Genomic DNA, 144,179 nt, shown 5'->3' with positions numbered 1-144,179 from the left:
GGAATTCGATTCTGGGCATACGCCCAAGTCTCATATTTTCCTATGGACCCTCCGGGACCGTCGAATCACGGATATGGGTCCGTTTACCCAAAAGGTTGACCGAAGTCAAATTAACTCATTTTAAAGTCATGACTTAACATTTTTCACAGAATTTCATATTTAAGCTTTTTGGCTACGCGCTCGGACTACGCACACAAATCGAGGCTACTCTAAATAAGGTTTCCAGGGCCTCGGAGGCACAGAATTCAATTGAAAACAGGTGATGGCCCTTTGGGTCATCACATTCTCCACCTCTAAAATAACCGTTCATCCTCAAACGGACAGAAAAAGGAAGTACCTGAGTTGGGAAAAAGATGAGGATAACGGCTACGCATGTCGAACTCGGACTCCCAAGTCGACGCCTCAGGAGGCTGACCTCTCCACTGAACACGAGCCGAAGGAAAACTCTTCGATCTCAATTGACGAACCTGCCGGTCTAGAATAGCCACCGGCTCCTCCTCATAAGACAAGTCCTTGTCCAACTGGACAGTACTGAAATCTAACACGTGGGATGGATCGCCGTGATACTTCCGAAGCATGGACACATGAAATACTGGATGCACGGATGATAAGCTAGGCGGTAATGCAAGTCTATAAACCACCTCTCCCACTCGATCAAGAATCTCAAATGGACCAATGAACCTAGGGCTAAGCTTTCCCTTCTTCCTGAATCTCATCACGCCCTTCATAGGCGACACTCAGAGCAATACCCGCTCACCAACCATAAAAACCACATCTCGAACTTTGCGGTCTTCATAACTCTTTTGCCTGGACTGAGCCGTACGAAGACTCTCCTAAATGATCCTGACCTTGTCCAAGGCCTCTTGAACTAGATACGTACCCAACAACCGAGCCTCCCCTAGCTCAAACCATCCAACCGGAGATCGACATCGCCTACCATACAAAGCCTCATAAGGAGACATTTGGATACTCGACTGGTAGCTGTAGTTGTAGGCAAACTCTGCTAAAGGCAAAAACTGATTCCACGAGCCTCCAAAGTCAATGACGCAGGCTCGAAGCAAATCTTCCAAAATCTGAATAGTTCGCTCGGACTGCCCGTTCGTCTGAGAATGAAATGTTGTACTCAACTTAATCTGAGTGCCCAACTCTTGCTGAACTGCTCTCCAGAAATGCGAGATAAACTGCGTACCTCAGTCTGAAATGATAGTTACAGGCACGCCATGAAGACGAACAATCTCTCGGATATAGATCTCAGTAACCTCTCGAATGAATAGGAGACTGCCACAGGAATGAAATGTGCTGACTTGGTCAGCCTATCAACAATGACCCAAACCGCGTTAAACTTCTTCCGAGTCAGCGGAAGTCCAGTAACGAAGTCCATAGTGATTCGCTCTCACTTCCACTCGGGAAGCTCAATCCTCTGAAACAATCCACCAGGCCTCTGATGCTCATACTTAACTTGCTGACAATTCAAACATCGAGCCACATATGCAACAATATCCTTCTTCATTCTATGCCACCAATAATGTTGTCGTAGATCTGATACATCTTCGCGGCGCTGGATGAATAGAGTACCAGGAACTATGGGCCTCCTCTAAAATTAACTCTCTAAGCCCATCCACATTAAGCACACAAACTCGCCCCTGCAATCTCAAAACTCCATCATCACCTAAGGTAACCTGCTTGGCACCTCCACGCTGCACCGTGTCTCTAAGAACACACAAATGGGGATCATCAAACTGTTGATCACGGATACGCTCCAATAATGAAGATCGAGCGACCGTGCAAGCTAATGCTCGGCTAGGCTCAGAGATATCCAGTCTCACAAATCGATTGGCCAAAGCCTGAACATCCAACGCAAGCGGCCTCTCACTGACCGGAATATAAGCAAGACTGCCCATGCTGGCTGACTTTCTACTCAGAGCATCGGCCACCACGTTGGCCTTTCCCGGGTGGTATAAGATAGTGATATCATAATCCTTCAACAACTCCAACCATCTCCTCTGCCTCAAATTCAACTCCTTTTGCTTGAACAAATACTGAAGACTCTTGTGATCAGTAAACACCTCATATGCCACGCCATACAGATAATGCCTCCAAATCTTCAATGCGTGAACAATGGTTGCCAACTCTAAATCATGGACCGGATAGTTCTTCTCATGAATATTCAACTGCCTTGAAGCATAGGCAATGACCTTGCCATCCTGCATCAACACTACACCAAGCCCAATACGGGAAGCATCGCAATAAACTGTGTAAGGCCCTGAACCTATGGGCAAAACCAACACTGGTGCGGTAGTCAGAGTTGTCTTGAGCTTCTGAAAGCTCACCTCACACTCGTCCGACCATCTAAACTAGACACCCTTCTGGATCAACCTGGTCATCGGAGCTACAATAGATGAGAACCCATCCACAAACCAACGATAATAGCCTGTCAATCCCAAGAAACTCCGAATCTCTGTAGCTGATGCTGGTTTAGGCCAATTCTTGATTGCCTCAATCTTCTTCAGATCAACCTAAATACCCTCTGCTGATACAACATGACCTAGAAATGCAACTGAACTCAACCAGAACTCACACTTCGAGAACTTAGCATATAACTGACTATCCTTTAGAGTCAGAAGAACCACTCTGAGATATTGCTCGTGCTCCTCCTGGCTGCGGGAATATATCAAAATATCATCAATGAAAACTATCACGAACGAGTCCAAATAAGGCCTAAACACTCGGTTCATCAAACCCATAAGAGCTACTGGGGCATTTGTCAACCCCAATGACTTGACCAAGAACTCATAATGCCCGTACCGAGTGCGGAAAGCTGTCTTAGGGACATCGGATGCCCTAATCCTCAACTAATGGTAGCCAGATCTCAAGTCGATCTTTGAAAATACCTTGGCACCCTGAAGCTGATCGAACAAATTGTCAATCCTTGGCAGTGGATACTTATTCTTGATGGTGACATTGTTCAACTGCCGGTAATCAATGCACATTCTCATCGAACCATCTTTTTTCTTAACAAACAAAACCGGTGCACCCCAAGGTGAAACACTGGGTCTAATGAAACCCTTCTCAAGCAAGTCCTGCAACTGCTCCTTCAACTCTTTCAACTCTGGTGGGGCCATGCGATATGGAGGAATAGAAATAGGTTGAGTGCCCGGAGCCAAATCAATGCAAAAGTCAATATCCCTATCGGGCGGCATACCCGGCAGGTCTGAAGGGAATAACTCAGGAAACTCACGAACCATGGGCACAGAATCAATAGAAGGAACCTCAGCACTGGAATCACGAACGTAAGCCAAATAGGATAAACACCCCTTCTCGACCATACGTCGAGCCTTCACATAAGAGATAATGCTATAGGTAGAATGACCAGGAGTTTCTCTCCACTCTAAACGAGGCATACCCGGCAAAGCTAAGGTCGCAGTCTTGGCATGACAGTCCAAGATAGCATGGTAAGGTGATAACCAGTCCATCCCCAATATAACATCGAAGTCGACCATGTCTAGAAGCAACAAATCTACACGAGTCTCAAGACCCCCAATCACAACTACACAAGAGCGATGGACTCGATCTACCACAATAGAATCACCCACTGGTGTAGACACATAAACAGGAATACTCAATGAATCATTAGGCATGACCAGATACGGTGCAAAATAAGATGAAACATACGAGTATGTAGACCCTGGATCAAATAATACTGAAGCATCTCTATCACAAAACAGAACCGTACTTGTGATCACTGATCTAAAGACTCAGCCTCGGGCCTGGCTGGAAGGGCATAACATCAGGGCTAGGACCTACCACCCTGAACTACCTCTCTAGGATAGCCTGCTGCTGGCTGGCCTCCACCTCTGGCAGCCTGAGCTACACCTCTAGGACCTCTACCTCTACCTCTAGCACCTATACCCCCACCTCTAGCTGGCTGGGCGGCCTGTGGAACATCTGGTGCCTGAACCATAGCACGAGAACCCTGATGCGGAGAATTGCTCAAAGCTCGAGGGCAATATCTAGCAATGTGCCTCAGGTCGCCACAAGTAAAACAAGCTCTCGACTGCTGGGGCTGACGACCCTGAAAACTCTGAAGCGGTGGTGCACTGATAGGTGTTGGTGGTGCACTGAAGGACAGCTGGTCATAATACTGCATCGGAGGACCACGGCTACTGGAAGCACTGTGAGAAACCTGAAGAGCTGACTGAAAGGGCCTAGGAGGATGGCCTCTACCATATGAATCTCTACCTCCAGATGAGGTACCATTGAATTTGCCTGAATGACGGGGCCTCTTATCCGACCCATGACCACCTCCATGTGACAAAACCATCTCAACTCTGCGGGCCATATTAGCCGCCTCCTGAAAAGTGATCTTACTCCCGGCCTCCTTGGCCATCTGAAGATGAATCGACTGAATAAGACCGTCTATAAACCTCCTCACCCTTTCTTTCTCGGTAGGAAGTATGACAAGAGCATGGCGAGCTAAGTCGATGAACCTGGTCTCATACTGGGTGACCGTCATGGAACCCTATTGGAGGCGCTCAAACTGCCTCTGATAGGCCTCTCTCTGAGTAACGGGGAGAAACTTCTCCAGAAACAATACTGCAAATTGCTCCCAAGTCAAAGATGGCGACCTGACTGGTCTAGCTAAGCAATAATCCCTCTACCAAGTCTTGGCGGATCCAGACAAGCGGAATGTAGCAAAATTGACCTCATTGGTCTCAACAATGCCCATGTTCCTAAGAACCTCGTGACAGCTATATAGGAAATCCTGGGGATCCTCAGAAGAAGCACCGCTGAAAGTAGTAGTGAAGAGCTTGGTGAACCTATCCAGCCTCCACAAAGCATCGGCGGACATAGCCGCTCCATCGCCAGTCTGAGCTATGGCACCCGGCTGAACTGCTCCAACTGGCTAAACCGCTGGAGTTTGAATCTGGAGAGCTATCTGCTCCGGAGTGCGTGTAGTAGGAGTCTGAGCCCCTCCTCCAGCCTGAGAAGTGGCTAGTGCTATAAGAAGCAAACCTACTCGGGTGACACTCTCCATGAGGCCCACCAATCGGACTAGAGCGTCCTGAAGAACTAGGGTAGCAATAAACCCCTCTGGGACCTGAGCTGGGCCCACTGGAACTGCTGGGGCCGGAACCTCCTCCTCAAAATCAACTTGAGGCTCCGCCACTGGTGCTGCTGCTCGGGGCTGAACTCTGCCTCTACCTCGGCCTCTAGCATGGCCACGACCTCGCCCTCTGCCCCTAGTGGAAGCTGCTGCTGGGGGCTCGGGCTGCTGAGCGACAGATGAGGAAGAACGTGTTCTTGCCATCTGCGAAGGAACGGAGTAGAAATTCAATCAGTATTGGGAAACAGAACTGCACGACAAGAAAGAACAAATGTGAAGTTTTCCTAATTATGTAGCCTCTGGGGATAAATACAGACATCTTCGTACTGATCCCTCAGACTCTACTAAGTTTGTCTATGAACTGTGTGTCACGACCCAATTCCCGAACCCGGTCGTGATGGCGCCTCTCGTGAAGACAAGGCCAGCCAGACCAAACAGAACACCTCTTTTAAACAGTTAAATATCATAAATAGTTCTAAAGCATGATATAATATCCGTAATTTGCGGAATTGACGATAACCTCAGTAAGAACCATTCTGACACAGCCCAAACTGGGGTGTCACAAGTCATGAGCAACTAAGAAATCTGGATACAAGTCTACTGAACACTAAATCCGATACAATAGTTCTAACAAACATAAAAATGATAAGATAAGGGAGGCACGGGGCTGCGAACACCAACAGCTACCTCGTAGTCTCCGAATCACTACCTGAACTGGGAGAATCAGCACTCAAGAGCGGACTCTGCGATATCTGAATCTGCACATATTGTGCAGGGAGTAATGTGAGTACTCCAACTCAGTGAGTAACAATTATAAATAATGGCTGAAAGTATGAAAACACGTAAAGACACAAAGCAATTCCATATTAAGCAGTAAAATCACTTAAAGCAGTAAATCAGTGAAGAAATCAAATGATATCCCTTTTTTTAAACAAGTAAAATAGGTAATTTAACAGGTAAATAACAAGTAGAAATCCGCCCCTCGGGCACAGTATCAATCGCTCAGAACAGTATCAGCCCCTCGGGCTCACTCTCGGTACAGTATCAGCCCCTCGGGCCCAGTATCAATCACTCAGAACAATATCAGCCCCTCGGGCTCACTCTTAGATCATAATGGGTACTCGCGCTCACTGTGGGTGTGTAGACTCCGGAGGGGCCCCTTACAGCCCAAGCGATATATCAAGCCACCTCGTGGCATCATCACTCGGCCTCACATCACTCGGCACTCGGCCTCACATCACTCAAGCCACCTCGTGGCATATAAAGCATCTCAGGCCCTCAGCCTCATATCACTCAACATATCCTCACATATGGCCCTCGACTCAGTCCGAAAATTATCACAAGCCCCTTGGGCATTAGTAAAACAGCAGTTCTGAACCCCAAGCATCATTTAGAAATATCATATAAGTTTTCAAATCTGAGTAAAAGTGACTTAGTTTGTAAAACAGTAAACATCAACATGATTGAGTTCAAATAATAGGTCAAAGTAGTGAGGAATTAGTGATAAAAATCCCCTAAGGGTTCAAATAGTTGGCACGAAGCCCAAATATGGCAATCAGCTCAAATCGTGATGATAACAAATAAATTTCAGTCATATACGCGGTAAAATCATCAATCGGGACAGACCAAGTCACAATCCCCAGTAGTAAAAGACCCCACGCTCATCACCCAGCGCGTGTCTCACCTTAATATAGCACTACGATTTGCAATCCGGGGTTGCAAACCCTCAGGACATCATTTACAATCATTACTCACCTCGAACCGGCTAATTCTCTAGCTCGCGACGCCTTTGCCCCTCGAATTGGCCTCCACGCGCGTCGAATCTATCCAAAATCAGAACGAATACGTCATAATATGCTAAGGGAACAAAGCCCAAGCGAAAACATTCGAAAAATATCAAAAATCCTGAAATTAGCAAAACCCGAGCCCCGGGCCCACGTCTCGAAATCGGGTAAAATTTACATTTTCAGAATCCTCATACCCTCACGAGTCTAACCATACCAAAATTATCTAATTCCGATACAATTTGGTCCTTCAAATCATCATTTATATTTTTGAAAGGTTTCACAATTTTCTTCTCAAATTCCATCCCAAATCATGAATTAAATGATGAATTCAATGATAGATTCATGTACTCTAGCCAAATCTAAGTTAGAATCACTTACCCCGATGAATTTCTTGAAAAACATTCGAAAAATCGCCAAAATCCGAGCTCTCTAGGTCAAAATATTAAATAAAATCCAAAACCTCGTATTTATAGAGTACCCCTCAGATCTCAGCCTCCGCGGTCCGCACCGAACCACCGCGGTCCGCGCAAAAGCACCGCGGTCCGCACAAAACCACCGCGGCCGCACTTCATTTTGTGCGGTCCGCGCCACACATACCGTGGCCGCACTCCTTTTTGTGCGGTCCGCGCGGGTGAGTTCTGAGGCCTGCAACCCTTCTGGACCTGCTACAGCTATGATTTTCAACCTAAAACATCTCAAAACCTACCCGGAACCTCAAACCAATTGTACCAATACATCCCATGACATCGTTCAAACTTGTTCAAAACCTCGGGACGCTCACAACAACATCAAAACACTAATTTAACAGGGGATTCAATCCTAAGAACTCCAAGAACTCTTAAATTATGCTTTCGATCGAAAAGTCTATCAAATCTCGTCTGAATGACCTAAACTTTTGCACACACATCCCAAATGACACAATGAAGCTACTACCACTCTCAGAATTCTATTCCGACCCCTATATCAAAATCTCGCCTATCAACCGGGACCGCCAAAATATCAACTTCACCAATTTAAGCCTAAATCTTCTCTACAACTCCAAAGCCCATTCCGATCGCGCTCCTAAGTCACAAATCACCACCCGAAGCTAACTGAAGCATCAGAACTCACTTCCGAGCCTTCTAACACATAAGTCAACATCCGGTTGATTTTTTCCAACTTAAGCCTTCTTAAAAGAGACTAAGTGTCTCATTTCTTACCAAATCCTCTCCGAACTCAAACTAATCCACCCGATCACATAAAACACGGATAACGAAGCGTAAAGAAGCTAAAATAGGGGAAAACGGAGCGGTAACTCATGAGACGATTGGCCATGTCGCCACACTGTGAGACCCATGTAACCTAGTGCTCTGATACCAACTTGTCACGATCCGGATTTCCCACCCTCGGGAGTCATGATAGCTCCTACTAATGAGAGCTAGGCAAGACAACCCTTAACTATCTAATTCCTTACCAAATTACTTCCTTTTAACAATTACGTGCAATAACACAAAAACAGCAGAACTTTAAATAATTAAGCGGAAGATAACCACGAAATGTCTGAAGGTTACGTCTATTACAACTTTTAAAACCTCAAATACCCCAAAACCTGGTGTCACGGTATCATAGACTGTCTAAGAGTTTCTACATCCAAGGTCTAAAGAAATGCAATACACTATTTCTGAACAAAGGAAATGAAAATAATTGTAGACAATAAATTGCGTCAAGAAAATAAAATCAAAACCGAAAAATATTGTAACAATCGTAATATTTTATTTCAAATATTTGAGTGTTACAATCTCTATGAATCCTCTGATTCTTCTTTCCAATTGTAATTAAATTCAAAGGCCTTTGAGCTTGATCTTGAATCTATATTTGTTTCCATGAACGATGATCTTGTTCTTGAGCTTGAGCTTGAGTTTGATTGCTTGAACTTGATCTTGATTCGTTTTTCGTTCTTGAGCTTGAACTTGATTTCTTGAACTTGAACTTGATTGCTTGAAGCTTGAAACTTGTAAAGAAATTTGCGGCGTTTGATCCACGAGCTCTCTCTTGTTTCTTGTTATAACTTCTTGTATCTTTTCTGGGTTATGAAGGCCCCCATTTATAGTTGTGGAAGAGAGGAGTTGTGATAAGAACAAACTCTTTCCGACCAATCAAATTAAAGTGTGATATGACCGCATTTGATTGACCAGAACATGTCACTTGCACACGTGGCGCGATTTCATTGGCCTTTTAGTGTGACTTGGCATGCCCTGTCATTTTGACACGTGGCATGGCCCTATTGACTCTTCCATTTGACTTGGCGTGCCACGTCATTTGACACGTGGTACCAAACTGGGCCTCTAGGAAGATGACATCTTGGGCTTAATGAAGTGGGCTCATCACTTTAGCCCAATTAAATCGGCTGCCCCAATGGATTAAGACTTATTTATTTAATATATATATTGAACTTATATAATTAATTCAATTATATAGCCCATAATATTTATTTGGATTAAATATATTTATTTTGATATTAAATCCAAATTTGTTATGGGTTTTCATTCTAATTTCATCGTCTAAAAATCCCCTTGCTTCAAGACTTGTCCAGTGTCTTAATTATTTGAAGATTGGGCTTGAAGTATTTATACTCGAGCACGTGAGCCAATAGCAATCAGTTTGCCAATTTCATGAAAGTCGTCAAACTTTATACTTTCTAAGACTTCATTTTTGTTCAGAGCTTGAACATTTGAGAAGTAAGAGACAAGACTATTTATTTAATGTATAGTCATTGCCAAAACTTCAATTTATGATTAATGATTCCCTATTGAAATGGCTTTCTGCTATTTGACTCCAATTGTAATACGGTTGCCGCTGATGAGTCATTTCCTCGAAGTGACGATCCGCTTATTTGATTTCTGCTTGAAGTCTACTACCAGTCAACAGATCCCCGTTGGACACAAATTCTTCTGTCGTCTTAGCACTGCTCCCACATCGAAGAAAGAGCTTTCAACGCTACATTTCAAAATCTATATAAAACTCATGCGCTCATCTTTGTTCAATATCAATTTGCATATTTGCAATCTATCCGAGTCTAGTTTTGTGGACTCGGAAGTATTAACGTAAAAGTAATTTTTTTTTTCTTGTGCTTTTCTTCTTTTGTTGTCTTTTTTTTTTTCTTTTTGTAGGCCCAAGATAAGAAGTCGTCGAGTGCTAAGTTGACGAGCAACTGCATGATGTTCCATTGAAGGATAAATTCGCAACAACTGATAGACGGTTAAATCCACAACAATTTATAGATGGTCGGATCTTACAACAATTTATAGACAGATCAATTTGCAACAATTTATAGACGGACAAATCAACATCAACATATAGACGGACACATCCACATCAACATATAGAAGGACAAATCTGCATCAACATATAGATGGACACATCCACATGAGTATATAGACGGACAAATCCACATCATCATATAGACAGACAAATCCCCCTCAATATATAGATGGACAAATCCACATCAACATATAAACGAACAAATCCGCATCAATATATTGATGGACACATCCACATCACCATATAGACGGACAAATCCGCATCAACATATAGATGAACACATCCACATCACCATATAGATGGACAAATTCACATCACCATAAGGGGACCAACTTAAGGTACAAATGGACTTAAATGTCCACCTTAAGATTGGAGAGTTATAGTTCCTTTTAAGGACAAACCCCACGGAGAGTCCAACTTAAGGTGCAAAGGGACTCATATGTCCACCTTAAGATTGAAAAGTTATAGTTCCTTTTAAGGACAAACCCACGATGAGGCCAACTTAAGGTGCAAAGGGACTCATATGTCCACCTTAAGATTGGAAAATTATAGTTCCTTTTAAGGACAAACTCACGAAGAGTCCAACTTAAGGTGCAAAGGGACTCATGTCCACCTTAAGATTAGAAAGTTACAAAGCTTTAACTCGAAGACTTCATGGACTTGATGACGTCGACTTGAACTTGGAAAACTTTGAAAATTTGACAGACTTAAACTTGAAGACCGACAAATTTGAAGATTCGACGGACTTTGATATTTTAATCTGAAAAATTTGAGGGCTCAAATACTTCCACTTGAAGACCGACGAGTTTGAGGACCTCAACTTGAAGAATTCAACTTGGAGACCTGGAGGGCTTAGATATCTCAACTTGAAGGGTGGCGAACATGAATACTTTAACTTGAAGACCAATGGACTTGAAGATTTCAACTTGGAGACTTCGAGGGCTTAAACAACTCAACTTGAATTCTGGCAAACTTAAGGACTTCAACTTGAAGGCTGATGGACTTGGAGGGCTTGAATACTTCAACTTAAAAACTAGCGGATTTGCAGACTTCAAATTGAAGACCAAAAATTTGAAGGTTTGGAGAACTTGAAGGCATAACGAATCACCAGGCTTCATTGCAAATACTTGGTAGTCTCCTAAAAGACTATAATCATTCCATTGAAGACACCAATTTACCATGGAAGCTTGCCCCCTTTATATCAAATGAGATCAAAGTTCAATAGGAGGATGGCGCTTTAACTTGAGTTTACATTCATTCATACTTCATTCGGACAACAATCGGGGAAATATGTATCTTTTGAACTTATGCGACTAAACTTAGAATGAAACTCTAAGCTACCTACATACCTCGGTGAAGAGGATCAAGTCATACCGTAGTTCAGACTGGGTGATTTTTTTTATGTCCTAACTTTTGCTTAGGCCGCCTCTTTCGAAGTTTTCAACCTAGCAGACTCCTTTTTTTTGTAGGGGTCGTACACAGTTTAGACTCATACGGGTCAGGAGTGCAGCAACATGCAGCTTAGGCTCGTGCATCAAGGAGCGTTGCATCTTCAAGGATAATACTTCTTTAAAAACTTGCCATTGATAGGGCCGATTCTCATGCCATTTGCATCGACCAACTTGTAAGCCCTACTTGAGTAAGCTTCTTGTACGACATATCGCCCATCCCATTTTGAAGTGAACTTCCATATAGGTTTATGGGAAGTAATTATGGGTCTTCGTACGGCAAGGACTTGATCTCCTATTTGAAAAAATCTTGGGAGAACTCTTTTATTGAAGGCGCGAGATAATCGAGCTTGATAACATTCAAGACTCTGTTGAGCTTCCAACCTCTTCTCATCAAGAGCCTCAAACTCTGGTAATCAAAGTCGAGCATTTTCTTCATCGGTGATCCCTTCTTGAATAGCAGTCATAACGAAGGTATTTGACGCTCAAGTGGCAAGACAACTTCAACTCCATAAATGAGTGAATAAGGAGTCGCCTGTGTTGGCGTGCAGTGAGTTGTCCTATATGCCCATAGAGCTTCTTCCATATGGTTACTCCAATCTTGTTTGGATTTGGATACGACTTTCTTTAACAAGTTGCATAGAGTCTTGTTGAATGCCTCAGCTAGACCATTGGCTACAGCATTGTTCATCGAAGAGTTAAGTTGCTTGAAGCCAAAGAGATCACAAATCTTGTTCATCAGCCTATTATTGAATGGCTTTCCATTATCCATTATTATGTAATGAGGAATGCCAAAGTGATAAATAATGTTTACTCGGATGAAACTTGCAACATTTTCCTTCTTTACTTCCTTAAGAGCAACAACTTTAGCACATTTGAGAAGTAGTCAGTTGCAGCCAAGATGTATAGGTGCCCACCAGAGGACTTTGGCAGTGGTCCAACAACATCCAATCCCAAGCGTCAAACGGCCAGGATGCAACAGTCGGGTGCAACACTTCAGGAGGTTGATGAATAAAATTCGCATGGAATTGACAAGCCTTGCATCTTTCGAGCATAGTCCAAGCAATCTTTTACCATCGTTGGCCAATAGTATCCCATCCTTTTTTATATGGAAGTGAAGCTTTGGTCCAGACTGGTGTGACCCACATACCCCAGAATGCGCTTCTTGCAAAGCTTGGAGTGCTTCATCTTCCCCTAAATATCGCAAGAGTACTCCCTCAAATGATCTTCTGTATAGGGTATCTTTGTAGTAAAGGAAGCGAGGTGCACGACGATGGATTTCAGTTCTTCTCCACGAATTTTCTGGAAGTATCCCATAGCACAAGTAGTCGAGAATGGGTTGTCTCCATTCTTCTTTCTCTACTTCAGAAACAGCGACAAGATGCTTGAGTTAATTTTCTTCACCTTCAGCCTCATTTGGCAGCGGTACTACCCATTTTTAGTGGACAGTAACTTGCGCTTGATCAGGCAAGGTTAAAGATGAAACTAGGGCAGCTAAAGCATCCGCCTTCTTATTTTCTTTCCTTGGCACATGCTAAATAGTCACATCACAGAGCCACCCCATTAACTTTTTAGCGTAATCATGATATGGGCATAGTTCAAGCTTCTTGACCTCGTAACTACCTAAAAGCTGATTGACCACTAATTAAGAGTCACCAAAGACTTGCAATTGCAACCGCTTCATTTCGACAGCCATTTCGAGCCCAAGTATTAGTGTTTGATACCCAGCAACGTTGTTAGAGCAAATTTGCATCAACGTAAAAGAGTAGGGCAGAACTTCACCTTGAGAAGTGACAAATACTACACCAGCACCAGCTCTTCCGCGATGTGCAGCACCATCAAAGTACATCTTCTATGGAGGTTGAACTTTGATGACCATGGCGTCCTCATCAGGTAGTTCGTCAGTTAGCTCCCAATCATCAGGTATAAGGTGATCTGCCAAGAAGTCCGCTAACGTTTGTTCTTTTATAGCCTTTTGAAGGATGTACACAATTTTGAATTGTTGAAACTAGAGGTACCACCTTGCTAGTCAATCTCTAAGGAAAAGTTTTGACATCACGAACTTGATGGGATTTGCTCTAAAAACCAAATGAACGACATGAGCTTGAAAGTTGTGCTTTAACTTTTGGATTGAGAAGACTAGTGCCAAACATAACTTTTTAATTGGCGAATAATTCAGCTCATTTAGTGCCATCATCCTGCTCAAGTAGTGAAAGGAGTTTTCTTTCCCTTCACTATTTTCTTGGGTCAATAGTACTCCAAAAGACCTTTCTTGTACTGAAATGTATAGTATCAGCGGCTTTCCAAGTATAGGGGCTGCCAGAACAAGAGGCTTCATCAAGTAGGATTTAATGCTTTCAAAGGCATTGCTACACACTTGGTCCCATTTGAAAGGGACACCTGTTTTCATAAAGCGACTGAATGGTTGGCACCTCCTAGCTAAGTTTGAGATGAATCTCCTAAGGTACGCTAACTTTCCCTGCAGACTTTTTAATTCATGAATGTCCCGAGGCTCAGGCATTTTCAAGATTGCATCTACTTTAGCTTGATCAATTTCAATCCCTCGATGTCGAACAATGAAACCAAGGAACTTTTCGGAAGTAACTGCAAAGGCACATTTCAATGGGTTCATCCTAAGTTGGTACCTCCAAAGAAACTCAAACACCATTCTCAAGTCTTTCAAGTGGTCGCCCTTCTCTCTTGATTTTACCACCAAGTCGTCAACATAGCATTCAACATTCTTCTGGAGAAGATCGTCAAAAATATTCTGCATAGCCCTTTGGTAAGTAGCACCAGCATTTTTCAAGCCAAAAGGCATTACCTTGTAGCAATAAATACCCTTGGGGGTACAGAATGCAGTAAGCTCTTCATCTTTTGGCAACATGCGAATTTTGTTATAGCCTGATGAACCGTCCATAAATGACATTGCCTCGTACCCAGTAGTAGCATCGATCATCACTTCTGGAATGGGAAGCGGGAACTCATCTTTCGGACATGCATTATTAAGATCCCTAAAGTCAATGCACACTCGAATCTGGCCATTTTTCTTCCATACAGGGACAATACTTGAAACCCATGTTGGGTATTTAACTTCACGAATAAAACCAAATTTGATGACTTTGTTAACTTTGGTTTCAATCAAGGGAACCAATTCCGACCTAAAACGCCTTTGAGCTTGTTTAACAGGGCGAGCACCATTTTTGACTCCAAGGTGATGGACTGCTACTTTCGGGTCCAAGCCAAGCATCTCTTTGTAACTCCAAGCGAAGACATCCCTGAACTCCTTGAGTAACTCAATATAAGTGCTCTCTTCATCAACTTCTAGTAAAACACTTAGGTAAGTGGGTCTTGGTTCTTCATCGGTCCCAAGGTTAACTTCTTTTAAGGCATCAATTGCCGTCTTCACTCCTTCTTCAAGTTTAGGTGGAGCATCTTTCGCATCTTCATCTTCTTGAGGGTCCCCATTGTTGAAGGATATGTAATAACATGGTGAAACATCCTTCAATTCTGCATTATCCTCCATTGAAGATGGAACACCATTCTCGCCTTGTACAGTAACATGATACGAAGAACCCACACTTTCTTCATCTTTGTCACCCTCCTTAGTGTAGACCACAGTATATGGCTTTACCTTCAGTACTTCTTTACATGAAACCACAAGTTTTGTTTGTCGCCTCATTTTAGAAGGAACCAAACTTTGGAAATCCTTAGAGATCTCCTGGATTTTGGGTGAAACGGGTGTTTTTATGCTTTGAAAATTTCTCCGGAACTTGTTCCCCTTCTTTAATGAACCCAATCTTTCAAACACGGAGGTCCTCACAGGTGATTTTCCAAGTCGATCAAAGACAAAAGGCTTGTTAGAAGCAGCTGAAACATCTTCTATGGTGATATAATTGTTGCTCGCCCTTCTTATGGAGATGCGCACTGGTGACGGCTTGTATCCCAAACCTTCACGTGGTTGTCTCGTTGCAACTTATGATGGGAGATTCCCTAACTTTGATGACTCATTGGGATTGTATCCAGATTTTGCAAATAGCTTGTAAGCGTTAGGATCAAAACCTTCATCTGTTCGCTTTGTAGGGAGTGCCACATTCTGCCAATGATTTTGGGCTACAAACCCTACAAGTGGCTTTGAGGACAACTTTACTCCCTCAATTCGTTTTATCGAAAGAGTTAAGTCTTTTAGCATCTTGGTTTGGAGATTAGATGATTCGCCCTCGTCTTTCTTCCTTTTAGGGACATATTGGAGCACATGACTTACTTTCTAGCCATAAGACGCAATACCCCCTTTATGAGATTTATTCACGTTGGCGTGTACCTCCTCAGTAACAGCTTTGGCTTTACCAATAGTCACCTCAGCTCTTTTAATTATGGGCTCGTCATTATTGCTTTTCATGCCATCATCAACTTTTATCTCCTTCACAATGCGGTTTTTGAAGTAGAACTTTGCATTGGCGAAGTGTGATGCCTCGGTGAATGGCTCATCATCAACAACTATCTTTTTCTCGACTTCACCCTCGTAGTATTTTAAACATTGATGGTAGGTAAATGGAACTACTTTATTCTCATGTATCCAAGGCCTTCCAAGCAAGACATTGTATGAAGTATTTGCATCGATCACATGTAGCCATGCACTTGATTGCATATCTTCAATGGTGATTTCCAGCCTGATCGTGCCTATGGCTCTTTACCCCTCTTGGTTGAATCCTTGGATCATCACACGACTTTCTGAGAGTTCGCTCATGGGAATACCAAGTTCTTTCACAGTGTGAATTGGCAAAATGTTCACTGAGGATCCTCCATCAACCAAAATTCGATTTACCCTTTCACCACGCATATAGCCAACTAGGTACAATGGGCGGTTATGAAGAGTGTCACCTAGCAGAAGATCATCATTTGTGAACGTGACTTTTTCCTTGCAAGCATTAACTTCTTGAGGAGTGGACTCGATGAGCTTTTCCGGAGATGGTGCCAACTGTAGGTCATCACTCTTTTCTTCCCCTTTATCAGCATTGCAACACGAGGCCTCAATACCATCACAGGAAATCTTCGTGCGGAACCAAGATGGAAAGAAATCCTCCAAGGTTATTGTATGTCATGGCTTTTGAGGGTGGTGCATCTCCACTTTTGCTTTCTTCAAATGCCTAACTGGATTCTTTTTCGTTGGTTTTTTTACCATCATCTTCCTTGTTGGTTGTTCTATTGATTCTTTTTGTGGGCTCCTTTTGTGGCGCCTAAGACGAGTCACCAACGTCCAACCTTCATCATTATCCGTTTGATCATCTCCAACTTTGTTGTTCACCAATAATTCTTCATTTTTGATTCTTTTTAAACTGCATAACTCATCTAGACTGAACGAGCCAAAGGTGATAGAGACTTGTTTCGCGCTTGTTTTCTCATCTTCAAGGACAATCTTCTTTTCACGGGCCAAGTCCATAACTTTATCCTTGAAGACAAAGCACATATCCAGAGGGTGGCTTACAAATCGGTGATATTTGCAGTAATTTGGGTCATTCGTTTTCCTAGCTTCATTTGGTCACTTCATCTCTAGAAACTCAATGAGATTTAACTCGAGAAGTTCTTCGAAAATGGTTGGCACATCAAAATTTCTAGGAATGGGTACTCTTTCTCCTACATTTCTTTTAGAGTCAACTTTCCACTTGGCTTATCTTGAAAAGAAGTGGATTTCATACTCTGCTTCTTGCTCACCTTCGTCGTGAACTTCATAGGTGACGTGTTGACATTCATAGCTTCTTTGCTTTCAGACTTGGGTACGAACTTGCCCCACTTCCTGACTTCTTGATTGTCATTCCCTTTGCGAGGTTCATAGATAGGCAGCCTTCCATTTCTAGCGAAGGCCATGCTCAATTCTATGTCGTGGGTACGAGTTGCAAGTTCTTCAAATGTGCCAGGCTTGATACCTTGCAAGATGTAGCGCAATCCCCAATGCATTCCTTGGATATACATCTCTATGCCTGAAGTTTCACTAAGCCTGTCTTTGTAGTTGAGGCTTGCATTCCTCCAACGATTGATAAAGTCGATAACTGGTTCATCCTTTCGTTGACAGGTATTTGTAAGTTTTATCATACTCACAGTGCGTCTCGTGCTATAAAAGCGATTGAGGAATTCTTGCTATAGTTGATCTCAACTATCAACAGATCCAGCCTCGAGGTTTGTGTACCAATCAAAAGCATTTCCTTTTAATGAGCGGACAAACTACTTGACGAGATAATCTCTATAAGTCCCTGCATTGTTGCATGTCTCAACGAAGTGCGCCATATGTTTCTTTGGATTGCCTTTGCCATCAAACTATTGAAATTTTGGAGGTTGATAGCCAGCAAGCATCTTCAACATATCGATCCTTGAAGTGTATGGCTTTGTGTAGGTAAAGGAGGACTTGGAAGCAACTTCATATTTTTTTTCTATAGTGGCCTTCAATGAACTCCTTTAGTTGATTGATTGGAATCATCCCTTCCGAAGAGACTGGAATTTCCTTAGTGGATACAACTTGTTGTGGGGGAGAATCAATCTCTTGGACTTCTGGTAGTTTGCCGGGTGCATGAGTGGATTCTTCTTCCATCAAGATTCTCACCCTATCTGTTAACTTGTCAATTCTTGCCTCTTGATTTTGCATGCATTTGGTCAAGCCAGCGATTGCTTCCGTCAAGTGTTGCTCCTCCATAGATGAAGTGCTTGTCACCATGGCTTGCATGATAGTCGTGGACGATGGAGAGTATCATGGATTTTCACACAGATTGATCCTTGATTGGTTCGAACTATGTGGTGTAAGTGGGAATGATCCATCACTTGAAGTATCATCATCTTCATTCACAGCAGAGTGCTTGGATCCGGAGAAGTCAAGGAGAGCAAGAGTTTTCTTGATCTTTTCAGCAACGTCGCTTCCTCCTTCAGATGCGTTTGTGGAAGATCTTGCTCCTTTTGAGGATGAAGTTCCGAAAATAGGGGTTGATGCGGACGGCACTTGGGGTGCTTGTTGTCCTAAAGAGCTTGCTTTGCTCCTCGTAACTGGTCCAAAGATTCCAAAGGTGATATCGAGGATACTTTCCACATCAACATAGAACCTGGAGTTAGCAGCCTTGGTGGATGTTGATCTGGAGTTGATTTTCTTCGAAGCCATTTCAATGTTCTCGGACTTTGGTGATTGAAAAGTTGAGATGAGAGCTAGAGATTGTCCCACTGGGCGTGCCAGAATTTGTAGACAATAAATTGCGTCAAAAAAATAAAATTAAGATAGAAAAATATTGCAACAATGGTAGTATTTTATTTCAAATATTTGAGTGTTACAATCTCTATGAATCCTCTGATTCTTCTTTCCAATTAGAATTAAATTCAAGGGCCTTTGAGCTTGATCTTGAATCTATATTTGTTTCCACGAACGATGATCTTGTTCTTGAGTTTGAGCTTGATCTTGATTCGTTCTTCGTTCTTGAGCTTGAACTTGATTTCTTGAACTTGAACTTGATTGCTTGAAGCTTGAAACTAGTAAAAAATTTGCGGCGTTTGACCCACAAGCTCTCTCTTGCGTCTTGTTATAACTTTTGGTGTCTTTTCTGGGTTATGAAGACTCCTATTTATAGTTGTGGAAGGGAGGAGTTGTGATAAGAACAAAATCTTTCCGACCAATCAAATTGAAGTGTGACATGACCGCATTTGATTGGCCAAAACATGTCACTTGCACACGTGGCACGATTTCATTAGCCTTTTAGTGTGATTTGGCATGCCCTGTCATTTTGACACATGGCATGGTCCTATTGGCTCTTCCGCTTGACTTGGCGCACCACATCATTTGACACATGACACCAAACTAGGTCTCTAGGAAGATGACATTTTGGGCTTAATAAAGTGGGTTCATCACTTTAGCACAATTAAATGGGCTAGCCCAATGGATTAAAACTTATTTATTTAATCCATATATATTGGACTTATATAATTAATTCAATTATATAGCCCATAATATTTATTTGGATTAAATATATTTAATTTTATATTAAATCCAAATTTGTTATGGATTTTCATTCTAAATCGGTAGGTGGGCCTGTGGGGGTGGGTTGGTGGGGTTAGTAGGGTGGAGAAGGTTGAAAAAGAGTTTTGGAAAATATTTTTCCTTCTCTTGATAGAGAAAATATTTTCCTCCAATTGGAGGAAAATGAGTTCCTCACAAGGTAGGGGTAATTTCTGCGTACACACTACCCTCCCCAAACCCCACAGTGTGGCATAATACTGGATATGTTATTGTTGTTGGAGGAAAATGAGTTCATGAGAAAAATATTTTCCAAAACATTTAAGCCAACCAAATATGAGAAAATTGAAAAATATTTTCCGAAAAATATTTTCGTTCGTACCAAAAACTCCCTAAAAGTTAAATATATAGCAATTGTAATTATAATATAATGGTTGCAACTTCGTATTTGTATCAAATTAGATACAGAATTTCAATCCAATCAAAGACCTTTCTCTCATGGCCTCTACTCATTGCACCACCCTACGCCCAAATTAGAAAGAAATAAAAATAATGGATAAGAACAAGATTAATAATTATATTATGATTTTGGAGAGAATATGGTGATGCTCAAAGATAAATAACAATCTGCAAGAAATTGGCTGGTTAGTGGAGATTTTAATAATGTGTTGTCTGTTAATGATAGGCTCAATGGGCAACCAGTACATTAGGGAGAAATAATAGATTTTCAGGAATGTATAAAAGATATTGGGCTGGTGCAATTGAACATGAAAGGGTGTGAATGGTCATGGTGCAATAAAAGAGATGTTGAGGATAGAATTTACAGTAACATAGACTGAGCATTTGGAAATGCTTCTTGGCTAACTCATTATAGTAGTCTAGAAGCAATTTTGGAATTGCCATGTGTCTCAGATCACTCCCCCATCATTGTATATACTGAGGTAATAAGAAATTATTTATCTAAACCATTCAGATTATATATTGTGCTTCTAAAGTAGAAGAAGTTTGAGGAAGTTGTTCAAGAGATATGGAGGCAAAAAGTTGAAGGGTGTACTATGTTCTCAGTATGGAAGAAGTTACACAAGATAAAGAAGAGAACAAAGACAATGAATAAATAATTGAACTCACTGGAGAAGACAATAGGAAAGGCTACAGACCAATTGAAAAGAGTTCAAAGAGAAATGAATGAAGATCCATTCAATAGTTCGTTAATAGACACAGAAACAAGTTGCTGATACAAATTGAAAAGTGGAAAGGTATAAATGAACAAGTACTAAGGCAAAGATCTAGAGCAATGTGGATTCAGGCAGGAGATCAAAATTCAAAGTTCTTTCATGCTCACTTGAAGGCCAGGCAATCAAGAAACAGAATATCAGTAATATATGATGAGCAGAGGAATAAGCTGACAGATACCATTAAAATAGAACATGAATTTGGTGGATTTTTTCAATCTCTATTGGGTACATCAGCTAGAGAACTACCTTGTATTGATATAGAAATTGCAAGGGATGGGCCATGTCTAAGCAAAGAGCAACAACAAATGCTTAGTGCCAGAGTAACAAAGGAGGAAATTGATGAAGCAGTAAGAGAATTACCAGATGAGAAGGCACCAGGAATTGATGGATTCCCTGCTGAATTTTTCAAAACCTATTGGAGTGTAATTGGAGATGAAACCAGGAAGACAATTACAGAATTCTTCATGAGAGGTAAAATGTTGAAGAGTATAAATTGTATTACTGTGACCTTAGTGCCAAATGTTACAAGACCAAAATTTGTCAAAGAATTTAGACCAATAGCATGATCTATGACCCTCTACAAGATAATAGCAAAGATCATTACAACTAGATTGAAGCTGGTAGTAGATTTTATTATGGGGCCTGCTTAGTCTGCATTCATAGAGGGAAGGAACATTTTGGATAATGTAATTATAGCACATGAATAGGTGAAATGTTACAATCAAAAAGAGGTGTCTCCTAGGTGTTGTATTAAAGTTGATATAAGGAAAGCATATGACTTAGTGGAATGGTTTTTTTTGAAAATGATTCTGATGGAATTTGGACTGCCTGTGGGATTTGTAAATCTGATAATGGAGTGTGTGACGACAATCAACTACTCTTTGATGTTAAATGAGGGTTTAACAGAAAAGTTCCAAGCCAAAAAGGGACTAAGACAAGGAGACCCTATGTCTCCTTACTTGTTTGTGCTGGTGATAGAATACCTAAACAGATCCTTGAAGAAGCTGAATCAAAATTCAGATTTCAACCATCACCCAAAATGTTCTAAAAATAATATAACACATATTTGTTTTGTAGATGATTTGATCCTTTGTAGTAGAGCAGACAGGATTTCAATTCAGCTAATGCTACGAAGGTTCAATCATTTCTCTGAGGTGTCAGGATTGAAGGCAAACATGGATAAAAGTGTTCTATATATAGCTGGAGTCTCAAAAGAGTTTACAAACCAGATACTAGAGGAGATGCAGTTCACATTAGGAGAGCTTCCATTCACGTATCTAGGTATTCCACTATCTTCAAGAAAACTGTCTACACATCAATGGATGCCTCTGGTTGAGAAGATAACAACAAGAATAAAATGCTAGACAACTAAGTTTTTGTCATATAGTGGAAGGCTGCAGCTGCTAAAAAGTGTGGTTTTTGAGATGCAAACATATTAGGCACCGGTGTTTCTACTTCCTAAGAAGATCATCAAGATGATAGTTGCAGTCTGTAGAACTTTCTTGTGGACTGGAAGTACTGAGCATTCTAAGAGATCATTGGTTGCCTAGGACACTATATGCAGACCAAGATCAGCAGGAGGATTAAATATATTAGATCTCTATTACTGGAATAAGGCTGCCCTATACAAGTTATCATGGGCCATAACTGAGAGGAAGGAGACCTTGTGGATTCAATAAGTTCACAGTTTCTACATTAAAGACATGAATATTGGAAATATGGGTACTCCAAAGCAAGCAAGCTGGATAATCAAGAAGATTTTTGATGCAAGAGAGTGGTTCATGCAGAATTGTCCAAATGACACACTGAATTCTTATTGTAAAGGAGGTAAGTTCTGCATCAAAAAATCGTACAAGGCTTCAAGACCTCAGTACCAGAAGTGTAACTGGAAGAGATTAGTGACCACCTCAAAAGCAATTTCAAGACATCAATTCATTCTTTGGTTGGCACTACACAGAAGATTGGCTACTGTTGAAAGACTACAAAAATGGAGTATAGCAGTTAACAAAGATTGTGTACTATGCAGTAGGAGCACTGGAGGAAACACTTGAACATTTACTATTCGAGTGTACATACTCCAGAAATATGTGGAATGCAATGTTGAACTGGATAGAAACACAACATCAGATAGGAAGTTGGGATGAGAAAATAGAATGGATAACAAAGGTGGTGGTGAATAGAACAAAGGGTGAAATACTAGTATTTCTATTTACAGCAGTGGTATATCAGATATGGAAGGAAGGGAATAATATAAGATTTCAAGGAATTGAGATAACATATAACAAAAGGATAAAAGAGATTGTCCTAATGCTGCATATCCGAGGACAACAAGTAGATAAATGGAGAAAAGAGTTAGAAAAACTGAATAGTTATCCTAGCTAGATAGAAATAGTAGATAGGTATTGATAACGGAATGTTAGTTTGATGTTTTTTTTTCCAATAGATTACAAAAGGATGTATAGGAACTAGCTCAAGAGTCCAAAAGAGCTAGGGGGTTGTAAATATTCTACTTGGTTAAATAAAGTTTTTTATTTTAACCAAAAAAAACAATCTGCAAGAAATAACTTGATTTACAATTAAATCAAAGGAGGAGTATGTTCTGGTGTAGTATTATATTAGGGACTTTTTCGTATATATAGAAGATTTTAAATTTATTTACCCGGTTTTATCTAAGTTTTCATATTTACAAGAAATAACAAAGGTTTCTTATAAAATATATACAAATTCGGTCAAAACCTACAATTATCTATAACTTAAACATACATTTTTTGTACAGAATCCGGTCAAAAATTATAATTAATATACAACTTATATACAATTCAAGCTTCCAAGCTTTGATATGAAACAACCTTCGTCCATGTTTCAAACAAAGAAAACTTTTGAGTTTAAAAATATGGTAGTTAGTTTGTGGCCTTGACTTTGAGGGAGATTGCTCCTGCATTTGCCATGATTAACCTTGGTTTCGTCTTGGAAGTCCTTGCTTGTTATATTTTGTATACCATTTCTATAATCGACATACAAAATATATACAATTTATTTATGTCTTTTTTTTCGAGTTTCAATATGAAATTTCAATCGAAACCACCTCGAATCTTCACCAAATTATCTCAAATCGAGATATAACTCCAACGGATATTCTCAATCATTTGCAACAATACCCAATCCAAACAAAAAGCAATTTCGTAAAATTCGATTCTCGAATTCAAAGCTTCGAAACTTTTTAATGGCTGTCAATGGAGTTTTAATGGATTAACATAGTTTTCAATACAATATGCTCGCTTCTAATTAATACTATTTTGTTTATTGATTCCAAAGCTAAAAGAACGATAACTAAAATGATTCTCTTCATCAGAAATAGTTTCTTTCTTATTTACTTAATCGTTTTCATAGGATCTGAAGCAAGAACTTTGCTAGGTACTAATCTTCTCTATTTTTTTCACTGTACATTAGTATCATTTCTTCAGTTTATCCACATGAAGATATTAATATAAGAATACTGATAGAGAATGAGAGAGAGATCGAAGAGTGAGATCGAATAGGGATTCCCTATTCAATTACTAATATAAAGGGATACTCATTAATACTAATTTGTTTATAATTGGTAAATTATATATCAACTTGTAATTAAGTTAAAACCTAAACAATGAGAGTAAATAAGTTTCTAATGTAGTACATATAGGTAAAATCCCTATTATTAATATATTTTACAGAATTTTAGTGTGAATATCTTCGCAGAATTAAAAAGAAAAAGGAAACTGCACTCTATTTCTATTTCTTCTACACTTCTCTGCAGGCCAACTCTTACGAGCTCTATACTGATGATGAGATCCAAACAAACCTATTGGGCTACCCTGAAAACAACAAACCAAATTGTGGGCCTGGAACACGAGGGTTATCATTGGGCCCAAATTGAATCATTTGAAGCTCGGGCAAATGTTACTTTTAGCTCGCGGCCGAAGTTATTTACATCCAACAACCGTAAAAGTATAAAATATTTGCATATTTTTGCATATAACATATACAAATGTATGTGTATATATATAAATATATATTTTTGGCTATTATTCTGAGAACGGCTATAAAATATTATTTTCCCTTGAGCCGCTCCAAAAAATAATAGTCGATAAATGCATACATTGTGTGTACAATTAATGCATAATATATATTTATTGACTATAGAATATAATTTTTTTTTAATCGGCCAGCCAAATGTGTGTAACTTCCCATTTTATTAGTCCTCCGTTTGGCAGAGGCCAGAGTGTGGATATCCACAACTTTAGCTTTCTATTTCTGCTTTATTTATTTGTATACTCAATAGGACTGCCTTGGCCTAATACGAAAGAGGTAAATCCATCATATATATAATAACAGAAATGAAAAATCTAGAATTCTTTTCTTAGAGTGAACACAACTTGAAGTTTTTCTTTTCTTTGTTTGCCTTTAAAAATATATGGCGCAAAAAAAAAAAAAAAAAAAAAAAAAAAAAAATATATAAAGGCTCACCTTTCTTTTTTATTTTCTCTTTAAATATAATTTCCAGTGACGATCGGATCAGTTCACCAACTTCCATGCACCTTGAGATGATTAACTATTGACGTTTTCCGCAGAACAACTCTGTTCCATCTCTCAGTTTTTATTTTATTTAATAGAAAAGATTCCTAAATATAGAAAAAATAATGTTTTAAACTTTAGTGTTATTATTAGGCAGAATAGTTTAAACGGCAAAGGACTAAATATACCCCTTTACTTTCAAATATTATTTACTTGTAACTTTTGTTATACTATTGGGTTATCCATACCCCTACCGTCATACTTTGGAACAAAAATACTCCTATTTTGGATGGAGTGCTACGTGGTAGCACCAGATTAAAATGACCCATTTCTTTTTTTTACCCAACCCATTTTACAAAAAACCCACAACCCGAACCATATTTTCAGTTTTCAGTTTTTTAAAGAATTTTTTTTGTAAAACTTAAAAAAAAATGCAAAATATTTTTGTTTTTTTAAACTGAGTAGATACTGAAAAGATTTTGCAAAACAAATTGTAAAAACTGAAAAAAAATTGTTTTATAACAAAATATTTTTTTGGTAAAAACTGTAAAAACATATTTGTAAAAACTGAAAAAAATTGTAAAAAAATGAAATTTTTTCCAGTTTTTAACAAAATATTTTAGTTTTTTAAAAAATGAAAAAAATATTTCCAACAAAATATTTTCGTTTTTGAAAAATGTTTTTTTTTCATTTTTTAAAAAGATTTTCTTTTTGTAAAAACTGAAAAAATAAATTTGTATAAACTGAATTTTTTGTGCAAAAATAGAAAAAAAAATATTTTCGTTTTTTAACAAAATTTTTTGTTTTTTAAAAACTGAAAAAATTATTTTCAACAAAATATTTTCGTTTTTGATTTTTTTTTTCATTTTTTCAGTTTTTTAAAAGAATTTTGTTTTTTAAAAACTGGAAAAACAGATTTGTAAAAACAGATGTTTTTTTTGTTTTTAACAAAATATTTTCGTTTTTTAAAAATTGAAATTTTTAAAAAAACTGGAAAAAAATGAAAATGGGGGCGGGTTGTGGGTTTTTTTAAAAACGGATCTGGTAAAAAAAAAGAAATGAATCGTTTTAATCTGGTGTTGCCACGTGTCACTCCATCCAAAATAGGGGTATTTTTGTTTCAAAATATGACAGTAGGGGTATAGATAACCCGATAGTATGACGGTAGGGGGTATGGATAGCCCAATAGTATAACGAGGGGTACAGGTGTCACACCTCCTTTTTCCGCCCTCGCGGGGGTACAGGAGTTTTTTCCAATTAAAGGACAGTCGAAACGGGATTTATTTCTTTATTTCAGAGTCGCCACTTGGGAGATTTAGGGTGTCCCAAGTCACTTATTTTAATCCCGAATCGAGGAAAAGAATGACTCTGTATTACAGTCTGCGCACCAGAAATCCGGATAAGGAATTCTGTTAACCCGGGAGAAGGTGTTAGGCATTCCCGAGTTCCGTGGTTCTAGCACGGTCGCTTAACTGTTATATTCGGCTTGATTATCTAATATAATACGTATTATAAACTTATGTGCAAATTTTATTCCTTAGCCGCTTTTATTATTCTTTTTATTTATTGTTATTATTTTACGAAAAATTGCAACATTGTGAAAACGTATTTCAAATCACGTCGCAATCAATTGCACCCGTGGTTATCGACACATTTCGACTCCGTTGAGATTTAGATTTGGGTTACATAAATGCACACCCGTATTTAAGGAAATAACATTATTAAATACGCGCCTAGAGCGACTAGCGTGTCATTATTTTGGGTAGGGCCGTGAAATTTGCTAAAACGGCTCCTCCCTAATTCTAAGCAATTAACTGTACATTTATTGAGGGCCCCGAAATCTATACATTTCATTAAGCGAGGCTCATCTCATTTATTTTAAATGGACAAATTTTAAAGCGACTACATTTTTTCTATAAAAATTAGTCTCTAAAATAAAGAAAGAAAAATCCTAATTAATTAATAGCTTTTATTATTTTAAGAAAACATGACATGCTAATTGCTTGGTTAATACAAATATTGATAAAAAAAAGAATTTTACTCTTAATTTCGAAATTATAAAAAATAAAAATTCAACAACTAATATTCAAAATAAACAAATATAGCTAGATTAAAACTCAGCATTGTTATTTTTTTAAAAAAAAAAATTATTGAGATTAATTATTCACAATCATTTGAAACTAGATTTAACCATAATTACTAAAGATTATTAGAAAGTTTATTAGACTTAAACGTTCTTCTAATCTTGCTTAAGCTCAAGTCATGTCTTAATGCCTAATTTACGATGTTTAATTTAAATTCATGTTTTAACTAAATTTAGCTACTTGTTCATGATCAACCTACAATCTTGAAGTCTTCATAGCTAGTGAATTAACCTGTTTTGCCGAACTGATTTATTACAGACTAACTTATGATATTATTTTCTTATTCCAGCTATTATTTAGTAATTCATGAAATAGCTTAAATACAATCACCAAAAGAAACAATGAAAAAAAACGAAATTAAAACTTCAAATTTTCATTCTTCATATGTATTCATGCTTCATATTTCGGATTACAATAACCAGCTTTTCAGTTGTGTACCTGATATTGGAAGCAAAAGAAAATGAATATGAGAATCAGCAGCAGCAGTAAAATCAGTACAACACAGCAACAATAGCCCAGCAACAGTAACAACCCAGTAACGGACCGGTGGAGTAGTAATCCCAAAAAAACAAAAAAAAAAAACTTCCAGCTTTGATGAAACAACAATTAATTCTGATTTCAAACAACAAAAGAAAGCAGAATATTTTTTTTAGTTTTTTTTTATTTGAAAGCTTAAATATTTTTCGGAATTTTCTATCTCTTAAATGTTCAGCCCTTTTCTCTCTCTTATTTTCAGATTTTTTTCTCTCTCTCGTATCTGTGTATTTTTCTCTTTCTCTCTGTCTATGATTTCAAGACTTCACATATATAACACATCCCATAAACCTTTCAATTAATTAAAATCAATACTTTTTCTCTACCCAACCCATTATCTTCCCACTCATCCCCATTACATTAAATAAACATATCACACCACCCCATTTCATTTTGTCCCCCATGCTTCATTTAAAATAATGCAAGATTCCCTTTTAAATTAAATCTTGTCCCCCTTTATATTAAATAATCATATCACAACCCACCCCATTTCATTTTGTCCCCCATGCTTCAAATAAACAATTACAAAATGTACAATTCCTAAACTACCCCTTCCGACCTTACTGAAATTACCAAACTACCCCTGAACGTATTACAAATTTACCAAACTACCCATCAGCTATAACACATCAATTAATCAAACTTAACCAAAATATAGACAATATGATCAATTTCTAACAATGTTCAAACAACAATATGAACACGGATGAACATCATATATGAACATGATTTTAACAACATTTCAACAACAAATCACATGAACACAAATTGAACAACCAAGAACAACTAAAATTTGATTGAATAATATTTTTAGCAACAACAAACCTATTTTTCGGATTTAAACAACAACAACAATCAAACAAGTATATTTAGATTCCTAAATTCAATAATATTGAACTTAAAATCAACTCTAACAACATTACAACAAACAATTCTTATATTAAACTTTAAACAAGATTATGAGAACAATTCAAGAAATAATCATAAATGGTAAACAAGAAATCAAACTATACAAAATTCGGATTCAAGATCATCCAAACATGAACATGAATGAATCTATTTTAACACAACAAACATGACGGATTAAACGATTAAATCAATATATTCCTTTAACACAACTAAATTCTTTAAACAAATAACAAGATCGACGAAGAAACAATTATGAACTTAAACTTGAACTTAACAATACTAACAATTTCTAACAATACATAAACACATGAAACAAATTGAAGAAATAGTTAATTAAATTTCAATTTGAATCTAACAAACAACAAACTAACAAATATTCACTTAAACAATAATACAAACATGAAATGAATATGAAAACAACTAATTAAACTTCTATTTTGCAATCTGAAAATTAATTTTAACAAAGCACATGAACATGAACAAACTAGAAAAATAATTTCAACGATGAACAACGAACAAAACAAGAATTGAATTCTTTAACGATTTTGGATCCGGAAAATATCAAACAAAAATATGGACAAAAATAAAACTCAAAAACAACTAACCGGAGATGAATCAATGACGAACTTTGATTGTAAACAAATCTGTCCGAGCCTCGACCAAAGCTCGAACGAAGGACGACGAAGACGAAGAAGAAGTAGAAGCAGCGGCGGAGGAAGGAGGAGCAGCGGCAACATCCGTTCGGAGCAGCCATGGCTGCTCGTCGCAGTTGGACACGGGCAGCACAGGAGCAGCTGGTCGACCATGGCAGCAACTCGACGTGCTCTGAAGGAGGAAGAATCAGCGTCGCGGCAGCTGGGAGGAGGAAGGGAAGCCGCAACGATGGGGTTCCTCCTTCGTTGGTCGAGGGTTTTTCCGGCGTGACTGGGGTTGTCGACGGACAGTAGCAGCTGGAGCGAGGTGGAGGAGTCGATGGATGTTGGACGAAGAAGAAGAAATAAAGAAGGTGTTCGGCGAAGGGGTCATCGCTTGGTTTGAAGGAGACGGAGGCAACGGGGTCGTAGCAGCCATGAATGGCTGCTGCGTGCACTGTGTGTGTGCAGTGAGGGTGAGGAGGATGGAGGGGCAGCCATTGATGTGTGCTTGAGGAGGCTTGAGGAAGAAGAAGAAGAAGATAGGAGGGGGCGGATGGTTTAGGTCTTTTAGGGATTTTGTCTTCTTTTTGTTTTGTTTTTTGTTTTGTAAAATGTAAGACAAAGGGGTTTGGGTCTTTTGGGTTATGGACTGGGTCGACCCAGTTCGAAATGGAAGGGAAGATTGGACCATTTTTTGGGCCTGTGGCTTGAAATCGAAGAAGAGGCCTAATTCCGACTTTCTTTATATTTTTGTTTTCTTTTTTCTTCTTTTATTTTTCTAAAACTAAATTATAAAAATACTTAAACTATTATTAAGAACTAAATTAAGTTATAAAAGCGCAAATTAACTCCCAATAACAATTAACGCACAATTAAGTAATAATTAAGCATAAAATTGTATATTTGGACATTAAATGCTAAAAATGCAAACGATGCCTATTTTTGTAATTTTTATTTTTTTGTAAAACAAATTTAATTACTAACAATTGTAGAATTAAATCCTACATGTGAAAGGCGATATATTTTTGTATTTTTTATTAATTTAGCAAATAAACATGCACAAACAAATACAAATAATTATTCAAAATATCACAAAAATGGCACACCAAGAAAAAATTATTTTATTTTTGAATTTTTTGGGAGTAATTCTCATATAGGGCAAAAATCACGTACTTACAGCTGCCCCTCTTTGCCCGAAGACACGAAGGGTTTTCGTGCAAAGATAAAGCGAGCGATTTTTGCCCATCCGAGTACTCCGTTGAAGCATTTTTTTGAAAAAGATTTGACCGAACCTTTTCTTCAAAGGTTTCCTACATATCCTGGGCTAAACAGGAATCAGGTCAATGTAGTTCGGGAAATTTTGGTAGCTGGGACTACCGTGGGACTGCATTGTTACTGTTGTTGCATGCTATTACCACTGCTTACCGATCTCCTTGTTACACCATGCTTAAAAGAAAACAAGAAGCTAGGCTAGAGTACAATTTGTTTTTGTTGCCTTGCTTCCTTGTCTGCTTGCATTTCTTCCGGTGTTTTTCTTCTTTTGACACATGTACTTGAGTTTGTACTGTGACCTCTTGTTGCAACCTTCTGTTTCCCGGTGCCGGGGAATTTTGTTGTTTCCTGCTGGGGATTCCTATTGTAACCTTCTATTTTATTGTCCTCTGATTTGATCTTGAAATGTGTGCCTCTGTTCTATGGGCGGGCTCCCAACTTCAATACTTGAAATTAAAGACTGAATGTATTCCTCTGTTATATGGGCGGGCTCCCAACTTCAACACTTGAAAATTAAAGACTGAAATGTATGCCTCTGTTCTATGGGCGGGCTCCCAACTTCAACACTGAAATGAAAAGACTGAAATGTATGCCTCTGTTCTATGGGCGGGCTCCCAACTTCAACACTTGAAATGAATTACTGAAATGTATGCCTCTGTTATATGGGCGGGCTCCCAACTTCAACAACTGAAATGTAACGACTGAAATGTATGCCTCTGTTATATGGGCGGGCTCCCAACTTCAATGATTGAAATGTAACGACTGAAATGTATGCCTCTGTTATCTGGGCGGGCTCCCAACTTCAATACTTGAAATTAAAGACTGAATGTATGCCTCTGTTCTATGGGCGGGCTCCCAACTTCAACAACTGAAATGTAAAGACTGAAATGTATGCCTCTGTTATCTGGGCGGGCTCCCCACATCAACAACAACTTTTAAAAATAAGCGTCATTCCTCTCTTCAGGCGGGCTCCTGACTTCAACAACACAACTTTTAAAATAAACGCCTTTCCTCTCTTCAGGCGGGCTCCTGACTTCAACAACAACTTTGAGAATAAATCGTCATTCCTCTCTTCAGGCGGGCTCCTGACTTCAACCAATACATCGCCATTCCTTTCTTTAGGTTGGCAAGATTTCAACAACTTTTAAAAACGTCTTTCCTCTCTTCAGGCGGGCTCCTGACTTCAACAACAACTTTGGAAATAATCGCCATTCCTCTCTTCAGGCGGGCTTCTGACTTCAACCAATACATCGACATTCCTTTTTTTAGGTTGGAAAGATTTCAACAACTTTTTAAAATGTCTTTCCTCTCTTCAAGCGGGCTCCTGACTTCAACAACAACTTTGAAAATAATCGCCATTCCTTTCTTCAGGCGGGCTCCTGACTTCAACCAATACATCGCCATTCCTTTCTTTAGGTTGGCAAGATTTCAACAACTTTTAAAAACGCCTTTCCTCTCTTCAGGCGTCAAAGTAAACTTAAGAGGAAATGCGTCTCCTATGGGTAAAACTAAACTTAGGAGGAAATGCCTCTCCTATGAGTCAAAGTAAACTTAGGAGGAAATGTGTCTCCTATAGGTAAAACTAAACTTAGGAGGAAATGCCTCTCCTATGGATGAAACTAAACTTAGGAGGAAATGCCTCTCCTATGGGTAAAACTAAACTAAGGAGGAAATGCGTCTCCTATGGGTAAAACTAAACTTAGGAGGAAATGCCTCTCCTATGAGTCAAAGTAAACTTAGGAGGAAATGTGTCTCTTATAGGTAAAACTAAACTTAGGAGGAAATGCCTCTCCTATGGGTAAAAGTAAACGTAGGAGGAAATGCATCTCCTATGGGTGAAACTAATCTTAGGAGGAAATGCCTCTCCTATGGGTAAAACTAAACTTAGGAGGAAATGCGTCTCCTATTAATGAAATCTTCACTTAGGAAGTGCGTCTCCTATGCGTGAACCATTTCCTTCTTCCTGAATTATTTACTTACCTGTGTTGTCTTCCCTCGAAACTGCTGGGGATTATTTTGCTGGGGATGACTTTTCCTTTTCTTCCTTACCCACTCTGGGTTGTCCGACCCTCTTGAAACTTGGTCGAGGATGCTTCTACATCTCGATGATCCACTAGGGATAACACTGCTGTGGATAACTCTGCTGAGTAAATATGTTATCTTACTCCTTCCAAAATTACTTCCTTTTGAGTATGATGTTTCATTCCTCTGCAAACTACTTCCCCCTTTTTCTTTTTTTCGTTTTTTTTAAAAAATAAAATAAAAATGACAAGACTGAATGTATTCCTCTGTTATATGGGCGGGCTCCCAACTTCAACCAACAAATCACCATTCTGTTCTTCAGGGGGCTCCTGATTACTTAAAATTTGAATTGTATTCCCTTATTCTCCAGGTGGGCTCCTGACTGTTGATACTTCCATTGTATTCCCTTATTCTCCAGGTGGGCTCCTGATTGCTGATACTTCAACTGCTCTTCCTTGTTCTCCAGGTGGACGCCTGATTGCTAATACTCCAACTGCTCTTCCTTGTTTTCCAGGTGGATGCCTGATTGCTGGGGATAATACTACTGGGGAAGTCTCCTTTCTTCCCCTCCTTCAAATTCAATTTTTTTTCAACACTGCTGGGGATAAAAGTGTTATCTTCTCGGGATAACGTTGTTGAGGATAACGCTGCTGGGGAATTTTATCCCTTCAAGTCGATGATTCATTCTTCTGGAAGCTGCTCGGGATGATAATGGCTTTTTGCTTTTCTGAGCACAAGTGTCATCCTTTTATTCTGTCTGTTGGGGAATACTTCCTCCATTTAAACTTATTATGTTGGGGCAACACTGGTTCAAACACCACTTCCCTTGAGACTGGTGCTATCTTTATTCTTCCTCGAATGGGTACCTGACTTCCAGAAAATTTTCCAAATGAAAGGAAAATTTTCTGCCCCAGTTTGACAGTCTCCCTTATGGCATGCATTTCTGTTATCAATGCCATTTCCTTTACCTGTTTCAAATCAAACAAAATTTGTTAGTTTAAAACATGGTGGTTGGTTGTGATACTCCTACTGGGATGGCTTTTCCTTTTCTCCTTCCTTGCTCTGCGCTTCACAACTTGTTGGGGATGATATTATTTGCTGGGGATAATCCCTTTCTGCTGGGGATATCCCTCTTCTTTTGTGGCATAGCTCGGAAACTGGCATTTCCCCGACCTTTTAGTCTAGTATGAATTTCCCCAAATCATACTCACTGCTCTCCTTGCTTTGTTCAACGGGCCTTGGCCTTGAGGTTTATAACCTTTGATTTCGGCAAGGGTATCCTTCTTGACACTTGTCAATCCTTTTCTCAATTCCCTTTTGCTGGGGATATCTTTTTTGACACTGGCCTCGCGTTTGTTCCTCGCTGACTATACCACTTGGATGTACTAGTCAGATCTTATCTTGCATAATTGGAAAGCTGATGGCATATTTTGAAGTCAATTCACACTTGTTTTGACCAGACAGACTCTATTGGGGAGTTTTTCTATGAAAGGAAAAGATGAAAAGGAACAGAATAAAGACAAAGGAAAAGGATGACTCTTTAACAAAAGAAACTATAAATAAAAACCTATCAAACGCAGACACCGACTCTAATGGTCATGACATGCACATGTGGCCTATCCTCTGCCATCAATCATCTTTCAAGACCTTCAATTGGCAATTCCCCATCTGATTCTTAATCTTATTCGACTTGTAGTGCCCGAAGGGTTTTCACTATCAAGTCTCTCTCATTTTGGTTTTTCTCTCAGCTTTCATCGCCTTATGGTGTCCGTGAAAATTTTCACCGATAAGACTCTCTCATTTGTATCACTTTCCAGTTGGGGATTTGGAGTGTTGCCAGTATGACTCCCTCTGTTGGAGATTAGAGTCCTTTCTGCTGTGGAACAGAATGTTATGTTCACCGGTAAGACTCTCATTTGTCTGACTTGACATCTTTTGCAGACTGGTCAGAAGGTCTTTCTTTGGACCGTAATGTGGGTTTTTGGACAGGCTAGAAAGAAAGGGTATTAAAGGCTAAAAAACAAATCAAATTTGGGGTTCAAAATTACAACCTTCGAAATCATATTTGTTTACAACAAACGCAACCCTTGACCCAGTTTCTTGCTTGGGGATTATTTACTTATTTTTTATTATTTTTATTACACCATGTACACTATGACCATTGTGGCCATTAAGCACCCTATGACCGAGCCGTGAAGCGCCTACGTATCCTCTTTGAGGAATCAGGTCAAACGTAGTTCCCAATTCCTCTTTTTTCATTTGACTTTCTTTTTTTTTTGTTATCATTTTTCTTTTCTTTTCTTTTTCGTTTTGTTGTTTTCTTTTCTTCTTTTTTTTTTCTTTCTTTTTTTTTCTTCATGTTTTCATGCCATGCTCGCGTTTTCTAGTCGTTTTTTTTACTGATTCCGAACGAGGGGTATGAAAGAAAAATAAGTAAGGCTCAAAAGGGGTAACGAAGGATAAAGTGTTTAGGTAGCAGAACAAAATGCCTTCGTCATTCCAGTCTTCAAAACATGCCAAATGCAAACAACACAACAAACAATAGATTTATAGTCTCTTCCGACGGTGCTGGGCTTGACAATTATGTTAAACATTTGCTTTTCCCTTTGTTATTTCTAAAACATCGTTGGGTGACACTCTCATTATCATGAATGACCCTCACGCCAATTTGGAGAATCTTGATTTTAACGGTTTTCTTTGTGTTTAAGTTGCCCCAATTCCACATGACTCGGGCTTCAAATAATCCCAAACCGTTCTTATTTCCTTTAAATGGTCTGATCGTCTTTCCAGGGTTTTACGATTAACTTTTAAGGTTGGGCCCAAACTGTGTGCGCATGTCATGTCACTAGAATCGGTACTGAACAAAAATGATAAAAGGACCAAACAAAGAGATGACTGGAAATAAAGAAAGACCGGATTTTGTATTAGACTATCGGTGAAATGGTTTAAATAACAAAACAAACAAAACAATCCAGAACAAAATCCTAAAACAAACTGGACAAGACAATATCAGACTTATAACCCTAATAATCCGAACAACATAAATGTCAACAAAATAAGCCATCACAAGCTTCTCTCTTGTTAACCAAGGAACAGAGCGTCCTTCCACTTTATCAAGACTGGCATCTTAGCCACTGAGCTTTGCATCGATACTGCCAAGACCATTACCAGCTTCAATATCATCAACATCCATTGGCAAGTTCTCGAGGGGGCTCGAGTGCACCATGTCACTGTTATTAATCACAACCCGCCCTTCTTGGATCATTTTCTCTACTTCCCTTCTCCAACTATGACAGCTCTCAATGTTGTGCCCTATGACATTGGAGTGGTAGGCGCATCGCGCTGCCGGATCAAAGCTCCTTGCAAGTGGATTTGGAGTACATGCGGGGAGTGGCTCAATAGAGCCAGCATGCTTTAGCCTTTCAAACAGACTTGCATAAGATACTCCGATAGGGGTGAGAGACTTTCCTCGTTTCAGCAACCTTTCGTTCCTAAATGCTTGATTGGGCCGGAAACCTGATCTAGGGGGCTTCTGGTAGGCTTGTGAGGGTGGATAGGCCTTCTGTGGAGCTGGGTATTTGGAAAGTGAAGCCCGTCTTTGGGAATCTCGTGGAGAGAAGTAGCATTGGGGAAGGGAGTAGCGTGGACGAGTGATGGAGCTACTCGGGTAGCTAGGAAAACTGTCATAAGTGGGCTGGGATGGAGAGTATGGGGGATGGGTAATGCCAGAGTTTGAAAAGCTTGGCGGTGGTGGGGGTGGTGCTTTCCCAGTTATCCATGCCTGATACATGTCTGCCACATGTTGTCTCAGCATTTTCACTTCTTCTACCAACCCGTTGTTCTGTTCGACCAATTGTTGTCGGTCATCAGTACCGACCCACCCTGTTCTGAGGTTCTGTGTCATTTGCTTTGCAGGGAGGAGTTACCACAACCAACGACTTTTCTATATATGAACACAGCAAAGGGAAGTAATCACGTTAGTGTTAGGGTATTTGACAGATAATCATATATTAGAGATGCATTGCACCTAAGCAGTTAAACCATTCTATCAGAGATGCGATGCACTTGCACTTTCCTTTATTTTTCTTTCTTCCCTTTTTTTTCTTTTTCAGTGGTGGTCGAATCTTATGGAGATTGCCTACGTATCATGACCCCGCATGAATCAGACCTTGCGTAGTTTGGACCAAATGAAAGGTAACAACAATGCGACACATTTTTTTTATCAATTTTCATAATAAAATAAACTGGGTTTCAAAGGTTGAAAGATGACCAACAAACTCAAAAATCAAACAACCCATATATTCTAGCCAAAAGATTTATAACCTCAAAACAAAAAGGCCAGCTTCCTTTTCCCGTTTGACAAATGCAACCAAACGGCTATTTTTGCAAATGTGCCCCCTTCCAAATCTCACATGAATTTTGAGGCCGGGGAGGATTATTTTGACATTTTACAAACTTGTCTGTTCTTTTACGAAAATAACCTTTTGACGATTGAAAGATACTCTAAGGCTATTTCGGCAAGAACGGTTTTAAGACGCGGCCGAAGCTGGCTCGACTTTATTTTGACCAAAAATTCAAATGGTATTCACCTAACCGCTGACTCTTTGTTGTTTTTTTTTCAAATTACAATAAAAACCGGGTGTTGTAAACACGACCCTTCAGCACCTCGGGGACGAAGATTTTTAAGGCTGTGTGGGTCAACTAGACCAAAAATCCTAAACATGACCCAAAAGGTGGCTGTTTATGCAAAGTCAGCCTTCCGGCGTCCCTTTCGGGAACATTCGGCTGTGTCTTGATAAAACAGCGTCACCCGACTTCTTTATGACAAAATTAAAATTTGACATGTTTTTTATTGGCTATTTTTAGCAAAAGGGGAGGTTGGACACCACTAGACTTATTTATGACAAAATAAAAAAATATTTGACACGTTTTTTATTTATTTTTTGGTTTTTGACTATTTTAGCAAAAAAGGGGGGTTGGACCCGATGAGGGTTGCCTACGTATCTCACATCCGGTGAGAATCAAACCCGCGTAGTTCGGGTAAATTAACCGAACTATTTTAAAACATGACTCTTTTCCATTTTTATTTTTGGCATTTCATAAGCGAATAAAACTATTTTTAGAAACAAGACTCTTTTTTTTTCTTTTCAACAAATAGAATAGCCTATTTTTCCAAGCTAAAAATAATAGACTCCCTTTTTTTTTCCTTTCCTTTTTCAACAAATAATGAAACAACTTATGTTTTTCAAACTAGAACAAAAACTTTTCTTATCCTTTTCTTTATCAACAACCAACTTTCCAAAAATAAAAGGCTCTTTTTCTATTTTCTTTGATTTTTTTTTTAGTAAAACAAAATAAAACATTTTCCTTTTTTTTCAAAATTCCGGCAGAGTTTCGCCAGTAATTGGTCATTGATTTTTTTTTATTTCTAAGATAATCAATTAACTCCCTAACTGATATTTCTCTTCTTTTTTTTTTCAATTTTCTAACACTCCCGAGATTCAAAAACCGGTCAACATGCAAGTTCGAAACAAATATATGTACAGAGCAAGTAGGATGCATCAGAATGGTCTTTTCATTTCAGGTTGCTAGTCCTAGACGGACCCAACCCCTATGTTGAGTCCCCTAAGTCAAATGCAACGTGATGCAAATAAGCGTTCCTACTAGGGATCCGGCATGAAGTCACGTTATTCTATATTCAAAACCTGGGTCAGTGTACTAGACTATGTACCCGAGCGGACAACTCGAGTCGAGGAGGGGGCAACTTACCGGGAACCAAAAGGTCATCCGGCTTCGTAACTTGTCCGACCTCTTTCTTATTTCAGGGTATGACACTAACAGAATAGGGAGTCTCAACCAGTAAGCACATCCCTGGAGGTGAAGAGAGAAGGGTGTCGGCACAGTTTATATATACAGTCAAATAATATCAAAGCGGTAAAAGCAGCATTTAGCACATTAGGCTCAAACATGTAAAAATCAGATAAAGCCAAATATAACAATTTATCTAAGCTCGAATTTCTAACCCTGAACCAGTGGCTCTGGGTTTAAGTTGTTCCCCAGCAGAGTCGCCAGAGCTGTCACACCTCCTTTTTCCGCCCTCGCGGGGGTACAGGAGTTTTTTCCAATTAAAGGACAGTCGAAACGGGATTTATTTCTTTATTTCAGAGTCGCCACTTGGGAGATTTAGGGTGTCCCAAGTCACTTATTTTAATCCCGAATCGAGGAAAAGAATGACTCTGTATTACAGTCTGCGCACCAGAAATCCGGATAAGGAATTCTGTTAACCCGGGAGAAGGTGTTAGGCATTCCCGAGTTCCGTGGTTCTAGCACGGTCGCTTAACTGTTATATTCGGCTTGATTATCTAATATAATACGTATTATAAACTTATGTGCAAATTTTATTCCTTAGCCGCTTTTATTATTCTTTTTATTTATTGTTATTATTTTACGAAAAATTGCAACATTGTGAAAACGTATTTCAAATCACGTCGCAATCAATTGCACCCGTGGTTATCGACACATTTCGACTCCGTTGAGATTTAGATTTGGGTTACATAAATGCACACCCGTATTTAAGGAAATAACATTATTAAATACGCGCCTAGAGCGACTAGCGTGTCATTATTTTGGGTAGGGCCGTGAAATTTGCTAAAACGGCTCCTCCCTAATTCTAAGCAATTAACTGTACATTTATTGAGGGCCCCGAAATCTATACATTTCATTAAGCGAGGCTCATCTCATTTATTTTAAATGGACAAATTTTAAAGCGACTACATTTTTTCTATAAAAATTAGTCTCTAAAATAAAGAAAGAAAAATCCTAATTAATTAATAGCTTTTATTATTTTAAGAAAACATGACATGCTAATTGCTTGGTTAATACAAATATTGATAAAAAAAAGAATTTTACTCTTAATTTCGAAATTATAAAAAATAAAAATTCAACAACTAATATTCAAAATAAACAAATATAGCTAGATTAAAACTCAGCATTGTTATTTTTTTAAAAAAAAATTATTGAGATTAATTATTCACAATCATTTGAAACTAGATTTAACCATAATTACTAAAGATTATTAGAAAGTTTATTAGACTTAAACGTTCTTCTAATCTTGCTTAAGCTCAAGTCATGTCTTAATGCCTAATTTACGATGTTTAATTTAAATTCATGTTTTAACTAAATTTAGCTACTTGTTCATGATCAACCTACAATCTTGAAGTCTTCATAGCTAGTGAATTAACCTGTTTTGCCGAACTGATTTATTACAGACTAACTTATGATATTATTTTCTTATTCCAGCTATTATTTAGTAATTCATGAAATAGCTTAAATACAATCACCAAAAGAAACAATGAAAAAAAAACGAAATTAAAACTTCAAATTTTCATTCTTCATATGTATTCATGCTTCATATTTCGGATTACAATAACCAGCTTTTCAGTTGTGTACCTGATATTGGAAGCAAAAGAAAATGAATATGAGAATCAGCAGCAGCAGTAAAATCAGTACAACACAGCAACAATAGCCCAGCAACAGTAACAACCCAGTAACGGACCGGTGGAGTAGTAATCCCAAAAAAAACAAAAAAAACAAAAGCTTCCAGCTTTGATGAAACAACAATTAATTCTGATTTCAAACAACAAAAGAAAGCAGAATATTTTTTTTAGTTTTTTTTATTTGAAAGCTTAAATATTTTTCGGAATTTTCTATCTCTTAAATGTTCAGCCCTTTTCTCTCTCTTATTTTCAGATTTTTTTCTCTCTCTCGTATCTGTGTATTTTTCTCTTTCTCTCTGTCTATGATTTCAAGACTTCACATATATAACACATCCCATAAACCTTTCAATTAATTAAAATCAATACTTTTTCTCTACCCAACCCATTATCTTCCCACTCATCCCCATTACATTAAATAAACATATCACACCACCCCATTTCATTTTGTCCCCCATGCTTCATTTAAAATAATGCAAGATTCCCTTTTAAATTAAATCTTGTCCCCCCTTTATATTAAATAATCATATCACAACCCACCCCATTTCATTTTGTCCCCCATGCTTCAAATAAACAATTACAAAATGTACAATTCCTAAACTACCCCTTCCGACCTTACTGAAATTACCAAACTACCCCTGAACGTATTACAAATTTACCAAACTACCCATCAGCTATAACACATCAATTAATCAAACTTAACCAAAATATAGACAATATGATCAATTTCTAACAATGTTCAAACAACAATATGAACACGGATGAACATCATAACAACAATATCACATGAACATGATTTTAACAACATTTCAACAACAAATCACATGAACACAAATTGAACAACCAAGAACAACTAAAATTTGATTGAATAATATTTTTAGCAACAACAAACCTATTTTTCGGATTTAAACAACAACAACAATCAAACAAGTATATTTAGATTCCTAAATTCAATAATATTGAACTTAAAATCAACTCTAACAACATTACAACAAACAATTCTTATATTAAACTTTAAACAAGATTATGAGAACAATTCAAGAAATAATCATAAATGGTAAACAAGAAATCAAACTATACAAAATTCGGATTCAAGATCATCCAAACATGAACATGAATGAATCTATTTTAACACAACAAACATGACGGATTAAACGATTAAATCAATATATTCCTTTAACACAACTAAATTCTTTAAACAAATAACAAGATCGACGAAGAAACAATTATGAACTTAAACTTGAACTTAACAATACTAACAATTTCTAACAATACATAAACACATGAAACAAATTGAAGAAATAGTTAATTAAATTTCAATTTGAATCTAACAAACAACAAACTAACAAATATTCACTTAAACAATAATACAAACATGAAATGAATATGAAAACAACTAATTAAACTTCTATTTTGCAATTTGAAAATTAATTTTAACAAAGCACATGAACATGAACAAACTAGAAAAATAATTTCAACGATGAACAACGAACAAAACAAGAATTGAATTCTTTAACGATTTTGGATCCGGAAAATATCAAACAAAAATATGGACAAAATAAAACTCAAAAACAACTAACCGGAGATGAATCAATGACGAACTTTGATTGTAAACAAATCTGTCCGAGCCTCGACCAAAGCTCGAACGAAGGACGACGAAGACAAAGAAGAAGTAGAAGCAGCGGCGGAGGAAGGAGGAGCAGCGGCAACATCCGTTCGGAGCAGCCATGGCTGCTCGTCGCAGTTGGACACGGGCAACACAGGAGCAGCTGGTCGACCATGGCAGCAGCTCGACGTGCTCTGAAGGAGGAAGAAGCAGCGTCGCGGCAGCTGGGAGGAGGAAGGGAAGCCGCAACGATGGGGTTCCTCCTTCGTTGGTCGAGGGTTTTTCCGGCGTGACTGGGGTTGTCGACGGACAGTAGCAGCTGGAGCGAGGTGGAGGAGTCGATGGATGTTGGACGAAGAAGAAGAAATAAAGAAGGTGTTCGGCGAAGGGGTCATCGCTTGGTTTGAAGGAGACGGAGGCAACGGGGTCGTAGCAGCCATGAATGGCTGCTGCGTGCACTGTGTGTGTGCAGTGAGGGTGAGGAGGATGGAGGGGCAGCCATTGATGTGTGCTTGAGGAGGCTTGAGGAAGAAGAAGAAGAAGATAGGAGGGGGCGGATGGTTTAGGTCTTTTAGGGATTTTGTCTTCTTTTTGTTTTGTTTTTTGTTTTGTAAAATGTAAGACAAAGGGGTTTGGGTCTTTTGGGTTATGGACTGGGTCGACCCAGTTCGAAATGGAAGGGAAGATTGGACCATTTTTCGGGCCTGTGGCTTGAAATCGAAGAAGAGGCCCAATTCCGACTTTCTTTATATTTTTGTTTTCTTTTTTCTTCTTTTATTTTTCTAAAACTAAATTATAAAAATACTTAAACTATTATTAAGAACTAAATTAAGTTATAAAAGCGCAAATTAACTCCCAATAACAATTAACGCACAATTAAGTAATAATTAAGCATAAAATTGTATATTTGGACATTAAATGCTAAAAATGCAAACGATGCCTATTTTTGTAATTTTTATTTTTTTGTAAAACAAATTTAATTACTAACAATTGTAGAATTAAATCCTACATGTGAAAGGCGATATATTTTTGTATTTTTTATTAATTTAGCAAATAAACATGCACAAACAAATACAAATAATTATTCAAAATATCACAAAAATGGCACACCAAGAAAAAATTATTTTATTTTTGAATTTTTTGGGAGTAATTCTCATATAGGGCAAAAATCACGTGCTTACAACAGGTAAACAATATTTGAAAGTAAAGGGGTATATTTAGCCCTTTGCCGTAGTCTAAATGACACCTATGCTTGTGTCACTTTGTCATCCCGGTCCTTGTATTTAATGAAGTTTCATCCAGACACCTGAACTCAGTCAAAATATGTATTTAAACCCCTTCGGCATTATGTGTTGGTCACTCGCCTGACATGGAGGACATATCATGTCCACATCAGATAAATTAATGCCACATCTTTATTTATTTAAAAATTAATTTTTAATAATATTTCAAATCCATCACCATCTTCCTATGCTGCCGGCGACCCTTATCACCGGAAAACAACTGGAAAATTGAAGTTGCCTCCACCGTTTTGCTCTCTTTCCTCCTTTCTGAGCACAATCTTAAACCCCAATTCATATACATAAAATTCTTCAATTTTGAAAAAAAAAATTATCTTGCAACAACGAGCAGCGTACCATCCACAAAAACAAAGGACTTAGAATTTACAGAGACGCAAGTGTAATCTTGATTTACAGAGACACAAAAAGGGAAAACAACTAACAAGCAGTGTACCATCACTGAAAGATAAAGGACTACATCGTTGGAAGTATTACACTGCCGACCACCAAAAAGCAAAACCAGATTGTTGGAAATTAATCATTAGCAGACTCCACCACATATTTCTTCACTCACCAGACTCCTTCGGAAAACCTATGATCACAATGGACTGCTGAACACGAAAATTACTTGGCCATAACTTCTTGATATCTTTAAAAACTTTAACCCGATTAACAGATCTGTTTATTTAGATTCCCTAAAAGAAAATTCTTCTCTTTTTTATACTATTAATTTTGTTGCTATATTACTTGGCTACCACCTGTTTACTTTGTTGTAAACAAGAGAGAGGGGGAGAAGAAGAGGGGGGGGGGGGGAGGGAATAAGGACGAAGGGTTGGGAAATGGGTAGAGTACTTGGTTGAGAAATTAATTTATTCCTTTTCTTTTTTTATGGTTATTCTTTATTATTTTTAATATTTTTAAATCAAAATAAATATATTCATTTTCATTTTTAGAGCGTGTAATCACTCGTTTTTCTGACTCAGCAAAATGAATAACACGTAAGTTCAGTCAACGGTTAGAGAGATTTAATATATTTTAACTGAGTTTAAGTATCTGGATGAAACTTCATTGAATACAGGGACCGAAATAATAAAAGTATGCCATTTAGACTATTCTGCCTTATTATTACAACCACCAAATATTGAAGTGCCACCTTGTTTAAAAATGCAAAGCAAACTCACCAAATCACTAAGCAGTGTCACGATCTTCAACCACCCAAATACCCCCCCCCCCCCCCCAAAATCCCCCAGGCACGGCCCTAACACACCAACCCAAAAATCAAAACGAAAAAGCTCGCATCTCTCGTAGAGCGGAAAGGGCCAAATTACAGAGTTAAAAAAAAATGGCAATGGCTATGGCTCTTCGTAAACTCTCTTGTGCTTCCTCCATTAAGCTTCTTCGTCCTCTTTCCAATGGCTCTTCCCTCTATTACATGGTGGAGTGTATACGTCCATTAATATTTTGTTATTGATTTCCAAAGCTGGTGATATTCATTTTGCTTTTTTTTTTTTTAATTTTTTTCTACAACAGTCATCTTTCCCTAATCAAGCAATTCGTGAAAGGGAGGATCCGCGTGTTACGGTTAGTAAATCGAATCATAATACATATCCGCCTTTTCATTTTCAAATGCGTTGTCTTTTTTTCTTTTGTTATGGATCTTTGATTTTTGTAAGTTTCGAATGTTAGTAACAATCTGTCTCTTCAATAAATATGTTGTGCTTTTGATGTTTGCTAATGGTTATTTGGTTAAGCAGTGGATAAAGCAGCTGAATGCGCCACTTGAGGATATCGATCCAGAGATCGCCGACATCATTGAGCATGAGAAAGCTAGACAATGGAAGGTTCGTAATCGTATTTGTGTATATGTTATCACTAATTGTTTCCTCCTATAATGGAAGAAAATCTTAAACTAGTACTTAAAAATTAGTTTAGTAGAGAAAACGTGAAAATAAATTTGTTTAAAAGTTGATTAGCTTAACGAATTTGAATTTTGAAAGTTATATAGAAATAGAATTGTGTGTAAGATTTTGTTAAGTCTCAAAAGGGGAAATATGTCATATAAATTGGAATGAAAAGAGTACTTTTTACAAGTACCTGTTTATGTTAAAAGCTTGTTTTCTTATATGTATGAACAATGAATTTGTAGGGTCTTGAGCTTATCCCTTCAGAGAATTTTACATCATTGTCTGTGATGCAAGCAGTTGGATCAGTAATGACCAACAAATACAGTGAAGGGTATCCTGGTGCTAGATACTATGGAGGAAATGAGTACGTTCAAATTGCTTTCATTCTCTGATTGAGTTGAAGTAATCTAAGTTGTTGTGACATTGATAAAATTGTTTCTGGCTGACCAACAAGTTCTGCTCATTCTGGCTATCATTTGTTGCTAACCGAATATCATTGGGAAGAGTTACCAAGTATCCTTATTGTCCTACACAGGTACATTGACATGGCAGAGAGATTGTGTCAAAAACGTGCATTAGAAGTTTTTAACTTGGATCCCACCAGATGGGGAGGTAACTACACCGTGCAGAATACTTCATTCTGAGTGGATCATTAGATGTGAACAGAACCTATTATGGTTCTATTCTTGATCTATAAGTTTTTGATAATAGTTTTTATGCTAAATATTTGATGAATTTTGCTGCAGTCAACGTTCAGTCGTTGTCTGGATCCCCTTCAAACTTTCAAGTGTACACTGCTTTATTAAAGCCTCATGAGAGAATTATGGCACTCGATCTTCCTCATGGGGGACATCTGTCACATGGTTATCAGGTTCTGTTCTCTTGAATTAGTATCTCTGAGTATTTCGCTGTCATCTTTATTTCCCTGCAATGTCCTTATTTCTGCTTATGCTATGCAGACTGACACAAAGAAAATTTCTGCTGTGTCTATCTTTTTCGAGACCATGCCATACAGATTGGATGAGAGCACAGGTTATATTGATTATGATCAGGTAACCTGCTACTTGTCTGCTTAATTGGGAATGATTTAGGTTACAAGCAATTCTTTTTCTTGTGTCTCGCTGCACCTTTTTGGTGACTTATGAATTACTAGTTTCAGTAGTCATCGACTCAAAAAATATATAAAAGTCAAAAGTATCTTTTGTCATTCCTGTGTAATTGGCTACATGCACTGATTTCTTGGTTGCAACATCATAGAATTTGCAAACAATAGAATATCACTTTCGGGTTAAATTGTTCCTACTTCATATGCTTTGGCATTTTTTGCAATATCAGTGTCCACATGGCGCAGACTCTATTATAGCTTCTAAGCATATTCAAAAAACAATATTGGGGAAATGAGATAGGTAAGTTCTTGCTGTTTTGGCTCGAAAGTGTAGGCTGTTGAGCTAGGAATACTGTAGGAACAGGTGCCTTCATACTACAGATGTTTATGCTAGTCTTGTCTGGGGAAAAAGAACATGTGTTAGTGTTTACAAATCTAAGCTGCTACCTTGATTCCTTTCCCTCTTTTTGTCTTCCCCGGGGCTTTTAGTCTCGTTATTTTCTTCAACTTACTGTTGTTTAATTTCCATTTCCCTAGCTGGAGAAAAGTGCAGTGCTCTTTCGACCAAAGTTAATTGTTGCTGGTGCAAGTGCTTATGCTCGCTTATATGATTATGCACGTATCCGCAAGGTAAGCTAATAAACCTTTTGGTGCCTTTTCCCACTACTATATTTTCCAACTTTTTTAAGATAGCTCTATTTTGAGTGATTGACAGGTATGTGACAAGCAAAAAGCTGTTCTCTTGGCGGACATGGCACATATTAGTGGCTTGGTTGCTGCTGGAGTCATTCCTTCTCCTTTTGAGTATGCAGATGTTGTTACTACCACAACTCACAAGTCACTTCGTGGTCCACGTGGGGCAATGATCTTTTTCAGAAAAGGGCTGAAGGAGATAAACAAACAAGGAAAAGAAGTGAGTTTGACCTGAAGTTAAATAGCATGCCGAACTTAGTAACGATACTCTTTGGAACTGAAATCTAGGAAGTGACAATTTGTAGTTGGTCCGTTCTTGTAACTTGTTTGTTTACTTCTCCTGTTACCATGTCCAGCACACTAACCTTTAGCTTATGTAATGAGTTCCACCAACCTCCTTTTTTTTTTTTTTTTTTTTGATAAGGTAAGATTTTATTAATACGCAACAACAACAAAAAACCCAGTGCAATCCTACACAGTGGGGTCTGGGGAGGGTAATGTGTACGGAGACCTTACCCCTACCTTATGAAGGAAGAGAGGCATTTTATTAATATGCAGTATCAAGAAAATACAATGGGCTCCACCAATCTCGGTTGGCCTCAATCCACAGATTCTTGACCTCGTAAATCTACCCCCTTTGACACACCATAAACTCATGTACCTCCATTAACCCGCTACTACCTTGTTCCCTATACTGTCAAAAGACCATCTGCAACTGCTACATCATAATGGGCTATAGTGCAAGGTGGTTTTGAGTGTTTGTGGAGGGTATAAACAGTTTTCAAGGTTTAAGTGTTTTAAGGAGCTAAGCTGGGGATAGCCAATGGGTCAAAGGGCATAAGACACTTGTTGGGGTCTCAAAGATTGGTTTAATTTTTCTGTGCTTGCTTAAATTGGCTTTTTTCAAATGAATCAAAGGTCAAACCCTTAATCTCTATCCTTTAAGAATATAAAATCGGAGCTAACACAAAAGATTGGACGATTGAAATATGATAGCGATTTATATCTCATTTTCTTTGAATGAATAAGAGATAAACTGTAATGAGATAGTAATAGTCCGAGCGTCATTCTGCAGGTGATGTATGACTATGAAGATAAAATCAACCAAGCCGTTTTTCCCGGACTTCAAGGAGGTCCCCACAATCACACAATTTCTGGCTTAGCCGTTGCTCTGAAACAAGTAAGTAATTCGTCTTCTGTGTTTGTTTCCTATGTTCACATGTTTTCCTTACTAGGCGTAATTGTATATAACATCTCTTTGTATGTTATCTAGGTCATGACACCGGAATACAAGGCATACCAAGAGCAAGTTCTTAGCAATTGCTCCAAGTTTGCTGAGGTACTGCGTCCTTACTCATATAGCTTAGTGTATGATCGTTTCTTCTGGAGAGGGAGGTTATTTGATGCTTTTGTTGCATGTCTTATTTCTCATTATAATATTTTGCAGAGTTTGCTGGCGAACGGATATGATCTTGTGTCTGGTGGAACTGAGAATCATCTGGTTTTAGTAAACTTAAGAAATAAGGTACATGAATAATCTATTTACCTTTGATCATTTTGAACTGATTTTGAGAGCTTACTGTCCTGTAATTTAAATTGTGGATATTTTTGCCGACAGAGACCTCAAAGAATGTAGGTACTTTTTTTTGAGAGCTGTGTATATTTGCAAAATCTTCACTAAAGAAACTGGTCACAGATAGATAAATTTGTGCATTTCAATTTGGAAGTCCAACCCTGATATCTAACATGGGAGCCACCTCTAGTACAATTGACCAGCCTCGAATACGCCAATGGAGAACTTCTCCTGATATGTGCCTGTCATTACATTATTTATGATTTGTCACCGGCTGACATGGTCCATTCGGTAAATATCTTCTTCAGGGTATTGATGGCTCTAGGGTTGAGAAGGTTTTAGAGTCTGTGCATATTGCAGCCAATAAAAACACTGTGCCCGGTGATGTATCCGCCATGGTGCCTGGTGGCATTCGCATGGGTAAAGAACTTATTTTTCCCTATTTATGATTGCTTACATAACTGGAAAATTTTGTTTTCGGCATCTCATGAATTAACGGAAAACCTTTTAATATTCTTTTGGCTATATCTTTGTATTAACTAATTATTCTTGTAATGTGAAATTAAAAGCACTAATTAAAATGAGTAAATAGAACAGAAAATTATCCCCATTATAGGGTGACATACATGTAGCAGCAATTATGTCAAGTCAATTTACCCCTTGTCATGCTGCGATCCAGGAACCCCAGCTCTGACTTCTAGAGGATTTATTGAGGAGGATTTTGTGAAAGTGGCTGAATTTTTTGATGCTGCTGTGAAGTTGGCCCTTAAGGTCAAGGCTGAGACCCAAGGTTTGGTGATTTTCATCTTGTGAATTTCGGAATACATCAGTTCCCCTTATCATACAATAAATTTTAAAATTTTCACAATGTGATTTACGAACATTGGTTCCTGATAAGCGTAGGAACAAAGTTGAAGGACTTTGTGGCGACTTTGAGTTCAGACTCCAAAATTCAATCTGAGATTGCCAGGCTAAGGCAGGACGTTGAGGACTATGCAAAACAATTTCCTACTATTGGTTTCGAGAAAGAAACAATGAAATACAAGGATGGAGCTGGGATCTAGTATTGAGGTACTTCTGTTGTCCTACTTTACTCCCCAAAACAGGAGTTTCTGTTGTCTATTTCTGTTTATACCACAATGTAAAATCACGTATTCAAAACATTGGGTCGATTTACTTATCCAAAAGAATGTGAGGGTTCCTTTTTCTCACATTCTGGAATTTTGCTTTCACTGGCTCCTTTCTAACTGTTTATATGCCGCATGATTTTCTCGAAGAATATATCATGTGCTAGATGATTGCCTTTTTAGTTCAAATTTCTTGCTTTTCCTTGGCCCCTTATTAGTCTTATTCTGCTATCAGATTGAGTCGGAAGGCATTTTTCTCCAATGAAGTTAGAACTTTGTCTTTAGAAGTCTTCTGGAAGTCAACTGCAGACGAGGAAAAGAGTTACACGGATCACATTTGTATAATTTTCTAAATCAAAGTCATGATCAGATGTAATTTTCAAGCTGTAAAACAACTGTTCCAAAATTCAATTTGTCTCATTCTTGGTTTAGTGAAGGACGAGAAAGCTAAGATGGTTTAGAGAAAGCCCTTTTTGGAACACTCGCAAATGCATCGAGGAATAAGATGGTGAAATGTTGTAAAAATAGCACGGTATAGCCAGTTTTCGGACTGGTAATTCAAAAATAGCCAGCGTTTACGAAGTCAATGAAAAATAGCCACTATTTTGCTGCAACAAAGACCGGTCCAACATAATATACTGGAATTCGGTGCACCTGTGTATGAACTCCAGCATATTATGCTGGACCGGTATACTTTGCTGACTCCAGTATAATATACTGGAGACTGGAGCACCGGTGCTCCAAACTCCAGTATATTATACTGGACAATTATACTTGCTGGAACTCCAGTATATTATGCTGGAGTTCTAGTGTACTTATGCTGGAACTCCATCATATTATGCTGGAGTTCCAGCATACTTATCCTGGAACTCCAGTATAATATGCTGGTGTTCAAGCATACTTATGCTGGAACTCCAGTATAATATACTGGCGTATTTTCCGGGTTTTGAACAGTATTTTCGCTCAGATTTATCTTTACATGAAAAGTGGCTAAATTTTGATTATTTTTGAAACTGAGCTATTTTTGAACGACCAGTTGTAAATCTAGATATTTTTGAATTTCTCCCTGAAATGTTTGTTATAGCTTTTATGCATGTGAAGTGAACACAACTTAACAAAAGAAAACCCCAATGGTTTTGGGTTAAGAGTTGAAACGGATGTCCCCGCCAAAGATAAGTTCTAGCTGGAATTCAATCAATGCCGCCTGCAACAACAACAAAAAACCCAGTGTATCTCACAAATAGGGAGTTTGGAGAGGGTATTATGTTCGCAACCTTATCCCTACCGTATGTAGGTAGAGAGGCTGTTTCCGATCGACCCTCGGTTCCAAGCAAACATTCAAAAATATTTTTATCGGTCAATATCATTTTAAATTTCTTTATAATAATATGTCCATAGCTCAGGTGGAGATTGCCTTGTTATTGAAAATCCTACTCATTGGGATCAAAGCAGAAACAAATAAAGTAACCTTGAACGACCAAAAAATGAGATAACAAAATACAGAAATATACCAAAAGAGAATATTGTAATATGATTTAGTCAATTAACCTCTATTCATATGGGAGGAAGGAGATGGACATCTACGACATGAAAGACTACAAAAATAAATATCAAAAGAATAAATTCTTACCTAAATATGACTCTTCAATCCTAAAAGGACTACATTATGGAAAAATTATCAACTTATATTGTAGAAGTACAAAACTTTTTCCTCCGTGAAAAATAATTAGTCAAATAGAAAAGAGATATATATTTTATTTTCAAAAAAGTAAATAATATTATGGTAAATATTTTGTCCTTTCTTTAAAAAATAAAATAAAACTCAAATATGATAGAAAAATCAGACCAAACACTAACACGATCATGGTGATTGACTGATTGGTGGGTATTTTGTGTTTACACATTTAGTAAGGACTTAATAAAAAAGTTAGTCTATATATATATATAACATTTCTTTCACATTAGTTTTGGACCCTTAGTTGCTCGTTGTTGCCTGTCCTAATACAATACTACTATAATTATTCCATGTGAAGAAAGAAAATCAGCCGTCTTAGACAACTCTATAAATAGATAGAATAACTCATGGAGTATTCTAATTGGCCTGATGATTTGATAACAGAGATATTTGCGAGGCTGCCCGTGAAATCTCTTTTACGATTCAAATGTGTGTGCAGGAACTGGTACTCTCTTATTACAAGCTCTTTTTTTGTTAGAAAACACCTTCAGGAAAACCCTACCTGTCTCTTAATAGCTATTTATGGCGATGATCTCTCACAATCCGGCACCACTATTCATGTGTTGCCCGATAAAATATTACCCGGTTTGATTCCTGAAAAGCCTAATAATTTACAGATTCGTGTAGAGCTAGATGAGATTATTGGTCCTGTTGATGGCTTATTTTTGTTGCTCAAAGATTCACATATGGCTCTGTGGAACCCAGCTAAAAGAGAGTTCAGACCTCTTCCACCAGATCTTCTCAAGTTCACCCATTCTTGTCCAGCTGGTTGTTTTGAAAATATATTTGGCTTTGGCAATTTGATCCAATAAGTCGCGATTACACTACTAGAAATCCGGTAAAAAGCGACCAAAGTTGATCGCTTATAGGCCTAAAAGCGACCAAACATGCCTGGTCGCAATATTGCCGGTCCCTTTATTTTAGGGACCAAAGTTGGTCGCTAAAGGACCAAATATTCCGGGTAAAGACTATAGCGACCAAAGTTGGTCGCTTTATTATTTTAATAATATAATTTTTGCGACCAAAGTTAGTCTCTAAAGGTAAAATACGTTTTTATTTATTTATTATTAATCATAAAAAAGCGACCAACTTTGGTCTCTAATCCAAATATTATATTTTAAAATCTGAAAATAGAGACCAAGGTTGGTCGCTCTTTTATTAATTTTTTTTAAAAATAAGCGACCAACTTTGGTCGCTAATTTCAGGAATTTAATTTTTTTTAAATATAAGCGACCAAAGTTGGTCGCTATATTTCCAGATTTTTTTTAATGGAATAGCGACCAAGGTTAGTCGCTTTTTGAGAAATCTGGGTTAATTAGCGACCAACTTTGGTCGCTATTGCCCAGAAAATTATTTTTTTTAATAGAAAAGCGACTAAAAAGTGACCAACTTTGGTCGCTTTTCTGGGTATTATTTAGGTAGAAACTGTCTGTTTTGGCAGCTACACCACCTGCCAGTCATACCAAATCTCTATTACAAGCAACAACAACAACAATACCAACAACAATACAACAACAACAACAACACAAAACCAACATTAAAACCAACAAAGTATAAAGTTCAATAGAACTACCACATTAAGCTAACCAAACTAAGTTAACTCTTATTAAAAGCCCATTCGAAAATCGATTCTATTTGTCTAGTTCAAAGTGTATAAAAGTCAATGAGTGTTTTGTACATCATTATCATCACCGTCTGATGAACTTTCATCAGGAAGACGGTATCCAAAAGAGTCTACTTGTCTAGGACGGGAAGAACGATCACGGGGAGGACGGGAGGAACGAGCACGGGGAAGGCGAGCCTCTGGCGATGATTCACGAGACCGGGGAATCAGCAAACCTCTAGAAGCTAGGAGAGATTTGAGCTGCTCTAGCATGCCCTGACACTGAGCGATCACGCCAATGTACTGAGCATCTCTAAGCTTTTCTCTTTCCTTGGCCGCTTCTAGCTCGGATGTGAGCTTTGTCACAGTCTCCCGCATAGCGGAGAGGCTCTCCCCATTAAGTTGCTCGGCTTGCGAGGAAGTCCCTATTCCTTGCATTCCACACTTATAACGATGGAATTTCTTAGTAGGAAGCCCGTATACCTTCCCCCATTTTGGACTGCCTACAGCCTCCGCCCACATTCTTTCAGCATCCTCTTCCGAAGGTTGGATTGGCCCGCCCGACTCATTAGGTGGTTGACTGCGTATGAATTCCTCCACTTCAGTTGTGAAGCGACCCTATAAGAAAAATTATATTGAATTAGTATTTCAAAATTTATATAAAAGTAAATCAAAATACTTAATGAAAAGTGAAAACTTACATGTACAGTCGAGGCTCGTCCCTCGATCTACCTTTCTTGATCCGTCTCTTTCTTCTTCTTCACAATATGAGTCTTCTTGAATAGCTCATCTTGGTTCATCGGACGCCCCAACTTCTTTTCCTGAAAACTCATAAATTTTAATTAATAAATAGAATAGATATACTTTGAAAATTAAAATAAATGAAGCAATTACGTACCATTCTTCTTTTTATTATCCCTAGGCTGATCGCACCTCCAGTGTGTAAGGATCCTCCCTTCTCAGATGCGCGAGCTTTCTTTCCTTTTTCGCTCTTCTCTAAGAACTTTGCAGTAAGCCATTGCCTTTGCAAATCATCCCATAAATTCTGAAGCAACCAGTCAGGCTTCTGGTTCAACTTTCTAGCTTTGGAGAAAGTATGTGACAACCGCTTGCGAGCTTTGAGATGAAAATTTGCAGCCACGTCCGCTCTATAGCGGTGTTCCCATACACACTTACTTTGTATTTCAAAAGTTAAATATTAGATGAAAATATCATAAATATAAATAATTATACTGCTTAAAAGAACATTTATACCTTAAATTCATTGAAAATTTGCTCCTTCAATTTATAAACTAAAAGTCCAATTCATAAATTAAAAGTTCTAATCATATCCTAAAATTACAATTTATAAACTACAAGTCCAATTCATAAACTAAAAGTCCAATTCATATCCTAAAATACTCAATTTATAAATTAAAAGTTCAATTCATAAACTAAAAGTCCAATTCATATCCTAAAGGTTCAATTCATATCCTAAACCCTAGATTCTAACTAAACTATCAAGACAATACAAAATATAATTGAAATAAAAACTAGAAATAACAAATATTCAAGGTTATAATTCAAACCTAAAAGTTAGGATTATATCCGAAAATGTCACGACCCAAATTTTCCACCCTCGGGAGTCGTGATGGCGCCTACTAATGTGAGCTAGGAAAGCCAATCCTTAACAGCTTACTTCATTAACACATCCTTAACGAATTTAATAAATGTACGGAAGACTTAAATTAAAGAAAATGAACAATAATACGAAAATCATCATATGCCTCTACCCAAGAACTGGTGTCACATTACTCACGAACTTCTAAGAGTACTAAATACAACCGTTTAAAAGAAAAATATAAACTGTTTGTCTCGAATACATGAGATAACAGACTAAAATAAAGATAGAGGAGACGCCGAGCTTGCGGATGCTTTCAAGGCTACCTCGGTGTCACACTGCACTGAAAGCTGGCTCCCGCGCTACTGCTGCTGTCCAAGACCTGGATCTGTGCAAAAGAACACAGAGTGTAGTATCAGCACAACCGACCCCATGTGCTGGTAAGTGTCTGGCCTAACCCCGGTGAGGTAGTGACGAGGCTAGGACCAGACTCCAGATAAACTTGTGCAGTTATATACTATATGGCGGAAAAGTAAACAGGTAATAAGCAATCAAAGCTGGGAAAGGGGAACCATGCTCCGGGGCTAGCAGATAAAATAGAATATCAAAGAATAGTTAGGAAACTACAATTTAACTTCTAACATGGATAAAGAGAAATAAGGCAACTTTCACTTTTAGTTTCATTTTGCTGCAGGCGTGCAACCCGATCCCATTTCTCATATCTTGTGGTAGGCGTACCACTCGTTCCCATTTCAGTATATCTTGTGGTAGGCGTACCACCCTCTCCCATTTCATTATATCTCGTAGTAGGCGTACCATCCGCTCCCATTTAATTATATCTTGTGGTAGGCGTACCACCCGCTCCCATTTCATTATATCTCGTGGTAGGCGTACCACCCGCTCCCATTCATTATATCTTGTGGTAGGCGTACCACCCGCTCCCATTTCATTATATCTCGTGGTAGGCGTACCACCCGCTCCCATTTCATTATATCTCGTGGTAGGCGTACCACCCGCTCCCATTTCATTATATCTCGTGGTAGGCATACCACCCGCTCCCATTTCATTATATCTTGTGGTAGGCGTACCACCCGCTCCCATTTTATTATATCTTGTGGTAGGCATACCACCCGCTCCCATTTCATTATATCTTGTGGTAGGCGTACCACCCGCTCCTTTTTACATTTCGTCACACAATAACAAGAAATACCGACAAGAGAACATAAATAATATAATAACTTCCCGATAAGGGAACACAACAATGTTATAATTTTCTCGGCAAGGAAACAACAATATTGAATTAGTCATCCCGGCAAGGGAGAATCAGCTATAACCAACCTCAACTCAACTTGTACTCAGTTCAATTATTGAAAATGCTCAATCATAGAAAATCATTAAGTAAAGCACCCAAGTGTCATTTAAGAACATAACAACTTTCAATTTAAGACTCACGGTCATGCTTGACACCAACGTATAGATACTCATCACCATGCCTATACGTCGTACTCAACAAGAAGCAAGTAGCAAGTATGACTCAACTCCTAATCCCTCAAGCTAGGGTTAGACCAAACACTTACCTCGATGCCTTGATCACTACTCAAGTCTCAACTATAGCTTTACCCCTTGATTCCACCACCAATCCGCTCGAATCTAGTCACAAGTTACTTAACTGCATCAATAAGTGCTAAATGAATCAACCCCAATGCATGAAAATGAGCTTTCTAAAGTTTTACCCAAAAGTTAGAAATCACCTCCCGGGCCCACATGGTCGAAACCCGAGGTTCGGACCAAAACCCGATTACCCATTCCCCCACGAATCCAAATGTATAATTTATTTTGAAATCGGACCTCAAATTGAGGTCCAAATTCCCAATTTTAGAAAACCTAGGTTCTACCCAAAACACCCAATTTCCCCCATGAAAATCTTTGATTTGAAGTTGAAATCATGTTAAAAAATGTTAAGGAGTGAAGAAAATGAGTTAGAAATCACTTACCAACGTTTTGGAGAGGAAATGTTGTTTGAAAAATCACCTGTTATGTTTTGGGGTTTTGAAAAAGTGAAAAATAATTGAAATTCCCATTTATTTATACCCCTCTCAGACCCCTTGTGCGGACCACATCAAATGGACCGCTGCCGCACAGGCCTCCCTGAAGACCTGCAGTTCAGCACCCTGTGCGGACCGCACAAAGGCGACTGTGGCCGCACAGCCTCCACCGCGGACCGCACAATGGCGACCGCGGTCGCGCTGGCCCCTCCGCGGTCGCACGCAATTTCTCGCAGACCGCACTAGAGGGTTTGGAGACTACAACTTCCTGAACCTGCAACATCTGACTTTCTAAGCCTAAGGCATCTCGGAACCCACTCGAAACTTACCCGAGCTCTCGAAACTCCAACCCAAGTATACACACAACCTCAAAAACATTCTATGAACATATCCGTGTAATCAAATTACCAAAATAACATCACGAGCATCGAATTAAACCTGGAGATTAATAAAATTTCTCAAAACTCTTTTAAACATCAAATTTCTCAATTAAGGTCCGAATCACATCAAACGATGTCCGTTTTTAACGAAATTTCACAGGAATGTCTCAGGTCATATATAAGACCTATACCGGGCGTCGATACAAAAATACGGGCCCGATACCATTGCTTTCTAATCAGTTTTCACTTCAAATTTTTTTAAACAATTTCTGAAAACAATTTCACTTAAAAATTCATTTCTCGGGTTAGGGAGCTCGGATTTCGATTCCGGGAATACGCCCAAGTCCCATATTTTCCAACGGACCCTGCGGGACCGTCAAATCACGGGTGCGGGTCCGTTTACCCAAAATGTTGACCGAAGTCAAATTTATTCATTTTAAAGTCAAGACTTAACATTTTAACAGAATTTCATATTTAAGCTTTCCGGCTACGTGCCCTGACTACGCGCGCAAATAGAAGCGACTCTAAATGAGGTTTTCAAGGCATCGGAAGCATATAATGGGTAAGAAAAATAGGTGATGACCCTTTGGGTCATCACATTCTCCACCTCTAAAACAACCGTTCGTCCTCGAACGGACAGAAGAAGGAAGTACTTGAGTTGGGGAATAAATGAGGATAACGGCTCCGCATATCGAACACTCCCAGGTCGATGCCTCAGGAGACTGACCTTTCCATTGAACACGAACCGAAGGAAAGCTCTTCGATCTCAACTGACGGACCTGCAGGTCTAGAATAGCCACCGACTCCTCCTCATAAGATAAGTCCTTGTCCAACTGGATAGTACTGAAATCTAACGCGTGGGATGGATCGCCGTGATACTTTCGAAGCATGGACACATGAAATACTGGATGCACGACTGATAAGCTAGGCAGTAATGCAAGTCTATAAGCCACCTCTTCTACTCAATCAAGAATCTCAAATGGACCAATGAACCTAGGGCTAAGCTTGCCCTTCTTCCCGAATCTCATCACGCCCTTCATAGGCGACACTCGGAGCAATACCCGCTTACCAACCATAAAAGCCACATCTCGAACTTTGCGGTCTGCATAAGTTTTTGCCTAGACTGAGCCGTACGAAGCCTCTCCTGAGTGATCCTGACCTTGTCCAAGGGCTCCTGTACCAGATTCGTACCCAACAACCGATCCTCCACCGGCTCAAACCACCCAACCGGAGATCGACATCGCCTACCATACAAAGCCTCATAAAGAGCCATTTGGATACTCGACTAGTAGCTGTTGTTGTAAGCAAACTCTGCTAAAGGCAAAAACTGATCCCACGAACCTCTAAAATCAATGACACAAGCTCGGAGCATATCCTCCGGAATCTGAATAGTCCGCTCGGACTGACCGTCCGTTTGGGTATGAAAGGTTGTACTCAACTCCACCTGAGTGCCCAACTCTCGCTGAACTACTCTCCAGAAACGCGAGGTAAACTGCGTACCTCGGTCCGAAATGATAGACACAAGCACACCATGAAGGCGAACATTCTCCCGGATATAGATCTCAACTAACCTCTCGGATGAATAGGAGACTGCCATAGGAATGAAATGCGCTGACTTGGTCAGCCTGTAAACAATGACCCAAACTACATCAAACTTCTTCTGAGTCAGCAGAAGTCCAGTAACAAAGTCCATAGTGCTCTGCTCCCACTTCCACTCGGGAAGCTCAATCCTCTGAAACAATCCACCAGGCCTCTGAAGCTCATACTTAACCTGCTGGCAATTCAAACATCGAGCCACATATGCAACAATATCCTTCTTCATTCTACGCCACCAATAATGCTGCCGCAAATCCTGATACATCTTCGCGGCACCTGGATAAATAGAGTACCGGGAACTATGGGCCTCCTCTAAAATCAACTATCGAAGCCCATCCACATTAGGCACACAAACTCGCCCCTGCAATCTCAAAACTCCATCATCACCTAAGGTAACTTGCTTGGCACCTCCACGCTGCACCGTGTTTCTAAGGACACACAAATGGGGATCATCAAACTGTTGATCACGGATACGCTCCAATAATGAAGATCGAGTGACCGTGCAAGCAAATACTCAGCTAGGCTCAGAGATATCCAATCTCACAAATCGATTGGCCAAAGCCTGAACATCCAACGCAAGCGGCCTCTCACCGACCAGAATATAAGCAAGACTGCCCATGCTGGCTGACTTTCTACTCAGAGCATCGGCCACCACGTTGGCCTTTCCCGGGTGATACAAGATAGTGATATCATAATCCTTCAACAACTCCAACCATCTCCTCTGCCTTAAATTCAACTCCTTTTGCTTGAACAAATACTGAAGACTCTTGTGATCAGTGAACACCTCACATGCCACGCCATACAGATAATGCCTCCAAATCTTCAATGCGTGAACAATGGCTGCCAACTCTAAATCATGGACCGGATAGTTCTTCTCATGAATCTTCAACTGCCTCGAAGCATAGGCAATGACCTTGCCATCTTGCATTAGCACTGCACCAAGCCCAATACGGGAAGCATCGCAATAAACTGTGTAAGGCCCTGAACCTATGGGCAAAACCAACACCGGTACGGTAGTCAGAGTTGTCTTGAGCTTCTGAAAGCTCGCCTAACACTCGTCCGACCATCTAAACTGGGCACCCTTCTGGGTCAACCTGGTCATCGGGGTTGCAATAGATGAGAACCCCTCCATAAACCGACAATAGTAGCCTGCCAATCCCAAGAAACTCCGAATCTTTGTAGCTTATATTGGTCTAGGCCAGTTCTTGACTGCCTCAATCTTCTTCGGATCAACCTGAATACCCTCTGCTGATACAACATGACCCAGAAATGCAACTAAACTCAGCCAGAACTCACACTTCGAGAACTTAGCATATAACTGACTATGCTTCAGAGTTTGAAGAACCACTCTGAGATGCTGCTCGTGCTCCTCCTGGCTGCGGGAATATATCAAAATATCATCAATGAAGACTATCACGAACGAGTCCAAATAAGGCCTGAACACTCGGTTCATCAAATCCATAAAAGCCGCTGGGGCATTTGTCAACCCAAATGACATGACTAAGAACTCATAATGCCCGTATCGAGTGCAGAAAGCTGTCTTAGGGACATCAGATGCCATAATCCTCAATTGATGGTAGCCAGATCTCAAGTCGATCTTTGAAAATACCTTGGCACGTTGAAGCTGATCGAACAAATCATCGATCCTCGGCTTTGGATACTTATTCTTGATGGTAACCTTGTTCAACTGCCGGTAATCAATGCATATTCTCATCGAACCATCCTTTTTCTTAACAAACAACACTGGTGCACCCCAAGGCGAAACATTGGGTCTAATGAAACCCTTCTCAAGCAAGTCCTGCAACTGCTCATTCAACTCTTTCAACTTAGGCGGGGCCATACGATATGGCGGAATAGAAATGGGCTGAGTGCCCGGAGCCAAATCAATGCAAAAGTCAATATCCTTGTCGGGCGGTATACCTGGCAGGTCTGAAGGGAATACCTCAGGAAACTCACGAACCACGGGCACAGAATCAATAGAGGAAACCTCCGCACTAGAATCACGAACATAAGCTAAATAGGCCAAGCACCCCTTTTTGACCATATGCCGAGCCTTCACATAAGAAATGACGCTACGGGTAGAATGACCAAGAGTCCCTCTCCACTCTAAACGAGGCATACCCAGTAAAGCTAAGGTCGCAGTCTTGGCGTGACAGTGCAAGATAGCATGGTAAGGTGATAGCCAGTCCATCCTCAATATGACATCGAATTTGACCATGTCTAGAAACAACAAATCCACACGAGTCTCAAGACCCCCAATCACAACTACAAAAGAGCGATAGACTCGATTACCACAATAGAATCACCCACCGGCGTAGACACATAAACAGGAATACTCAATGAATCACTAGGTATGACCAGATACGGTGCAAAATAAGATGACACATACAAGTATGTAGACCCTGGATCACATAACACAGAAGCATCTCTATCAAAAACTAGAACCGTACATGTAATAACTGCATCTAAAGCCTCAGCCTCGGGCCTGGCTGGGAGAGCATAACATCGGGGCTAGGCCCCACCACCCTAAACTATCTCTCTGGGACGGACTGCTGCTGGATGGCCTCCACCTCTAGAACCTCTACCTTCACCTCTAGCATCTCTACCCCCCCCTTTAGTTGGCTGGACGGGCTGTGGAACATCTGGTGCCTGAACCATAGCACGGGAAGCCTGATGCGGAGAACTGCTCGAAGCCCGAGGGCAATACCTAGCAATGTGCCTCGTGTCGCCACAAGTAAAACAAGCCCTCGGCTGCTGGGGCTGACGACCCTGAAAACTCTGAAGTGGTGGTGCAATGATAGGTGCTGGTAGTGCACTAAAGGACTGCTGATCAGAATACTGAATCGGAGGACCACGGCCACCTGAAGCACCGTGAAAAGCCTGAAGAGCTGACTGAAAGGGCCTAGGAGGATGGCCTCTACCATATGAATATCTACCTCCAAACGAGGTACCATTGAATCTACCTGAATGGCGGGGTCTCTTATCCGACCCCTGACCACCTCCCTGTGACAGAACCATCTCAACTCTGCAGGTCATATTGACCGCCTCCTGAAAAGTGATCTCACTCCCGGCCTCCTTGGCCATCTAAGACGAATCGGCTGAATAAGACCGTCGATAAACCTCCTCACCCTCTCTCTCTCTCGATAAGAAGTATGACAAGAGCATGGCGAGCTAAGTCGATGAACCTGGTCTCATACTGGGTGACCGTCATGGAACCCTGCTGGAGGCACTCGAGCTGCCTCCGGTAGGTCTCTCTCTGAGTAACGGGGAGAAACTTCTCCAGAAACAATACTGTAAACTGCTCCTAAGTCAAAGATGGCAACCCGGCTGGCCTAGCTATGCAATAATCCCTCCACCAAGTCTTGGCGGATCCAGACAAGCAGAATGTAGCAAAATCGACCCCATTGGTCTCAACAATACCCATGTTCCTGAGAACCTCGTGACAGCTATATAGAAATCCTGGGGATACTCAGAAGAAGCACCGCTGAAAGTAGTAGTGAAGAGCTTGGTGAACCTATCCAGCCTGTACAAAGCCTTGGAAGACATAGCCGCTCCATCACCGGTCTGATCTACTCCAACTGGCTGAACTGCTGGAGTCTGAATCTGAGGAGCTACCTACTCCGGAGTGCATGTGGCAGGAGTCTGAACCCCTCCTCCAGCCTGAGAAGTGGCTGGTGCTACAGGAAGCAAACTTGCTCGGGTGACACTCTCCATGAGGCCCACCAATCGGACCAGAGCGTCTTGAAGAACTGGGGTAGCAATAAACCCCTCTAGGGCCTGAGCTGGGCCTACCGGAACTGCTAGGGCCGGAACCTCCTCCTCAAAATCAACTTGAGGCTCCGCCACTGGTGCTGTTGCTCGGGGCTGAACTCTGCCCCTACCTCAGTCTCTAGCACGGCCTCGGCCTCTGCCCCTAGTAGGAGCTGCTGCTGGGGGCTCGGTTTGCTGAGCGGTAGATGAGGAAGCGTGTGTTCTCGCCATCTGCGAGAGAACAAAGTAGAAATCCAATTAGCATTTGAGGAACAAATCCGCACGACAAGAAAGAACAAATGTGAGATTTTCCTAACTCTGTAGCCTCTAAGGGATAAATACAGACGTCTCCGTACCGATCCCTCAGACTCTACTGAGCTTGTTCGTGAGTTGTGAGACCTATGTAACCTAGAGTTCTGATACCAACTTGTCACGACCTAGATTTTCTACCCTCGGGAGTCGTGATGACGCCTACTAATGTAAGCTAGACAAGCTAATTCTTAACAACTTACTTCATTACCACATCACTTCTTTTAATGATTATCAGGGATAGCATGAAAACAATGGAATTTAATAAATGTACAGAAGACATCAATTAAAGAAACTGAACAATAATACGGAAATCATCATATGCCTCTACCCAAGAACTGGTGTCATATTACTCACGAACTTCTAAGAGTACTAAATACAACCGTTTGAAAGAAAAATATAAACTCTTTGTCTCGAATACATGAGATAACAAACTGAAATAAAGATAGAGGAGACGCCGGGCCTGCGGACGCTTGTAAGGCTACCTCGGTGTCACATTGGACTGAAAGATGGCTCCCGCACTACTACTGCTGTCCAAGACCTGGATCTGTGCAAAAGAGCATAGAGTGTAGTATCAGCACAACTAACCCCATGTGCTGGTAAGTGTCTGGCCTACCCCAGCGAGGTAGTGACGAGGCTAGGACCAGACTCAAGATAAACCTGTGCAGTTATATACTATATGGCAGAAAAGTAAACAAGTAATAAGCAATCAAAGCTGGGAAAGGGGAACCATGCTCCGGGGGTAGCAGATAAAACAGAATATCAAAGAATAGTTAGGAAACTACAATTTAACTTCTAACACGGATAAAGAGAAATAAGGCAACTTTCACTTTCAGTTTCATCTTGCTGCAGGCGTGCAACTCGATCCCATTTCTCATATCTTGTGGTAGGCGTACCACCCACTCCCATTTCAGTATATCTTGTGGTAGGCGTACCACCCGCTCCCATTTTATTATATCTCGTAGTAGGCGTACCACCCGCTCCCATTTTATTATATCTCGTGGTAGGCGTACCACCCGCTCCCATTCATTATATCTCGTGGTAGGCGTACCACCCGCTCCCATGTCATTATATCTCGTGGTAGGCATACCACCTGCTCCCATTTTTATATCTTGTGGTTGGCGTACCACCCGCTCCCATTTTATTATATCTTGTGGTAGGTGTACCACCCACTCCCTTTTACATTTCATCACACAATCACAAGAAATCCCGGGAAGGGAACATAAATAATATAATAACTTCCCGGCAAGGGAACACAACAATGTTATAATTTTCCCGGCAAGGGAACAACAATATTGAATTAGTCATCCCGGCAAAGGAGAATCAGCTATAACCAACTTCAACTCAACTTGTACTCAGTTCAATTATTGAAAATGCTCAATCATAGAAGATCATTAAGTAAAGCACCCAAGTGTCATTTAAGAACACAACAACTTTCCATTTAAGACTCACGGTCATGCTTGAGACCAACGTATAGATACTCATCACCATGCCTATACGTCGTACTCAACAAGAAGGAAGTAGCAAGTATGACTCAACTCCTAATCCCTCAAGCTACAGTTAGACCAAACACTTACCTCGATGCCTTGATCACCACTCAAGTCTCAACTATAGCTTTACCCCTTGATTCCACCACCAATCCGCTCGAATCTAGTCACAAGTTACTTAATTGCATCAATAAGTGCTAAATGAATCAACCCCAATGCATGAAAATGAGTTTTCTAAAGTTTTACCTAAAAGTCAGAAATCACCCCCGGGCCCACGTGGTCGAAACCCGAGGTTCGAACCAAAATACGATTACCCATTCCCCCACGAATCCAAATATATAATTTGTTTTGAAATCGGACCTTAAATTGAGGTCCAAATCCCCAATTTTAGAAAACCTATGTTCTACCCAAAACACCCAATTTCCCCTATGAAAATCTTTGATTTGAAGTTGAAATCATGTTAAAAGATGTTAAGGAGTGAAGAAAATGAGTTAGAAATCACTTACCAACGTTTTGGAGAGAAAATGTTGTTTGAAAAATCGCCTCTTATGTTTTGTGGTTTTGAAAAAGTGAAAAATAACTGAAATTCCCATTTATTTATACCCCTCTCAGACCCCCTGTGCGGACCGCACAAAGGCGACTGCGGCCGCACAACCTCCACCGCGGACCGCACAAAGGCGACCGCGGCCGCGCTGGCCCCTCCGCGGTCACACGCGATTTCTCACGGACCGCACTAGAGGGTTCAGAGACTGCAACTTCCTGATCCTGTAACATCTGACTTTCTAAGCCCAAGGCATCCCGGAACCCACTCGAAACTCACCCGAGCCCTCGAAACTCTAACCCAAGTATACACACAACCTCAAAAACATCCTACGGATATATTCGTGTAATCAAATTACCAAAATAACATCACGAGCATCGAATTAAACCTCGAGATCAATAAAATTTCTCAAAACTCTTTTAAACATCAAATTTCTCAATTAAGGTCCGGATCAGGTCAAACGACGTCCGTTTTTAACCAAATTTAACAGGAATGACTCAAGTCATATATAAGACCTGTACCGGGTGTCGGAACCAAAATACGGGCCCGATACCATTGCTTTCTAATCAGTTTTCACTTCAAATTTCTTTAAAAAATTTCTGAAAATAATTTCACTTAAAAATTCATTTCTCGGGCTAGGGACCTCGGATTCCAATTCCGGGCTAGGGACCTCGGATCCGATTCCGGGCATACGCCCAAGTCTCATATTTTCCTATGGACCCTCGGGGACCGTCAAATCATGGGTCCAGGTCTGTTTACCCAAAATGTTGACCGAAGTCAAATTTATTCATTTAGACTTAACATTTTTCACAGAATTTCATATTTAAGCTTTCCGGCTACGCGCCCAGACTGCGCACACAAATCGTAGCGACTCTAAATGAGGTTTTCAAGGCCTCGGAAGCACATAATGGGTAAGAAAAATAGGTGATGACCCTTTGGGTTGTCACAGAAAAATTCAATTCATACCCTAAAAGTTCAATTCACAAGAATAAATCATAAACCCTAGATTCTAACTAGCAAAATTTAAGACAACACATAACAAATTTAATAGGAATTAGTAGGGTTTAAGGTTTCTTCTATTCAAACCATTTTTCCCCAAATTAGTAGGTAAAACTAAATATTTTAGATACTAAAAATTATCATAGATTTAATTTAGCTAAGAATAATTAATTTTTACAAATCAAACTAGGAGGAATTAAACAAAATCAGTGTATTTCGAAAAAAATAAAGAAAGGAGAGAGAAACCTACCAGGGCAGCGGAGGACGCCGGCGGTGGAGTTGTTGCCGTCGGTGAGCGTCGGTGGCGCCACTGCTACTGGGAGTCGGAGGGGGGGGGGGTTGAGTGTGAGAGAGAAAAGAGAGAGTTTGGGGAATTTTTTTGAAGAAAATAAGAGAATGGGAGGGGAAACCCGATTTTGACATTGTTTTTAGAAATAGCGACCAACTTTGGTCGCTATATTGATAGCAAAATAAGTTTTGACTATTTTGACCAAAATAGCGACCAAAGTTGGTCGCTATTTCAAAAAAATTAAATTACTTTTAATTCAATTTAAAATTATGTACATATGTAGTATAGTGTGTGTGTGTGTATATATATATATATATATATATATATATATATATATAAGCTATATTCGATATAATATTAGCTAATGCACTAATACTTAGTGCATAGTATAGTGTAAGTATATATATATAATACCCCTCAACGGCCACTTGCCTAAACGGGTTTACGAGCCCCACCAGTTAGGTTGGCCTAACCAAGGTCTACTGTCGAGATTGGTAACTGCCTGGTCTATATAGTTCTTAACCCAAAACCCTATCGGGTTGACACAATGAACTCCTAACTATCAAGCATGCATAGTAAATAACCTTCGAGAACCAAGTTTAGCACTTACCTATTTAGCCTATCATTTAGGCTAACAGTACCGCAAGAATAGAAGAGAGAAGGAGAAGAACAGTACCAGACCAGAGACTCTTAGTTGTGGTCAGACGACCTTTTTGATTTTCTTTCAAAATGAAAAATATTACAGAAGAGGTTCTTTACAAGTGGAGTGAGAGACTAGAGAGAAGGCAGAGCTTATACTTTGGCTAACGCCTGCCTCTAAAGAATGGAAAATGATCCTTATATAATGGATCAGTCTACAAACAAACAAAACTAAAAAGTAGAACTGGCCAACAAAATAATTACAGGTGTGGCCGACAAGATAAAAAGATAAAGTTCTATAATTACAAACGGACAAATTGCTTTATAAAAGCAGATTCCCTTCAATAATGGAGGGACCCTTTACTTTATTAAAGTTGTCTTTATTACCCCAATAATTTTTCTGATGGGGCCTTCAATAATTCAGACTTTACTTTTTCCTTTGTCGTTTTTCTCCGAAGATTCTTCGACATTTTCCTTTAGCTTTGTAAGAAAATTTTCAATTTCTTCAATATTGATTTCTGTGTCTGAGGGGCTTTGAGCTTCACCTGCTATACATACTTCGTCATTTGAAGTGCTTCCAATGGAGGCCATAGAGATATCATCTCTAATTGTCATTTCAAAATTTCTTGCTAGATCCTTTTTTATTTCTTCAAAATACGAGGCAATGATCTCTTTCTTTGATATAACCCCTTTCTTAATTTGGAGCTTCTTTGTGATTATTTCAAAAGGACTGAATTTTTCCTCTGCAACATGTGTTCTGTCTAATTTGACATAGGCCTCTATTTTAGCCTGTATTTGTTGGATTAACTCTTCACCATATAACTTCCCTTGCTGATTGGACTGGAGTAATTTTGTCCAAAACTTGTGATAAAAGATTCTATTTAAACAGGGAATTCCTTCACTGGTATAACCAAATTGTACATCCCATTTTATTATCCACGGGATAGAAAATTCTATGAAAAAGTACATGGCAGCAATGCCCTCATAAAAGATATTATCTTTTTGTAATGAAATAATTTGGGGAGATATATCTACCCATTGAGAATTAAGCTTTTAAATAGGCTTGGAAGTATTTCTAATGATGGACCGTATAACTTCCACCATTTGAAGAACCAATTTGGGATTTGCTGTCCAAACATATTAGGACAGAGTTTAATAAACCAAGAATATTTCCTATTAGGATTTTCATAAAGGAAAGTTTTATTAAAACTTTTAACATAGTCCCAATAATTAAATTTGACCGAAATTGTTTGGTCTGGATGTGTATATTCACGATCCTTGAGGGTACTGATACCCCATTCATCAGAAGGTATAACCTTTTTAAGAATGATTTTCGAAAAACTATAAGTTTTTCTGGTATTAGCAAGATAAAAGTGCTGAATTTCAGCGGATCTTGTTGTTGAGAGTATAATCTCATAGTGCATCCTGTATTTATAAGCAGGAGTAGCGTATGACATTGTATCAAAATACCTAGCCATTATTTGCCAAGGGTTATCCTTCCATTTAAGGTCGGATTGTTCCAAAAGAATTATTAATTCTTTTGTTTCTTTTTGAGTATAAAACTCAAAATTTTCATTACTATGCTCTGATATAACTGAGGAATAGGTTGGTACATTAGATGATGTACCTTCATCTTACTTGGATTGTATAAAATCCATGAATTCCTTGTATAACGGATGTTCGATATTACCTTGTGTCAGATTAGCGACTATTAGCCTTTGATTTTGAATTTGGGCGAGAGTATTACTCTCTCTATTATTAGTAGATGCCCTTCCTTTTCCTCGTTGCCGAGGAGGTCTGTATTCAGGCCTCATAATCTGTAGAGACAAATGGAGAACTATTAGTTCAAATATTCTCTTGTAAGAAAATCAGGAAGGGTATTATCAGACCTTTTTTTGTATATAATTTCAAAATCAAAAAGGGCTAATAAAGCTTGCCACCTTGCAAACATTTGTTTAGAAACATCGTGTTTAAAATCTTTATTAAAGATAAACTTTGCTGCTTGGCAATCAGTCTTAATAAGAAATTTTTGATTATATAAATCAGTCTGAAATTTCATAACACATTTGACAATAGCAAGAATTTCTTTAACGACAATCACATAATTTTTCTGGGCGTTATTCCATTTACCAGAATAAAACTGAACAAGGTATTCTTATTTATCTACTGGAGAACATTGTTTTAATATCCCGCCATAACCAATATCAGAGGCATCAGTTTCCACAACCTTTGCCCAGGTGGGATTGGCGAGAGTTAAACAGGGAAGGTTATTAACCTTTTGTTTAATTCTCCTGACTGCTTCAGTATGACTGTCAGTCCAAGCTTTGGAGTTCTTCTTTAGTCCTTCATAAAGAAGAGCAGTATCTTTAGCAAGGTCCTTTATAAAAAAGAGAAATATAATTTAAGCTTCCTAGAAATCTCTGAAGCTGGGTTTTATCAGTAATTATATCAGGGAACTTAGAAGTAAATTCAATAATTCTACTTATAGGAATAATCCTACCCTTCTCAATGTTATGACCCAGAAATCTAACAAAAGTTTGAAAAATAATCATTTTTCAAACTTTTGATATAACCAATCCATTCTAGATGATAATCTTTTTAAATAAATCTAAATGTTTGAAATGAGATTCTATATTTTTTGAAAATACTAGAATATCATCAATATAAACAATTATGAAGTCTGTATAAGGAAGGAAAATATCATTCATAATTTTTTGAAATTCAAATGGAGCATTTTTCAAACCAAAGGGCATAACATTCCATTCATATTGACCCATTGACACATTGAAAACAGTTTTATATCTATCAGATTCAGATATCTGAATTTGCCAATATCCTGATTTTAAATCAAATTTGGAAAATATGATGGCATCATGTAATCTATCTAATAAATCCTTTTTATTAGGGATGGGGTATCTAATCCATTTTAACACCTTATAAAGGGGTTTGTAATTAATGACTAATCAAGGAACTCCTCGTTCCTATTCAGCATGCTTATTAACATAGAAAGCAGTACACGACCATTTGGACTTTGAGGGTCTAATTAAACCCTTCTGTTGTAAGGAATCAATTTCCTTTTTACATAACTCCACATAATCGGAGTTCATTTGACAAGGTCAAGACTTGGTAGGAATATTATCCTCAGAGAAGTCTTCTTCATAAGGAAGACTTATAATATGCTTCTTTCTACTCCAAAATTGATTCGGATGGTCACCACAAATAGAAGTAGAAAATTGGTTTTTGAGAAAATTGATTTTTTCTACTAACTTAGGATTTTTTAAATCCTGTTCAATTGTAATGGAACAAATTTCATTTTTCAAAAGTTCAATTTGATTGACTTTTGAAGAAATATTATTAGAAATAATCTCATTCAAAAATCTTTGGACTGACTCAGTTATAAACTCAAAAGTGATACTTTTACCATTATAAGTACCAGTAAAACTTTTTGTATCCCAATATAAAAAAGGCATTAATTTAATAAAAAATAAAACACCAAGTATTACCTCCCTATCAGTCTCTTTTACTAAAACAAAGCTTTCAGGGATACAGGTGTCCTGTTGGCAAATATAAGCCCTAGGTAATTTATATGAAATACCCATTGCACCACCACTAGCATTTTTTAAACGGTGAGTTATTTTATGGAAATATCTGGAGGGTATAACTCCTTCTTTTACACAACTTAAATCTGCTCCACTATCAAATAAAGCGACAAACTCTTTTTTGAAATTGTAGTCAATTAAAAGAGTTATTTTTATTAAAAACTTTTGGGTGATAAAATATTGTAATTTTTCTAGAGATTCATCTTTAGGAAAATCCATTACTGCTAGTAAAGTATTAGCAGTTTTTTCTTCTGAAGAACTAGCAATATTATCTATCTCAGTAATCTTAATACTGGGATCTGTATTAATCACCCTAGAATTTTCTAATTTGAAATTTTTTTCATCTAAAGCTACATTTGAAGCTTTTAATTTCGAGATTTCTTTCTTGAGATAACTTATCTCAGTACTTAAATCTTGGACAGTAGCAAGCCTTTCAGGCTGAGACTTATTTTTCACCATTTTTTTGATTTCAGACATGGTGTAAGGTCCTTTTTGAGATGGAATTTCTTCCACCTCTGTTCCTACTTTTGGACTCGTAGGAATTTTATATATTAGTTGGGACCTTAATTCAGAGTCTTTAATAACCCTTAGTAGATCAATCAAATTGTCATTAGATAGGACATTGATCTTTAAGTCCCTAAATTGGGAGTAAATATTAAAAAGTTCATCGTCGGTATTACAACAATGATTTGAGCATTGACCCTTATTACAGGACTCTTGCTCTTCTTCAGAAGATGAAGTATAACTTTCTTCATGAAGGACCCTTAGGTCTTCTGTAACGACCCGAATTTTCGTTCTAGGAATTAGCATTTTTGTTCAGCGGCTTAAGACCTTGAGAAGCTTCGTAATATGCATCATGAACCGCATGTATGGTCGAGTTTGGTTTTCGTAAGATTCAGAGTTAAATTTAAAGGAAAAAAAACAAAATCTTATTTTGAAGGTCAAATGGAAAGAGTTGACCAGAGAGTTGACTTTTGAGTAAACGACCCCGAAATGGAATGTTAATGATGTCAATAGCTTCGTATGGTGATTTCAGACTTAGACGTGTGTCCGAATTTGGATTTGGAAGTCCACATGACAATTCAGCGCATTTTGGCGATATAAGAAAGTTGACGTGTTCTAATTATATTATTTTATATGTGGAAGAGGTCTATTACCATTATGAATACCAATTGGATGTGATAGCAAGTGTACAAGGCGTACTATAAGATATATGGGGTCTAAGGAAAGTTCTAAGTCTAAGACAAGTTGGAAAATTACACAATATACAAAATTTGCAAATGAGTACGCACAAGACCTCACTTTGGACGAGCATATCTACGTGGATATAACGAGTTGTGTGATGCACAATCTATCAAATAAAATCTCTTTGAGTCTAGTTTCCAGAGAATCAAACCGTTTGTCATTTGGAGGTGTATATAGAAAATTATGACTATTTTACTGGACCTGTGTCATATGCGCGCCCAGGTGCGCGGCCAGATGCGCGACCGCGCATATTCGAAATGTTTCTGCCTGTGAGCGCGGTCGGAGCACAGCCAGATACGCGACCGCACTCGTAAAAATCCCTAAAATACCCCTAGGCAGTGTAAAAATCGAAGGGGGTTCAAAATTCTTCCATTTTTGGTCATTCAAGCTCGGATTTGGGCGATTCCAAAGGGGTTTTTCACGATTTTGACATGGGTAATTGTTCTATATCCGGAAGTGATTACATTTCATGAATCTATATCAATATTCATCATTTTTTCGTATTTGGATGAAACAAATTGAAGTTTTTGTAAAACTTTCCAAAAATGAAAATTTAGGATTTGAAGGTCCATTTGATATCGGAATTCGATAATTTTTTTATGGTCGAACTCATATCGGAATGGGCTATCTGATTTTATGAGTTTCGTCGGGTTCCGAGATGTGGGTCCCACGGGCAATTTTGAGCTAAATTTCGGATTTTAATTTGGAAAATATGTAAATTCATATGGAATTAATTCGTACAATTTATATTGAGTGTATTGAATTATTATGACTAGATTTGAAGCTTCGGACGAATTCGCGAGGCAAAGGCTTGTTGGAATTTTGAATTAGTTGCAAAGCAAGGTAAGTGTTTGGTCTAACCTTAGCTTGAGGGATTAGGAGTTGTGTCCTATTTGTTATGTGTTATTTGTTGAGTAAGACGTATAAGCATGGTGACGAGTATCTATACGTTGGTGTCAAGCATGCCCGTGAGTTTTATACTTTGATTAATATGACTCCATTTCATATTGTATATGCTCTATATGATAGTTTCTTATTGAGGAATATGACTTGTGGAAGTATTATTGAATTATTGAACATTGTAGAGCATTGGCTCTAGTTAAGAATAAAATTGTTGAATATTATAGAGCATTGGCTCAAGTTGAGAATTGAATTGTTGAACATTGTAGAGCATTGGCTCAAGTTGAGAATTGAATTGTTGAACATTGTAGAGCATTGGCTCTAGTTAAGAATAGAATTGTTGAACATTATAGAGCATTGGCTCAAATTGTGAATCGAGTTGTGAAGTAAATGTGAAAAAGAGAAGAGGTTGATGATATTATCTCCCTTGCCGGGATGTTGTTGCTTTGATATTCTCTCCCTTGCCGGGACGTTATTATTCATGATATTGTTTTCCTTGCCGGGGTTTTATTGTGATATTTTTGATTTTCCCTTGCCCAAATTGCTTTGTGATTGTTGCTTGGGTGAGGAAGAGTGATAAAGCACGAAGGGTGATGCCGTGCACATTTACATTATTCATATGGTGATGAAAGAGTGATAAAGCACGAAGGGTGATGCCGTGCCGTACGATGTACAATTCCGTGCCGATTATATTAATTTTTTGGTGAGGATGAGAGTAAAAGCACGAAGGGTGATGCCGTGCAGTTTATATTTATTCTGATGATGAGGACGAGAGTAAAAGCACGAAGGGTGATGCCGTGCATTTGTCCTTGATTTTCCTAATTCTTGTTGATAATTGAATTATGGCTTTCCTTATATTCCTTTATTGGTTTTGTCACGACCCGGATTTCCCACCCTCGGGAGTCGTGATGACACCTACTAATGTGAGCTAGGCAAGCCAATACTTAACTGCTTACTTCATTAACCATTACTTCTTTTAACAATTGTCAGTGATAACATGAAAGCAACGGAATTAAATAAATATGCGGAAGACGTAAATTTAAGAGACTGAACAATAATGCGAAAATCAACATATGCCTCTACCCAAGAACTGGTGTCACATTACTCACGAACTTCTAAGAGTACTAAATACAACCATTTGAAAGAAAAATATAAACGTTTGTCTTGAAAACATGAGATAACAGACTGAAATAAAAGATAGAGGAGACGCCGGGCCTGCGGACGCCTGCAAGGCTACCTCGGTGTCTCACTTGACTGAAGGTTGGCTTCCGCGCTACTGCTGCTGTCCAAGACCTGGATCTGTGCAAAGAGCACAGAGTGTAGTATCAGCACAACCGACCCCATGTGCTGGTAAATGTCCAGCCTAACCTCGGCGAAGTAGTGACGAAGCTAGGACCAGACTACAAACAAACCTGTGCAGTTCATATACATATATATACAACAGAGTATATATATATATATATATATACAGCGGAAAAGAGATACAGAAATAACCAATAAATGTAGGAAGGGGAAACATGCTGTGGGGAGATAACAGTTTCAAATAGAATCCTTAATAAAGAAAGAAGCAACAAAGCCAGAATATCAACAAGAATCACAAGTCAACAATTTGTACGACATCACCCTTCGTGCTTTTACTCTCGTCCTCACCAAAAACAATACACGGCATCACTCTTCGTGCTTTACGCTTTTCCTCACCCAAACAACAATCACAAGACAAATAGGGTAAGGGAATGTATAAACTCGAAGTAAATCAAATAACAACAAGTAATGAAAGAAACAATATGACTCGGATTTCAATAAGGAATCAGAAACCAACAAATGCACGGCATCACCCTTCGTGCTTTTACTCTCGTCCTCACCAAAGCAATCATATAATAAAAATGTGCACGGCATCACCCTTCGTGCTTTACACTCTTTCCTCACAATAGCAAACGATGCACGACATCACCCTTCGTGCTTTAACACTCTTCCTCACCCAAACAACAATCACAAACATAGGGGAAAGGGAGTAGACAAATAATGGTAGAAATCCCGGCAAGGGAATACAATTAAACAGCTAAATCCCGGCAAGGGAACAATATCAATATTCTCAGCATCCCGTCAAGGGAGCAATTTAATAATTCTTTCTCTTTCTTTCACTTTCACTTCTTATCTCACTTTACCACTTGAGCCAACACTCCATAGGGGTTCAATCATCTCGTATCCTTTCACAATTCGTATTATAACTCGAGCCAATGCTCCTCGAAGTTTAAGGATCATAATTTCTTTCACATGCTTGTTACAATATATAGAAATCATCATTAAGGCATGGAAGATACAACAAAATCAGAATATGCGCAATATAAACTCACGGTCATGCTAGACACCAACATATAGATACTCGTCACCATGCCTATACATCGTACTCGACAATTAGCACGTAGCAAATAAGACTCAACTCCTAATCCCTCAAGCTAAGGTTAGACCAAACACTTACCTCGAAGCTTTGAACACCACTCAAGCCTCAATTATACCTTTACCCCCTTGATTCTACCACCAATCTGCTCGAATCTAGTCACAAGTTACTTAATTACATCAATAAGTGCTAAATGAATCAACCCCAATGCATGAAGATGAGTTTTCCCAAAGTTTTACTCAAAAAATCAAAATCACCCCCAGGCCCACGTGGTCGAAACCCGAGGTTCGGACCAAAACCCGTTTACCCATTCCCCCACGAATCCAAATATATAATTTGTTTTGGAATCGAGCCCCAAATTGAGGTCCAAATCCCCAATTTTAGAAAAAACCTAGGTTCTACTCAAAACACCCAATTTCCCCCATGAAAATATTTGATTTTAAGTTGAAATCATGTTAAAAGATGTTAAAGAGTGAAGAAAATGAGTTAGAAATTACTTACCAATCGTTTTGGATAAGAAATATTGTTTAGAAAATTGCCTCTTATGTTTTGGGGTTTTGAAAAGTGTAAAAATAACTGAAATTCACGTGAATTTATACCCCTCTAAAGCCCCCACCGCGGACCGCGCTAAGCCGACCGCGGCCGCACAACTCCCACCGCGGACCACGCAAAGGCGACCGCGGCTGCGCTGGCCCCTCCGCGGCCGCACACGATTCCTCGTAGGCCGTGCAAAAGGGTTCAGAGGCCTGCAATATTTTCCTGAACCTGCAACATCTGATCTTTTAAGCCTACAACATCCCGGAACCTACTCGGAACTCACTCGAGCCCTCGAAGCTCTAACCCAAGTATGCACACTACCTCAAAAATACCCCACGAACATATTCGTATGATGAAATCATCAATATAACATCATGAACATCGAATTAAGCCTCAAGATTAATGAAATTTCTCAGATTTCCCTTTAACACCAAAATACGGGCCCGATACCATAGTCTTCTAACCAAATTTCATTTCCAATTTCCTTAATTATTTCAAGAAAACAATTTCACTCAAAAATTCATTTCTCGGCTTGGGACCTCGGAATCCGATTCCGGGCATACGCCCAAGTCCCATATTTTCCTACGGACTCCCCGAGACTGTCAAATCATGGGTCCGGGTTCGTTTACCCAAAATATTGATCGAAGGCAAATTTATTCATTTTAATATCAAAACTTAGCATTTTTCACAGAATTTTATGTATAAGCTTTCCGGCTACGCGCCCGGACTGCGCATGCAAATCGAGGCAACCCTAAATGAGGTTTTCAAGGCCTCAGAGACACGGGATCCAATTAGCAATAGGTGATGACCCCTTTGGGTCGTCACATTCTCTACCTCTAAAACAACTGTTTGTCCTCGAACGGACAAAAGAAGGAAGTACCTAAGTCGGGAAATAGATGAGGATAGCGGCTCCGCATGTCGGACTCGGACTCCCAGGTCGAAGCCTCAGGGGTCTGACCTTTCCACTGAACACGAACAAAGGAGAAATTCTTGGATCTCAACTAACGAACCTGCCGGTCTAGAATAGCTATCGGCTTCTCCTCATAGGACAAGTCCTTGTCCAACTGGACAGTACTGAAATCTAACACGTGGGATGGATCGCTGTGATATTTCCGGAGCATAGACACATGAAAAACTGGATGCACGGCTGATAAGCTAGGCGGCAATGCGAGTCTATACGCCACCTCTCCCACTCGGTCAAGAATCTCAAATGGACCAATAAACCTAGGGCTAAGCTTGCCCTTCTTCCCAAATCTCATCACGCCTTTCATAGGCGACACTCGGAGCAATACCCGCTCACCAACCATAAAACCCACGTCTCGAACCTTGCGATCTGCATAGCTCTTTTGCCTGGACTGAGCTGTACGAAGCCTATCTTGAATGATCCTGACCTTGTCCAAGGCCTCCTGAACCAGATCTGTACCCAACAACCGAGCCTCTCCCGACTCAAACCATCCAACCGGAGATTGACACCGCCTACCATATAAAGCCTCGTAAAGAGCCATCTGAATACTCGACTGGTAGTTATTGTTGTAGGCAAACTCTGCAAAGGCAAAAACTGATCCCACGAACCTCCGAAGTCAATAACATAAGCCCGGAGCATATCCTCTAATATCTGAATAGTCCGCTCGGACTGTCCATCCGTTTGAGGATGAAATGCTGTACTCAACTCAACCTGGGTGCCTAACTCTCGCTGAACTGCTCTCCAGAAATGCAAGGTGAACTGCATACCTTGGTCCGAAATAATAGATACCGGCACACCATGAAGGTGAACGATCTCCCGAATATAGACCTCAGCTAACCTCTCAAACGAATAGTATACTGCCACAGGAATGAAATGCGCTGACTTGGTCATCCTATCAACAATGACCCAAACTACATCGAACTTCCTCCGAGTTAGCGGAAGCCCAACAACGAAATCCCTAGTGATCCGCTCCCATTTCCACCCGGGAAGCTCAATCCTCTGAAATAAACCACCCGACCTCTGATGCTCGTACTTAACCTGCTAATAATTCAAACACCGTGCCACATATTCCACAATATCTTTCTTCATTCTACGCCACCAATAATGCTGTCGCAAATCCTGATACATCTTCGCGGCGCCTGGATGGATAGACTAACGGGAACTATGGGCCTCTTCTAAAATCAACTCTCGAAGCCCATCCGCATTAGGCACACAAACTTAACCCTGCAATCTCAGAACTCCATCATCACCTAAGGTAACTTGCTTGGCACCTCCATGCCGCACCGTGTATCTAAGGACACACAAATAGGGATCATCAAACTGCCGATCACGGATACGCTCCAATAACGAAGAACGAGCGACTGTGCAAGATAATACTTGACTAGGCTCAGAAATATCCAATCTCACAAATCGATTGGCCAAAGCCTGAACATCCAAAGCAAGCGGCCTCTCACCGACTGGAATATAAGCAAGACTGCCCATATTGGCTTACTTTCCACTCAAAGCATCGGCCACCACGTTGGCCTTTCCCAGGTGATATAAGATAGTGATATCATAATCCTTTAACAACTCCAACCACCTCCTCTGCCTCAAATTCAATTCCTTTTGCTTGAACAAATACTGAAGACTCTTGTGATCAATGAACACCTCACATGCCACGCCATACAGATAATGCCTCTAAATCTTTAATGCATGAACAATGGCTGCCAACTCTAAGTCATGCACTGGATAGTTCTTCTCATCAATCTTCAACTGCCTCGAAGCATAGGCAATGACCTAGCCCTCCTGTATCAACACTGCACCAAGCCCAATGCGAGATGCATCACAATAAACGATGTAAGGCCCTGAACCTATGGGCAGAACTAACACTGGTGCTGTAGTCAGAGCTATCTTAAGCCTCTGAAAGCTCGCCTCACACTCATCTGACCATCTGAACTGGGCACCCTTCTGAGTCAACCTGGTCATCGGGGTTGCAATAGATGAAAACCCCTCCTGGCTGCGGGAATATATCAAAATATCATCAATGAAGACGATCACGAACGAATCCAAATAAGGCCTGAACACTCGGTTCATCAAATCCATAAAAGCTGCTGGGGCATTTGTCAACCCGAATGACATAACCAAGAACTCATAATGCCCGTACCGAGTACGGAATGCCGTCTTAGGGACATCGGATGCCCTAATCCTCAACTGATGGTAGCCAGATCTCAAGTCAATCTTTGAAAATACCTTGGCACCCTGAAGCCGATCGAACAAATCATCAATCCTCGGCAGTGGATACTTATTCTTGATGGTGACCTTGTTCAACTGCAGGTAATCAATACACATCCTCATCGAACCATCCTTTTTCTTAACAAACAACACCGGCACACCCCAAGACGAAACGCTGGGTCTAATGAAACCCTTCTCAAGCAAGTCTTGTAACTTCTCCTTCAATTCTTTCAACTCAGGCGGGGCCATACGATATGGCGGAATAAAAATGGGTTGGGTGCCTGGAGCCAAATCAATGCTTAAATCAATATCCCGGTCGGGTGGCATACCCGACAGGTCTGAAGGGAGGACCTCAGGAAACTCGCGAACCATGAGCATAGAATCAATAGAGGGGACCTCAGCACTGGAATCACGAACATAAGCCAAATAAGCCAAACACCCCTTCTCGACCATACGTCGAGCCTTCACGTACAGAATGACACTGCGAGTAGAATGACCAGGAGTCCCTCTCCACTCTAAACGGGGCAAATCCGATAATGCTAGGGTCACAGTCTTGGCATGGCAATCCAAGATAGCGTGGTACGGGGATAACCAGTCCATCCCCAATATAACATCGAAATCGACCATATCTAAAAGCAACAAATCAACACGAGTATCAAGACCTCCAATCACCATAATACAAGAACGATGAACTCGATCGACTACGATAAAATCACCCACCAGTGTAGACACATAAACAGGAATACTCAATGAATCGCTAGGCATGACCAGATACGGTGCAAAATAAGATGACACATATGAATACGTAGATCCCAGATCAAATAACACTGAAACATCTCTATCACAAACCAGAATAGTACCTGTAATAACTGCATCTGAAGCCTCAGCCTTGGGCCTAGCTGGAAGGGCGTAGCATCGGGGTTGGGCCCTACCACCCTGAACTACTTCTCTAGGATTGCTGGCTGGCCTCCACCTCTGGCAGCCTGAGCTCCACCTCTAGGACCTCTACCTCTACCTCTAGCACCTCTACCCCTACCTCTAACTGGCTGGGCGGGCTGTGGAACACCTGGTGCCTATACCATTGCACATGAACCTTGATGCTGAGAGCTACCCAGTGGTCGAGGGCAAAACCTGGCAATGTGACCCAGATCACCACAAGTGTAACAAGCCCTCGGCTGGTGAAACTGCTGGCCTTGTCGACCCGAATGACCACCTCAGAAACTCTAAAGCAGCGGTGCACTGATGAGAGCTGGTGGTGCACTGTAAGGCCGCTGATCAGAATAATGCGTCTGAGAACCATGACCACCTGAAGTACCATGTGTGACCTGGAGAGCTGACTGAAAAGGCCTAGGAGGATGGCCTCTACCATATGAATCTCTACCTCCAGACGAGGTACCACTAAATCTGCCTGAATGACGGGGCCTTTTATCCGACCCATGACCACCTCCCTGTGATAGAACCATCTCAACTCTGCGGGCCACATTGGCCGCCTCCTAGAAAGTGATCTCACTTCCGGCCTCCTTGGCCATTTGAAGACGAATCGGTTGAATAAGACCAACAATAAACCTCCTGACCCTCTCTCTCTCGGTGGGAAGTATGACAAGAGCATGGCGAGCTAGATCGATGAACCTGGTCTCATACTGGGTGACCGTCATGGAACCCTGCTGGAGGCGCTCAAACTGCCTCCGAAAGGCCTCTCTCTGAGTCACAGGGAGTAACTTCTCTAAAAACAACTCTGTGAACTGTTCCCAAGTCAAAGATGGCGAACCGGCTGGTCTAGCTAAGCAATAATCCCTCCACCAAGTCTTGGCGGATCCAGACAGACGAAAGGTAGCAAAATCAACTCCATTAGTCTCAACGATCCCCATGTTCCGAAGAACCTCGTGACAACTATCCAGAAAATCTTGGGGATCCTTAGTAGATGCACTTCTGAATGTAGAAGTGAAGAGCTTGGTAAACCTATCCAACCTTCACAAAGCATCGGCGGACTTAGCCGCTCCATCGCCGGTCTGAGCCACTACACCCGGCTGAACGACCACAACTGGTTGAACCACTGGAACCTGAACCTGGGGAGCTACCTGCTCTGGAGTACGCATAGTAGGAGTCTGAGCCCCTCCTCCAGCCTGAGAAGTGGCTGGTGCTACTAGAAGCAAACCCGCTCGGGTGACACTCTACATGAGGCCCAACAATCGGACCATAGCATCCTGAAGAACTAGGGTGGCAATGAACCCCTCTGGGACCTGAATTAGGCCCACTGGAACTGCTGGGGCCGGAACCTCCTCCTTAAAATCAACCCGAGGCTCCGCCACTAGTGCTACTGCTCGGGGCTGAGTCTATCCCTAACTCGGCCTCTAGCATGGCCTCGGCCTCACCTTCTGCCCCTAGTGGGAGCTGCTACAGGGGGCTAGGGTTGCTGAGTGGTAGATGAGGAAGCACGTGTTCTCGCCATCTGCGAAAGAATAGAGTAGAAATTCAATTAGCATTTGAGGAACAGATTTGGACGACAAGAAAGAACAAATGTGGAATTTTTTTAACTCTGTAGCCTCTGGGGGATAAATACAGACGTCTCCGTACCGATTCCTCAGACTCTACTAAGTTTGTTCGTGAGTTGTGAGACCTATGCAACCTAGAGCTCTAATACCAACTTGTCACGACCTGGATTTCCCACCCTCGAGATTTGTGATGGCGCCTACTAATGTGAGCTAGGCAAGCCAATCCTTAACTGCTTACTTCATTAACCATTACTTCTTTTAACAATTGTCAGTGATAACATGAAAGCAACTAAATTAAATAAATATGGGGAAGACGTAAATTTATGAGACTGAACAATAATGCGGAAATCAAAATATGCCTCTACCCAAGAACTGGTGTCACATTACTCACGAACTTCTAAGAGTACTAAATATAACGTTTGAAAGAAAAAAAATATAAATTGTTTGTCTCGGAAACATGAGATAACAGATTGAAATAAAATATAGAGGAGACGTCGGGCCTGCGGACGCCTGCAAGGCTACCTCGGTGTCTCACTGGACTGAGGCTGGCTCCCGCGCTACTGCTGTTGTCCAAGACCTGGATCTGTGCAAAGAGCACAGAGTGTAGTATCAGCACAACCGACCCCATGTGCTGGTAAGTGTCCAGCCTAACCTCGGCGAAGTAGTGACGAGGCTAAGACCAGACTCCAAATTAATCTGTGCAGTTCATATATATATATACAGTGGAGAAAAGATACAGAAACAACCAATAAATGTAAACAAGAATCACAAGTCAACAATTTGCACGGCATCACCCTTCGTGATTTTACTCTCGTCCTCAGCAAAAATAATACATGACATCACCCTTCGTGCTTTATGCTCTTCCTCACCCAAACAACAATCACAAGGCAAATAGGGTAATGGAATCTATAAACTCGAAGTAAATCAAATAACAACAATTAATGAAAGAAACAATATGACTCGGATTTCAATAAGGAATCAGAAACCAACAAATGCACTACATCACCCTTCGTGCTTTTACTCTCGTCCTCACCAAAGAAATCATATAATAAAAATGTGCACGGCATCACCCTTCGTGCTTTACACTCTTTCCTCATAATAGCAAACAATGCACGTCATCACCCTTCGTGCTTTAACACTCTTCCTCACCCAAACAACAATCACAAACAAAGGGGCAAGGGAGTAGACAAATAATGGTAGAAATCCCGGCAAGGGAATACAATTAAACAGCTAAATCCCAGCAAGGGAACAATATCAATATTCTCAGCATCCCGGCAAGGGAGCAATTTAATAATTCTTTCTCTTTCTTTCACTTTCACTTCTTATCTCACTTTACCACTTGATCCAACGCTCCATAGTGGTTCAATCATCTCGTATCCTTTCACAATTCGTATTATAACTCGAGCCAATGCTCCTCAAATTTTAAGGATCATAATTTCTTTCACATGCTTGTTACAATATATAGAAATCATCATTAAGGCATGGAAGATACAACAAAATCAGAATATCCGCAATATAAACTCACGGTCATGCTAGACACCAACGTATAGATACTCGTCACTATGCCTATACATCGTACTCGACAATTAGCACGTAGCAAATAAGACTCAACTCCTAATCCCTCAAGCTAAGGTTAGACCAAACACTTACCTCGAAGCTTTGAACACCACTCAAGCCTCAATTATAGCTATACCCCCTTGATTCCACCACCAATCCGCTCAAATCTAGTCACAAGTTACTTAATTACATCAATAAGTGCTAAATGAATCAACCCCAATGCATAAAGATGAGTTTCCCAAAGTTTTACTCAAAAAGTCAAAATCACCCCTGGGCCAACGTGGTCGAAACCCGAGGTTTGGACCAAAACCCATTTACCCATTCCCCCACGAATCCAAATGTATAATTTGTTTTGGAATCGGACCCCAAATTGAGGTCCAAATCCCCAATTTTAGAAAAAACTTAGGTTCTACTAAAAACACCCATTTCTCCCCATGAAAATCTTTGATTTTAAGTTGAACTCATGTTAAAAGATGTTAAGGAGTGAAGAAAATGAGTTAGAAATTACTTACCAATCGTTTTGGAGAAAAAAAGTTGTTTAAAAAATCGCCTCTTATGTTTTGGGATTTTGAAAAGTGTAAAAATAACTGAAATTTGCGTGAATTTATACCCCTCTAAATCCCCCACCGCGGACCGTACTAAGCCGACCGCGGCCTCATAGCACCCACTGTGGACCGCGCAAAGGCGACCGCGGTCGCGCTGGGCCCTCCACGGCTGCACACGATTCCTCGCGGGCCGCGCAAAAGGGTTCAGAGACCTGCAATATTTTCTGAACCTGCAACATCTGATCTTTTAAGCCTACAACATCTCGGAACTTACTCGGAACTCACCTGAGCCCTCGAAGCTCTAACTCAAGTATGAACACTATCTTAAAAATACCCTACGAACATATTCATGTGATCAAATCATCAATATAACATCATGAACATCGAATTAAGCATCAAGATTAATGAAATTTCTCAGATTTCCCTTTAAACATCAATTTCCCAATTTGCGTTCGGATCACGCCAAACGTTGCCCGTTTTTAACCAAACTTTACAGGAGTGATTCAAAACATGTATGAGACTTGTACTGGGCACCAAAACCAAAATACAGGCCCGATACCATAGTCGTCCAACTGAATTTCATTTCCAATTTCCTTAATTATTTCAAGAAAATAATTTCACTCAAAAATTCATTTCTCGGGCTTGGGACCTCGGAATCCGATTCCGGGCATACTCCCAAGTCCCATATTTTCCTACGGACTCCCCGAGACCGTCAAATAATGGGTCCGGGGCCGTTTACCCAAAATATTGACCGAAGTCAAATTTATTCATTTTAATATCAAAACTTAGCATTTTTCACAGAATTTCATGTATAAGCTTTCCGGCTACGCACCCGGAATGTGCACGCAAATTGAGGCAAACCTAAATGAGGTTTTCAAGGCCTCGGAGATACGGGATTCAATTAGCAACAGGTGATGACCCCTTTGGGTCGTCACAGGTTTCCTGTTAATACCTGATATTATTGACTTCCTTGCCTGGATTGCTTTGTGAATGTTGCTTGGGTGAGGAAGAGTGTAAAGCACGAAGGGTGATGCCGTGCATGGTGAGGAAGAGTGTAAAGTACGAAGGGGGTGACGTGCATGATGAGAACGAGAGTAAAAGCACGAAGGGTGATGCCGTGCACTTTCTGTTTGCTGTGTTTACTTGTTATTAACAATTCAAGTGTATTAACTATTTAGATCCCTTTACTGTTGAGATCCTTGGTGTTGGAACCTACAGTGTTTTCAATATCTCACCGCATTTATATATATACATTCCAATACTTCAAACCTCAGAAATTGTTATATTTATATACATTCCAATACTTCAAAACTCGGAAATTGTTACATTTTTAACTCAATTGATTTCGCAACTAAGTTTTCCTTAAACCGTTTGAGGTTGTACCTTATTTAAAAAGGAATTTCTACTATATTTTGATTTATTGATTTCTCGTATTAAAGGTAATGGATCATTCGATATAGTACTTTAATTGAAAGGGGTATTTTCTTTATCAAATGAGTTCTAAAAAAATAACTTCATCTTTTCTTGTTGGTTTCTTAATTGGGTTGGAAGTTGTACTCTACTTTATGTTAAGTGAATGGGGCTCCTTGAACATTTTTTATTGTATTGGGTTATGGAACATATGAACTGAGTAACATGAGTATATTGTTGTGCAATGTGAGACAGAAATATGTGGGCACAAGGTGCCAGGGAAAATATTATGGTTTTATTTAATGGCACATGAGTTGTCCGTGCGGTTGTGATATAAATATGAGCACGAGGTGCCGTGAAATTTTGACCAGTGGGTTGAGCCTATATTATTTATTATTATGGAATGAGGCGTCACAAGGTGACCTTCACTGGAAAGAATTATATTCGAAAGATGCCTATTTGAAAGATACTTATTTGAAGGAAATATATTTATTGAAAAGCATATTATCTTAGAGATTATTACTTGAAGGATTTATAGGCGAAAGTTTTATATTTGAACGACTCGATTAATCGATTGCACTTGTATTTATTATTTGTTGAGAAGCATTTATGGTGTTCTTGTTGCCTGTTAATTATATCATTGGTTGATCATTGTCGCCATTATTGTTATCTTCTTCCTATTATTTTGTACGCTATATTTTACAGGTTCATTTGGTAGTCTGGTCCTAGCCTCGTCACTACTTCGCCGAGGTTAGGCTAGGCACTTACCAGCACATGGGGTCGGTTGTGCTGATACTACACTTCTGTACATTTTTGTGTACAGATCCAGGTATTTGATCGATAGTAGCTGTTCGTTGCGGTGGACACTCAAGGTAAACCTGCTGCAGCGTTCGCAGTCCTTGGAGTCACCTTCAATTGAGCTTATTTCCATATGTTCCCTTGTTTCGAAACATTGATGTATTTATGTTGTATGACTACTCCTAGAAAGGATTATGACTTGTACTACCGGTTTTGGGAATTGTATTTTGTTCAGAGTAATTTGATTTGAAGTTTGTAAATACCCATATTATTACAGTAAATGTTAGGCTTACCTAGTTTAGAGACTAGGTGCCATCACGACTTCTTTGGAGGGAATTTTGGGTCGTGACAAGTTGGTATCAGAGCTCTAGGTTCATAGGTGCTACAAGTCATAAGCGAGTTTAGTAGAGTCTTGCGGATCGGTACAGAGATATCTGTACTTATCTTCGAGAGGCTACAAAACTAGTAGGAAAAATTTCCACTTCATTCATTCCTTATCGTGCGACATTTATTCAGCTTGAAGCATATATCTTATATTCTCTTGCATCCACTCATGTATGGAATTGCTCACTATGCAAATGGTTTGTGATACCGTAAAAAAGGGGTTATAAGAGAGCTAGGGTTGCTCAACCATTGTTACCACGTGTCATTCAGAATCGAGGATATGGAAGTGCAGAGAGATCTTTCAGTTGTGCGCATGGGGTGCATCAGATTTTGACATGTAGTTGATAAGTAAAATTTTGAGAAGGTTTAATTGGCTGCCTAATCATGACAAGTGGATGTAGATCTAAAAATAGTTGGTCGTATTAGAGACTATGTGTTTCGTATGGGATTTCTATTTAGCAAATAGTATTTACTAGCTTGCCGAGACACTGGAGGAAGTGAGTTTAACTGTCATGAGGATGACAAGTGTCAAGTAAATGGCTTGAGATGTCTTATGACTGGTATCATATGAGCGGTGAAGGTTAGTATTGTGGATCGTCGGTAATGTGTCTTATGATTTCACACCAAGTGAGGGAAGTCCACTATCAACGATCAGATTGCGGGGTCATATGTTATACCAATTTTGGCCTAAGATATATTTATGTTGTATTGAAAGGTTTTCCAAAACTTGTATATGATCAAGAGCTGAGGTTTGAATGGGATGATGATGAGACTTGAGATATTCCCGCGTCCTTAATAATTCTACATTTTAGTATCAGCGGAAACATATTCAGTATACTCGTAGTGCTTAAGTTAATCACAACACTCGCGTGGGGCAGTCATCTTTTAATGTACCAGTGGCATGGAATTCCCTACAATGGCTATTTAAGTTATCCGGTACAGACTCAGTATGAGCAGTTGAACTGCGGATGAGTTATTATGAAAATGGTGATACTAGGAACATCCTGAGAAATTTTCATAGACTTGGGAGAAATCTATTCCATCAGAGCACTCGTCCACATACTCCATTACAGTTACTACTCTACTTACGCTACCAATTAAGGGTGGAGGAAAAGCGGGTAGATGGCACCTAAGAGGTGGAGGCCCGACCAATTGATGTATTTGCTATGGTATAGCTGAGGTTGCTACACTAGATGGAGTCGTTACAAGTACGAACTCGAGTTATCATAAAGGAACAATTTCCTTAACTTGATTCGGTTATGAGTATCGAGGCAAGTCCTCCTAATATGCTCTACTCATGAGTGAGCTTCGTAATCTTAAATTTACTTATGTGAATACTCCTGTTGGGATATTATATGAAGATAGCTATATCTATCATTATGTGTTGGTCACTAAAAATAGTTGTGAGGCTAAACGCGACTTTTGTTAATCAATTCGATGAGTTTGATGTAATTTCTAAATAATTGATTTCAGTTGTAAATTATATGCCCTACCGGTATGAGGGATCATTGTATATTGTGATTTTGTTTGACGGAATTTTAATTAGAAGAAGAAAGAAAGGAAATGGAAAAATTTCAGTTGGCACGATGTGCAAATACTTGTGATTCAAAGTTGAGGAAGAGATCCTTATATTTTTATATGATGTGAGATATTTAAACTAGCTACAAGATGCGATGGATGTTATATAAGGACGAGGTCCTTGTGGTGAATATTTTTTATGTGTTTAAATTCTCCCTTGTGAAATAAAAAAAAAATTGTACTATAGTACTCATAGGGACTCATGCCTATGAGGCTTATTTGAAAATTCTTGTATGAATATCTCTGTGCATAATTTGCTAATTATATTGTAACTATTGAGTTTAGCCCACAAGATAAGTGCCCATGTGGCGTTATATATGACTCGTTAATTCAGGTAATTAATTACGAGGTCTTCATGCCTCGTTGTTAGAAAATAGAGGTTTGAAACGAGATTTTTGTTGGCATGAGATTAATTTGCGATTTGTAATCGATTATGAACAACTATTAAAACCAGAGATGTGGTTATGGTCATACATATGATAATGTCACGGTTGTAATGCGGAGATTTGTGTTATTGATATATACATTGTGATGAATTGTTGAGTTGTGGATGTGTTGTTAGGAGTTGTTTTGGTTTTACTCTGACAGGTGGATAGGCCCAATTACAGGGGAGACTCTGCCGAAATTTTTGAAAAATATGGGAGTTAGAAAAATTTGGGGTATTGAGATGTGCAAAGAAAGAGATAAGTTACATTATGTGTTTGAGGACAGACTCTACTTCTCATTTAAGGACGAATGACCCTAAGTGGGGGAGAATGAAATACCCCGAATTTAATGGGTGCGTAGGCACCAGTTGCTAAGTTAGTCGGGACTAATATCGTGTGTTGACGTGAAAATCGGACCTTTCTAGAAATGATTGGAGCGTAAGAAATTTGATTTTAAAGTTTACAAATATGGATAAAGGAAATGATCTCAATTGAAATGGTGTTGTCGGACTTATATCGAATGCGGTAATATGGGATCAACCGCGAGTATATGTGTAAAAGTAAAATCATCAATTTAGAAACCTCAGGATAGTTCTTAGTACGTTCGAGGACGAACATTTGTTTAAGAGGTGGAGAATGTAACGGCACGAATTTTTGTTCTAGGAATTAGCATTTTTGTTCAGCGGCTTAAGACCTTGAGAAGCTTCGTAATATGCATCATGAACCGCATGTATGGTCGAGTTTGGTTTTTGTAAGATTCGGAGTTAAATTTAAAGAAAAAAAAAACAAAATCTTATTTTGAAGCTCAAAAGGAAAGAGTTGACTTTTGAGTAAACGACCCCGAAATGGAATGTTAATGATGTCAATAGCTTCGTATGGTGATTTCGGTCTTAGACGTGTGTCCGAATTTGGATTTGGAAGTCCACATGACAATTCGGCGTATTTTGGCGAAATAAGAAAGTTGACATGTTCTAATTATATTATTTTATATGTGGAAGAGGTCTATTACCATTATGAATACCAATTGGATGTGATAGCAAGTGTACAAGGCGTACTATAAGATATATGGGGTCTAATGAAAGTTCTAAGTCTAAGACAAGTTGGAAAATTACATAATATACAAAATTTGCAAATGAGTACGCATAAGACCTCACTTTGGACGAGCATATCTACGTGGATATAACGAATTGTGTGATTCACAACCTATCAAATTAAATCTCTTTGAGTCTAGTTTCCATAGAATCAAACCGTTCGTCATTTGGAGATGTATACAGAAAAGTATGACTATTTTACTGGACCTGTGTCATATGCGCGCCCAGGTGCGCGCCCAGATGCGCGACCGCGCATATTCGAAATGTTTCTTCCTGTGAGCGCGGACGGAGCGCGGCCAGATACGCGACCGCGCTCTTGAAAATCCCTAAAATACCCCTAGGCAGTGTAAAAACCGAAGGGGGTCCGAAATTCTTCCATTTTTGGTCATTCAAGCTCGGATTTGGGCGATTCCAAAGGGGGTTTTCATGATTTCGACTTGGGTAAGTGTTCTATATCCAGAAGTGATTACATTTCATGAATCTATATCAATATTCATCATTTATTTTGGATTTGGATGAAAGAAATTGAAGTTTTTGTAAAACTTTCCAAAAAGGAAAATTTAGGATTTGAAGGTCCATTTGATATCAGAATTCGATAATTTTTGTATGGTTGAACTCGTATCAGAATGGGTTATCGGATTTTATGAGTTTCATTGGATTCCGAGATGTGTGCCCCACAAGCAATTTTGAGCTAAATTTCGGATTTTAATTTGGAAAATGTGTAAATTCATATGGAATTAATTCGTACGATTTATATTGAGTATATTGAATTATTATGACTAGATTTGAAGCTTCGGATGAATTTGCGAGGCAAAGGCTTGTTGGAATTTTGAATTGGTTGCAAAGCGAGGTAAGTGTTTGGTCTAACCTTAGCTTGAGGGATTAGGAGTTGTGTCCTATTTGTTATGTGTTATTTGTTGAGTACGACGTATAGGCATGGTGACGAGTATCTATACGTTGGTGTCAAGCATGCCCGTGAGTCTTATACTTTGATTAATCTGACTCCGTTTCGTATTGTATATGCTCTATATGATAATTTCTATTGAGGAATATGACTTGTGGAAGTATTATTGAATTATTGAACATTGTAGAGCATTGGCTCTAGTTAAGAATAGAATTGTTGAACATTATAGAGCATTGGCTCAAGTTGAGAATTGAATTGTTGAACATTGTAGAGCATTGGCTCAAGTTGAGAATTGAATTGTTGAACATTGTAAAGCATTGGCTCTAGTTAAGAATAGAATTGTTGAACATTATAGAGCATTGGCTCAAATTGTGAATCGAGTTGTGAAGTAAATGTGAAAAAGAGAAGAAGTTGATGATATTATTTCCCTTGGGGGGATGTTGTTGCTATTATATTCTCTCCCTTGCCAGGACGTTATTATTCATGATATTGTTTCCCTTGTCGGGGTTTTATTGTGATATTTTTGATTTTCCCTTGCCCAAATTGCTTTGTGACTGTTGCTTGGGTGAGGAAGAGTAATAAAGCACGAAGGGTGATGCCGTGCACATTTACATTATTCATATGGTGATGAAAGAGTGATAAAGCACGAAGGGTGATGCTGTGCCGCACGATGTACAATTCCGTACCGATTATATTGATTTTATGGTGAGGATGAGAGTAAAAGTACGAAGGGTGATGCCGTGCAGTTTATATTGATTCTTATGGTGAGGACGAGAGTAAAAGCACAAAGGGTGATGCTGTGCATTTGTCCTTGATTTTCCTGATTCTTGTTGATAATTGAATTATGACTTTCCTTATATTCCTTTATTGATTTCCTGTTAATACCTGATATTATTGACTTCCTTGCCTGGATTGCATTGTGAATTTTGCTTGGGTGAGGAAGAGTGTAAAGCACGAAGGGTGATGCCGTGCATGGTGAGGAAAAGTGTAAAGTACGAAGGGTGACGTGCATGATGAGAACGAGAGTAAAAGCACGAAGGGTGATGCCGTGCACTTTCTGTTTGCTGTGTTTACTTGTTATTAACAATTCAAGTGTATTAACTATTTAGATCCCTTTACTGTTGAGATCCTTGGTGTTGGAACCTACAGTGTTTTCAATATCTCACCGCATTTATATATATACATTCCAATACTTCAAACCTCAGAAATTGTTATATTTTTAACTCGATTGATTTCACAACGTGGTTTTCCTTAAACCGTTTGAGGTTGTACCTTACTTAAAAAGGAATTTCTACTATGTTTTGATTTATTGATTTCTCGTATTAAAGGTAGTGAATCATTCGATATAGTATTTTAATTGAAAGGGGTATTTTCTTTATCGAATGAGTTCTAAAAAAAATAACTTCATCTTTTCTTGTTGGTTTCCTAATTGGGTTGGAAGTTGTACTCTACTTTATGTTAAGTGAATGGGGCTCCTTGAATATTGTTTTATTGTATTGGGTTATGGAACATATGAACTGAGTAACATGAGTATATTGTTGTGCAATGTGAGACAGAAATATATGGGCACAAGGTGCCAAAAAAAAATATTATAGTTTTATTTAATGGCACGTGAGTTGTCCGTGAGGTTGTGATATAAATATGAGCACAAGGTGCCGTGAAATTTTGACCAGTGGGCTAAGACCTATATTATTTATTATTATGAAACGAGGCGTCACAAGGTGACCTTCACTGGAAAGAATTATATTCGAAAGATGCTTATTTGAAAGATACTTATTTGAAGGAAATATATTTATTGAAAAGCATATTATCTTAGAGATTATTATTTGAAGGATTTATAGGCGAAAGATTTATATTTGAACGACTCGATTAATTGATTGCACTTGTATTTATTATTTGTTGAGAAGCATTTATGGTGTTCTTGTTGCCTGTTAATTATATCATTGGTTGATCATTGTTGCCGTTATTGTTATCTGCTTCCTATTATTTTGTACACTATATTTTACAGGTTCATTTGGTAGTTGGGTCCTAGCCTCGTCATTACTTCGCCGAGGTTAGGCTAGGCACTTACCAGCACATGGGGTCGGTTGTGCTGATACTATACTTCTGTACATTTTTGTGTACAAATCCAGGTATTTGATCGATAGTAGCTGTTCGTTGCGGTGGACACTCAAGGTAAACCTGCTGCAGCGTTCGCAGTCCTTGGAGTCACCTTCAATTGAGCTTATTTCCATATGTTCCCTTGTTTCGGAACTGTCACGACCCGGATTTTCCACCATTGGGAGTCGTGATGGCGCCTACTATTGGAACTAGGCCAGCCAAGTATTAATACATTGCTGATAACATTCGCAACAATATAAATAAAACAAGACAATTAAATAAAAGCGGAAGTCTTTAAACTTAGATAACGGAAATCGAATGCGGAAGTCTAAATACATCTCTACCCAGAGTCTGGTGTCACTAACTCACGAACTACTAGAGAGTACTACAAACAAGGTTTGAATAAAAGATACAATTCTTTGTTCCGATACAAAAAGGAAACAATCTAAGTAAAATAGGAAGGGACTCCGGCCTGCGGACGTCAGCTAGACTACCTTGAAAGTCCCTGGAGTGAAGTCAGCTCCCGATCAAATCCTACTGATGAGGTCCAAAAGCTGCTCCTGGATCTGTGCAAAAAGATGCACAGAGTGTAGCATCAGCACAACCGACCCCATGTGCTGGTAAGTGCCCGGCCTAACCCCGACGAAGTAGTGACGAGGCTAGACGGAGCCTACCAAAAACAACCTGTGCAGATATATGCAATAAAAGGGAATACACAGAATTTAAATAGCTAAGAGGGAGGAGGGAACATGCTATGGGGGTGTAGCAGTTCAGATATAAAGTCAACAGATAGAGAAGTGAAACTGTACAATAGCAACAGTTAAGGAGAACAGGTTAATCGACAGTTGCACGGCATCAACCTTCGTGCTTTTACTCTCGTTCTCACCAAAACAATAATATAAGGTACACGACATTAACCTTCGCGCTCTTCCTCACATAAACTCTCATATCAAGGCACGGAATGACCCTTCGTGCATAAATGTTCAAAACATGGCACGGAATGACCCTTCGTGCATAATTATTCAAAACATGGCACGGAATGACCCTTCGTGCTTTTACACTCTTTCCTCATAATAACAAACAATGCACGGCATCACCCTATGACCCTTCGTGCTTTTACACTCTTTCCTCACAATAACAAATAATGCACGGCATCACCCTTCGTGTTCTATCGCTCTTCATCACCCAACCACAATCAGAAACAAAGGGGCAAGGGAGTGAACAAATAATGATAGGAAATCCCGGCAAGGGAATGCAATTAAACAGCTAAATCCCGGCAAGGGAGCACAATTAAACAATCAAAGCCCGACAAGGGAACAATATCAATAATCTCAGCATCCCGGCAAGGGAGATAATCAACAAAAGGGAAAACATCCCGGCTAGGGAACAATTCGATAATTCTTTCTCTTTCTTTCACTTTTGCCTCTTATCTCACTTTACCACATGAGCCAACGCTCCAAAGGGGTTCAATCATTTCATATACTTTCACGCTTTATAATATACTCGAGCCAATGCTCCAAGAATGTACAAATCATAATTCTTCCTCAAACTCTTCACATCATATGAAATTTATCAATTTAACAAGGAAGAGATATCACAAAATCTGAATAAACACAAATAAGACTCATGGTCATGCTAGACTCCGGTGTATAGATACTCGTCACCATGCCTATACACCGTACTCCACATTAGCAAGTAGCAAATATCATCCTAATCCTATTCCCTCAAGCCAAAGTTAGAACAAACACTTACCTCGAATGCTCCAAACTCAACTCATGCTTCTAGTATAGCTTTACCTCTTGATTCCACCACCAATCCGCTCGAATCTAGTCATAAGTTACTTAATCACATTAATAATTACTAAATGAATCATCCCCAATGCATGAAAATAGATTTTTCAAGGTTTTCCCCAAAAAGGTCAAAAATACCCCCGGACCCACGTGGTCGAAACTCGAGGTTCGGTCCAAAACCCGGTTGCCCATTCCCCCATGAATCCAAATATATGATTTATTTTTAAATCAGACCCCAAATTGAGGTCCAACTTCTCAATTTGTAGAAAACCTAGGTTCTACCCAAAACACCCAATTTCACCCCTGAAAATCTTTGATTTGAAGTTGAAATTATGTTAAAAGATGTTAAGGAATAAAGAAATTAAGTTAGATATCACTTACCAATCGTTTTGGAGAAGAAAAGTTGTTTGGAAAATCGCCTCTTAGGTTTTGTGTTTTTTAAAAGTGAAAAATAACTGAAATTTTCCGAACTTGTATACCTTTCTGAGGACCTGGTGCGGACCGCACAAAAATGTGTTGCGGCCGCGCCGAGTGGGAGAAAAATTGGGGCTTTTCTGAACCCTTCCAGCGCGGACCGCACTGTTTTGGTGCGCGGCCGCGCTGGTTAACCTGAAACCCTAGCCCTCAGACTCAGCCACGCGGACCGCACAGAAAAGCATCGCGGCCGCGCGGTTCCAGCGCGGACCGCGCGGAAATGACCGCGGCCGCACTAGTGTCTGCAACACCTGAACCTGCATTTTCTTAAGTCCAAGACCTCCCGGGCCCCATTCAAAACTCACCCGAGCCCTCGGGGCTCCAAACCAAACATGCACACAACCTTAAAAACATCTTACGGACTTACTCGTGCGATCAAATCGCCAAAATAACATCAGATACATAGGATCAAGCCTCAAACACATGATTTTCTTTCTTCAACTTTCATAACTCAAATTCTCCATTTTTTAGTCCGAAACACGTCATATGACGTCCGTTTTTAGACAAACTTTACAGATAGTGCTTAACACATATTTAAGACTTATACCGGGCATCGGAACCAAAATACGAGCCCGATACCTATATTTTCTAACTCCTTTTCATTTCAAATTTTCATATCAAATTTCAGAAAAACAATTTCTTTCAAAAATTCATTTCTCGGGCTTGGGACCTCAGAATTTGATTCCGGGCACACGCCCAAGTCCCATATTTTTCTACGGACCCTCCGGGACCGTCGAATCACAGGTCCGGGTCCGTTTACCCAAAATGTTGACCGAAGTCAATATTATGCATATTAATATCGAAATTCATCAAATGTTTCACATAATTCACATATTCTAACATAAAAACTTTCCGGCTACGCGCCCGAACTGCGCATGCCAATCGAGGCAACTAAAAGTGAGGTTTTCAAGGCCTCGAAAGCGCGGAACAAGGAAGAACTACGGTGATGACCCTTCGGGTCATCACAGGAACAGTGATGTATTTATGTTGTATGACTACTCCTAGAAAGGCTTATGACTTGTACTACCGGTTTTGGGAATTGTATTTTATTCAGAGTAATTTTATTTGAAGTTTGTAAATACCCATATTATTACAGTAAATGTTAGGCTTACCTAGTTTAGAGACTAAGTGCCATCACGACTTCTTTGGAGGGATTTTTGGGTTATGATATCTTCACTTGTTAATGAAGATCCTTCATTAGTGTCAGATATTTCTGGAGAAGAATTCAAAAGAATCTTACATAAAGTATCTTTGATATGATCATCTAAATCAAGTTCTTTGATTTTATCTTTGATCTTACAATCTTTTGCATAATGGCCTACTCTTCCACATTTATAACAGGCCTGAGGGTTTTTAGATTTAATAAAACCCTTTCTGGCTTTATGAAAAGCCTTCCTTCTTTGGGTCTTTTCGTGCCGTTTTTCCGGCAAACCCTTCTTATTCTTGAAATCCTTTTTATGGGATTTCTTTCTTTTGGATGGTATATCAATGGCGAATTGTTCACAGAAATCACCTAATTGTTGTATCTCAGTGAGAGGATGTTTCTTAATTTCTTGATTTAACTTGATCTCATTGCACAGAGCTAAACCTTCCTGAGTGCATACACTAAATAGTTTACCATATGAGTAATTATTATAATCGATACTCATCCCTGCGCCTCTAAAGACTTTTCTAATCCTTTCAGCAAATAAGGGAGGGAGTCCATCTATGAATTTGGACTTCCAATAAGTACTATTACTCTCTGGCAGTTCCATCACTCTGGACAAGAAAATATCTTTGTACCATCTAAAAGATGTGAGGGTTTTACACCTCAAATTCTGGAGCATTGTTCTAATGGTCTCACTATTATCAGACCATCTTCCAGAAAAATGTTCGATAATATTCATGACTAAAGAATAGACTGAGTTTTGAACAGTCTTTTCATCTTCAGTCTTGGTTGCATTCATTATTTGAAAGCGTTGCTCATTAGCAAGATAATTATCCCACCATCCTTTCAGCTGACCAGTAAATCTAGCAATAATCATTTCTGCTATTGATCTATTTGTATTTTTATTAACTTTATAGATAGTACTGTACATAAGCATTCTATGTACTGTTGTATATATTTGCCTTTCAGCAAGACCATCTATGTTCCATTCGTAGATATCTGACCCACTATAATCTTAGTGGTAGTGGTCATTGTCCTGTTCTTCTATTAGAACATCTTGAGGAGTTGGTCTAGGATAGTAAAACATTCTTTGGTAAGGTTTCCGAGCATACTTTTCAGAGATTTTATTAATCTCATCATCTACTTTCAGATTACTAGTAAATGCATGCTCTAAACTTAGAGGACTAACTCTAAATTTACCTAACTTCTTAACAAGAAGTTCTTCAATATTTTCTAGACTTACGTTATCTAGACAATCAGTTCCCCAAATCAGAACACAATCAGTTCTAATCCCAAGCCCTTCGATGCCTCTCTCTCCCTCTCTCTCAAGATTTGCTTCCATAGTCATCTCCTCCGTTAGCCCATGCCCAGAAGGTCGTCTCTCTCAAAGACAAAGGGCTTCATCTTAGTATCTATCAGGTTTCTCTTTGATTTTTAATCTTTTTTTTCTTTCAGTGACAAAGCCTAAGGAGGGCAGGTTTTTCAATTTTTTAAATGTATGTGCTTTCTTATCTCTGTGCTTGTGCATCACCAGTTGCTTTCTTATCTTTTTTTGATTGTTCTCTTCTCTGAATTGATATTATTAGGCATTATGTCTTCTAGAAATAGAAATACTAATATGCCATCTGAATTTATTTATTCTCAAGTCTTGTTTTCACTTTTGTTCAAGATTTTGGTTGAATCCTTTAATTAGATATTTTTAAAGGAATTCGAGACTACATTTTCGTAAGAATCTTTAGTAGTCTTTGAAAGTTGATTGATTTTGTGTCTTTTACTGTAATTATCTGAAAGGACTACAATTGTTAATTTTAGACTTTATTGAAATCCAATGAATTTCACTATCAATCAGAACACATCTTCTATACCAAACAACACCAAGAATCTGTTGGATCAGTTATTCTTGTTACCTGAATTTTGATGTTATGGTTGCTGGAATTTTGATTGTTATGGTTACTGACTTGCTTATGGTTGCTTGGTAATCCAGTTTGTGTTACAATGAACAGATTTTACTCTTCAGTATCTTCCAAGTTGCCATAACCAAGTTCATCCTCTCCAATTGCTACTCCCGTGGAACAAAATTTGAACCAATTAGAAGAGCAACCTCAATCCTCTAAAAGACAAAGACAAGGAATAGATCTTGATTCTTTACCGACTAATCCAAAGGAGAGAATACCCATTAGAGATTATCATCCAAATGAGCGTGATGAGATGAGAAGAGAATATCTCCGAAGAGGTCCTTGCCAACCCCGACATCATAAGTTTCCTCAAAGAGATTTTTCGGGCTTAAAGTGTCGTTTCAATCCTAAATGGTTTGATGAATATCGTAATTGGTTGGAGTACAGTGTGATAGAAGATGCAGCTTATTGTTTGTGTTGTTACCTGTTTCAAGATGAAGACGTCCATCAAGGTGGAGGCGATATATTTTCAAGTTTAGGATTTAAGAGTTGGCAAAAAAGAAGAGATTCGATATGCATGTTGGCAAGTCAAGCAGTATTCATAATCATGCAAAAAAGAAATGTGAAGATCTATTAAAAAAAAGCAGTCAATTCAAACTTCATTTGATAGGCAATCCAGTCAAACCAAGCTTTCGCTTGAAGGCTTCAATTGAGGTTGTGAGACTCCTGTTGAATCAAGGATTGACATTTCGTGGACATCATGAAGATGAATCATCATTAAACAAGGGAAACTTTCTTGAGATTCTTTCATGGTATGCAGGGAGGTGCAATAAAATCCGTGATCTTGTGTTGAAAAAGGCTCCAAAGAATGATCAGTTGACCTCCCATAAAATTCAAAAAGACATTATTATTGCATGTAAAATTGAAACAGTTAAAGCAATTATGGATGATCTAAATGGAGACTTTTTTTAATTGCTAGTTGATGAATCATGTGATGTATCACGCAAAGAGCAATTAGCTATTGTCTTGCGATATGTTAATAGATGTGGATCTGTGGTGGAGCATTTTATTGGGATCATTCATGTTCGTAATACTAGAGCTTTATGTTTAAAGGAAGCAATTGTTGATTACATTGCTCAACATTCTTTGAGTTTATCTTATGTGCATGGACAATGCTATGATGGAGCAAGCAACATGCAAGGGGATTTTCGTGGCCTCAAAACTTTGATTCAACAAGAAAGTAAATCCGCTTATTCCATTCATTGTTTTGCACACCAACTTCAATTGACTCTTGTTGCGGTATCCAAAAAATATCTTGAAGTGGGAGAACTTGTATTGTTGGTTTCTAATATATTGAATATAGTGGGAGGTTCTTTTAAACGTATGGATGATCTTCGAGAATCTTAAGCAGAAAAAGTTCAAGAACCATTAGACATGGGTGAACTTGAAACTGGTAGGGGTTTGAATCAAGAACTTGGTCTTGCAAGAGCTGCCGATACTCGTTGGGTTCGCACTACAAATATTTTAAGAACTTTATTTCTATGTTTGGATCAATTATTGATGTTCTTGATACTATCGTTGTTGATGCCCGGACTTTAGAAGAAAGAGCTAAGGCAAAGGGATATCTTAGCACTTGTCAAACGTTTGAGGTTGCTTTCATGTTGCACCTAATAAGAGATGTTTTGGGATCACAAATGAGCTTAATTATCCTTACAAAAAAAGGAGCAAGGTATTGCAAATGCTATTCTACTTGTTGAAGTGGCAAAGAAACGGTTGCAAAAGCTAAGAGAAGAAGAATGAGGTTTACTTGTTGATAAGGTGTCTGCATTTTGTGTCAAGTATAATATTTCGATACCAAACTTTGATGACTTCTATGTTAACTCTAGAAGATCTCGATGTAAAGTTGCTGATCATACTATTTTACATCACTATCGTGTTGATATATTTTTTATGATTATTGATTGGCAAGTTCAAGAACTCAATGCTCGTTTTAATGAGGTGACAACGAACTTGCTTGTTGGAGTAGCTTGCTTAAATCCAGTTGATTCGTTTTCCAGTTTTGACATAAACAAGATATTGATGATGGTTGAATTGTATCCTGACGATTTTGATGAGAATATAATGGTTACGCTCAAGAATCAACTTGAAACTTATATTGTTGATGTTCGTGATGTTGATGAAAGGTTCTCAAATCTACAAGGACTTGTTGATCTTTCTGAAACACTAGTTAAGACAAAGAAGCATTTGAATTATCCATTTGTGTTTCGCCTTGTAAAATTTGCTTTGCTTCTCCCAGTTGCCATTGCTACAGTTGAAAGAACTTTTTCGGCGATGAAGTTGATAAAAAGTGAATTGCGAAACCGAATGAATGACGAATTCATGAGCGGTTGTTTGGTACCCTATGTAGAAAGAAAAATATTTAACGCCATTTTTGATGAGACTATTATAAATACGTTTCAGGACATGAAAACTCGTAGAGGACAGTTGTAATAATATATTCGATTAATATATAGTTTTTGTTGACCTCTTTGAATATTTATTTCTTTGAATTTTGAACCCGCTTGATAAAAATCCTGGGTCCGCCACTGATCACACCCCACTTCAAGCCTAATGAAACTAGGAACGTCCAACGTTTATATTCGATGCAAAAACCTATCAAATCAAATTCGATTGACTTTAAATTTTGCACACAAGTCATAAATGACATAACGAAACTATGAAAATTTTCAGAACTAGATTTTGAACCCGATATCAAAAAGTTAAATCTCCGGTCAAACTTAAGAAATCTTTAGCCTTGGATTTCTAGATTCCATTAAATGGCGATAATTTGATCTAGGGACCTCTGAATTCGATTTCGGGCATATGACCAAGTCCCAAATCACGATACGGAACTACCGGAATTGTCAAAACTTTTATCCGGGTTGGTTTGCTTAAAATGTTGACCGAAGTCAACTCAATTGAGTTTTAAAGCTCTAGTTCACTATATAATCCATTTTTCATATAAAAACCTTCCGGAAAATTATACGGACTGCGCACGCAAGTCGAGGAATTATTGATACTACTTTTCAAGGTTTTAAAATACCGAGATGATTATTTAATTTAAAGATGACATTATGTGTCATCACATTCTCCACATCTAAAACAAATGTTCGTCCTCGAACGTACTAAGAATTATTCTCAGGTTACCAAATTGATGATTTTACTTTTACACAACTATTCGCGGTTGATCCCACATTACCGCATTCAACATAAGTCTGACAATACTATTTCAATCGAGATTATTTATTTTATTCATATTTGTAAACTTTAAGACCAAATTTCTTACACTCCAATCATTTCCAGAAAAGTCCGATTTTCTCATCAACACACGATATTAGTCTCGACTGGCTATAGCAACATGTCCACAACCCAGCAAAGAACCACAAGGTATATATCAATAACACTAACCTCCGCATTACAAGCATGACATTATCACAATGATATCTTGACATAAAATGCATCATATGTATGATCATAACTACATCTCTGGTCTTAATAGTTGTTCATAATAGATTACAACATCGCCAATTAACCTCGTGTTAACAAAATATGGTTTTAAACCTCCAGTTTACTAACAACAAGGCATGAAGATCTCATAATTACTTACCCGAATTAATGAGTAACAATTTACATCCTCGGGCACTCACCTTGTAGTTTAAAACTCAATAATTACAATACAAACCTGGCAATTATGCAAAAAGATATTCATACAAGAATTGTTTTTTTTTTTTTTGCAGATAAGTCTAATAGGCATGACTCCCTATAAGTACTATAGTGCAAATTTTAATTTCACAAAGGGAGCATTTAAACACATAAATTTTTTTTCACCACAAAGACCTCGTCCTTATATAACATCTACTGCAGCTTGTAGCCCGATTTATATATTTCACATTATATAAAACACGAGGATCTCGTCCTCAACTCTGTACCACAAGTAATATGCACATCGTGCCAAATTGGAACATTCCATTTTCTTCTTTGGAATAATTTTCTGTTTAACAAAATCACAACACATAATGATAGACATAGCTATCTCCATCGAATCTCCCAAAAGGAGTATTCATATAAGTAGATTTCAGAATTACGAAGTTCACTCATAAGTGGAGCACAATAGGAGGACTTGCCTCGATACTCAGAACCGAATCAAGTTAAGAAAATTATTACTTTATAATAATTCGAGACCGTACTTGTAACGACACCATCTGGTGTTGCGACCTCAACCATACCATGGAAAATATATCAACAGGCGGGGTCTCCACCTCCAGGAGTCTCACCTCCACCTCTAACATCCTGACCCCTACCTCTGGCTGGTCATTTAAGTGGAGTAGTAACTGCAATGGGGCACGTAGCCTGAGTGCTTTGATAAAATATGTTTCTCCCAAGTCTAGGACAATTTTCCCATGATGTGTGTAGTACTATCACATTCATAACAATCCCTTTGAGGGTTCAGCTGCTCATACTGAGTCTATGCTAGATAACTGGAATAACCATTATACAAAGCTCGTATCGATAGTGCATTAAAAGAACTTACTGGAGCACCCTGAGTAATCAGATATATTGACTGGGCTGGCCGGCTACCCGAGCCCCTGTCATAATGATTTGTAGTTGTAGAGTAGAATCCGTTGAATCCTTTAAAACCTCGAGACCTCTTGGTCTTTCTTTTATTTCCTCATCCAGAACACATTCTAACATTTTAGCAATTTCTACCACTATCCGAAATGAAGCATCAACCTGTAGCTTCCCGGATTTTACTAAATTTCAAGATCATAATTGAGTCCTTTAATGAGTCTGTAGACTCGCTCTCTAGCTTAGGAACCAAAGTAGGAGTATGACGGCTAACTTATTGAACCTGATGACATATTCTGACACTGTCATGGTGACCTAACACAACCGTTCAGACCACATATACCACATATTACAGAGAATTTGGGAGACAACTTCTTTAAAAACATTTCTAAGAACTGAGTTGAGTAGGTGGTGTTGCATTGGCTAGTCTGCCCTCTTCATAGGCTTGCCACAAACACCGACGGCTAATTTCTTTTTTTTGCTATGTTGACTCAACACTGCTGAGCTAATATATTTATTCGTATACTCTTCGATTCTTATTTGGGTAACTCTTTCCCCTAATTATGCACAACGATCACAAAAATATAGCTCCATCAAGATAAATCTTGGCACGAACTACATAGTCTAGAAGATCGTCAACCACTGTACTTCCTTTGAAGCATCCAAAATCTGCAACCTTGACTTCCACACTGGGCAGACCTTCTATAAATTTATAGTTGTTTTTCTAACTCCTTTGATATTGAAGTATTGGATAATTAAAGAGGCAGACATACCGTAAGTCCCAACCTTATCCCCTGCATGTCTCAGGCCTTAATTATGCGTAAATTATTGGGGAGCCTCTATATATATATATATATATATATATATATATATATATATATATATATATATATATATATATATATATTTCAGGTCAAAACTGATATGACACATGACTATTTGATCTATTCATTGATAGTGGACATCCCTATTTTGCACGAAGTCATGGGTCACAACGTCCAATAATCCATAATACTAACCTTTTAACTCATATAAATCAACCAGACGTCAAGGTCCGTTGCACCCCTGCATGATTCACTGGGTGATCTTCTCATAGCGGAACTATAACGGGTCTAGTAAATACCTAATCTTTCCATCACCTCTTAGCGGAAGCCGTCATTTGTAGCACAGTAAAATTAACCCTTATTTCTTTCAACTATTCCCATATTCTGCAATACTTCATGGCAGCGGTTCAGAAAATCCTGTGGTTCCTCAAAAGGTGTACCATTGAAATGGACTAGAAATAGCTAGGTAAACTTATCCAATCTCAGCAAAGCCTCAAAAGACAAGGTAGGTCTGTCATTGTCCCATGCCGCAATAACTGGTTGAGCTGCCCCAACTGGATGAGATTAAGCTAAATCCTTCATAAGCTAATGCAACACAACCCATCTTATTCCTCAAACCATTTGCAAATCTTGCATTCACCTTCGTAACAGTAAAGCCCATTCTCATAAGCAATCCAAACTCAAATTGCAACACGTATATTTCACTGGTAAAAGAGGACTTCTAACCAACAATATAAGGATCATACAAACTTCAGAACATCCCGTAGGAGATAATCCACTTGCTTAGCCTCAAACTCGTATCTCTCTATACTTTTCCATAATAATAACTATTACACAATCACTTAACCCCCCTCTGAGTTTGAACTCATAACACAACATGAAAATTTACTTCGCTCAACAACTAAACTACATGAGAGGTCCTTCAATACACCCATAGCTCGAAGCCATATGCCAACTCAAGACAGAAGTCAAACACCCAATAATCCTTGATACATCCTCAGCAAACTCTTCCCGTCACATTCAAAAAATTTGAACACATCTCGCAATTAAATCATACTCACCCCTAGTCATCCAGTCACAAATCCCACTAGTAAGGACACAAATGGACATATAAGTCCCAAATGCATGTGCTCACATAATCAAAATCTCAGTACTCAAGTCATAGATAAAACCTGGCCTCAAGTCCTCCAGATTGGCCCAATATCACATGCAGAAATCACATATCGCACCTTATCCAGGGAATCACAAACTGTCGATACACAACAGATACTGAGCGCTCATGTGCACACACTAATCGTGGAAGGAATTCAAGGAATTACGCTTCAAGTTTAATCAATGTCGCATGATAAGAAACCTAGTGCTCTAATATCAACTTGTCACGACCCAAAATCTCACCTGTCGTGATGGAGCCTATTGTTGAACTACGCAAGCCTCAACTCGACATCTCAACATAGTAGAACTTTTAAATAAAGGCGGAAGCAATTAATATTAAAGAAATCCTTTTTAAAAAAAAAGAATATAACTCCAAAATTACTATACAATCCATCCCCAAAACCCGGTGTCACTGAGTGCATGAACATCTAAATGATAACAAATCTGACTGATAAAACACTGTTTGAAAATATAGAACAGTAGAATATGAAAGGAAAGGAGAGTCAAGGTTAACGAACGCCATGCAGCTGCCTCAATAGTCTCCTGAGTCTGACTCCTCAATCAGCAACCACCGTGACCAGAAGTGTCTAGATCTGTACACGAGGTACAGGGGATAACGTGAGTACACCAACTCAGTAAGTAACATAAATAAATAAGGAACTGAGAAGTAGTGACGAGCTATGCAAATACAGTTATCTCAATAACTTTCAATAAGAATAACTATACTTTCAATTTAACAGTTTAAGTCTCATCAGTGCATACTCAAATAACCCAAATATCAAATATTCCATAAATATGTACTACAAGGATAAATAGCAACTAAGTGCAGCAATTAACTGAAAACAAATATAGCCTCTCAAGGCAACAGTTAATCAGCTCATCTCATAACTTAAAAATCTCAATGGAAATAACAAAACCAAATCAGTAATTTAATTCAAAACATCTCGTAAAAAAAAACTCCAGTTCCAATGAAAGTTGTTCAAAACATTTGTTTAACATTTTTAATAGAGGCTCAATATAAAGATGAGTGAAGACATAAATTTCACAAAACAAGCCCCTCGGGCAAAGCATCACTCGTATGTATGTATATATAGCCCCTCGGGCAAGCCTCTCAGTCCCTCATGACTCAACTCTCATCAATCAGCACTCACACTCAGCAGGTACCTCATAATAACTGCTGCGGCGTGCAACCCGATCCATATATATATAGTCGACTGCGCTCACTGGGGGTGTGCAGACTTCAGAGGGGCTCCTTCAGCCCAAGCGCTATAAACTGCACGGACGACTCACGTGCTGCACGGACAACTCACGTGCTATAATAATATCTGGATCCGCATGGTCAACTCACGTGCTGCACGAACAACTCACGTGCTATAATAATATCTGGATCCGCACGGACAACTCACGTGCTTCACGGACAACTCACGTGCTATAATATAATATCTGGATCCGCATGGACAACTCACGTGCTGCACGGATAACTCACGTGCTATAAAAATATCTAGATCTGCACGGACAACTCACGTGTTATAATATAATATCTGGTCCGCACTGACAACTCACGTGATGTAGTATCAATAACCTCACACTTAAGCCCTCGACCTCACTCAGTCATCAATCTCTCCAGTCTCTTGGGCTCTCAGAAATCATTTAAACGGCCCAAACATAAGTAATATCATATATCAACAATGATGGGTCCTTCAATAATTCAGACTTTACTTTTTCCTTTGTCGTTTTTCTCCGAAAATTCTTCGGCATTTTCCTTTAGCTTTGTAAGGAAATCTTCAATTTCTTCAATATTGATTTCTGTGTCCGAGAGGCTCTGAGCTTCACCTGCTACACATACTTCGTCATTTGAAGTGCTTCCAATGGAGGCCATAGAGATATCATCTCTAATTGTCGTTTCAAAATTTCTTGCTAGATCCTTTTTTATTTCTTCAAAATACGAGGCAAGGATCTCTTTCTTTGATATAGCCCCTTTCTTCATTTGGAGCTTCTTTGTGATTATTTCAAAAGGACTTAATTTTTCCTCTGCAACCTGTGTTCTGTCTAATTTGACATAGGCCTCTATTTTAGCCTGTATTTGTTGGATTAACTCTTCACCATATAAATTCCCTTGCTAATTAAACTGGAGTAATTTTGTCCAAAACTTATGATAAAAGATTCTATTTAAACAAGGAAGTCCTTCACTGGTATAACCAACTTGTACATCCCATTTCATTATCCACGGGATAGAAAATTCTATGAAAAAGTACATGGCAGCAATGCCCTCATAAAAGATATTATCTTTTTGTAATGAAATAATTTGGGGAGATATATCTACCCATTGAGAATTAAGCTTTTAAATAGGCTTGGAAGTATTTCTAATGATGGACCGTATAACTTCCACCATTTGAAGAACCAATTTGGGATTTGCTGTCCAAACATATTAGGACAGAGTTTAATAAACCAAAAATATTTCCTATTAGGATTTTCATAAAGGAAAGTTTTATTAAAACTTTCGACATAGTCCCAATAATTAAATTTGACCAAATTTTTTTGGTCTGGATGTGTATATTCATGATCCTTGAGGGTACTGATACCCCATTCATCAGAAGGTATAACCTTTTTAAGAATGATTTTCGAAAAACTATAAGTTTTTCTGGTATTAGCAGGATAAAAGTGTTGAATTTCAGCGGATCCTGTTGTTGAGAGTATAATCTCATAGTGCATCTTGTATTTATAAGCAGGAGTAGCGTACGACGCTGTATAAAAATACCTGGCCATTATTTGCCAAGGGTTATCCTTCCATTTAAGGTCGGATTGTTCCAAAAGAATTATTAACTCTTTTGTTTCTTTTTGAGTATAAAACTCAAAATTTTCATTACTATCCTCTGATATAACTGAGGAATAGGTTGTTACATTAGATGATGTACCTTCATCTTTCTTGGATTGTATAAAATCCATGAATTCCTTGTATAATGGATGTTCGGTATTACCTTGTGTCAGATTAGTGGCTATTAGCCTTTGATTTCCAATTTGGGCGAGAGTATTACTCTCTCTATTATTAGTAGATGCCCTTCCTTTTCCTCGTTGCCGAGGAGGTCTGTATCCAGTCCATAATCTGTAGAGACAAATGGAGAACTATTAGTTAAAATATTCTCTTGTAAGAAAATCAGGAAGGGTATTATCAGACCCTTTTTTGTATATAATTTCAAAATCAAAAGGGGCTAATAAAGCTTGCCACCTTGCAAACATTTGTTTATAAACATCATGTTTAAAATCTTTATTAAAGATAAACTTTGCTGCTTGGCAATCATTCTTAATAAGAAATTTTATTATATAAATCAGTCTGAAATTTCATAACACATTTGACAATAGCAAGAATTTCTTTAGCTACAATCGCATAATTTTTCTGGGAGTTATTCCATTTACCAGAATAAAACTGAACAAGGTATTCTTGTTTATCTACTGGAGAACATTGTTTTAGTATCCCGTCATAACCAATATCAGAGGCATCAGTTTCCCCAACCTTTGCCCAGGTGGGATTGGCGAGAGTTAAACAGGGAAGGTTATTAACCTTTTGTTTAATTCTCCTGACTGCTTCAGTGTGACTGTCAGTCCAAGCTTTGGGGTTCTTCTTTAGTCTTTCATAAAAAAAGAGCAGTATCTTTAGCAAGGTCCTTTATAAAAGGAGAAATATAATTTAAACTTCCTAGAAATCTTTGAAGCTGGGTTTTATCAGTAATTATATCAGGGAACTTAGAAGCAAATTCAATACTTCTACTTATAGGAATAATCCTACCCTTCTCAATGTTATGACCCAGAAATCTAACAGAAGTTTGGAAAATCATCATTTTTGGTTTTGATATAACCAATCCATTCTAGATGATAATCTTTTAAATAAATCTAAATGTTTGAAATGAGATTTTATATTTTTTGAAAATACTAGAATATCATCAATATAAACAATTATGAAGTCTGTATAAGGAAGGAAAATATCATTCATAATTTTTTGAAATTCAGATGGAGCATTTTTCAAACCAAAGGGCATAATTCCATTCATATTGACCCATTGACACATTAAAAGCAGTTTTATATCTATCAGATTCAGATATCTGAATTTGCCAATATCCTGATTTTAAATCAAATTTGAAAAATATGATGGCATCATGTAATCTATCTAATAAATCCTTTTTATTAGGGATGGAGTATCTAATCCATTTTAACACCTTATTAAGGGGTTTGTAATTAATGACTAATCTAGGAATTCCTCGTTCCTGTTCAGCATGCTTATTAACATAGAAAGCAGTACAAGACCATTTGGACTTTGAGGGTCTGATTAAACCCTTCTGCTGTAAGGAATCAATTTCCTTTTACATAACTCCAAATAATCGGAGTTCATTTGACAAGGTCGAGCCTTGGTAGGAATATTATCCTCAGAGAAGTCTTCTTCATAAGGAAGACTTATAATATGCTTCTTTCTACTCCAAAATTGATTCGCATGGTCACCACAAATAGAAGTAAAAAATTGGTTTTTGAGAAAATTGATTTTTTCTACTAACTTAGGATTTTTTAAATCCTGTTCAATTGTAATGGAACAAATTTTATTTTTCAAAAATTCAATTTGATTGACTTTTGAAGAAATATTATTAGAAATAATCTCATTCAAAAATCTTTGGACGGGCTCAGTTATAAACTCAAATGTGATACTTTTACCATTGTAAGTACCAGTAAAACTTTTTGTATCCCAATATAAAAAAGGCATTAATTTAATAAAAAAAGGAACACCAAGTATTACCTCCCTATCAATATCTTTTACTAAAACAAAGCTTTCAGGGATACAGGTGTCCTGTTGGGAAATATAAACCCTAGGTAATTTATATGAAATAACCATTGCACCATCACTAGCATTTTTTAAACGGTGAATTGTTTTATGGAAATATCTGGAGGGTATAACTCCTTTACACAACTTAAATCTGCTTCACTATCAAATAAAGCGACAAACTCTTTTTTGAAATTATAGTCAATTAAAAGAGTTATTTTTATTAAAAACTTTTTGGTGATAAAATATTGTATTTTTTCTAGAAATTCATCTTCAGGAAAATCCATTACTGTCAGTAAAGTATTAACAGCTTTTTCTTCTGAAGAACTAGCAATATTATCTATCCCAGTAATCTTAATACTGGGATCTGTATTAATCACCCTAGAATTTTCTAATTTGAAAATTCTTTCATCTAAAGCTACATTTGAAACTTTTAATTCCGAGATTTCTTTCTTAAGATAACTTATCTCAGTACTTAAATCTTGGACAGTAGCAAACCTTTCAGGCTGAGACTTATTTTTCACCATTTTTCTGATTTCAGACATGGTGTAAGGTCCTTTTTGAGATGGAATTTCTTCCACCTCTGTTCCTACTTCTGGACTCGTAGGAATTTTATATATTAGTTGGGACCTTAATTCATGGTCTTTAATAACTCTTAGTAGATCAATCAAATTGTCATTAGACAGGACATTGATCTTTAAGTCCCTAAATTGGGAGTAAATATTAAAAAGTTCATCGTCGGTATTACAACAATGATTTGAGCATTGACCCTTATTACAGGACTCTTGCTCTTCTTCAGAAGATGAAGTATAACTTTCTTCAAGAAGGACCCTTAGGTCTTCACTTGTTAATGAAGATCCTTCATCAGTGCCAGATATTTCTGGAGAAGAATTCAAAAGAATCTTACATAAAGAATCTTTGATATGATCATCTAAATCAAGTTCTTTGATTTTATCTTTGATCTTGCAATCTTTTGCATAATGTCTTACTCTTCCACATTTATAACAGGCCTGAGGGTTTTTAGATTTAATAAAACCCTTTCTGACTTTATGAAAAGCCTTCCTTCTTTGGGTCTTTTCGTGCCATTTTTCCGGCGAACCCTTCTTGTTCTTGAAATCTTTTTTATGAGATTTCTTTCTTTTGGATGGTATATCAATGGCGAATTGTTCACAGAATTCACCTAATTGTTGTCTCTCAGTGAGACGATGTTTCTTAATTTGTTGGTTTAGCTTGATCTCATTGCACAGAGCTAAACCTTCCTGAGTGCATACACTAAATAGTTTACCATATGAGTAATTATTATAATCGATACTCATCCCTGTGCCTCTAAGGACTTTTCTAATCCTTTCAGCAAATAAGGGAGGGATTCCATCTATGAATTTGGACTTCCAATGAGTACTATTACTCTCTGGCAGTTCCATCACTCTGGACAAGAAAACATCTTTATACCATCTAAAAGATGTGAGGGTTTTACACCTCAAATTCTGGAGCATTGTTCTACTGGTCTCACTATTATCAGACCACCTTCCAGAAAAATGTTCGATAATATTCATGACTAAAGAACAGACTAAGTTTTGAACAGTCTTTTCATCTTCAGTCTTGGTTGCATTCATTATTTGAAAGTGTTGCTCATTAGTGAGATAATTATCCCACCATACTTTCAGCTGACCAGTAAATCCAGCAATAATCATTTCTGCTATTGCTCTATCTGTATTTTTATTAACTTTATAGATAGTACTGTACATAAGCATTCTATGTACTGTTGTATATATTTGCCTTTCAGCAAGACCATCTATGTTCCATTCATAGATATCTGACCCACTATAACCTTGGTGGTAGTGGTCATTGTCCTGTTCTTCTATTAGAACATCTTGAGGGGTTGGTCTAGGATAGTAAAACATGCTTTGGTAAGGTTTCCGAGCATACTTTTCAGAGATTTTATTAATCTAATCATCTACTTTCAGATTACTAATAGATGCATGCTCTAAACTTAGAGGACTAACTCTAAATTCTTCTAACTTATTAACAAGAAGTTCTTCAATATTTTCTAGACTTACGTCATCTAGACTTTTCAATTTAAAGTCTTTTACCTCAGGAGGTGGTTGTATACTTGTAGTAGCGATTTTCTGTTTACCTTTAGTATCCTTCTGTTGGATTTTTTGGACCTCAGATATAAGCTTGTCCAATTTCTCATGAATCTTTGTCACGACCCGAAATTCCCACCATCGGGAGTCGTGATGGCGCCTACTAATGTGAGCTAGGCAAGCCAATCCTTAACAACTTACTTCATTAACAAATCACTTCTTTAAACGATTATCAGTGATAGCATGAAAACAACAGAATTTAATGAATGTACGAAAAACTTAAATTAAAGAAACTGAACAATAATACGGAAATCAACATATGCCTCTACCCAAGAACTGGTGTCATATTACTCACGAATTTCTAAGAGTACTAAATACAACCGTTTGAAAGAAAAATATAAACTTTTTGTCTCGAATACATGAGATAACAGACTGAAATAAGGATAGAGGAGACGCCAGACCTGCGGACGCTTGCAAGGCTACCTCGGTGTCTCACTGGACTGAAAGCTAGATCCCACGCTACTGCTTCTGTCCAAGACCTGGATCTATGCAAAAGAGCACAGAGTGTAGTATCAACAAAACTGACCCCATGTGCTGGTAAGTGTCTGGCCTAACCCCGGCGAGGTAGTGACGAGGCTATGACCAGACTCTAGATAAACCTGTGCAATTATATACTATATGGCGGAAAAGTAACAAGTAGTAAGCAATTAAAGCTGGGGAAGGGGAACATGCTTCGGGGGTAGCTGACAAAACAAAATAACAAGAATTAACAAGAAAGCTAACAATATATCTTCTAACACAGATAAAAAGAAGTAAAGACAACTTTCAATTTCAGTTTTCATCTTGTTGCAGGCGTGCAACCCGATCCCATTTCTCATATCTTGTGGTAGGCGTACCACCCGCTCCCATTTCATAATATCTTGTGGTAGGTGTACCACCCCCTCCCATTTCATAATATCTTGTGGTAGGCGTACCTCCCGCTCCCATTTCATAATATCTTGTGGTAGGCGTACCACCCGCTCCCATTTCATAACATTTTGTGGTAGGCGTACCATCCGCTCCCATTTCATAATATCTTGTGGTAGGAGTACCACCCGCTCCCTTTTTTTACAGTTCATCACACAATCATAAGAAATCCCGGCAAAGGAACATAAATAATATAAAAATTTCCCGGCAAGGGAACAACAATATCGAAATAGTCATCCTGGCAAGGGAGAATCAGCTATAACCAATCTCACTTAGCTGGTACTGAGTCCAATAAATGGAAATGCTCAATCATAGAAGATCATTAATTAAATCATACAAGATGTCATTCCAGAACACAACAACTTTCAATTTAAGACCCACGGTCATGCTTGACACCAACGTATAGATACCCGTCACCATGCCTATACGTCGTACTCAATAAGAAGCAAGTAGAAAATAGACTCAACTCCTAATCCCTCAAGCTAGGGTTAGACCAAACACTTACCTCGATGCCTTGATCACCACTCAAGTCTCAACTATAGCTTTACCCCTTGATTCCACCACCAATCCGCTCGAATCTAGTCACAAGTTACATTGTTACATCAATAAGTGCTAAATGAATCAACCCCAATGCATGAAAATGAGTTTTCTAAAGTTTTACCCAAAAGTCAGAAATCACCCCTCGGGACCACGTGGTCGAAACTCGAGGTTCGGACCATAACCCGATTACCCATTTCCCAACGAATCCAAATATATAATATATTTTGAAATCGAACCTCAACTTGAGTCCAAATCCCCAATTTTAGAAAACCTAGGTTCTACCCAAAACACCCAATTTCTCCTATGAAAATCTTTGATTTGAAGTTAAAATCATGTTAAAAGATATTAAGGAGTGAAGAAAATTAGTTAGAAATCACTTACCAACGTTTTGGAGAAGAAAGTTTGTTTGAAAAATCGCCTCTTATGTTTTTGGGGTTTTGAAAAGTAAAAAATAGCTGAAATTCCTGTTTATTTATACCCCTCTCAGACCCCCAATGCGGACGGCATCAAATGGACCACGGCCACACAACCTCCACCGCGGACCACACAAAGGCGACCGCAGCCGCGCTGGCCCCTCCCTGAAGACAAGCAGTTGAGCACCCAGTGCGGACCGCACAAAGGCTACTGCGGCCTCACAGCTTCCACCGCGGACCGTATAAAGGCAACTGCGGCCGCGCTGGCCCCTCCGCGGTCGCACGCGATTTCTCGCGGACCGCACTAGAGGGTTCAGAGACTGTGGCTTCCTGAACCTGCAACACCTGACTTTCTAAGCCTAAAGCATCCCGGAACCTACTCGAAACTCACCCGAACCCTCGAAACTCCAACCCAAGTATACACACAACCTCAAAAACATCCTACGGACATATTCATGTACTCAAATGACCAAAATAACATCACGAGCATCGAATTAAACCTCGAGATCAATAAAATTTTTCAAAACTCGTTTAAACATCAAATTTCTCAATTAAGGTCCGGATCACGTCAAACGACGTCCATTTTTAACCAAATTTCACAGGAATGACTCAAGTCATATATAAGACCTGTACCGGGCACCGGAACCAAAATACGGGGCCGATACCATTGCTTTCTAATCGGGCTAGGGACCTAGAATTCCGATTCCGGGCATACGCCCAAGTCCCATATTTTCCTACGGACCCTCCGGGACCGTCAAATCACGGGTCCAGGTCCGTTTACCCAAAATATTGACCGAAGTCAAATTTATTCATTTTAAAGTCAAGACTTAACATTTTTCACAGAATTTCATATTTAAGCTTTCCGGCTACGCGCCCGAACTGCGCACGCAAGTTGAAGCGACTCTAAATAAGGTTTTCAAGGCCTCAGAAGCACATAATGGGTAAGAAAACAGGTGATGACCCTTGGGTCATCACCTTCTCCACCTCTAAAACAATCGTTCGTCCTCGAACGCACATAAGAAGGAAGTACCTGAGTCGGGGAATAAATGAGGATAACGGCTCCGCATATCGAACTCGGACTCCCAGGTCGATGCCTTAGGAGGCTGACCTCTCCACTGAACATAAACTGAAGGAAAACTCTTCGATCTCAAATGAAGGACCTACCGGTCTAGAATAGCCACCTGCTCCTCTTCATAAGACAAGCCCTTGTCCAACTGGATAGTACTGAAATCTAACACGTAAGATGGATCGCCGTGATACTTCCGAAGCATGGACACATGAAATACTAGATGCACGGCTGATAAGCTAGGCGGCAATGCAAGTCTATAAGCCACCTCTCCCACTCGATCAAGAATCTCAAATGGACCAATGAACCTAGGGCTAAGCTTGCCCTTCTTCCCGAATCTCATCACGCCCTTTATAGGGACACTCGGAGCAATAACCGCTCACCAACCATAAAAGCCACATCTCAAACTTTGCAGTTTGCATAACTCTTTTGCCTGGACTAAGCCGTACGAAGCCTCTCTTGAATGATCCTGACCTTGTCCAAGGCCTCCTGAACCAGATCTGTACCCAACAACCGAGACTCCCTCGGCTCAAACCATCCAACCGGAGATCGACATCGCCTACCATACAAAGCCTCATAAGGAGCCATTTGGATACTCGACTGGTAGCTGTTATTGTAGGCAAACTCTGCTAAAGGCAGAAACCGATCCCACGAACCTCCAAAATCAATGACCCAAGCTTGGAGCATATCTTCCAGAATCTGAATAGTCCGCTCGAACTAGCCGTCCGTCTGGGGATGAAAGGTTGTACTCAACTCCACCTGAGTGCCCAACTCTCGCTGAACTGCTCTCCAGAAATGCGAGGTAAACTGCTACCTCGGTCCGAAATGATAGACACAGGCACACCATGAAGGCGAACAATCTCCCGGATATAGATCTCAGCTAACCTCTCAGATGAATAGGAGACTACCACATGAATGAAATGCGATACCTTGGTTAGCCTATCAACAATGACCCAAATTGCGTCAAACTTCTTCCGAGTCAGCAGAAGTCTAGTAACGAAGTCCATAGTAATCCGCTCCCACTTCTACTCGGGAAGCTCAATCCTCTGAAACAGTCCACCAGGCCTCTGATGCTCGTACTTAAACTGCTGACAATTCAAACATCGAGTCACATATGCAACAATATCCTTCTTCATTCTACGCCACCAATAATGCTGCCACAAATCTTGATGCATCTTCACGGCGCCTGGATGAATAGAGTACCGGGAGCTATGTGCCTCCTCTAAAATCAGCTCTCGAAGCCCATCCACATTAGGCACACAAACTCGCCCCTGCAATATCAAAACTCCATCATCACCTAAGGTAACCTGCTTGGCACCTCCACGCTGCACCGTGTCTCTAAGGACACACAAATGGGGATCATCAAATTGTCGATCACGGATACGCTCCAAAAATGAAGATCGAGCGACCGTGCAAGATAATACTCGGCTGGGCTCAGAGATATCCAATTTCACAAATCGATTGGCCAAAGCCTGAACATCCAATGCAAGCGGCCTCTCACCGACCAGAATATAAGCAAGACTGCCCATGGTGGCTGACTTTCTACTCAGATCATCGGCCACCACGTTGGCCTTTCCCAGGTGATATAATATGGTGATATCATAATCCTTCAACAACTCCAACCATCTACTCTGCCTCAAATTCAACTCCTTTTTCTTGAACAAATACTGAAGACTCTTGTGATCAGTGAACACCTCACATGCCATGCCATACAAATAATGCCCCCAAATCTTCAATGCGTGAACAATGACTACCAACTCTAAATCATGGACCGGATAGTTCTTCTCATGAATCTTCAACTGCCTCGAAGCATAGACAATGACCTTGCCATCCTGCATCAACACTACACCAAGCCTAATACAGGAAGCATCGCAATAAACTGTGTAAGGCCCTGAACCTGTGGGTAAAACCAACACCGGTGCGGTAGTCAGAGTTGTCTTGAGCTTCTGAAAGCTCGCCTCACACTCGTCCAACCATCTGAACTGGGCACCCTTCTGGGTCAACCTGCTCATCAGGGCTGCAATAGATGAGAACCCCTCTACAAACCGACAATAGTAGCCTGCCAATCCCAAGAAACTCCGAATCTCTGTAGCCGATGTTGGTCTAAGGCCTGAACACTCGGTTCGTCAAATCCATAAAAGCCGCTGGGGCATTTGTCAAACCAAATGACATGACCAAGAACTCATAATGCCTGTACCGAGTGCAGAAAGCTGTCTTAGGGACATCGGATGCCCTAATCCTCAACTAATGGTAGCCAGATCTCAAGTCGATCTTTGAAAATACCTTGGCATCCTGAAGCTGATCGAACAAATCATTGATCCTTGGCAGTGGATACTTATTCTTGATGGTGACCTTGTTCAACTACCGGTAATCAATGCACATTCTCATCGAACCATCCTTTTTCTTAACAAACAACACCAGCGCACCCCAAGGCGAAACACTGGGTCTAATGAAACCCTTCTCAAGCAAGTCTGCAACTGCTCCTTCAACTCTTTCAACTCAGGCGGGGCCATGCGATATGGAAAAATAGAAATGGGCTGAGTACCCGGAGCCAAATCAATGCAAAAGTCAATATCCCTATCGGGCGGCATACCCGGTAGGTTTGAAGGGAATACCTCAAGAAACTCACGAACCACGGGCACAGAATCAATAGAGGAAACCTCTGCACTAGAATCACGAACATAAGCTAAATAGGCCAAGCACCCCTTCTCGACCATACGCCGAGCCTTCACATAAGAAATGACGCTACGGGTAGAATGACCAGGAATCCCTATCCACTCTAAATGAGGCATACCTGGTAAAGCTAAGGTCACAATCTTGGCGTGACAGTCCAAGATAGCGTGGTAAGGTGATAGCCAGTCCATCCCCAATATGACATCTAAATCGACCATGTCTAGAAGTAACAAATCCACATGAGTCTCAAAACCCCAATCACAACTACACCAAAGTGATGGACTTGATCTGCCACAATAGGATCACCCACCGGTGTAGACACATAAACAGGAATGCTCAACAAATCACTAGGCATGACCAGATACAGTGCAAAATAAGATGAAACATACGAGTATGTAGACCCTGGATCAAATAACCCTGAAGCATCTCTATCACAAACTAGAACTGTACCTGTAATAACTGCATCTGAAGCCTCAACCTCGGGCCTGGCTGGGAGAGCATAACATCGGGGCTGGGCCCCACCACCCTGAACTACATCTCTAGGACGGCCTGCTACTAGCTGGCCTCCACCTATGGAGGCAAGAGCTCCACCTCTAGGACCTCTACCTCCACCTCTAGCACCTCTACCCCCACCTCTAGCTAGTTGGGCGGGCTGTGGAACATTTGGTGCCTAAACCATAGCACGGGAACTCTGATGCGGAGAACTGCTCGAAGCCCGAGGGCAATACCTAGCAATGTGCCTCGTGTCGCCACAAGTAAAACAAGCCCTCGGCTGCTGGGGCTGACGACCCTAAAAACTCTGAAGCAGCGATGCACTGATAGGTGCTGGTGGTGCACTAAAGGACTGCTGATCAGAATACTGAATCGGAGGACCACGGCCACCTGAAACACTATGAAAAGCCTGAAGAGCTGACTGAAAGTGCCTAGGTAGATGGCCTCTACCATATGAATCTCTACCTCCGGACGAGGTACCGCTGAATCTACCTGAATGATATGGCCTCTTATCCGACCCCTGACTACCTCCCTACGATAGAACCATCTCAACTCTGCGGGCCACATTGGCCGCCTCCTGAAAAGTGATCTCCCAGCCTCCTTGTCCATCTGAAGACGAATCGGCTGAATAAGACCGTCGATAAACCTCCTCACCCTCTCTCTCTCTCTCTCTGTAGGAAGTATGACAAGAGCATGGCGAGCTAAGTCGATAAACCTGGTCTCATACTGGGTGACCGTCATGGAACCCTACTAGAGGCGCTCGAACTGCCTCCGATAGGCCTCTCTCTGAGTAACGAGGAGAAACTTCTCCAGAAACAATACTGTAAACTGCACCCAAGTCAAAGATGACAACCCGGCTGGCCTAGCTAAGCAATAATCCCTCCACCAAGTCTTGGCGGATCCAGACAAGCGAAATGTAGAAAAATCGACCCCATTGGTCTCAACAATACCCATATTCTTGAGAACCTTGTGACAGCTATATAGAAAATCCTGGGGATCCTCAGAAGAAGCACCACTGAAAGTAGTAGTGAAGAGCTTGGTGAACCTATCCAGCCTCCACAAAGCATCAGTAGACAAAGCCGCTCCATCACCGGTCTGAGCTACTACACCCGGTTGAACTGCTCTAACTGGCTGAACCGCTGGAGTCTGAATCTGAGGGGATACCTGCTCCGGAGTGCGTATAGCAGGAGTCTGAGCCCCTCCTCCAGCCTGAGAAGTGGCTGGTGCTACAGGAAGCAAACCTGCTCTGGTGACACTCTCCATGAGGCCCACCAATCATACCAGAGTGTCCGAAGAACTGGGGTAGCAATAAACCCCTCTAGTACCTGAGCTGGGCCCACCGGAACTGCTGGGGCCGGAACCTCCTCCTCAAAATCAACCTGAGGCTCCGCCACTGGTGCTGATGCTCGGGGCTGAACTCTGCCCCTACCTCAGCCTCTAGCACGGCCTCGGCCTCTACCCTTAGTGGGAGCTGTTGCTGGGGGCTCGGGCTGCTGAGCGGTAGATGAGAAAGCGCGTGTTCTTGCCATCTGCGAAAGAACAGAGTAGAAATCCAATTAGCATTTAAGGAATTAGTCCGCACGACAAGAAAGAACAAATGTGAGATTTTCCTAGCCCTGTAGCCTCTAGGGGATAAATACAGACGTCTCTGTACCAATCCCTCAGACTCTACTGAGCTTGTCTGTGAATTGTGAGACCTATGTAACCTAGAGCTCTGATACCAACTTGTCACGACCCGGAATTCCCACCCTCGGGAGTCGTGATGGCGCCTACTAATGTGAGCTAGGCAAGCCAATCCTTAACAACTTACTTCATTAACAAATCACTTTTTTTAACGATGATCAGTAATAGCATGAAAACAGCGAAATTTAATGAATGTACGGAAGACTTAAATTAAAGAAACTAAACAATAATACGGAAATTAACATATGCCTCTACCCAAGAAATGGTGTCACATTACTCACGAACTTCTAAGAGTACTAAATACAACCGTTTGAAGAAAAATATAAACTATTTATCTCGAATACATGAGATAACAGACTGAAATAAGGATAGAGGAGACGCCGGGCCTGCGGACGCTTGCAAGGCTACCTCAGTGTCTCACTGAACTGAAAGCTGGCTCCCGTGCTACTGGTGCAGTCCAAGACCTAGATCTGTGCAAAAGAGCACAGAGTGTAGTATCAGCACAACCGACCCCATGTGCTGGTAAGTGTCTGGCCTAACCCCGGCGAGGTAGTGACGAGGCTGGGACAAGACTCCAAATAAACCTGTGCAGTTATATACTATATGGCAGAAAGTTAACAAGTAATAATCGATTAAAGCTGGGGAAGGGGAACATGCTTCGGGGGTAGCTGACAAAACAAAATAACAAGAATTAACAAAAAGCTAACAATATATCTTCTAACACAGATAAAAAGAAGTAAAGACAACTTTCAATTTAAGACCCACGGTCATGTTTGACACCAACGTATAGATACTCGTCACCATGCCTATACGCCGTACTCAACAAGAAGCAAGTAGAAAATACGACTCAACTCCTAATCCCTCAAACTAGGGTTAGACCAAACACTTACCTCGATGCCTTGATCACCACTCAAGTCTCAACTATAGCTTTACCCCTTGATTCCACCACAAATCCGCTCGAATCTAGTCACACGTTACTTAATTACTTCAATAAGTGCAAAATGAATCAACTCCAATGCATGAAAATGAGTTTTCTAAAGTTTTACCCAAAAGTCAGAAATCACCTCCCGGGCCAACGGGTCGAAACCCGAGGTTCGGACCAAAACCCGATTACCCATTCCCCCAAGAATCCAAATATATAATTTGTTTTGAAATCGGACCTCAAATTGAGGTCCAAATCCCCAATTTTAGAAAACCTAGGTTCTACCCAAAACACCCAATTTCCCCCATGAAAATCTTTGATTTGAAGTTGAAATCATGTTAAAAGATGTTAATGAGTGAAGAAAATGAGTTAGAAATCACTTACCAACGTTTTGGAGAAGAAAGGTTGTTTGAAAAATCGCCTCTTATGTTTTGGGGTTTTGAAAAAGTGAAAAAATAACTGAAATTCCTGTTTATTTATACCCCTCTCAGACCCCCAGTGCGGACCGCATCAAATGGACCGCGGCCGCACAGCCTCCACCGCGGACCGCACAAAGGCGACCGCGGCCGCGCTGGCCCCTCCCTGAAGACCTGTAGTTGAGCACCCTGTGCGGACCACACAAAGGCGACTGCGGCCACACAACTTCCACCGCGGACCGCACAAAGGCGACCGCGGCCGCGTTGGCCCCTCCGCGGTCGCACGCGATTTCTCGCGGACCTCACTAGAGGGTTCAGAGACTGTGGCTTCCTGAACCTGCAACACCTGACTTTCTAAGCCTAAGGCATCCCGGAACCTACTCGAAACTCACCCGAGCCCTCAAAACTCCCACCCAAGTATACACACAACCTCAAAAATATCCTACGGATATATTCGTGTACTCAAATGACCAAAATAACATCACGAGCATCGAATTAAACCTCGAGATCAATAAAATTTCTCAAAACTCTTTTAAACATCAAATTTCTCAATTAAGGTCCGGATCACGTCAAACGACGTCCGTTTTTAACCAAATTTCACATGAATGACTCAAGTCACATATAAGACCTGTACCGAGTGCCGGAACCAAAATACGGGCCCGATACCATTGCTTTCTAATCAGTTTTCACTTCGAATTTCCTTAAATAATTTTTGAAAACAATTTCACTTAAATATTCATTTCTTGGGCTAGGGACCTCGGATTCTGATTTCGGGCATACGCCCAATTCCCATATTTTCCTATGGACCCTCCGGGATCGTCAAATCACGGGTCCGGGTCCGGGTCCGTTTACCCAAAATATTGACCGAAGTCAAATTTATTCATTTTAAAGTCAAGACTTAACATTTTTCACAGAATTTCATATTTAAGCTTTCCGGCTACGCGTTCGAACTACGCACGCAAATTGAAGCGACTCTAAATGAGGTTTCAAGGCCTCGAAAGCATATAATGGGTAAGAAAACAGGTGATGACCCTTTGGGTCGTCACAATCTTAATTACCTGTTCACCAAGAATACTCACATATATATTAGTATAATTATTCTAAGTAAGTATGGTATTCAAATTCTTAGCAGTTATAGTAGCAACATCATTTTCAAATATTTTTGAAAAAGCAGTGCAGTAAATAATTTTATCTTTTTTTCCTATATGAAAAGATTGTTGGGGTGGAAAAATAGAATTAACAATATTTCCATTTGTGAGCATATAATCTCTCTCTAACACAGAAATATAGTTATAAACATGCTTAGACATAAACCACGGAACAAAAGCAATAATTTTATTTTTCTTGCTAATCTCTGCATAAAAGTCATGTCTAAAAAATCGTACCAATTCAGGAGTCATGTTTTCATGAAACCATATATATAAAAGTTATATTCTATATAATATTAGCTAATGCATTGATACTTAGTGCATAGTATTATGTAAGTATATAAAAATATAAAAGCTATATTCTATATAATATTAGCTAATACACTGATACTTAGTGCATAGTATAGTATAAGTGTGTGCGTGTGTGTATATATATATATATATATATATATATATATATATAAGCTATATTCGATATAATATTAGCTAATGCACTAATACTTAGTGCATAGTATAGTGTAAGTATATATATATATATATATATATATATATATATATATATATATATATATATATATATATATATAGAGAGAGAGAGAGAGAGAGAGAGAGAGAGAGAGAGAGAGAGAGAGAGAGAGAGAGAGAGAGACACACACGCAAGCTTCGTAGTACTACTTAACTGCATATATAGCATGTTAGAGTATTTTTAGTCTATTCATCCCTTGTATTACAAAAGTGTTAACGACTTACATTTATATTATTTAGATAATAAATACAAAAGTGAGTTTTAATTTTGACCATTGTTGACTTGAAAAGAGACCAACTTTGGTTGCTAATTATACATAAATTTAAATTAGCGACCAAAGTTGGTCGCTAAATTTAAATCAGATTTATTTATATTTTATATAATATTTAAAATAATAATATAATTGTTAAACGTTAGAACTGGGTCCCAGATTAGCGACCAAACTGGGTCCCAGGTTAGCGACCAACTTTGGTCGCTAACTTTGAATTATATTTATTTATATTTTATAAAAAAATTTAAATAAAAATATAATTATTAAAATTTTATAACTGGGTCCCATTTTAGCGACCAAAGTTGGTCGCTATCTGCTTACCCTTTAATTAGCGACCAACTTTGGTAGCTAATTTTAAATTATATTTATTTATATTTTATATTTTTTTAAAATAATATTATAATTATTAAAATTTTATAAGTGGGTCCCCCTGTAGCGACCAATGTTGGTCGCTAATCTCAGTATACCTTTGACCAAGCAAGTCTGACCAGTCCGATCAATATTTTGACGAAATTAGCGACCAAGTAGCGACCAAGGTATTTCAAATAATTATTTTATTATTTTCGCCAATTTAACGACCAACTTTGGTCGCTTTTCTTGACCTACCAACTTTGGTCACTAAAGTTTGGATGCTTTTTTCCGGAATTCTAGTAGTGTTACAAGGTGGTTTGCATTTGGTTTCTTTATGATGAAGATGGGTCTAATCCTCATGTGTGGTTTGCTGCCGTTTATTCATTAGTCAATGACTGTTGGAGAAAGATAACTTGCAACTTTGATGCTGATCCATTAATGTATAACTCAATAATGTGTGAACGGATTTTATTATTGGTGTGCAAGCAACGTTGTTAAAGTCAGCCACAATACCTTTAAGCGAGTCCTCCTAATCCGATTTTTTGACATGCACAATGAAGTGTTTGATGAGAGATGCCATGGCCTGGCCATATATCAAGACTTGATAGTTGTGATCTCACTATCTATAAGGAGTCCATTTGCCTACTAGTACGTCATCTCGATGATCATAACATAAATTCTACATATCCTGCAATTGATGTATGGGTGATGAACGACGAAAGATTGTGGATTAAAGTTCTCAACGTGGTGCCTACAAGCTAAGGACTGAAGTTCTTAATGTGGTACCTACACTATCTGAGTGTGAGCCTATAGGGTTTTGGGGTCATGATAAGTTTATATTTTCACGTCATGAAAACATAATGTTATATGACTCTAAAACTCATGAATTTACACATTTACTTGACAAAAATAAAGAGCGGTGTGATAGTTCAGCTTTTAATTACAGGGAGAGTCTAGTTTCCATCAAAGGCAAAAGTGTTTGTCATAGGCAAGGCGATATCTTGGATCTCATTCAAGAATTTTTTGAAAATATTGAAGATGAAGAACTTTGAATCTATGTTGTAGGGACTCTCCTAAATGTTGCCGCATCCGTGTCGAATCCTCCAAAAATACAATACTTTTAGAGAATCTGACACACCTCCAACTGTTGAAAATGGCAAACTCCCACATCGGTGGGAGACTTAATTTGGGAAGAATTTCTCCCTATAAAATAAGACCTAATGTTTAGGATTTAAATACACCTCTCATTTGTTTTCCTATCTTCTTAAGGCATTTGTATCTTCTCTCTTTAGTATTATTTCACTTGTATTTTTGGAGTGGAATAAAATATTAGTTGTGTCCGAGGAAGTAGGCAAAATTGGCCGAACCTCGTAAATTCTGGTGTTCCTTTTATTGTTGTCTTATTATATTATTTATTATTTAGTGGCTGCCATAATTTTTGGTATAGTAGTTGTGACTCATTCACACTATATACATTTGGCTTCCGCAATAATTGATATCAGAGCCAAGGTACTGTCTAAGTATGCTCTGTGGTTGTAACATAGTCTTATCTTCCACATCAGAAAAGATTTATCTTGGTAACTGAGTCAACGTTCTATCTGAGTATGCTCTGTGGTTGCAGCTTAGTCTGATCTTCTACACCAAAAAGGAAATAATTTTGATTTGTGTCGTCAGCTATTAAATAATATTTGTGTCAAAGATGGGAGATAATAAACAAGAAGAATCTACATCAAGTGTCAACAATACGTCATCATTGGCATCTTCGCTTATGACAAGAATTGTGTCAAATGCAAAATTTGCGGTAGATATTTTTGACGGGTCAGGACATTTTGGGATGTGGCAAGGCGAGGTTCTGGATGTCCTTTTTCAACATGGGCTAGATCTTGCTATTGAAGAAAAGAGACCAGATGTTATTGGAGAAGAAGATTGGAGAATTATCAACCGTGTTGCTTGCGGTACCATTCGATCCTACCTTGCTAGAGAGCAGAAATATCCATACACAAAGGAAAATTCTGCAAGTAAATTATGGAAAGCACCGGAGGATAAAATTTTGAAGAAAAACAATCAAAATAAATTGTACATGAAGAAGAGACTATTTCGCTTCACCTATGTTCCCGGTACCATGATGAATGAACATATCACCAGTTTCAATAAGTTGGTCACAAATTTGCAAAATATGGATGCAACTTTTGATGATGGTGACTTGGCCTTGATGTTGTTAAGGTCATGTCCTGATGAGTACGAGCACCTTGAAACTACTCTACTCCATGGGAATGACGAAATTTCTTTCAGAGAAGTTTGTCCGGTTTTGTACAACTATGAACAAAGAAAGGGAGAAAAACAGAAGGGCGGAGAAGGAGAAGACTGGTTGTGAGGGGTCATCCTCAAAATCAAACGAGGACAAAGAAGGGAAGATCCAAGTCAAGATCTAGACCCAGCAAAGATGAATGTGCCTTTTGTCGAGAAAAGGATCACTGGAAGAAAGACTGTCCGAAGTTGAAGAATAAGGCCAAACATAACAATGGAAAGGCCATTATGGATTCAAATGTAGCTGATGGTGATGATTCAGACTTCTCATTAGTTACAACAGAGCCATCAATATCATCAGACATATGGTTGATGGACTCTGCTTGTAGCTATCATATGTGTCCCAATAGGGACTGGTTCGTGGATTTTCAAGAATGAGAATATGGAGTCGTCCACACAGCGGATAACAACCCTCTTACCTCATATGATATTGGTTCAATACGATTAAAGAACCATGATGGAATGATCAGAACATTAATAGATGTTCGATATGTACCGAGTTTGAAGAAAAATCTCATCTCTGTAGGGGCCCTAGAATCAAAAGAGTTCAAAATCATTGCAGAAAATGGAGCGATGAAAGTATGCTCTGGTGCACTAGTGGTAATGAAGGCCAATCGGAAGAACAATAACATGTACCGTTATTGTGATAGTACAGTTATTGGGACAACGACAGTAACATCCAGCGACGAAAAAGAGGCAAAAGCAACCATGCTATGGCACATGCACTTGGGACATGCTGGAGCAAAATCCTTGAAATCTTTATCAGATTAAGGATTGTTAAAAGGAGTAAAGGCTTGCAACTTGAAGTTTTGCGAGTATTGTGTCAAAGGGAAACAGACAAGGGTTAAATTCGGAACAACAATCCATAATACTAAAGGAATTTTGGATTATGTATACTCTGATGTTTGGGGTCTTTCCAAAACACCTTCATTGGGTGGGAAGCACTATTTTGTAACCTTTGTTGATGATTTTTCCCGAAGAGTGTGGGTGTATACAATGAAGAGCAAAGATGAAGTGTTGGGAATTTTTCTCAAATGGAAGACGATGGTGGAGAATCAAATAGGCAGGAAGATCAAGTGTATTCACATGGACAATGGAGGTGAATACAAAAATGATCATTTCAATAAGGTCTGTGAAAATGATGGCATTGTCCGACACTTCACTGTCAGACATACACTACAACAAAATGGAGTGACAGAACGTATGAACCGGACCTTGCTAGAGAAGGTATGGTGTATATTGTCCAATGCTAGCTTGGGCAAAGAATTTTGGGCTGAGGCAATTACATATGCATGCCACCTCATTAATCGCTTATCATCTGCTGCTATTGATGGCAAGACACCATTTGAAAAATGGTATGGAAAGCTTGTTGTAGATTATGACTCTTTGCACGTATTTGGCTCAACCGCATATTATCATGTGACAGAGTCAAAATTAGATCCAATAGCAAAGAAGGATATTTTTATGGGGATTACTTTTGGAGTCAAAGGATATCGCTTATGGTATCCTATGACAAAGAAAGTAATATTCAGTAGGAATGTTACATTTGATGAATCTGCTATGGTAAATAAGGTAACAGATGATACCAAACAAAATGAGGGTGCTTCTAAGCAGTTGGAGTTTAAGGGAAAATTTATTTTTCCTACACAAGAAATAGAGGAGGAAACAAATGAAGATTATCCTCTAGAAGAAGAGCCAGTAGAGAGGGAGATTCCAACTCAGGAACCTCAACAACAACTTGAATCAATAGCAACCAGCAAGCCAAAAAGGACAATAACAAAACATGTTCGTCTTATAAAGACGGTTGCTTGTGCCGCCTCAATTGTAGCTGATGATGTTCCTACCACTTATAAGACGCAGTCCAAAGTTCAGAAGAAGATAAGTGGAGGATTTCCATGAATGATGAAATACAGTCCCTTCATTAGAATCATACATGGAGATTGGCCAATCTCCCGAAGGGAAAGAAAACAATTGGATGCAAATGGGTATTTGCAAATAAAGAAGGATTTCCTAACCAAAAAGATGTTCGCTACAAAGCAAGATTGGTGGCCAAAGGATATGCTCAAAAGGAAAGAATTGATTACAATGAAGTGTTTTCTCCAGTTGTAAAACATTCCTCCATTAGAATTATGTTGGCTTTGGTAGCACAGTTGGATTTGGAACTAGTTCAGATGGATGTAAAAACTGCGTTTCTACATGGAAACTTGGAGGAGGAAATCTACATGACTCAGCCAGAAGGATTCAAAGCTGCTGGAAAAGAAAATATGGTGTGCAAACTTGAAAAATCATTGTACGGATTGAAACAATCTTCTAGACAATGGTACAAGTGATTTGACGAGTTTATGTTGCGGCAAGGGTACAAGAGAAGCAAATACGATCATTGTGTGTATTTGCGCAAACTTAAAGATGGTTCCTTTGTATATCTTCTCCTATATATTGATGATATGTTGATAGCTTCCGAGAATTCGGAAGAAATTGATAAGTTGAAGATTCAATTGAAGAAGGAGTTCGAGATGAAGGATCTAGGTGAGACAAAGAAAATTCTTGGCATGGAGATAATAAGAGATAGACATTCAAAGAAACTCTGTTTATCGTAGAAAGAATATTTGAAGAGAGTACTGCAGCGTTTTGGCATAGATGAGAAGACTATGCCGGTTAGCACTCCACTTGCTCCCCATTTTAAGCTAAGTACTTGTCACGACCCCATATACCGGTCGTGATGGCGCCTATCACAATGCTAGGCAAGCCGACAACCCCTAATTCACAAAACTTGTTTATCATCAACATTAGGCCATTTTTCTAACATGAGCATTAGACGCGGAATCTTTATAAGTGTTATAATGACAGAAATATGCGGAAACTTTGAATTACAAATACTACACAGCCCCAACAATCTGGTGTCACGAGTCTAGAGCCTCTAATACATAACTGAACATCTAATACATCAAGTCTAGGAAAATGCAAAATGAACTGGATCGAGAGGAGAAAACAGGAATGCGGACGCCATGCAGCTACCTCAAAATCTCCGTCAAACACTGAATCAACAGGAAGCTCTCACTCAGCCCCTCGGGCACCTGAATCTGCACACAAGGTGCAGAGAGTAACGTGAGTACGCCAACTCAATAAGTAACTAAAGTAAATAAAGACTGAAGATAGTGACGAGCAGTTAAAAACATAATAACTGAAAATAACAATAGGATAATAGCTCAACTTTGTAGTTTAAAACCAGTTTCGTCACAAAATATACACTTTCAGCTTAAAGGTTGAAATCATATAATTAGCAATAGTTTCCAATAGAGGCTATGTTTGAAAGAAGAGTGAACCAGGGAAATCAGCATAACAAGGCCTCTCGGGCAAGGAATCACTTAAACTATGGCCCCTCGGGCAGCCTCTCAGTCACTCGGGATTCATCTCTCGTCACTTAGTACTCATCTTTGACACTCAGCTCATATGTCCCTCATAATAACAAAAATCATAGTGACCGCTGCGGTGTGCAGACCAATCCATATATCGGTGCGGCGTGTAGCCCGATCCACGTATATAGTCGACTGCGCTCACTAGGGGTGTGCAGACTCCAGATAGGCTCCTACAGCCCAAGCGCTATATCGTTGCGGCGTGCAGCCCGATCTAATATATGTATCACCGCGTGCAACCCGATACATAAAAGTATCGCTGCGGCGTGTAGCCCGGCCCATAGTATATACATATAACAACCTCACAATTGGGTTCTCAACCTCTCTCAGTCATTAACCTCACAGCCTCTCGGTCACAATAATAGAAGGTATGGATCTCAGCCCAAACAATCCTCACATTTAGGAATAGAGTGATAAACCAGCTTTAATAATTTAAACAGGTAAAGACATGACTGAGGATATGGTTTTTAACAAGTAAAGTGAGGAAAAACAGTCAAAATGCCCCTAAGGGTTCTACAGGTCGGCACAAGGCCCCAAACATGGCATACAGCCCATGATACAGTATAAAACACTGAAATACAGAGTAATATAAGATTTCCAAATCAAATACGTGGCTTAATCGTCGCTATGGGATGGACCAAGTCACAATTTCTACCGGTGCACGCCCACACGCTCGTCACCTAGCATGTGCGTCACCGCTTTTATCAACTCAAGTAAAATACTGGGGTTTTGTACCCTCAGTTTCAAATTTGCAATGGCTACTTACCTCAGTCCGAAAAAAATACTATTCCACGATGCCTTTGCCTCTCAAATCGGCCTCCACTCGCGTCGAATCTATCCAAAATCAGAACGATTATGTCACAATATGATAAAGGAATAAAGCCCAAGCGAAAACAATGGAATTACCACAAATTCCAGAAATTGGTCAAACCCGACTCCCGGGCCCACATCTCAGAATTTGACAAAATTCACAATACTAGAATCCTTATACCCTCACGAGTCTAACCATACGAAAATTATCCAATTCCGATACCATTTAGTCCTTCAAATCATCATTTTTGAAAGATTTCACAATTTTCTTCCCAAATTGCATCCCAAATCACGAATTAAATGATGAATTCAATGATATATTTATGTACTCTAGCCAAATCTGAGTTAGAATCACTTACCCCGATGAATTTCTTGAAAATCCTTCGAAAAATCCCCAAAATCCGAGCTCTCTAGGTCAAAATATCAAATAAAACCCAAAACCTCGTATTTATAGAGTACCCCGCAGATTTCCACCTCCGCGGACCGCACAATATTGACCGCGGTCCGCACAAAAACGACCGCGACCGTACTGGTTTTCCTCTGCAGTGACAGGCTTTAGTATTTTGGCCATAACTTTCATTATAGATGTCCAAAGGCGATATTTTTACCTTTTTGGAAATTAGACACGAAGGAATACAACTTTCATTTTTGAATCATTTCAAAATTCCTTGTAGATCAAAAGATATGAGCTTCCGAAGTAGGACCAGTGAAATGTTCCCCACCACGGCCACACCGCATTTTGTGTAGTCCGCACAACACCTACCGCGGCCGCACTTCATTTTATGCAGTCCACACAGCACATACCGCGGCCGCACTTCTTTTTGTGTGGACCACGCGGGTGTGTTCTGAGGCCTGCAACCCTTTTGGACCTGCTACAACTATGATTTTCGGCCTAAAATATCCCGGAACCTACCCGGAACTTCAAACCAATTGTACCAACACATCCCATGACATCGTTCAAACTTGTTCAAAACTTCGGAACGCTCACAACAACATCAAATCACCAATTTAACATGGGATTCAAGCCTAAGAACTCTCAAATTATGCTTTCGATCAAAAAGTCTATCAAATCTTGTCCGAATGACCTGAAATTTTGCACACACATCCCAAATGATACAACGAAGCTACTGCAACTCTCATAATTCCTTTCCGACCCCTATATCAAAATCTCGCCTATCAACCGGAAATCGCCAAAACATCAACTTCGCCAATTCAAGCCTAAATCTTCTCTACAACTCCAAAACCCATTCCGATCGTGCTCCTAAGTCACAAATCACCTCCCAAGGTTAACCGAACTATCGAAACTCACATCCGAGTCCTCTAACACATAAGTGAATATCCGGTTGACTTTTCCAACTTAAACCTTCTTAAAAGAGACTAAGTGTGTCATTTCTTACCAAATCCTATCCGAACACAAACTAATCAACTTGATCACATAAAATACGAATAACGAAGCATAACGAAGCAGAAATGGGGGAAACAGAGCGGTAACTCATGAGACGGCTGACCGGGTCGTCACAGTACTACTATGTCGCCAAAAGATGAAGCTGAACAGGAGTATATGTCAAGGGTACCATATGCAAATGTTGTTGGTAGCTTGATGCATGCAATGGTCTGTACGAGACCTGACATTTCACAAGTTGTTGGAGTTATTAGCAGATATATGCATAATCCAGGAAAGGAGCATTGGCAAGATGTGAAGTGGATTCTATGGTATATTCACAATACGGTAGATGTTGGGTTAGTTTTTGAGCAGGAAGGCAATCAGTCTGTAGTTGGATATTGTGACTCAGATTTTGCGGGTGATCTGGACAAACGAAGATCAACTACTGGTTTTGTGTTTACTTTTGCAAAGGCATCAGTAAGTTGAAAGTCTACTTTGCAGTCAACAGTTGCTTTGTCTACAACAGAGGCAGAGTACATGGCTATTACAGAGGCTGTGAAAGAGATAATTTGGCTTCAGGGGTTGCTAAAAGAGCTTGGTGTTGAACAAAAAAGTATCAAAAATTTTTGTGATAGTCAAAGTGTTATTCAATTAGCGAAGAACCAAGTTTATCATGCAAGGACGAAGCACATTGATGTTCGGTATCATTTCGTACGAGTTATTATAGAAGAAGGTGGAGTCACGATGAAGAAAATTCATACTACAGAGAATCCTGCTGATATGCTGACAAAAGTGGTGACTGCAGTCAAGTTTCAACATTGTTTGGATTTGATCAACATTGTTGAACACTGAAGATTGAAGATGAAGACACAACCAAAATTTGTTATTGAGAGAAAATTAAAGATGTGGAATTTTTCCAAGGTGGAGATTTGTTGAAAATGGAAAACTCCCACATCGGTGGGAGACTTAATTTGGTAAGAATTTCTCCCTATAAAAGAAGGCCTAATGTTTAGGATTTAAATACACCTCTCATTTGCCTTCCTATCTTCTTAAGGCATTTGTATATTCTCTCTTTCGTATTATTTCACTTGTATTTTTGGAGTGGAATAAAATATTGGTTGTGTCCGAGGAAGTAGGCAAAATTGGCCGAACCTCGTAAATTCTGATGTTCCTTTTATTGTTGTCTTATTGTCTTATTTATTATTTGGCTGCCATAATTTTTGGTATAGTAGTTATGACTCATTCACACTATATATATTTGGCTTCCGCAACACCAACAACATTGTCGGAGAGTCCGAGCAACATAACTTTGAGTGGATCGAGGTGATTTTGGTGTAAATAAATATGGCGGTGAACTAAGTTCAATAGAATTTTGTCTATTAGATTATCCTTGATTGAAAATATGAGATAATGTATGCTAACTCTGTTTTATATTTTCTGTTGAAGTGAAGATTGTGAATATTGTTTGGTTACTTGGTACTTGGTGGACATCTTTGTTTATATACATTGTGTAACACATTTCGCGTGAAAACCTTTTATTCTACATCTTTTTACCACACATAAAAAAGATAAAAAAATTGCCAACGTTTCAATAGATAGTCTAAAGGAAAAACCAAGTACCTGTAAATTGTAATAAATGAATAAAATCTTGACTCTCAAATTTTCCAAACCCTGCTCTAATTTCGTGGTCTCTCCTTCTTCTTTTTTCACCTGTGCTTGGAAGATTGAACTCTTAACATTAAATCGTTACATTGGTTTCTTATCCCGATCCAATTCTGAGTTTAAATAAAGTTTTTTTTGTTGGATGTATATATAGACTGTGTACTAATTAGGCTTTATGAAGAGTAAAATGGAGGAAAGATTGATGTTGAAGAGCAAGAGTGTTGTATTACTTTACTACTTTAAATGCTATAATTACATTAACTTTTGTAACCTTCTACATGTTGGCTTCCTTTCAACTTGCAACGGTAATTGTTATTAATTGTGGCCCGTTCCACTATTTTTGGAAGAACATGGCTTTTGAGAATATAAGTAGCAATCCTAAATGGAAGTTTTGTATTAGAACACAAACGAAGCCAAAATAATAGGAAAGAATGTTGTAAAAATATTGGTTATGGAGAACAAGAATTACCGTAAGGCGTGTCAAGGACATTGTCCTTAAGGATATTTTGCTTACACCGTGATAAATATTACTAGGGGCATCCTCAGAATTTAACAAGCTCTTCTAGTATAAATTAGAAGCAGAAACAACAAAAATTAACAAAGACAACCCAACACAATAGTAAGTAATGTTGAAGTTATTATAGCCATTCAATTGTCAAATTTTAATTGTCAAAAGATTGAATTCAAACATATTAAAAGAAAGAACCTAGACATGATCTTAAACAATTCTTTTTGAGATATTAAAATTATTTTTTCTAACAAAAAGAAGACAAAAATAGGAAAATAAATAAATAGCAATCCTCATCTATGTACATGTTACGTCAGCTTTATTTTCCTATCCCCAGCTATATATATATAGTCACGACCCGAAATTTCCACCATCGGCGGTCGTGATGGCGCCTACTCGTAGAATCTAGGCAAGCCACAAATCCTAAATCCCTAACTCCTTTATTTTTAATCTTTTTTATTAAGCATAACATCAAGCGTTAAATATTAAAATAACAGCGAAAATATGGAATTAAAGTGGAAGATTTAAATTAAATAAGCTGAACAATAATGCGAAAATCAACATATGCCTCTACCCAAGAACTGGTGTCACATCACTCACGAACTACTAAGAGTACTAAATACAACCGTTTGAAAGAAATATAACATTGTTTGTCTCGAATACATGAGATAACAGAATGGAATATAAGATAGAGGAGACGCCGGGCCTGCGGACGCCTGCAAGGCTACCTCGGTATCTCGGTGGACTGAATACTGGCTCCCGCGTTATTGCTGCTGTCAAATACCTAGATCTATGCAAAAGAGCACAGAGTGTAGTATCAGCACAACCGACCCCACGTGCTGGTAAGTGCCTAGCCTAACCTCGGCGAAGTAGTGACGAGGCTAGGACCAGACTACCAAATAACCTGTGCAGTTCAAATATATATATATATATATGTACAACGGAAAAGAAATATAGGAGATAACCAGTCAGTGTGGGAAGGAGAAACATGTTGGAGGAGGTAACAATTCCAAATAGAAAACCTCGATAAAAGGGGGAAGCAACAAAGCCAGAATGTCAACAATAATCCGAAATCAACAATTTGCACGGCATCACCCTTCGTGCTTTTACTCTCGTCCTCACACAAACAATATCAATAATAAAAATGTGCACGGCATAACCTTTCGTGCTTTTACTCTCGTTCTCACCAAATCAATCGTATCATAATAATGTGCACGGCATCACCCTTCGTGATTTTACTCTCTTTCCTCACCATATAGTCAATGAATATCGGTACGGGATGGTACATCGTACGACACTGCATCACCCTTTCGTGCTTTACACTCTTTCCTTACAATAGCAAACAATGCACGTCATCACCCTTCGTGCTTTAATACTCTTCCTCACCCAAACAACAATCACAAACAAAGGGGCAAGGGAGTAGACAAATAATGGTAGAAATCCTGGCAAGGGAATATAATTAAACAGCAAAATCCCGGCAAGGGAACAATATCAACAAATCTCAACATCCCGGCAAGGGAGATAATCAACAAAGCAACAAACATCCCCGCAAGGGAGATAATCAACAAAGCAACAAACATCCCGGCAAGGGAACAATTCAATAACTCTTTCTCTTTCTTTCACCTCTTACTTTATAACTCACTTTACCACTTGAGTCAATGCTCCAAAGGGTTCAATTATCTCATATACTTTCACAATTCGTATTATACCTTGAGCTAATTCTCCTCGAAGTTCAAAGATCACAATTTCTCTTACATGCTTTTTACAACATATAGAAATCATCATTAAGGCATGAAAGATACAACAAGATCAGAATATCCGCAATATAAAGATTCACGGTCATGCTAGACACCAACGTATAGATACTCGTTACCATGCCTATACGTCGTACTCGACAATTAGCACGTAGCAAATAATACTTAACTCATAATCCCTCAAGCTAAGGTTAGACCAAATACATACCTTAAAGCTTTGACCACCACTCAAGCCTCAATTATAGCTTTATCCCCTTGATTCCACCACCAATCCGCTCGAATCTAGTCACAAGTTATTTAATTACATCAATAAGTGCTAAATGAATCAACCCCAATGCATGAAAATGAGTTTTTCCAAAGTTTTACCCAAAAAGTCAAAATTACCCCCAGGCCCACGTGGTCGAAACGCGAGGTTCGGACTAAAACCCGATTACCCATTCCCCCACAAATCCAAATGTATAATTTGTTTTGAAATCTGACCTCAAATTGAGGTCCAAATCCCCAATTTTTGGAAAACCTAGGTTTTACCCAAAACACTCAATTTCCCCCATGAAAATCTTTGATTTAAAATTGAAATCATGTTAAAAGATGTTAATGATTGAAGAAAACTAGCTAAAAATGACTTACAATTGATTTAGAGAAGAAAGGTTGTTTGAAAAATTGCTTCTTATGTTTTTGGGGTTTTGAAAAGTAAAAAGTAACTGAAAATCCCGTCTATTTATACCCCTCTCAGACCCTCACCGCGAACCGCATAAAAAGGACTGCGGTCGCGCAGCTCCACCGCGGACCGCATTAAACGGACTGCGGCCACACATGCCTCCCTAAAGACCTGCAGTTCAGCACCCTGTGCGGACCGTACAAAGGCGACTGCGGCTGCACAGCCTCTACCGCGCCCTGCACAAAGGCGACCGCGGTCGCGCTGGCCCCTCCGAAGTCGCACGCGATTTCTCGCGGACCGCGCTAAAGGGTTCAGAGACCTGCAACTTCTGACTTTCTAAGCCTAAGGTATCCCGGAACCTACTCGAACTCACCCGAGCCCTCGAAACTCCACACAACCTCAAAAACATCCTACGGACATATTCGTGTAATCAAATTACCAAAATAACATCAGGAGCATCGAATTAAATCTTTAGATCAATGAAATTTCTCAAAACTCTTTTAAACATCACATTTCTCAATTAAGGTCCGGATCGCGTCAAACGATGTCCGTTTTTAACCCAATTTCACAGGAATGACTCAAGTCATATATAAGACTCGTACCGGGCACCAGAACCAAAATACGGGCCTGATACCAACTGGTTCTAATCAAATTTCATTTCAATTTCCTTAGAAATTTTCAGAAAAACAATTTCCTTAAAAAAATTCACTTCTCGGGTTAGGGACCTCGAATTTTGATTCCGGGCATACGCCCGAGTCCCATATTTTCCTACGAACCCTCCAGGACCGTCAAATCACGGGTCCGGGTCCGTTTACCCAAAATATTGACCGAAATCAAATTTATTCATTTTAACATCAAAACTTAGCATTTTTCACAAAATTTCATATTTAAGCTTTCCTACTACGCGCCGGACTGTGCACGCAAATCGAAGCGACTTTAAATGAGGTTTTCAAGGCCTTGGAATCACATAATGGGTAAGAAAACAGGTGATGACCCTTTGGGTCGTCACATTCTCCACCTCTAAAACAACCGTTCTTCCTCGAACGGACAGAAGAAGGAAGTACTTAAGTCGGGGAATAAATGAGGATAACGGCTCCGCATATCGGCGGCAACGCAAGTCTATAAGCCACCTCTCCCACTCGATCAAGAATCTCAAACGGACCAATGAACCTAGGGCTAAGCTTGCCCTTCTTCCCAAATCTCATCACGCCCTTCAAGGCGACACTCGGAGCAATACCCGTTCACCAACCATAAAAGCCACATCTCGAACCTTGCGATTTGCATAGCTCTTTTGCTTGGACTGGGTTGTACGCAGTCTATCCTGAATGATCCTGACCTTGTCCAAGGCCTCCTGAACCAGATCCGTACAAAACAATCGAGCCTCTTCCGGTTCAAACCATCCAACCGGAGATCGACACCGCCTACCATATAAAACCTTATAAGGAGCCATCTGGATACTCGACTGGTAACTATTGATGTAGGCAAACTTTGCTAAAGGCAAAAACTGATCCCACGAACCTTCAAAGTCAATAACACAAGCTCGGAGCATATCCTCCAATATCTGAATAGTCCGCTCGGAATACCCGTTCGTCTGAGGATGAAATGTTGTACTCAACTCAACCTGGGTGCCCAGCTCTCACTGAACGGCTCTCCAGAAACGCAAAGTAAACTGCGTACCTCGGTCCGAAATGATAGATACCAGCACACCATGAAGGCGAATAATCTCCCAGATATAGATCTCAGCTAACCTCTCGGATGAATAGGAGACTGCCACAGGAATGAAATGCGCTGACTTGGTCAGCCTATCAACAATGACCCAAACTGCGTCAAACTTCTTCCGAGTCAGCGGAAGTCCAGTAACGAAGTCCATAGTGATCCACTCCCATTTCCACTCGGGAAGCTCAATCCTCTGAAACAATCCACCAGGCCTCTGATGCTCGTACTTAACCTGCTGATAATTCAAACACTGTGCCATATATGCCACAATATCCTTCTTCATTCTACGCCACCAATAATGCTGCCGCAAATCCTGATACATCTTCACGGCACCCGGATGAATATAGTACCGGGAACTATGGGCCTCCTCTAAAATCAACTCCCAAAGCCCATCCACATTAGGCACACAAACTCGACCCTGCAATCTCAAAACTCCATCAGCATCTAAGGTAACCTGCTTGGCACCTCCACGCTGCACCGTGTCTCTAAGGACACACAAATGGGTATCATCAAACTGCCGATCACAGATACACTCCAATAACGAAGAACAAGCGACCGTGCAAGCTAATACCCCAACTAGGCTCAGAAATATCCAACCTCACGATCGATTGGATAAGGCCTGAACATCCGAAGCAAGCGGCCTCTCACCGACTGGGATATAAGCAAGACTGCCCATCCCATACTGGCTGACTTTCTACTCAAAGCATCGGCCACTACATTGGCCTTTCTCGGGTGATATAAGATAGTGATGTCATAATCCTTCAATAACTCCAACCACCTCCTCTGCCTCAAATTCAACTCCTTTTTGCTTGAACAAATACTAAAGACTCTTGTGATCAGTGAACACCTCACATGGTACGCCATACAGATAATGCCTCCAGATCTTCAATGCGTGAACAATGACTGCCAACTCCAAATCATGAACCGGATAGTTCTTCTTATGAATCTTCAAATGCCTCGAAGCATAGGCAATGACCTTGCCATCCTGCATCAACACTGCACCAAGCCCAATAGGGGAAGCATCACAGTAGACTGTGTAAGGCCTTAAACTTGTGGGCAATACTAACATTGGTATCGTAGTCAGAGTTGTCTTGAGCCTCTGAAAGCTCGCCTCACTCTCGTCCGACCATCTGAACTGGGCACCCTTCTAGGTCAACTTGTTCATCGAGGCTGCGATAGATGAGAACCCCTCCATGAACCGACGATAGTATCCTGCCAATCCCAAGAAACTCCAAATCTCTGTAGCTGATGCTAGTCTAGGCCAGTTCTTGACTGCTTCAATCTTCTTTGGGTCAACCTAAATATCCTCTGCTGACACAATATGACCCAGGAATGCAACTGAACTCAACCAGAACTCACACTTCGAGAATTTAGCATATAACTGACTATCCCTCAAGGTCTGAAGAACCACTCTAAGATGCTGCTCGTGCTCCTCCCAGCAGCGGGAATATATCAGAATATCATCAATGAAGACTATCATGAATGAGTCCAAATAAGGCCTGAACACTCAATTTATCAAATCCATAAAAGCTGTTGGGGCATTTGTCAACCCGAATGACATAACCAAGAACTCATAATGCCCGTACCGAGTGCGAAAAACTATCTAAGGGACATCGGATGCCCTAATCCTCAACTGATGGTCGCCAGATCTCAAGTCAATCTTTGAAAAAACCTTGGCACCCTGAAGCTGATCGAACAAATCATCAATCCTCGGCAGTGGATACTTATTCTTGATGGTGACCTTGTCCAACTGCCGGTAATCAATGCACATTCTCATCGAACCATCCTTTTTCTTGACAAACAACACCGGCGCACCCCAAGGCGAAACGTTGGGTCTAATAAAACCCTTCTCAAGCAAGTCTTGCAATTTCTCCTTCAACTCTTTCAACTCTGGCGGGGACATGCGATATGGCGGAATAGAAATGGGCTGATTGCCATGAACCAAATCGATGCAGAAAACAATATCCCTGTCGGGTGGCATACCCGGCAGGTCTAAAAGGAAAACATCAGGAAACTCACGAACCATGGGCACCGAATCAATAGAGGGAACCTCAGCACTGGAATCACGAACATAAGCCAAATAGGCCAAACACCCCTTCTCGACCATACGTTGAGCCTTCATGTACAAGACAACACTGCGGGTAGAATGACCAAGAGTCCCTCTCCACTCAAAACGGGGAAAATCCAGTAAGGCTAAGGTAACATTCTTGGCATGACAGTCCAAGATGGCGTGGTACGGGGATAACCAGTCCATCCCCAATATAACATCAAAGTCGACCATTTCTAACAGCAACAAATCAAAACGGGTCTCAAGACCCCCAATCACCACAATACAAGAACGATGAACTCGATCGACCACAATAGAATCACCCACCGATGCAGACACATAAATAGGAATACTCAATGAATCACTAGGCATGACCAGGTACGGTGCAAAATAAGATGACACATACGAATACGTAGACCTTGGATCAAATAGCACTGAAGCATCTCTATCACAAACCAGAATGGTACCTGTAATGACTACATCTGAAGCCTCAGCCTCAGGCCTAGCTGGAAGGGCGTAACATCGGGGTTGGGCCCTACCACCCTGAACTACCTCTCTAGGACGGCCTGCTGTTGGCTGGCCTCCACCTCTGGCGGCCTGAGCTCCACCTCTAGGACCTCTACCTCCACCTCTAGCACCTCTACCCCCACCTCCAACAGGCTAGGCGGGCTGTGGAACGCCTAGTGCCTATACCATAGCACGAGAACCCTGATGCTAAGAGCTACCTGGTGCTCGAGGGCAAAACCTAGCAATATGACCGGGATCACCACAAGTGTAACAAGCCCTCGACTGCTGAAACTGCTGGCCCTGTCAACTTGAATGACCACCTCGGAAACTCTGAAGCAGCGGTGCACTAATGGGAGCTGGTGGTGCACTGTAAGGCTCTTGATCAGAATAGTGCGTCTAAGAACCACGACCACCTGAAGTACCATGAGAGACCTGGAGAGCTGACTGAAAGGGCCTAGGATGATGGCCTCTACTATATGAATCTCTACCTCCAGATGATGTACCACTGAATCTGCCTGAATGATGGGGCCTCTTATCCGATCCCTGACCACCTCCCTACAATAGAACAATCTCAACTCTGCAGGCCACAATGGCCGCCTCCTGAAAAGTGATCTCACTCCCGGCCTCCTTGGCCATCTGAAGACGAATCGGCTGAATAAGACCGTCGATAAACCTCCTTACCCTCTCTCTCTCTCGGTAGGAAGTATGACAAGAGCATGGCGAGCTAAGTCGATGAACCTAGTCTCATATTGGGTGACCGTCATGGAACCCTGCTAGAGGCGCTCAAACTGCCTCTAAAAGACCTCCCTCTAAGTCACGGGGAGAAACGTATCCAAACATAACGTTGTGAACTTCTCCCAAGTCAAAGATGGCGAACCGGCTAGTTTAGCTAAGAAATAATCCCTCTACCAGGTCTTGGCGGATCCAGACAGACGAAAGGTAGCAAAATCAACTATATTGGTCTCAACGATCCCCATGTTCCGAAGAACCTCGTGACAACTATCCAGATAATCCTAGGGATCCTCAGTAGATGCACCGCTGAATGTAGAAGTGAAGAGCTTGGTGAACCTATCCAGCCTCCACAAAGCGTCGGCGGACATAGCCGCTCCATCGCTGGTCTAAGCTACTACACCCAGCTAAACTGCCACAGCTGGTTGAACCGCTGGAACCTGAACCTAGGGAGCTACCTGCTCTAGAGTGCGCGTAGCAGGAGTCTGAGCCCCTCCTCCAGCCTGAGAAGTGGTTGGTGCTACGGGAAGCAAACCCACTTGGGTGACACTCTCCATGAGTCCCACCAATCAGACCAGAGCGTCCTGAAGAACTGGGGTGGCAATGAACCCCTCTAGGACCTGAGCTGGGCCCATTGGAACTGCTGGGGCCGGAACCTCCTCCTCAAATTCAACCTGAGGCTTCACCACTGGTGCTGTTGCTCGGGGCTGAGCTCTACCCCTACCTCGCCTCTAGCACGGCCTCGGCCTCGCCCTCTGCCCCTAGTGGAAGTTGCTGCTGGGGGCTCGGGCTGCTGAGCGGTAGATGAGGAAGAGCATGTTCTCGCCATCTGCGATAGAACATAGTAGAAATCCAATTAGTATTTGTGGAACAAATCTGCACGACAAGAAAGAACAAGTGTGAAAATATTGGTTATGGAGAACAAGAATTAGCGTGAGGCGTGTCAAGGACATTGTCCTTAAGGATATTTTGCCCACACCGTGATAAATATTACTAGGGGTATCCTCAGGATTTAACAAGTTTTTCTAGTATAAATTAGGAGCAGAAACAACAAAAATTAACAAAGGCAACCCAACACAATAGTAAGTAATGTTGAAGTTATTATACCATTCAATTGTCAAAAGATTGAATTCAAATATATTAAAAGAAAGAACCTAGACATGATCTTAAACAATTCTTTTTGAGATATTAAAATTATTTTTTCTAACAAAAAGAAGCAAAAAATAGGAATATATATATATATATATATATATATATATATATATATATATATATATATATATATATATATATATACATCATGCGTTAAATATTAAAATAACAGCGATCATATGGAATTAAAGCGGAAGATTTAAATTAAATGAGCTGAACAATAATGCGGAAATCAACAGATTCCTCTACCCAAGAACTGGTGTCACATCACTCACGAGCTACTAAGAGTACTAAATACAACCGTTTGAAAGAAATATAACATTGTTTGTCTCGAATACATGAGATAACAGAATGGAATATAAGATAGAGGAGACGTCGGGCCTACGGACACCTGCAAGGCTACCTCGGTATCTCGGTGGACTGAAGGCTAGCTCCCGCGCTACTGCTGCTGTCAAATACCTAGATCTGTGCAAAAGAGCACAGAGTGTAGTATCAGCACAATCGACCCCACGTGCTGGTAAGTGTCTAGCCTAACCTCGGCGAAGTAGTGACGAGGCTAGGACCAAACTACCAAATAACCTGTGCAGTTCAAATATATATACATGTACAACGGAAAAGAAATATAGGAAATAACTAGTCAGTGTGGGAAGGGGAAACATGTTGGGGGAGGTAACAGTTCCAAATAGAAAACCTCGATAAAAGGGGGAAGCAACAAATCCAGAATGTCAACAATAATCCGAAATCAACAATTTGCAAGGCATCACCCTTCGTGCTTTTACTCTCGTCCTCACACAAACAATATCAATAATAAAAATGTGCACGGCATCACCTTTCGTGCTTTTACTCTCGTTCTCACCAAATCAATCATATCATAATAATGTGCATTGCATCACCCTTCGTGCTTTTACTCTCTTTCCTCACCATATAGTCAATGAATATCGGTACGGGATGGTACATTGTACGTCACTACATCACCCTTCGTGCTTTACACTCTTTCCTTACAATAGCAAACAATGCACGTCATCACCCTTCGTGCTTTAATACTCTTCCTCACCCAAACAACAATCACAAACAAAGGGGCAAGGGAGTAGACAAATAATGGTAGAAATCCCGGCAAGGGAATACAATTAAACAGCAAAATCCCGGCAAGGGAACAATATCAATAAATCTCAACATCCCGGCAAGGGAGATAATCAACAAAGAAACAAACATCCCCGCAAGGGAGATAATCAAAAAGCAACAAACATCCCGGCAAGGGAACAATTCAATAACTCTTTCTCTTTCTTTCACTTCTTACTTTATAACTCACTTTACCACTTGAGTCAATGCTCCAAAGGGTTCAATTATCTCATATACTTTCAGAATTTGTATTATAACTTGAGCTATTGCTCCTCGAAGTTCAAAGATCACAATTTCTCTCACATGCTTTTTACAACATATAAAAATCATCATTAAGGCATGAAAGATACAACAAGATGAGAATATCCGCAATATAAAGACTCACGGTCATGCTAGACACCAACGTATAGATACTCGTCACCATACCTATACGTCGTACTCGACAATTAGCACGTAGAAAATAATACTCAACTCCTAATCCCTCAAGCTAAGGTTAGACCAAACACTTACCTCGAAGCTTTGAACACCACTCAAGCCTCAATTATAGCTTTATCCCCTTGATTCCACCACCAATCCGCTTGAATTTAGTCACAAGTTACTTAATTACATCAATAAGTGCTAAATGAATCAACCCCAATGCATGAAAATGAGTTTTCCCAAAGTTTTACCCAAAAAGTCAAAATCACCCCCGGGCCCACCTAGTCGAAACCCAAGGTTCGGACCAAAATCCGATTACCCATTCCCCTACAAATCCTAATGTATAATTTGTTTTGAAATCGGACCTCAAATTGATGTCCAAATCCCCAATTTTTGGAAAACCTAGGTTCTACCCAAAACACTCAATTTCCCCCATGAAAATCTTTGATTTTAAGTTGAAATCATGTTAAAAGATGTTAATGATTGAAGAAAACTAGTTAAAAATGACTTACAATTGATTTGGAGAAGAAAAATTGTTTGAAAAATCGCCTCTTATGTTTTTGGGGTTTTGAAAAGTGAAAAATAACTGAAAATCCCGTCTATTTATACCCCTTTCAGACCCTCACCGCGGACCGCATAAAAAGGACTGCGGCCGCGGAGCACCACCGCGGACCGCATTAAACGGACTGCGGCCGCACAGGCCTCCCTGAAGACCTGTAGTTCAGCACCCTGTGCGGACCGCACAAAGGCGACTGCGGCCGCACAGCCTCCACCGCGCCCTGCACAAAGGCGACCGCGGTCTCGCTGGCCCCTCCGCGGTCGCACGCGATTTCTCGCGGACCGCACTAAAGGGTTCAGAGGCCTGCAACTTCTGACTTTCTAAGCCTAAGGCATCCCGGAACCTACTCGAACTCACCCGATCCCTCGAAACTCCACACAACCTCAAAAACATCCTACGGACATATTCGTGTAATCAAATTACCAAAATAACATCACGAGCATCGAATTAAACTTCGAGATCAACGAAATTTCTCAAAACTCTTTTAAACATCACATTTCTCAATTAAGGTCCAGATCGCGTCAAACGATGTCCATTTTTAACCCAATTTCACAGGAATGACTCAAGTCATATATAAGGCCTGTACAGGGCACCGGAACCAAAATACGGGCCTGATACCAACTGGTTCTAGTCAAATTTCATTTCAATTTCCTTAGACATTTTCAGAAAAACAATTTCCTTAAAAAAATTCACATCTCGGGCTAAGGACCTCGGATTCCGATTCCGGGCATACGCCCGAGTCCCATATTTTTCTACTGACCCTCAGGGACCGTCAAATCACTGGTCCGGGTCCGTTTACCCAAAATATTGACTGAAGTCAAATTTATTCATTTTAACATCAAAACTTAGCATTTTTCATAAAATTTCATATTTAAGCTTTCCGGGTACGCGCCCGGACTGCGCACGCAAATCGAGGCAACTCTAAATGAGGTTTTCAAGGCCTCGGAAGCACTTAATGAGTAAGAAAACCGGTGATGGCCCTTTGGGTCGTCATATATATACATATGTATATGTATATTCTTCCTAACAAAAAAAATCACCTCCTCTGTGTCATGGTTTATTCGAATTGGCCTGATGATTTGGTTATTAGGGATATATTAGATATGTCCTAGATCCAATGTCATATTTGATGATCTGAACATATTTTTTTGTTAACGTTATTTCATATAAAATATATATATGGCATTTGATATTCTTTTATCATTGTTATTAATTGCTTGATTAATTTGATAAGGTCCTTGATTAAATTTTGAGACTTGACATTATGATAGAGATCATGATAATGACAGTGAAGTCTCTTATAATTAATCTAAATTTTGTTCTTGATCATAGGATTATTAATTTGGACATTAATAATTCGGTTAGATCAATATCTATGTGA

General features: G+C 39.5%; 4 protein-coding genes across 5 annotated transcripts; 3 read left to right on the top strand and 1 right to left on the bottom strand.

The window, feature by feature from the left end:
- Positions 1–44,457: 44,457 nt before the first annotated feature.
- On the top strand, positions 44,458–50,321 carry LOC107763666 (serine hydroxymethyltransferase, mitochondrial-like). Of its 2 annotated transcripts, XM_016582153.2 has the most exons (16): positions 44,458–44,736; positions 44,832–44,882; positions 45,056–45,142; positions 45,448–45,569; positions 45,741–45,817; positions 45,952–46,076; positions 46,165–46,257; positions 46,848–46,940; positions 47,026–47,223; positions 48,079–48,183; positions 48,277–48,342; positions 48,451–48,528; positions 48,885–48,996; positions 49,256–49,366; positions 49,480–49,647; positions 49,939–50,321. In XM_016582153.2, the coding sequence occupies exons 1-15, from the start codon at positions 44,644–44,646 to the stop codon at positions 49,638–49,640; spliced, it is 1,572 nt and encodes a 523-aa protein (XP_016437639.1). In that variant the 5' UTR covers positions 44,458–44,643; the 3' UTR covers positions 49,641–49,647; positions 49,939–50,321. The 2 variants fall into 2 exon arrangements, with proteins under 2 accessions (XP_016437639.1, XP_075088778.1); XM_075232677.1 differs by having other exon boundaries at positions 48,277–48,528.
- A 1,464-nt stretch (positions 50,322–51,785) lies between these two features.
- LOC107763667 (putative F-box/kelch-repeat protein At1g12870) lies at positions 51,786–52,250 on the top strand. The gene has a single exon (XM_016582154.1). The coding sequence runs from the start codon at positions 51,786–51,788 to the stop codon at positions 52,248–52,250; it is 465 nt and encodes a 154-aa protein (XP_016437640.1).
- A 27,503-nt stretch (positions 52,251–79,753) lies between these two features.
- On the bottom strand, positions 79,754–96,102 carry LOC107808939 (uncharacterized). The gene is made up of 2 exons (XM_075232025.1): positions 95,256–96,102; positions 79,754–79,836 (listed from the first exon to the last, which is right to left on the bottom strand). Exons 1-2 carry the CDS (start codon positions 96,100–96,102, stop codon positions 79,754–79,756), a joined length of 930 nt encoding a protein of 309 aa, XP_075088126.1.
- A 1,591-nt stretch (positions 96,103–97,693) lies between these two features.
- On the top strand, positions 97,694–99,610 carry LOC107808937 (uncharacterized). Its single transcript, XM_016633500.2, has 4 exons — positions 97,694–98,036; positions 98,100–98,360; positions 98,532–98,626; positions 98,960–99,610. The coding sequence occupies exons 1-4, from the start codon at positions 97,694–97,696 to the stop codon at positions 99,608–99,610; spliced, it is 1,350 nt and encodes a 449-aa protein (XP_016488986.2).
- Positions 99,611–144,179: the final 44,569 nt, after the last annotated feature.

This window comes from Nicotiana tabacum, chromosome 16 (assembly GCF_000715075.1).
Source record: "Nicotiana tabacum cultivar K326 chromosome 16, ASM71507v2, whole genome shotgun sequence".
Taxonomy (NCBI): domain Eukaryota; kingdom Viridiplantae; phylum Streptophyta; class Magnoliopsida; order Solanales; family Solanaceae; genus Nicotiana; species Nicotiana tabacum.
This window is presented reverse-complemented; position numbering and strand designations above follow the sequence as displayed.

Bases quoted from the DNA above. Each gene is read 5' to 3' on its own strand.
- LOC107808939 (XM_075232025.1), bottom strand. From the start codon at position 96,102: ATGATTATTGCTAGATTTACTGGTCAGCTGAAAGGATGGTGGGATAAT. The intron at 79,837-95,255 runs GTGAAGATATCA...ATGGTACTTCAG, and splicing joins TGAAGGATCTTCATTAACAA to GTGGTCATGGTTCTCAGACG.
- LOC107808937 (XM_016633500.2), top strand. From the start codon at position 97,694: ATGCATGTTGGCAAGTCAAGCAGTATTCATAATCATGCAAAAAAGAAA. The intron at 98,037-98,099 runs GTAAAATTGAAA...TTTAATTGCTAG, and splicing joins AAAAGACATTATTATTGCAT to TTGATGAATCATGTGATGTA. The intron at 98,627-98,959 runs GTTCGCACTACA...TTTTGTGTCAAG, and splicing joins GAGCTGCCGATACTCGTTGG to TATAATATTTCGATACCAAA.
- LOC107763667 (XM_016582154.1), top strand. From the start codon at position 51,786: ATGGAGTATTCTAATTGGCCTGATGATTTGATAACAGAGATATTTGCG.
- LOC107763666 (XM_075232677.1), top strand. From the start codon at position 44,644: ATGGCAATGGCTATGGCTCTTCGTAAACTCTCTTGTGCTTCCTCCATT. The intron at 44,737-44,831 runs GTGGAGTGTATA...TTTCTACAACAG, and splicing joins GCTCTTCCCTCTATTACATG to TCATCTTTCCCTAATCAAGC. The intron at 48,529-48,884 runs GTACATGAATAA...TATCTTCTTCAG, and splicing joins TAGTAAACTTAAGAAATAAG to GGTATTGATGGCTCTAGGGT.